This window comes from Hyperoodon ampullatus (assembly GCF_949752795.1).
Source record: "Hyperoodon ampullatus genome assembly, chromosome: 18".
NCBI lineage: Eukaryota > Metazoa > Chordata > Mammalia > Artiodactyla > Ziphiidae > Hyperoodon > Hyperoodon ampullatus.
The window spans coordinates 36,247,517-36,391,695 of NC_136931.1; the positions used below are offsets into that span (position 1 = coordinate 36,247,517).

A 144,179-nucleotide genomic window follows, 5' to 3' on the forward strand; every position below is an offset into this window, starting at 1 on the left:
ATTTATAATCAATATTCTACTTTTTCCTATTGATGCCCCCACCCCTTCTGGTGTCTTGGTGTTTTCTTTCAGGGGATTATATAGGGTAGGGGTAGGTGATATTCTTTGTACTTTTACATTCTTAAACTTGAATTCATCCTGTTGAACTGAATCATGAATCAGTTTAATATGCTAACGATTGTTGGGGAATTTTTTCTTTTGCTTTGAGTGATTTTTATTATAATATGTATAACTTTCTATTTTAAAAGGCCCACAATTTTACAGACTTTAAACTTAAGCGAAGCAAATGGCTATAGATGTTTTAGGCTCACCAAAAAATCTTAGTCATGTTCCTTGCCCGCCCGCGCCCCCCCCCCGCCAAGCTCAAGAGCTCTATATCCAGGAACATCTGCAATGATTCTACTAATGGAATTTTATTCACTCAGGTTCCTGAGTGGAAAAATTGGTAAGTAACCCAAACTGAAAAACAAAACACTGGATCAAACTTAAAACATACCTGGGGGCCAGGCCAGTCTGTGACTGGTGCATTAGAACACATAGGGTGAATTGAGTGTATGACCTACCAACTAGTACTGTAGTCATTTATGTAAGTTAAACAAGAAAGGTACAGATAGAACGTTTTGAAAGTCTATAGATTGAATGCACTGCTAGAACCTTAGTCATTCCCTTCCCCACCTACCTATTGTGCATGTTCCAAACATAAAGGATTATTTGGTGGCTTACTGCTTATGATCTTCAGCTAGTTGAGTCATTTACCAAAAGAAACGCACATTTTCCGAAAAACAGCAGCATCCCCCAAATTCAAGCATCTCCTAAAATGTAAAGTGTGGGCTGTAGGTTCTAACTGCCTGGGTTTGAATTCTGACCCTTTACCTACTAACTTTGACTTAACTTTGCTCTAACTTCCTTCTCTGTAAAGGGATGTAGTTGTGTCTACCTCATAAGGGAAGGAGGATGGTTAAGTGTCCTGTAAAGTGCTTATCCTTATGCCTGGCACTATAGCCTCATTGCCTGCTGAACCGTTTTCCTTAACTTTATACAGCCTTAAGAATTTTCTTTGAAAATAATTTATTTTTCTTAGGCCTTTCTAAATTCTGAAAAGTAGAAACAATGGTTTGAAGGAATACTTGGTTTTATAATAAAGTCACACTTTGACAAGCTTGCACTGTCATGTCAAGATTAGGATTTAGCCTAAAGGGTTTTAGTTCCTATTGCCTAGAAATGTACTGACAATATGTTAGAGCTGAACTTACTTAAAAAAATTTTAATACGAAAGATTTTTTATGAGGTCCAAGAATGTTAAATACATTCTTTAGCTCATTGATAGTACCTACCATACCTAATATGTTCCAAATAAGTGAATTTTCATAGCAAATAAAGCTTTTCCTACATTAAAAAAGAAACTTTTGATACAGCTGTTTAAAAACATTTCAATAGCCATTCAGTGCATTTGCCTATTGTTTCCCTTCAGATCCTTTTAATATTTCCTTCCTGTTCTGGTGCTTTAAAATTTTTTTTAGTAACTAATTTTCATTGCAGTATCCACTAAATGTTACTAAAACAAAAAAGGAGCATAGCATTGGATCATAAATCATCAAATTGGATAATGACTGTACTTTTGTAGTCTTGACTTTTTAACCTGCTGGATAAAATTTTCATGGAGATGTGCACTCAAATACAACGCATTTTGGCCAAAATAATGTGAGCTTGAACATGTTACACTTCATTAAAAAAACAAAAGTTGTTGATGTTTACATCTAATAAATAGTCCCAGACAAAATAAATAAACTTTGGATTTGGAAGAATTGGCAAAATTAACATTCTTTGTGGCTTAGTGTCAAGTCCCCTTAATTATAGGAAGGTTTTTCTCATTTCAGTGGTCAATAAAAGGAAAATGCAAAGTCAGCCCACTCTACCCTCAGCAGTTGGTTACCTCACAACATGGCAGACTTTGGTCAGGTTTAAATGTGGACCGGTCACCGAGTGCCGGGAGCTCCTCTTGGTAGACATGACTAGTCACTGTGTTCAGATGATGGGAATCAGAAACCTCTGCATTTCAAGCAGCCTCTGCAACTCAGATGGCACTGGAAATGGAAATGAATTTGCAACCCCAGTCTTATGAAGAGGATCTGTGCTATGACCAGAATGCAAATCTTGACTGATGTCCCGGGAAGAAAAGGAGAGAAGGAAATCTTGTGTGTCTCACTCAGCACATAACTTTTACCTCCCCTTATTTAGAAAAATTCAGGTATGTTTAGTACACTTTAAATCCACTCATTTAGTCAGGAGACCTTAACTATGGTCCAAGATTTGTAGGCTGATGTTAAATAGGATCACTCAACTCCGATGGCATCTTCCACTGTATACAGGTGATTAACAGCAGTAAATCTCTGACATGGTTTACAGTAAAGGTCAAACAAGGGGCAGAGCCAAGTGAAAACCACTGAAGGGGCGGAGCTAAGTAAACGTGTGCCTCAAGCAGTGTGACATTTCTTGATTACCACGGCACTTAAAGCTTTACATAGTTCTAATACTTGAAGAGGTTTAAAAGCCCACATAAAAAGTGTGGAGAGGGCCTCCCTGGTGGCGCAGTGGTTGAGAGTCCGCCTGCCGATGCAGGGGACACGGGTTCGTGCCCCGGTCCGGGAGGATCCCATATGCCGCGGAGCGGCTGGGCCCGTGAGCCATGGCCGCTGAGCCTGCGCATCCGGAGCCTGTGCTCTGCAACGGGAGAGGCCACAACAGTGAGAGGCCCGCGTACCGCAAAAAAAAAAAAAAAAAAAGTGTGGAGAGCACTGGTTAAATACACAGATTCGCAAGCCCTCACCTCTAGGCCTGCTGAATTGGAATTTAAGTTAGTTAGCAGTTCTCGAAAAACCTAGCTGACCGATAGATGAGGGGTCTTTGGGAAACATTTTTTACAAACAGTGCTAGAAAAAGATACTCAACCGTTAGTCATCAGGGAAATGCAAATCAAAGCCATGAGATGCTTCTTTAATGGCCTTTTCAGGATAGCCATTATCAATAATGAAAATAAGTGCTGGCAAGAATGTGGAGAATTTGGAACCTTTGTGTATTGCTGGTGGGAATGTCAAATGGTGTAGCTGTGGTGGGAAACATGGGTGGTTCCTCAAGTATATTTCCAAAAGAATGAAAAACAGACTCAAAGAGATAGTTGTATGCTCATGTGCACAGCACAATAGCCTAGAGGTAGAAACAACAGATAAATGAATAAAATGTGGCATGTGCAGCAGTGGACTATTACTCAGTGTTAAAGAAATGAAATTCTGATACATGCTGCAACATGGATAATCGATGACATGCTAAGTGAAATATGCCAGACACAAAAGGGCAGATATTCCACTTACATAAGGTACTTAGAATAAGGCAAATTCATAGAGACAAAGTAAAATAGTGGCTACCAGGGTCTGGGGGATGGAGGAATGGGGAGTTACTTTTTATTGGATACAGAGTTTCAGTTTAAGATGATGAAAAGGTTTTGGACATAGCTAGTGGTGATGGTTGTACATTAGCGTAATTAACAACCCTGAATTACACACTTCTAAGTTAAAATGGTAAATTATTTTGCCACAATTAAAAAAAAAGGTGAATAAAAGAGCTCAGACTTAAAAAATCAAAAACAATGCTAGAGAAATGAAGGTCATACTGCTAATTTCTTACATGTATGGGTTTTCTCAGTCAGCTCCTTTAGTAAGGAAAGGCATGCTCAAAGCCAGAGGGCACAGAAGATGCCCTACTGCTGTTCACAGACCAGTACAAAACTGCATACTCAGGACTCTTGAGGAAGAATACAGATAACTCCCACTCTTTAAACGTGTGCTATGTTGCCACTGCTGGGTGGGACACAGCAGAGCAAGGTGGGTATGGATTAACTCCCTCTGGTTGCTGAAAACAAATTAACATCATAGTTTCTTCTACCTTGTAAGACGATTGTGCAGAAACAATAAAATCAGAGTAGTGATAAGATAGTCAATGAAATGTCTTCCAAGTTCCCGGTGCTTGCTCTCTCCCACTGGCCACGGCCCTCGGTCTGCACTTGTCCTCCCAGAACACATTCAGATTTTTACCGCCAGGTCTGAGCACAGCATTTGAGTAATCTGTATATCCCATTCTTATCCAAGAAATTCCAAAGTATCTTTACATATCTGTTGTTATATTTTGTAATATAAGATTCTGAAGTCCATTACTGGCTGGAATAATGATTAGAAATTGTTCCGTGTTATTATGTTGCATTCTAACTGTATCTTTACAATAACACTGATGAGTACAATTATTTGCATTTTAGAGGTAAGGAAAACTAAGATACACAAAGTTCAAATGCTTGTTAAGTAGAAGAGCCTAACTTCACAGTTAGCCATATCCTGGACTGAGTCACAGGAGAAGAGAGGCATGGAGAAAGGCTACCAGAACTGGGGATTGGCACAGGCAAACAAGCAACACGGAGGTGGCAAGAATCAGGATACCAAGTGTAGGGACCATCCCAGGATGGATGGCTGCCTCCCTCTGGGGACTGGACTTTTTTCTAAGATGACAGGCATTCAGGGCCAGTATGTTTCTGTCATGTAGGCCAACACACGCCACTCTGCTGCTTCCCTCAGCAAAGGAAGGGTAGCATGTGTGGACCTCATCACAGAGTTTGCTTCACTTGAATATTTTCCAAAAAGACTAATAGTTGGCTATTATTTTCACCTTTGCCCAGTTCCCCTTCTGATTGCTTTCAGGGGCCAATAAAGTCTACAGGTGAATCTGCTAAGGTAATGGTCTATACCAATGGTTCTTGACCTTGACTACACATCAGAATCATCTGGGTGGCTTAGTAAAGCAGACTGGGTCCCACCCCCAGAGTCTGATTCAAAAGGCCTGCTGGTGGGTTTTGAGAATTTACATTTCTAATAAGTTCTCAGGTAATACAGATGCTTCTGTTTGGAACCACAAGAGAACCACTGTTCCATAACTTTCCAGGGACAGTAATGAGCCCATTCAAGACAAGAATTCAATTCCAATTTAATCTATTTATTAAATTAACGTTTCTGTAATAAACACTAGCCACCACTTGAGTCAGGTTTGTTACTGCTGTGATTAGGTTCGCAAATTAGGGACATTCTGCTTACCCCTGCTGGTGTGAATAAAATCATCCTGTCAGTACCTTTCGGCACTTTATAACTTAAAATTCTAAGAAGTTGAGATCTGGGCTTACAATTTGCTATTTAAGAGGCCAGGTCTGGTGCTGACAGTAAAGCCACCATCAAAAGCTGCGTTAAGAACTTCATCCAGGCAGGTTGCTGTGACAAAACTTAAATCCTGCCGGATATTGCCTGGGATTTCTTCAAGGTCTTTCTCATTCCTCTGAGGAATAATGACACGCTTCAATCCCGCTCTGTGTGCTGCCAGCACTTTGTCTTTAATTCCACCTACCTGTAAGGAGAGAAGAACGTTATTAAGGTTTATGATCATCCTCAGGCTGTGAAAGAAACCCTGACCCACCTTTCTTTCACTGCTATTTTAAAACATCCAAATCATCTTCCATTTTGCTACAGCATGAGCTAGCAAAGCCACTAAAAAGGTTAATAGTAAATTCTTTATATTTCAATTAGTATTATATTAAATCCTTTTAATGGAAAATTCTAAATTTTTGACAGGTATGAGCACCTCTTCTGTCCGTGATTCTCTTTTATATTGTCAAGGTTAACATTTATATTCCTTTCTGTACTCACAACAATCTTGTTTATAGGTTGATTCTGAAAAAGCATTACATTATTTTAACCATAAATACCATTCCTACAGAGCTTAGTTGCATGCCAGGATTATTTTCTTGTGTACAGGTTTAAAGCAATGACCTCTGTGCCGTGTGATGAAGAAAACATCTAGGCTCTTGTGGTGGTTTAAAAATATGTCTAAAGTGGTCCCTTAAGAAGGTGAAGTCTAATTCCCCTCCCCTGAATGTGTGCCAGGCTTAGTGATTATAAGAGTGTGGTGGAAGTGATGCTGTGTGACTTTCAAGGTTAAGTCACAAAAAATAAGAGCTTCTGCCTGGATCTCTCTTGGATCTCTTGCCCTGCAGGTAGCTCAGGTAGCCCAGGTGTCTGAGGTCACCCCAGCAGTCCGGGCAACCAGGACCAATCTGCAGTCACGTGAGTGAACCACAACAGAAGCTGATGCCCCGCCGCAGTCAGCCTTCAGTTGACTGCATCCGGGCTGGTATATGACTACATGATGAGAGACCCTGGGCCAGAAGAGCCCAGCTAAGCCTCTCTTAAGTTCCTGCCCCACAGAAACTAAGAATAACAACTGCTGTTTTGGGGTGGTGTGTATGAGTAATAGATAACAGACACAAGTCTCAGTCACACCACCCGGAACACGCGAGCCCTGGAGACAGCCCTCAGAAGCCTGCTCCCACCTGTGGCACCAGACTGGCTGGGCTCTAGGCCTTTCTGCACAGCGGCCATCCTACCACACTTGTCACTCTCTGGCCAGGCTTTTCCTTTATGCTGCTGAACTTTCAATGTAACTTCTTCAGAAAGAGTGTGAGATAAACGGATTCCCTGCACATATGGAAATGTCTATCTTGCATTCACATTTGGTTGACAGTAAGGCTGTGTAAACAAGAATTGATTTAAACCCATTTTCCCTCAGAGTCTTGAAGGTGCTGTGTATCCAGGGTCACGGATGAGAAAGCTTTTTCCTCGGTGATCTGAAAAGTCATGAGGATGCAATCCTTCTTCCTAGTTGGTACAGGCCCTTTCAATCTGAACATAGCCTTAAATTTTAGGAAATGCTCCATTATTTCCTTGACAATTTGTTCTCTTCCATTTTCTCTGTTTAGTTAGATGTTGGATTTGTCAGATTGTTTTTTCTATTATTTTTTTCTGAATAGTTCATCAACCAATTCCTAAAACCATTCTTTTAAATTCAAGAGCTTTGTCTTATCCTCTGTTCTTGAATTACGTTTTCTCCAGACTTAGCAGGTCTTTCTCTTAAATGATGCTGCTTTTCTCCATGTCTCCCATAATAGTTTAAAACTGAAGGCTTACTCAGAGCTGCTGTGGCTTCTCCTCTGCTGGGGGTGGGGAAGCCTTTACCTGTGTGCAATTTGCACTGAGTGCAGGGGACCTAGTGGAAGAACCATTTGTTCTATGGCGATTTCAACGAATCCCCTGGTTTTCATTTCCCACCCCCTTCCTTTTCTCCTGGTATGAACCTTCTAGCAGATTCCTCCTGGGAAGACTGTCTCTACCTCCAATTCTGTTACATCAGCTGGGGACACTTCTATCTTCTAGAAGTTGGCTGAACTATCAGCTGATGGCACCCCACTCATTTTTTTTAACATCTTTATTGGAGTATAATTGCTTTACAATGGTGTGTCCCCCCTCATTTTTGTTTTTTAAATATTTTTCATTAATTTATTTTTGGCTGCATTGGGTCTTCGTTGCTGTGTGTGGGCTTTCTCTAGTTGCAGCGAGCGGGGGCTGCTCTTCGTTGCGGTGCGCGGGCTTCTCATTGCAGTGGCTTCTCTTGTTGCGGAGTACAGGCTCTAGGTGCGTGGGCTTCAGTAGTTGTGGCACGCAGGCTCAGTAGTTGTGGCTCACGGGCTCTAGAGCGCAGGCTCAGTAGTTGTGGCTCACGGGTTTAGTTGCTCCGCGGCATGTGGGATCTTCCCAGACCAGGACTCAAACCCGTGTCCCCTGCGTTGGCAGGCGGATTCTTAACCACTGCGCCACGGGGGAAGTCCTCCCCCCTCATTTTTGACTGTTATAATTTATTCCCTTTGTTCCTTGCTTAGCTTACCATTTTGAACTAGGAAACTGAAGAGTTTATGATAGTCAGTAAAGCACTTGCTTATTTCCTTTCAGTAGTACAGCTAGTATCAACCACTACTGTCACTAGAAATGCAGTAGTTCTGGGGTAAGGTAAAGAAAAGAGATCGACATTCCTACTGAGTATAGATATCCAGTTATATCATAGTAAATAAGGTTTAGAATATGACTTTCTGGTTGAATTAAATTTAAAAAATCAGGGAACTGAAAGCATTTTTTGTGATCCTAATTGGTGATTCTATGACCTACTTTCACCATAACCTCATAAAATAAAGGCGTTCTCATAATAAAGAACATTCCTTTTATTCTCATTTTGCTACTGAACCCACCAAAACTTTATTGTATTCTGGTACTGCTAACTAATGACTTAAACTTCTAAATGATCTCTCAAGTTCTATGCATTTTTCAGTGTTCTTATAAGTAGTTATGATATAGGCTGGAGCCCTAAAGCCTCATTATGTACAGAACTTTTTCAAAATTTAGCAATTAGGCATGGTTAGTCTTTACTACAATTTCCATTTTATACTACTTCTTTTCTATATATTTTTTAATCAATCTATCAATTACAGTAATCTAAATTATCTATAGGCGGATAGGAGGTCTCACAGGAATTCCAAAAGGTGAGAATTGGGCTTAAAGTTTAAAAATAGCTACCATCCTATTTTATACACATGCCATATATTTAACAATTTGTTAACTAGAACAAAGCCTCAGATCTTCACCTGAACAGCTGATATTTCTGGTGACCAGACTGATATTTTTTTCTGTAAGCAAGTCTTCTTTTTTAGTAGAAGGGAAAACATGGGGGAAATTGTCAGTTTTTCCTTTATTTGATCAAAATTTAAAAATCTGAATTACAGATATAAAAATTTAATATGTGTTTAAAACTAAGCTATTCATAGGAAGAAGGCAAACCACTATTAATTTAGATTTTAAAATACTATTAATAAAAATTTTAAATTAAAAAATTTAAAAACATATAAATAGGTTTCTTCATACATACTGGAAGAACAAGACCTCGCAGTGTGATTTCACCAGTCATGGCTACATCTGAACACACCAGCCGCCCACTAAAAAGTGAGGCGAGACAGGTTGCTATAGTAACTCCAGCAGATGGTCCATCTTTTGTGACAGCTCCAGCTGGGAAGTGCAGATGGATGTCTGTGTTCTCAAGAAGATCAAAACTTCCAGAAGCTTTAAAAAAGGAAAAAAGGATTTTGATGTAGAAAAATTAAACCTGTTTTCTTTTTCTCCGAAAAAAGAAAATCAAAGAGATGAAAATGAATGTTTTGGGTAGATAAATCCTTCAAACTATTAATGGGCAGTATAAGTAAAGTGGGGGTCTGGAAGAACAGATTCATTCTATTCCAAGTAGCAGGAAAAACAAAACAAACCCTTGGAGTCAGTTTCCAGCTCAGGTTCCAGTCAGTCAAACAGTCCTCAACTGGGAACTAGAATTTCCACGGGAATTCAAAAGCAAAGGTCTGTGCTTTAAGGGGTAACTGGATCTGTCTCTGAACTGTGGGATGCCTCCTGGGTCAGGATCCCAAGGCTCTCCTTTGCCTGCAGCTGCACCCCCCGCCCCCACTCCCTGGGGTGGGTCGCTCACCATTGGTCAGATGGTATTTCTTGGCGTTGCTGCGGAGCCAGCTGATAGCCAGGTGGGCAGACTCCTTCATGACGTCTCCCAGCTGGCCGGTCAGAGTTAACTGGCCTTCGCCATCCATCCGACTCGCCTCCACGAACATGATTTCCCCACCTAAGGGAGTCCAAGCCAAACCGATCGCCACTCCTGGTTGACTCAGACGCTCAGACACCTTGAGAGAAAGAAGGAAAATGATCAGTAAGGCCAACAAGAGCTGAATTCTTTTCAGGCTGACCTAATCACAAGCGTTGGCTCTTCCTCAGAGGGCTTAAGCTTAAGCTGCACCTCAAAGTATTTATTACTGCACATGACTTGGAGTCACATAGGGCTTTTTTGCCAAGAGAGACTTTGGCATTTATCAGAAACAATTTTACCTTAAAGTATGTGTGAATGACTTTGATACTTAAGCACCACATCTAGTTACACATGCCCTAATTTTCAAGGAACAAACGCAATCGTTTTATCTATCTCAATGCTTTTATTAGCCTGCATATTTGAAAACACTACAGCACCGAACTTCATTTTAGGCAATCATGAATTTGCTTCTGGAAGTAGAAACGCTCTTTTCAACATACTTTTGAGAAGTGTTAGCTCCAGAGGCCAAGGTATATATTAAAACCCCTGGATCTTACTTCCCCAACACTCATCTTTACTTTATTGCTGCAGAGACACTACAAAATGCTACTTCACTATGTCCTGGATCCTTTCTGTGTGCTCGGAGGCCCACTGTGCTGCCTCACTTCCATATTAAACTGATTGTGTCACTCACTGGTGATTACAAGCCAAATAGGTTAACACATCCAAGTTATGAAAACATATCAAAAGTAACAGTTGAAAAACAGTCATGTTAACTTTTATCGCACACTCTGAGCCTCCAAATTTCTTATCCTATAGAAGTTATCCATGTTAGAGGAACTGGGCACAATATGTCAACCCAGCACTAATGCAATCATGAGATTTTTCCACCGAGAGGTAACTTTCTCACTTAGGAGCAGCCTGAGTTTCTGGTTAAAGGGCTGGGTGGCTGATGCTTACTTCTTTTCCAAGGGGCTTAGATGCTGAAAATCCTGATTTTAAATGGATGTGTGACATCCATTGAAGCTATTGGGCACTTATTTTTAGTAGTAAACATAAAAGCCTATTTTTAAAGTTGGTTTTATATTTAAAATTTTAATTTTATATTTAATGACATGTTAGAGACTGGGAAGGCCAGTTTGCATCGCTGGCTGAGCTGACACTGTGCACCATGGATTTCACCTTCCCTCAGCTTTGCATTTGCCCTGTTTTGTATCTATCTGAGGAGAAAGACGCAAAAGATCAATATGCAAAAGATCAGTACTATTTAAGGAAAACATAGAAACAACTATTTATAAAAGTGTTCATGAGGCTTCTTCTTGCTAATATAAAATCAATTCTCTATACCTGAACAACATCTACTTTGGGTGGGAACGTGTCAGGGGTTCCTGTTTTTACTGCACGGCTCTTTTCTAGGACTGACTGAACCAGTCCTAAAGAATTATCCTCAATATACTCAATCCTGTGCTGATTTAACAGAAAAAGCCATATAGCACAACTTCATTAGCTATAATGAGAACAATCCCTTTTTTTTTAACAGCTAAATCCTCAAAACTCATTTTGTCAGAATAATACCAAACATGTCCCCAAAGAATCAGAAGTAGGATTCATGTTGATTACCACATTGCTTCAAGAAACCAAGCCAGTTTCCAACACTCTCCATCTGCTGGAGAGTCGTGATGCTCTGGGTAAAAGTAACCGGTCCGTTGTTCATTGAAAGGACAGGGGGTAGATAAGTACACGTGACCAAACCAAAACCATCCAGGCTCGTAATCACTTTATTCTAACTTGACGGTAAGTGCTGAAATATTAACCTGAAGATGGGACCAGTGACAAATCTGTGTAACTCAACAACAACATACACGGGTGGGAGAACTGAGGGCAGGAGTTACTATCAAACCTAGAGTCTCGTGATCAGGCTAATAGCAGTTATCTAAGAAGTAACGAATCTGTAATTCTTAGACTTGGAGTCATATTCTTCAAAGCCATGTGTTCTGAAATTGTAACAATTCTCTTAACAACCAAGCATCCAGTTTCTATGTATTTTTCCCTCAGAAATAATGAGTGCAAGTAAATATGAATTTAAAAGATAAGATATATGCTCTTCCTTGCTCCTGCATGCAGTTTCCCAGCCATCTTAAACCCTTTATACAGAACAATTTATATTTTACAGACTTCCCTAACAAGTGATTCAACACAATAATTTCAAAACTATGTTTATCTACTGGCACTTTTCTACCAGTTTCTAATTCCATTACTGGTTTGTGGAATCATCAATTATATTAGCCAAGACAGGCCTAGGCTTGATGCTTAGAACGTTTTTCCCTCTAAATGTCAAAGTGGAACAGGAGTATCTCAAGTTCACTTCTGTCATTCAATTTCCCTTGAAACTGGTGCTTCAAGTTTCCTTTATCTGTTAACTAAATCTTGTTCAAAGAAATGGTCATTTTCTTCTGTAATAATTCTATCAATCATGTAAATATGCAGACTGAGGAAGTGTTTAAAATATTTAATGAAAAACCTAATTAATAATAGGATATGTCTTATAAAGTATGACTGCATTCTGAACACTTCAATGATAGCAGTGTTTAAGGAGCATTTGAGCATCTAATCATTGCCAATTTCTCACTGTTCTTTCCTCTCGATTAACTTAAAATAGTGATATTTAGTGATACTTGACTGAAATAGTAAATACGTACAACTCTTTGTGACCCTTCCAAACCTAGACCAACACTTATAGTTTCAATACCTTGTTATTTACTGCTGCAGCCATCAGAGGGACTAAGAGTTTTACCTTCATCCAATGGTGCTTTACTGGCAACGGGAGCCTGGCTCCATCATGGATCATAGGGATATCAAGTGAAAACCTCAGAGCGGTGACAGACTACCTACCTAACCACATCAGATAAGGGGCCGCTTACCCCCCAGCACAGGGAGTGCAACAAGACCATCTAGCCAGTGCCTGTATCTACAGAGAGCCCTGCAGAGGCAAGGGTCCATGTCTGCGGAGTTGGGACAGCTGTCACAGGAGAGACTGAGCGGTCTTAAAGTCTGCTGGGCGGAAAAGGGCCAGGAAGCCTTTTCACAGCAGAGAGGCCAGCAGGTGCCAAGGACTCAAGACAGGAATAATACTGTGGGCCTTCTCGCCAGGGACAGGCACAGTGCCTCGCAAAACCTGAGCTGTCAGATGGCTGCGGTATGTGTGCAGGTTCCTGCCTCAGTAACGCTTACACCACACGCTGGTTTGTTTTCTATAGCTCGCACAGCATTTTTTATGCTCCCGCCAGGGTTGTCACCACAGCGGCTCTCCATCTGCCAACTTCTTTAAAGTCTGTGTAGGAATATTTGATTTTTCCAGTTGTGAACTTGTTTGCTTTGGAGGGGTGCCGGGGTCAGTCACCGTCACCTCTGGAAGCTGCGCGACACAGCCCCGGTCTGGCGCAGCACCGGCGCTGCTGAGAGCAAGCTGCTTGCAGGCCCTTCCAGTAAGGCCTTTCCTTGGTACAACCGGCTGGTAGTGGGCCAGGCTGAGTGCAGCATCGGTGCTGTCCTAACAGGGGCGTGGGGCACAGCAGGTCTGAATGGAGAGGGAGGAAGAAGGAATTTACTACCATGACTCTTTGGGCATTTCGTTAGTGTTTATACACCTTGCTCATTTCTAGCACCTGCTTTTGTCTGTCTGAAAGGCAAGCACACTGATGGAATCTCCTGGAATTCACCTGTGGATGCATTCTATCCAGGACGTTTTTTAAAATCTGCATGTCTAGTCTCTTCTTCCCTTTATTACTATTTTTTCTAAGGGCAGTGACCTTTGCATAAGGACTTTTTGTCCACCACTGAGGCTTTCATACAAACTATGAATGGAGTCAGGAATACTCAGATGACACATTCTCAGGATTAGCAGACTGGACAAAACATAGACGCTCGTGGCTTGGATGACTGGTTTTCTGAGGCTGAAAATCAAATTTATCCTGGAAAGACTAGAGTTTATGTGTTCTTCTGATTGTGTCACCACACCTGCAGTCTATGAGATTGATGGTTACCCCCAGAGATACAGAGGAACTCTATATGTTGGGTTTTTTTTTGGGGGGGTGGGGGTGTCAACTGCAGGATTGTATTATATTTATATAATGTATCTAATTATGTATATATATCTAATATGCAGATAATATACATGTGTGTGTGTATATATGTATCTCATAATGTGGAGGCTTCTCCTGGCTTCACTAGGATGAAAATGAAAATTATAAGATTCTCATCTCCCCCCAAAGAGGTTCATGTAATCAGTAAAAGTAACTGCAACCCAGTTTACCATTATTAATGGCAATCTCCTAACTGACCAGATCAAATGAGACTCAATAGCTGCGTCCCTCCTAAACCCTCCATGCCGGGACCCGGGCCTGCCTCTGAGGAGGTGTTCTGAGAAGCAGTCAGGGAGAATGACGTCTCGGCTGCCCCAGACACGGGCACCCACCCCACCCTCCCCCACTCTCTCTCTCTCATAATGCAGGGAGATCTGGTATTTTGTAAAAGTGGGTGTTTAACTGATCTTGCTTCTTTAGGAAACTTTATTGTATCTGAAAAGGTGACTTATGAGACTGTTCCTAAATATGAAATCTAGACAAAGTTTCAGGAACTCATTTTTCAGCCTGTTGAGAGAATTCTAAACGGATATAACACCGGTAAAAGTGTGCCTTCTTATCTTTCTTCCTTACTGTTAGTTTGCTAGGTCAGTAACATTTTTGGTACTAATGTATGTTTGCAGACTCATCTTCAATGAAAATAAAGCACAGTAAGGGGTGGTATAGGTTATTAAAGCAAATATAAAATTAGGGTTATAATAAAAATAGTAGGGACTTCTACTTTTGTGACTGGGCATAGGTCTGTTTGTTCTTAGGGTGTATGGTGGTTGCAGGAACCAGTGTTTGTTTGTTTTTTTAGCATGTACCGGGCACTATGGTGGGTGCCTTATATACATTAACTCACCAAATTCTAAAAACTATCTAACACCTATATATAATCTGCCCCCCACCCCATGCATCGGATGAGGCCAGCACGGCCGAGGAGGCGGGGCTCATCACGCTGAGTGTTCATCACGCTAACCCTGCTTATGGCAGCCGGCTCCCCATCTTCATTCTCTGCTCACTGCCTTCTACAGTCAAACCCACTCTCTCCTTCCTGACCACCCTGAGTCCCGCCATCACCCTGGGTTTCTTCAGGGAGTACCTGAGACCCGAGCAAGCTGGCTTCTCTGTCTCTAAGCACGCCCTTAACCCCAAAACCACGCTTCTCACCCTCACCCAGCCCCCTTTTCCCAGTCCTTATTGCCAACAGAAGCCATACGACCTCTGAAACCTGAATTTAACCACCCCCTTCCCTGACCGCCACTTTTTCATCCTTCTAGCTCACTTGTACTCAAGACCATCAACTCCACCTCCTTCACGTTATACACCAGCTCTGTCCCGGCTCTACTGCTCTCCTTGTGCACGAAGACGCCTCTGTTCCAGCGTCATCATCTTTTCCGTGTAATTACTCAACACTCTCAGCCCCCTTTCTCCATCATACCCGCCACAGGGGACCCTCTTCCTCCACACCGGGGACCCCACCGCGCCGCATTACCCCGAAGACTCTGCCCCTGTGGTACCACCTCTCTCTCCAGCAACCTCAGTCTGACTCTCTCTACTGGACTATTCTGACCAGCAAACAGGCTGCCATTTGTGACCACTCTCCCTTTGACCTCCATCCTCCCTTCTAGCCACCTCACTTCCCTGCAGTCGTTCACAGCCAAGCTTCTGAAAGAGCTGCCTGCCAACCACTTCTACTTCCCCACCTTCCATTCCCTCTTCAACACACTCCCACCACTCCCTGTGAGCCCACTGTGTCAAGGTCACCTACAACCTCCAGGCTGTCGAATCCAGTACACAGACAGCAAACACGCCTGCATGTTCCCCCTTCTTGAGACAGTCTCCGCCTTTGTTTTCATGGCGGCACAACATCCTTGTTTTGCTCTTACCTGACTGCCTGTTCCTTCTTAGTTTCTCTCTGTCTGTTCCGAGGGCTCCTCTTCCCCTACGTGACCCTCAGGGTTCAGGGCGTGCTCCTAGGCTCCCTGCTCTTTACTCCGTACCCTTTTCCTTTGGTGATCTCAACATTCCCAGGACTTTAAAAATCCTCTGTTTTCTAACAACTCTATAATTTATATCTCCCATTCCGAAACAGAGTACTATAGTTGGTAAGAATAGAAATGAAAATCTGAGGTAGAGCAGGTATGCCTTTTTGTTAAACTGCTGTACTTCAAGCAATTCTCTTTTAGCAGGAAAGGGCAGGAATTAGCTTGGCTGCAGGGTATTATAGGAGAGTGGAAAGAATACTGGACTTGAGTTGGCTGATCTGAGTTTAAAGACTGGCCTCACTAATTGCACCTTAGGTGAATTTGCATGATTCATTTAATTTCCTTAAGCTCTTTCCCTGTGTGTAAAATGGACGACCCCTAGCACAGTGATGGACCTTGTGGACAATAAAGAAATGTTCCATAAAATCTTAATTTCACGGATGCAAAAGCTGAGGCAGAGAGTGGTGATATAATTTGGGGCTGATGGTCATTAGACCACTAAAGGTAGAGAAAGAAACCCCTGGCACCAGGGTAAATTCTCTCAACTGTGGAAAATATGAACAAAATGTTCCAAACTCCCAGATACCAGACCTTCTATTCTAAGATGCTATTTATAGAAGGGAAAATGGCTACCGGATTCATACTGGTCAAAGTGTTCATATGTAATAGCTCAGATGCTACAAAGAAAATAAAATAGTTTTTGCAGTGATATCAAACAGAGCTATTAAGCAGTGTTTATAAAATTTCTCTTTTCTGTCCTTTGGCTCTTTCTCTGCCAAAGCTCCAAGAATGTCAGCAATGCTTCCAAACCTAACAGGAGCAGTCACGGCTGGGAGAGAAGGGTCTGTGCAACAGAAACACGCATCCATCTTTTGTTTTTATCAACTGCTCTGGTGTAAATTCCCAAAGAATGGCTGGCATGTACTGCTCTGGAAAGCCAAGAGAAAAAAGCCCGCCGGACATGCAGGAGCAGAACCTGTTTCCACTGTCACTCACAGAATCACTGGGTTCACTCGGAACAGGAAAGCAGCTTTGGCCCGCGTTCTCAACCAAAACAAGTTTTGCTCCACTTCTTTCAACACTTGAAAATTTAAATCCATCCACAGTATCTTAAGAATTCAAATAACCAAAATAATGTTTCTGATTCTATCGTTCAGGACCAGGTTTACTGCCAACAGTAAACGCGTTCTATTCTTGTAGCTGAGAGCTTTGCAGCACTAAATGACTAGCTCAGAGTTTAAGAAAATAAACAAGATGGGTTTGGGGACTACTTCTCCTCTTCTCAGTTTTAAGACTTCAGGAAAATCATGTTTACTGGCAGTGATTTCAAATGCTGGATGGAGAGATTATCTTCTGCATAATTCACCAGATATATCTTCTGAAAACCTTTTTTCCTTTACACAGACAAGGTGATGGTAAAGCTTCTGAAGAAAGATGTTAATAAGTTCAGTAGTAAGATACATACTCTTTCTAGTAAATGCCCCAGGAAAGCTCATATAAGCATCCTATAAAATATATCACAATACCTCAGCAGTCACAGCTTCCTTTGGTGATCTCAACATTCCCAGGACTTTAAAAATCCTCTATTTTCTAACAACTCTATAATTTATATCTCCCATTCCAAAACAGAGTACTATAGTTGGTAAGAATAGACCGACACCTATTTCTATCCAGCTCCCTCGACTCAGTCCTGCTCCCAAGGCCTTTATGGCTCTGCGTTCCGCTATGAGGGAGAGTTAGGGGAGAGAGATGGAAATAGGGCTGGACTTGCATGTCGGTTTAACTCGAAAGGAACTAGTAATAACAATGAAAGAACAGATCCTGAAAGATGTCATCTGGTCTGCACTAGAGCAGCCTGAAGCTAAAGCCAGGCTCATGTCTTCAGGTATTCTGTACTGGGTTGTTTCCTTCCCTCATCCCTCCAAGTCTTTGATAGCACAAAGAAATACTTAATTAAAGCACATACAATAGGAATATAGAATTTCTAAGGAGGAAAGTCAGAGAAAGTCAGAGACACTGTTCTTAAAATGGAACTGGATGCAAAGAATAAGATCAGACTGGGTTTCCAAAAGAGGATCTGGCCAGGGTCTCTGGCGCTCTGCAAAAGCCATATCATCACATTAAGCACCAAAACTTAATACCATAGAGAACACAAGTTTCCAATCTTAAGATAAAATTCAGCCTCCCCAAACACCCAAATCTACTTCTCCCCCAATCTATTAGGCAACCAACAGAGTAAACTGGTGGGTATCAACAAAGGAACGAGAATGATCACCTCCATTTCATACATCGGGGGCCCGAGGATGTCTTTCAGAGCGTGGAAGTCAATCAAAATTGGCATTTCAGGTGGTAGGGCCAAGTCGGTAGTGTCACTGATAGATTCGGGTTTTGTATCTTCTACGATGTGTTCTCTGTAACCTGAGAGAAAATTTTATTTAAGAATTCTCAGAGATTTGCAGGTATGAAAATTCATTAGCAGTAAATATCAAACAGAAGCTCAGTGGACTTCTAACCATTCAGTCACCTTTATACCTTTATTAAGGCACAAAAATTCACCTTGTGTACCTGTGGTACACAACAGAAGAATCAGTCTTTCAAGAGCCCCCGAGGGGTGACACAATGCATTGCCCTGTTCATTTACTTTCACTTGTTTGTCCTCCATCTTCCCCCTTTAAAGTGTAAGCCCCAGGAGGGCAGCACCTTGCCTGTCTTCTTTTCAACCACTATATTAAGCCAAGAGCAATGCCTGGCACTGTTCAACTGATGGCCTTTAGAGGCCAGATACTCAAGTGTCAGATGCAGCAGATTACCTTGTACAATTCTCTGTGAAATCAACACAACTCAAACTGTTCAATTCCCTCCTCAGACAAGTTGCATCAGGTGTCCCATTTCCTGACAGCCAACGTGAACTTGGAACTGATAGAACCCCTAGAAGCAATGCCTCTTGTGTAAACACACAGCTCAACTCCAAGGTTATTATTTTCCAATAAAAACAAATATAATTGTCATCGCCAGGGTAAGATAATATGAAGCCTGGCTTGAAATCCCTATAATGATGGACTATTTCCTTTACCTGCCTAAGAGCCCTGGCTGCTGACATCTTGTCGAAGGACTGACTCATTCTGGTTGAGATCAGACAACCAGGGAGCAGGAACCAGCTGCCCTAGGACCACCGTTTCTACTGGTCTTTGTAATTCCAATCTGAGTAAAGAAAAATGTTACTTCAGTCTATAGCCAGAAACCTAAAATGAGTAGAGGTTTAAAAATGTAGGAAAGGGCTTCCCTGGTGGCGCAGTGGTTGAGAGTCCGCCTGCCGATGCAGGGGACACGGGTTCGTGCCCCGGTCCGGAAAGATCCCACGTGCCGCGGAGCGGCTAGGCCCGTGAGCCATGGCCGCTGAGCCTGCGCGTCCGGAGCCTGTGCTCCACAACGGGAGAGGCCACAACAGTGAGAGGTCCGCGTACCGCAAAAAAAAAAAAAAAAAAAAAATGTAGGAAATACCTGGCTCTATTCATCTTCATTCCCTGCTTTTCTTTTTGTTTTACCATAATTCTTCTAGTTCTTGTACTAACTCACAAAGTGCTTTAAAATATTTTTCTTTTATTGCTTTCTTTACAAACACCCTTCCTTCTGGAAATGATTACTGTATATATTAATATACAACACATAATAATTATAAAGTCACCTAAACATTGTATATCCATCTATATTTATTCTAGCTTTGCTATGATTCTTCTATTCCGATATCATGAAGTTAAAGGAATTGCTTTTCACTAACTCCTTTCTTTTCCAAAGTGATTACTGAATATGTTAAATCATATTAGACCTTAATTTTAGATTCCAATGATAACTGGACACATCCTGGGGTGTCCCCAAATGATCCCCGTGTCTCATGGCCTTGCTGTGACCTTCAGGGAAAGGGCTCTCTTGGCCTGCTCTCTTGCCGGGCCTTACAGGGCTCCTCTTTAAGACTGAATCACAAGTGAAAACAGACAACAGTTCAGACTTTTTGCCACTTGCTGGCTATTTGACTTTATGCAAAACATTAAACCTCCCACTACCTATCTCTGCAGGATTCTTGTGAGAATTAAAGAAAAAACCCTTTGCAGACTGCAAAGTGTAATACACACACTGTATCCTAAGTGTGGGTCTTGAGTTATACATAATCTCATAGTCATACCTCTGTAATGTCACTTGATCTTTCAAAGTTTGGCTCAACCAGATTCTAGGAAGTCTTCCCTGATCTTTGCAACTTCTTACAGCACTTACTTATCTGTTTCACTAAACTGAGCAATTCCTGGGTTACTCAGTCGCGTGTAGGAGATCTTCTGTCTGCTGCTCTGTTTGCAGCAACGTCAGTGACCAAGGGTCGGGAGGCACTTAAACCATCAGTTTAGCTACACGTAGATCTCAGAGCGGAACAGAAAGTAGGTGTCATTGCTTAATTAAAATTAATGCACAGAAAAAAAAAAAGCACTACTGGCTAAGGTTACCGTACACTAAAAATGAAGGGCTCTGAAACTCTAGCCGATGCATAGAAGAGGCTGTGACTTTCTTTAGCCTGTTGTGTTTTGTGAAGGGCTTTTCTGAGATCTAATTACTGTTGCCAGCCTGGAATTCACTATCACAGGAGGAAGTAAAGCTGGATGGGTGAAAGCCAATCCACAATTATGTAACCACTGCTTTGGGATATCCCATCCCTTTCCAAGTGGAGGAGTGAATTCAGTGCTTTGAGTACTGAGGGGCTGCGGGTGTGGAGAGCTACTTCTAATGTATTTAGACCTTACAATGCAAAAGATGGCCATTCACTCCAGGCTCTAGGCACAGCAGCTGGGTGATGAAAAATGCAATAAACTTAGAACTAATCTGTGCTTCAAAATGTTCCATCATGGAGCACAAGCCTAGAGAACTAAAGCTCATGTCAAGAAAATGGTGCCAGCTAATCAGGAAAGACAGGCTGGCACTGGGTTTTAAGAACCATCCACTGCACCTTGGGTAACGCAAAGCGAGAGCAAGAGAATGCTGGATTTTCAGAGAATACACGCTCTGATTCCTCACTAAACATCATCTTGCCAACATGCCATTCAAGGAATGAGGCCCAGGTTAGAGCTGAACCCTGAGTCCTCGCACAAGCTTTCAGTACTCAGCTCAGTACTCAGCTCTAGTGCTACGTTCTCCCTAGTCAGAAGGGATCGGCACCAAGAGAAGATAGTGGCAGAATCCCTGGGCCTCATTATGGGCCTTGCCCCAGATCGTAACATTCACACCAGGTGGACTTTTTAAGGCAAGGCAAACAACAACAATAAAAAAAAGTTCAACCTCCCTATAGGACATGGACCCTGTCCCACAAATCCTTCCTGTTGGAACTGCACAGTTAACATTCTTCTTCTGTGCCCTTATCTTTGGGCTAAAACAGTGATTCTTAACAAATGGGTAATAGTCACATGAAAAAATGATTATTTCACCAAGAAGCAAAGAAGTTTAAATGATAAAAACAAGATACATTTTCTGGTTACAAAATTAAAGTAACCAGTAAAGAAGTTTTAAGAAATGGCAAAGTTCAATGGAAAAGACAGTGGAGAGATCTTCTCAAATACTATTGCTTATGAAAATATAAATTGATTCAATCTTTCTGGAAAAGCCATTTGTCAATATACTGAAAGCCTCCTAAATATTCATAATCTCACACCCCGTGATTCTATTGGGTTGGCCAAAAAGTTCCTTCGGCTTTTAAGTAAAAATAAAAGACACGTTTTTCATTTTCACCAAGTATTTTATTAAACGATGTACTCACCGTTTTGTTCCACTACCTTCTGCCATTTTTCAGGCAACATCATAATTCCATCTTCCCAAAACATTTTATCTTTTTGAGCAAAGAACTGTTCCAGGTGCCCTTTACAATCTTCCAGGGAATTGAAATTTTTTCCATTAAGAGGATTTTGTACAGACTGAAATAAATGGAAATCCGAAGGTGTTATGTCTGGTGAATATGGTGGATGAATCAGAACTTCTCAGCCAAGCTGTAACAGTTTTTGCCTGGTCATGAAAGAAATATGTGGTCTTGCGTTACCCTGATGGAAGATTATGCATTTTCTGTTGACTAATTCCAGATACTTTTCTTCAAGTGCTGCTTTCAGTTGGTCTAACTGGGAGCAGTACTTGTTGGAATTAATCGTTTGGTTTTCTGGAAGGAGCTCATAATAGAGGATTCCCTTCCAATCCCACCATATACACAGCATCACCTTCTTTGAAGACTGGTCTTGGTGTGGTTGGTGGTGGCTCATTTCATTTGCCCCACGATCTCTTCCGTTCCACATTATTGTACAGTATCCACTTTTCATCACCCATCATAATCTGTTTTAAAAATGGAACTTTTCGGGCTTCCCTGGTGGCGCAGTGGTTGAGAGTCCGCCTGCCGATGCAGGGGACACGGGTTCGTGCCCCGGTCTGGGAAGATCCCACATGCCGCGGAGCGGCTGGGCCCGTGAGCCATGGCCGCTGAGCCTGCGCGTCCGGAGACTGTGCTCCGCAAGGGGAGAGGCCACAACAGTGAGAGGCCCGCGTACCGCAAAAAAAAAAAAAAGGAACTTTTCATTACGTTTAAGTAGAGAATCGCATGAGGAAATATGGTCGAGAAGGTTTTTTTCGCTTAACTTACATGGAACTCAAACATCAAAGCAATTAACATAACCAAGCTTGTGCAAATGATTTTCAATGCTTGATTTGGATATTTTGAGTATATTGGCTACCTCCCGCGTGGTATAACATTGACTGCTCTCAATTAATGTCTTGATTTCATCGCTATCAACTTCAATTGGTCTACCCAACCATGGAGCTTTGTCCAGTGAGAAATCTCCAGCATGAAAATTCACAAACCACTTTTGACACGTTTGATCAGTCACAGCACCTTCTCCATATACTGCACAAATCTTTTTTTGCATTTCAGTTGCGTTTTTAACTTTCTTGAAATAATAAAGCATAATGTGCCCAAAATGTTGCTTTTCTTCTTCCATTTTCAATATTAAAACGACTACACAAAAATTCCCCAGTTTTGATAAGCTTTTTTTAAAAAATGCACGCTGATATGACAGTTGTCACAATACAGTCTAACAAAATTGCTTTGAATAAAGTTAAAGACAACTCAGCGCTACTAGAAGCATCTTACAGAAAACACCAAATGAACTTTTTGGCCAATCCAATATTTTGAAGGAACCTATCCTTAAGGGCATAACCAAAAGTTTAGACAAATGTTTAGACCACAAATATACTCACGGCAGCACTATCTGTAACAGCAAAAATTAGATCCATTATAAATACGCAACATTAGGAACATGGTTATGTAAACTGTGGTACAGCCACACATCTGATAAAATACTACACAGTCACTAAAACTGTTTCCTAAGTGTTTTTTAAGTGATGCGAGAAAATCCTTTTGAAACAACATCAAATGGAGGAAAGGGGGCGAGTATAAAATTTCATGTGCCATGATTTTTACTAATATAACATGATATAAATGTATACGAGAATGAATGAAATAACATAGTCTAAAATTTTAACACAAGCTATTCCCTGAGTTTATGAGGTTAAGATTACATGATGAGATAGTCAATAAATAAAAGTCTCCAATCCTGGCGCTGGCTTCCTGATTGGCCTTGACAAAAGTTACTTTACCTCTTTGTATCTGGTTTTCCAATCAGTAAAATCATAATAATTATAGTAACCCTCAGAGTTGCTGGGAGAATTTGATAATGCTGAAAGCCTTACTATGCATAAATGATGAAATGAATTATATAGTTAGAGTAGTATTTAATACAGACTTCTAAGACTCACATGTCTTACTCCATAGCCCCTTTCACTAGAAGAAAACAAAATGCTCTCTGCACCCCAATCCCACCCAGGGCTCCACAGACAGGGCTTTGACCACAAACACACAACTGCTGGGAATCACATAAATTAAATACATTTAAGAAAAAGAAAAAGATACCAAGACTCAAGACTCTGCCCCATGTTTCTCAACGGTATTATCAGCCTGTTCTGAGTCTAATTCAGGACACAGCCAGGGTGGTCAGGGCATAGCCAAGGAGCTTACCGGCATGAAGGTAGCAGATAAGCAAACAGCACCAGAGGCAGAACCTGCAAGGCACTCGCTCTGCCAGCATGACAAATATGGACCTTGGCAAAGCAGGGGTGAAACTCGGGGGTACTCCCCAAGGGCCAAACCGGGCTCTATAGCTGATGTCACCACAGCTATGACAAAAGGATATTCTATAGCTACAAACTCCTCAGGGGAAGGGTCTGGCTTTCCCAAAGCAGCTGTCACGAGGACATGATCACGTGATCTTTTCCAGCCACTTTTCCTCTGTCAGAGGAACATGATTTACATGAAAGCAGGCCCAAGAGCCAAAGAATCACTGTGGGAAGCCGGGAGAAAGGAAGATCCTAAGAAGGGAGGACAGGAGGAAGAACAGAGGGGTGTAATACCTCAGGAAACTCCAGTAGCTTTCTTGTTGAAAAAAAAACATTTCTTACCTTTTGAACAAATCTTGCAGCAAATGGTGTCTTTGGGCAGGTGATCCAACCAAGGGAAAGTAGCAGAGGCCAGGAACAGGGTACTGACACCAAACAACTATTCTGCAGAATGTGGCAGAAACAAAAATCTCCCCAACCACAAACAGCCCCAAGTTATCTATAATCATCTTCACTCAGGACAGAACTGTTTAGGTATCACTTACTATTCTCTATATTCTACTTGACTTGAAGCATATGCTACACTCTCTAGACCACTCTCATGAGTTCAAAAGCTACACTCCGTGGTACTGCCATAAAAGGAACCCCTTCTTCTAGATTATTAAAGACGTGTACATCTTCACGAACAACAGTTTCTTTTTTTAACTCCTTCAGGGTAGGTTTGGAGGAGAGGATAGGGTGTACAATACTGTTAACTGCATCCAGCAATCGAATAACAGGGCCCAGAAACAAGGGGTTAATTCTCCAAAGGAACAAATATCAATACTACCTGTTCCTGACATACTAATACAATGTCCCTGAGAACGTCTCAGATCTCATTCTGAGGCTTTAGCAGAATTCAGGTAGCATCAGAAATTCAAGAATAGGATGGAACCATGATATATAAAAATATAAGAGCTAGGCAAAAAGTAAGAAACCTGGTCCAATCTTTCATTTTATACTCAAGGAAACTTGAGACCCAGGAAGGTGAAGCAAATCGCCTGATGTCCACAGCAAATCACAGACAGTCTCAGGGTTCTGGACACCCGGCTAAGGGGACATTTTGTCCCACCTAAAGTCCAGTCTAGAAAAGCTGCCTGTAGCTCAGGAGTTCCTTGACAAGGCAGCCGGGTGGTAAATTTAGAGATTAGATTATTTTTTTCCTGACTGAAAATAATCAACATATCTGGCATTACATACACGGATTCCCTTCTATGACTGTTGTCAGAAAAAACTGTGCAAGATGTGGAAATGAGCAAAACATAGATTACTGGGTATGCTGTCCAGTGTGCCCTTCCAGGCTGTCTGTGTATCAGTGCCTTTCAGCTATTTTCCTGTAAGTTGTAGGAAACTAATAGTAATACAAGTGATTCTTGTCTATAGAAATGAAAATGAATGTTGTCCTCTCCCTTTCCCAAGGAGCTGGTTTTGCAAATTAATTTCAGCATTCCTGATTGCCAATATAGATGTCTGCTTTCTGAATTCTCCATGGAACCACGGTTCTCTCATTAATTAATGAATTCATTAAAATCTTTAACACATGTTCATTTTATACCTGTATAGTAGTGATGATTTTGCCATTAAAAATTATTATCCTTTAATACTGAACAAGGGCTTCCCTGGTGGCGCAGTGGTTGAGAGTCCGCCTGCCGATGCAGGGGACACGGGTTCGTGCCCCGGTCTGGGAGGATCCCACATGCCGCGGAGCGGCTGGGCCCGTGAGCCATGGCCGTTGAGCCTGCGCGTCCGGAGCCTGTGCTCCGCAACGGGAGAGGCCACAACAGTGAGAGGCCCACATACAGCAAAAAAAACCAAAACCAAAAACAAAAACAAACAAACAAACAAAAATACTGAACAAAAACACTGTTTCTAAAAAGTGACAAATTCTCCCAGTAGCCAACTCTTAACCACTAAGAGTAGCTGAAATGTTGAGATTAAAAAGCTTTAGGGCCTCAGACAGATATACCAAATTGCTTTAGATACAAAAGCATGAAACTTCCCATTTTCAGTATTCCTGATTTTGGGTAGATCCTCAGAAATATCCAGGTGAGGTACAATTGATGCTCCTTATTTCCAAGAGGCCTTGGAGTCAGATAGCCTGGGTTTGTGGTCCATTTCTTACAAGCTTGTATGATTTGGGGAAATTTCCTTAACCTCTTTTTTTTTTTTTTGGTAACTCTTTTTATTATGGTAAAATACATATAATATTGATCATTTTAGCCATTTGAATTGTACAATTCGGTGGCATTAAATACATTCACAATGTTGTTGTAATCTTCACCGCTATCTATACCCGAAACTTTTTTTTTTTTTTTTTTGCAGTACGCGGGCCTCTGACTGCTGTGGCCTCACCCGTTGCGGAGCACAGGCTCCGGACACGCAGGCTCAGCGGCCATGGCTCACGGGCCCAGCCACTCCGCAGCACATGGGATCTTCCCGGATCGGGGCACGAACCCATGTCCCCTGCATCGGCAGGCGGACTCTCAACCACTGCGCCACCAGGGAAGCCCCCGAAACTTTTTTTAATCATCTCAGTATAAACTCTGAACCCATTAAATAGTAACCTCCCATTCTCTCACCCCCACAGCCCCTGGTAACCTCTATTTTACTTTTATGTCTCAATGAATTTGCCTATTCTAGCTACCTCATATTAAGTGGAATTATATAATATTTGTCCTTCAGTGTCTGGCTTATTTCACTTAAGCATAATGTTTTCTAAGTCCAGCCGTGTTGTGGTATATATATCAAAATTTTATTCCTTTTTATGGCTGAATAATATTCCACTGTATGCAGACACCACAGTTTGTTTATCCATTCATCTTCTGATGTACACTTTGGTTGTTTCCATCTTTTGGCTACTGTGACTAATGCTGCCATGAACACTGCTATTGTTTGAGTTCCTGCTTTGAACTCTTTTGGATACATACCTAGAAGGAGAATTGCTTGGTTACACGGTAGTTCTACATTTAAGTTTTTGAAGAATTGATGGACTATTTTCCACAGCAGCTGCACCATTTTACACACCCACCAGCAATGCACCAGGGTTTCAATTTCTCCACATCTTCACCAATGCGAGGCTTTTTATTTTCCACTTTATTTTATTACAGCCATCATACTAGGTGTGAAGTAATATCTCATTGCAGTTTTCATTTGCATTTATCTAATGACTAACAATGGTAAGCATCCTTCCATCTGTTTATGGGCCATTTGTCCAATCTTCTTTGGAACAAGTGTCCATTCAAGTCCTTTATTTTTGAACTGGGGTGTTTTTTGTTCGTTGAGTTATAGGAGTTCTTTATAGATTCTGGATATCAATCTCTTATCAGACATTTGATTTGCAAATATTTCCTCCTATTCTATAGGTTGTTTTTTCTTACTTTCTTGACTGTGTCTTTTGATACACTAAAGTTTTTAATTTTGATGAAGTCCAATTTATCTGTTTTTTCTTTTGTTACCTGTGCTTTTGGTGTCATATTCATGAAGCCATTGCCAAATGTAATGTCATGAAGATTTTCCCCAAATCTTTTATGCCAGGAGTTTTATAATTTTAGCTCTTATGCTTAGGTCATTGATCAATTTTTAGTTAACTTTGGTATATATAATAAGGTAAAGGTCCAAATTCATCCTTTTGCATGTGAATATCCAGTTTTCCCAGCAATCATTTGTTGAAAAGACTTTCCTTTCCCCACTGGTCTAGGCATCCTTATTAAAAATCAACTGACCATGTATGTGACGCTTTATTTCTGTGCCCTCTATTCTATCCCATTGGTCTATATGTCTGTCCTCATGCCAGTATCATACCAGCTAATTACTGTAGCTTTGTAGAAAGTTCAAACTCGGGACATGTGAGCCCTCCATTTTGTTCTTTTTTAAGATTGTTTTGGCTATTTGGAGCCCACTGCAATTCCACATGAGCTTGAGGATCGGCTTTTCCATTTCTCTGAAAAAGGATATTGAAGTTTTGGAAGAGACTGCATTGAATCTGTAGATCTTAACAATGTTAAGTCTTCCTATCCATGAACACAGGATATCCTTCCATTTACTTAGATCTTTAAAAATTTGTTTCCAGCAGTGTTTTGTAGTTTTCAGCACACAAGTCTTTCACCTCCTTGGTGAGATTTATTCCTAAGTATTTAAGTCTTTCAGATGTTCATTGTAAATGGAACTGCCTTCTTAATTTCATTTTCGGACTGTTCATTTCCCTAATCTCTTTAAGCTCCATTTCCTCATCTGAAAAGAGAGAAATGGTACCTACACTTCAAACAGTTGTTATAGGGATAATGGATATAGGAGACATAGGAATAATGAAAGCATAGTATAGCTACTGAAGTTAGACTTGGAGCTGTTCAGCCTAGATTAAAATCTTGACTGACATTTACAACCTGTGAACCTTGGGGAAGTTATTGAATCTTCTGTGCCTTAATTTTCTCATCTGTAAAATGGGCCTAAAAACAATACCTATCTTACAGGGTCATTAAAGGAATAAATGAGTAAATACATGTAAAATGCTTAGGACAGAGTCTAGCAAATAGCAGGAACTTTATAATGACAATTAGCCTTCCTGCCTGGATTACCACGTAGCCTTCTAATTTGGTTTCTCTATCTAGTTTCCTACTATCCCTTTTATTCACTACTTGTAAATGAATCTTTCTAAATCACTACTCTAATTACATCATTTCCAGACTTAAAATCCTTACTAGTTTCTCATTACAAATTAAGCAAATTCTTAACTTCTAAGAGGTGCATCCAAGATCTACCAACATATAGTGTCAAATTACCTTTCTAATCATAGTTCCCACTGGAATCCCTTTTAAACTGAAGGAGTAACCACCACCCAGGAAACGACTAACATTTATGGAGCAAAATCTTGGGTAAGAAACTGCGCCCTAGATTCCCTATTTGTAAAATGTCAGACTAGATGAACTCTAATCCTACCATACCAATTCATCACAGTGCCTTATACAATATAGGTATTGAATTATGGTCTGGTGAATTAAGTTGAATTTGGCTACTGCGGTTTTTTTTCCATTTTATTGGAGTACAGTTGATTTACAATGTTGTGTTAGTTTTAGGTGTACAGCATAGTGACTGGCTATTGCATTCTTAAATCTTTTTTTTTTTTTTGCGGTACGCGGGCCTCTCACTGTTGTGGCCTCTCCCGTGGCAGAGCACAGGCTCCGGATGCGCAGGCTCAGCGGCCATGGCTCACGGACCCAGCCGCTCCGCAGCATGTGGGATCTTCCCAGACCGGGGCATGAACCCGTGTACCCTGCATCGGCAGGCAGACTCTCAACCACTGCGCCACCAGGGAAGCCCTTGCATTCTTTTTTTTTTTTTTTTTTTTTTTTAGTTTCTGCTTTATAACGTAATGAATCAGTTATACATATACATGTTTCCATATCCCCTGCCCTTGCATTCTTAAATCTTAATAACATCTATGGACAAATGACAAATCACCAAAACACTTAATCATTACTTTGATTTGCCAAGAAACTATCAGGTCTTTAATACTGGCTTTGTCAAGTAAATATAAAGATTTTTAATAAATGAAAATTAAGTATGTGACAAAATTATTACCGAATGATTAAAATTTTTTCTTGAAAGTTGAATCCAATCACACTGGGCTCCTGCATCCTGAAGAAGCATCAAAATGAAACTTACAGATTGGCTGCACTATATTTGTGTGCTGGGCGTAGGAGGTGTATTACTAGGTATATTAACAGGTAGTTGGCAGAGAGGTCGTGTATGAACGAATGAATGGGAATACTGTTTACATCTCAATTCCTCAGCATACATGGGTATGTAAACATGGATCCAGACCCCATTTAGGCATGAAGCGAGATTTGTATGGCTGCAGTTATAAAACTACTTTTTTTAAAAAAAAAAACAAGTCTACTTCACAAATTTAGATGAGATGCTGAGATTATAAGTGGCTTTGTTATTTCTTACAAGATAATAGAAATATGTGCCTCAAAGCTAAATTGACCATAGATAAAAAGCATTTGAGAGCCTTCTCTTAGGAAGGCAGAAAGGGGAAAACAAAATATCTAAAAACAAATCAGAGAAACCTGAATATTTTCAACTATATAATTTGTCTGTCAGTTTCAGGTTAATCTTTTCCAAAAAACCATCTTCCCAGCCAGAGGAAGTGTGCTACACGCAACTGAGATTCAAGTTACTGACCCTGGCTGCCAAAGCATTTGTGCCCGCATATTTTCAATCTGTTTTTCTTTCTTTCTTTTTTATTTTAAAGGAACTAGTTGTAATGGGGAAATCTGTGGATCAAATGCCCAGAAAAACCTTCATGCTAGCAATAAAATATTTTAAGTCCTTTCTGCCAATATTTTCTTTATTATTTTGGGGATGATAATACAACCTTAACATTACCAAATACATTTTCTTTCAAGTTTACCTACTAAACATTTCTATATAGTAACTGTTGAGATACAGATGGACATTAGGATTGTGAACCATTTCTCAATTTTAGTAATAGTTATCTATTCATAAAAATAAAGAACATCAAAAAAGGTATCTGGAAAACATTTTTTTCCATCTATTTACCTATTCAAATCAATTCTGAGATGTAAATAAATGACCATTTTATCTAGATTTACTAAAAGTAATTTTTAGAAGCTACAATATTTATAATAAATAAAATGAAGCTTTCAATGATCAAGTCAATGCCTCTACAGCACTTTAAAAACCAGCATTTATCCTACATCTAAAAATTATTTGTTTATATATCTATCTCCCCCAGTGGACTACATACTTGTTAGAAGTTCTCTTTCATCTCCTTCCCAGAATCCAATCTAGAACCCAGCATACCAATAAGTATTCAGTGACTGTTAGCTGACTCACTTACTGAATAAATCAGTATTATACAAAGGTCCAAGACATAAGACCCTAACTTTATACCAGACAAGAGAGCGTGTACCGTCTCCCAGGGTTTTTTTTTTTGCATTAATAAATCTCATTTCCTGTGTTAGAGATTCAGAAAATAGTCTTGGAGAATTACTTGGATTAGCAGTTAAGATGCAGACACCCTCTGTAGTATTTTTTTTGTAGTATTTTTTAAAAGTATTGTTTTACTATCTTGTAACTTAAGGCTGGTTTTGATAATATATGTCAGTGACACCCAAAGGCCACTGTATCTTCCTATATGATTCATTAACTGGAACAATGACTTTTAAATTTTTAGACAATATTTGATTTTCCTGTTTCCAAATAGAGTTTAAATAACAAACGTTTGTCTCCTATCATACGTAAGTAGGATTTTTCCTTTATTACAGCTTCCTTCCAGTCTACATAGGCAAACAAATCTCTTAAACCAGGCCAGTATTGAAGAGGGAACAATCAGTAAATCAGCATAAATGTCAGAACAGAATATCTTCATGACACTGGCAGTATATACCAATCTAACACTTTCATCTCAAATTTGACCACTTGATTTTAGACGTTTGGACACAACATGCTGCCTAATATCCCTACAAATGCAAAGGATTTAGCATAGAAAGTCTTAAGCTAAATTTAATTAGATCTTGGTTTGCAAAATCCAATTAGCTGTAACAGAACCCTACAAACCCCCAAAGCTTTAGAATCAGCAAGCCAGGTAGGTGCCCTGGTACTAAAACTCTCTCTGAAGTCCATATTCCTTAACAGTTAACCTTAGTTGTTCCTTTGACTATTAGAAAATCTTATTTGTCCCGAGTCACTAATACAATCAAAGGAAAGATAAGCATGAACAGATGAAGCAAGACTTTAAATACTAAAAATGCAAAATGAATCAACACTTCTTAGCCCTATCTGTGCAACCTGGGTCTTTAATAAGAAATCAGCTTAAGTTTGATGGATGGATACTCAATAGCACACACTTAAATGCTGGCTTAGAAAAATCCTTCTGATAATAAAGCATCTTAGATTGTGATGACTATTGAACTGCTACAGCCTTTTAAATCAGTAAATTCTGTAAGGATGTGCAGAAATTCTCAAAGTCACTGCTTAAAGATTAGGAAAATGTAGGCCAATTTAAATTCGGCCCCCATAACAACACTAAAACTGTGGCTCATCACACTGTATTCAAAGACCTCTTAACATCAGACGTAGGCGTTTCTTCAGAAACTAAAAATCTGACTTCTGAGTATTATTATAACAATCTAAAATAAACAGCCCAAGCATCTGGTCTGTGGTTTTTGGGTTCAGAGGCAAACACACAAATTACTCTCTCTTTTTTGTTCTAACTCTAGCCAGAAAGGAAGATATGGAATTTAGGTTAAAATGTTTGAGGATTTTTATATGTAACTGGAACCAAGTAATAAGAAATGACTCAATTATCCTCACTTTATTAAAAACAGCTAACAAAGTTTTTATGTCCCCAAACAAAACAAAACAAACAAGAATGTCAACAAAATCCACATTAAAAGCTGACAAGTAAAGGTTGCTTCCGTTGTTACTAAAGAATCATTCATTTGCTTGTGGGTCTTATTAAGCTTTTCTCCCCTGGAGGCCCACCCAACAGTTACACAGCTATTCTAAACTGTTCCGGCAGCACAGAAATTTCCACTCTCTATTAACAACCCAAACCACAGGTCTTCTTTAAAACTCTAAACAAACGATTTCAATCTTCAGGAATGGGGGTTGTATTAATAGAAATGAAATGTATAATAACCTTCTTTAAAATAAGTAAAAAAAAAAAAAAAATCTGTGAGAGCCAGCCTTCAAGATGGTCCCCAATGATCCCTACTCCCATGGAATGCCATCTCTCACAGGGTTGGTCTGTATGATGAACGGAATGTGGCAGAATTGAGGATTATAAAAGCCTGCAGCTTCTGTCTTGGGCTCTCTGTTTCTCCCTTTTGCACAGCACACTCTCTGGGGAAGCCAACAGCCGTGTCCTGAGCCTAGGAAGAGGCCTAAGTGGCGAGAACCTCAACATCTGGCCAACAGTCAGCAAGGAACCCAGGTTGCTATGAGATATTGTGACTTTAAGAAGTGTTTCTCATCTGTATCTGCCCATCACCCAGGCTCACGGTTCCCAAAGCCTTTAGAATATCCTAAGTGTCGACAGTGATAAAGCTGTCTTTTGTTATGTGAATGAGGTGACTTTTAGGGGCACCTAGGATGGGTGCTGGTTGCCAGGAGATTAGAGGGTTGAAACTTTCTGTCCCACCCACTGGTATCGAGGGAGGGGGGAAGGGTCTGAGGTTGAATCAGTCGCCACTGGCCAATAATCTAGTCAATCATGACTAAGTAACAAAGCCTCCATAAACCCCCCAAAGGACAGCTTTTTGGTCCATTTTTGGAGAGCTTCCCTGTGCCAGGGTGCCAGGCCCCAGGCTCCACGAGGACGTGGTCTCCTTTGTTCCAGATCTCACCCTATGTAGATGATTCGTATCCTTTAATATCTTTTTATAATAAATTGGTAATCTAGTGGGTAAAGGGGGGAATCTCCTGAGTTTGGTGACACGTTCTAGCAAATTAAGCCCGAGGAGGGGGTCGTGGGAAACTCCAATTTGAGCCAGTCAGTCCAAAGTACAGGGAATGACCCTGGTGTATGACCTGCCTCTAGTGGAGGGCAGTCTTGTGAGACTGAGCCCTTTGCCTGTGGAATCGGATGCTGTCTCTAGTTAGGTAAGTGTCAGAATTGAGTTGAATTCTTAGACACCCAGCTGGCATCCCAGAATTGCTTGTTGGTGTGGGGAAGCCTCCACATACATGGTGGAATTGGGTGGGTCTCGGAACCCTTTTCAGCTAACAGCCATATCAGTGAGCCTGGAGGCAGATCTGCCCTGAGCTGAACCTCCAGTTGGCTGACAGCTTGACCAGAACCTCACAACTACCCAGCTAAACTGCTCCTGGATCCCTGACCCACAGACACAGTGAGATGATAATCGCTTGCTAACTGATTTACTAAGTTTTGGGGTAATTTGTTACATAGCATTGAATAATGTAAAATCCAAAAGATAAAGGGACAGATCCTGCAACAGTTAGAAGACTGCTCCAAGAAGTCAAAGACAAAAGAATTTAGCAAAAAGTTACACAAAGCTCAGAGGTTACTTCCTGAAAACATTATATATAGTATTTTCCATTAATATAAGAAATTCATGACATTAGACAAGAGAATGGATATGCTTCAGATTTGGCGATGACTAGTAGGAAAAAAAAAAAAAAAAAGAGCTGAAAGGATCAAAAACACTTGTTTCTCCTGCAGGAACAGCTTCCTGTTTTGGTTACAAAGAAGTCATGCTTAAAATAACCATGGTAAAGCATGCTGAGGGTCTGAGAAGTCAATGGCAGGAAGCCACAACAAAGAGACCTGAATGCAGCCCGACAGAATATGATTCCTCCGGAGAAAAGGACCCAAGAAAGGCGAAGGAAAAAGCTACCCTAGCAAATGAGTGGGAGGTAAAGTGAGGAAGGCCCATCAGAATGCGGCTCTCCTCTCAGCATCTGCCCCCCACCCCCGCCCCGCTCCAGCAACGAGCAGACTTGCTGAAGTGGCAGGCAGGATACCTCTCCTCCAGCTGGCATGCTCTTGCTGACAGCCAAGAGTGTGGTGACCCAGGAAAATTAAGCTAATGAAGGAGGAGAATCGTGCTGTAAACTTTGAATATTTTATTTTGATGCATTTTAAACTGTGAAGTCTGGAAAGGATACACCAAAAATTAAGGATATTATATCTGCCTGTTTCCACTATATTAGGATGATTTCACTGTCCTACATAAGGCAAACATATCAGAGAAACAATACATGTCGAAATGCAACTCACTCAAACTGGGATCCAGACTGAACTAGAGAAACTCCTAGAGTTAGATCTGTGGTCTAGCCAGCCCAATGTTTTGTGGCCAGTGGGGGCCCACGGCATCTATCATGAGAGGATAGGCATGTTTTCACTGACATCAAATCCTAATGCTTGTGACTCATACCACCCAACCACTTAGCCCTTTTTCCAATCTACAGCTTCTGTTTTCTTATGGACTGGGAAGTAGACAGCTAAGTTTATAAAGATGTGTTTGTTAACAGAGTCAAATAGGCAAGGCTTAGTGTTTATTGGGGAATTCTGTGAAAGGACTTATGAATCAAATCAGAGTCAAACCAGACAGCTGCTGAGAATCCTACTCAACTAAGATTTTATAATAGTCAATCAAGTCACCCAAAGGTATGAAACAAAGGCTATAGAGACTGGTAATTCTTCATAGGCATTTTTTCTACCTCCTTTGTCTATCGTCACTATTTCTATTCAACATCTTCCTGGAGGTCCCTGCTAGTTCATTAGGAAAGAACCGAAATAAAAGGTATAATGATCAGAAAGGAAAAAGTAAAAACTGACATTATTTGCATTTGTGATAACTGATGTTATATGTAGAAAATCCAAGAGTCTACAGTAAGAATTAATAAGTCAATTTGGCAAGTTTGCTGGATACAAGTCAATGTAGTATTCCCATATACTAGCAACCAAAAAAACTAGAAAACTAAAAATTAAAAATACTATTTATAATGATACACACACATAACACACACATACAAGGATCAATTAACTAGGAATATATTCAATATCTAAAGAAAAATATGCAAAAGCTCACCACTGAAAACTATTAAAACACTTAAAAACATTTATTAAGACAAATAAATGAAGCTAGCCATGAACTTAAAGACTTGATAATATCAAATTGTCAATTCTCCCCAAACTAATTTACAGATTCAATGCAATCACAATCAAAATATCAGAAGGTGTTATTTATTTATTTACTTATTTATTGGTAGAGATTGACAAGCTGATTCTAAAATTAACACAGATATTTGATGGACCTACAATAGCCAAGGCAATCCTGAAGAAAAACAAACCTGGAGGATTTACACTACCAGGTATCAAGACCAAATGAGATACAGTCATTCTTGAAACTGTTTGATGCTGCCACTGTAAATTTCATCCAAAGTACCCACCACCCACTTACCATAAGTCAGCTAGTTTAATTCATTTTTCCTTTAAGTGTTTATCTAAGATCTCCATAAGATAACCACATACATATTGCTTCAAGTGACATTTAAAAAGCTTATTCATAATAACATCTAACACACTTCATTAATAACTGTTAAACCTGTTAATTTTGTCTCTTTTTTTCCTAAGCAATTTTTCAGGTGACTTCGATGAGAACAGTTAAGAAACTAACATCTTGAGGTATATTAAGTTTAATGTAGCTTCTCCAATGAATACCATATTTTTCAAAAATAATTGAGAGCGCTCCATATTCTGAGAAACTTTATAAAGATTGGTTATAAAGTGAATCTTTCTTTGCTGAGGATAATTTTTGAGGAAAAAAATCTCACTAGATATTAACTGGACATAGATGGTACATGAGTGACTGAACAAATGGACATACACCTAACTCTTTAGAGAGAAACAACCAAATCTGCAAAACTGAATACATGGAACATGTGTGTCCTTGGCTAAAGGCAGGCAAAAGCAGAATAAAACTTTAGCCGCAAACTTTTATCTTTCAACCCAACTAATATCCCAGAAAGGAAAAGGGCAATTCAGAACACACTAATAACATACAGAAAAACATAGGCAGTGCTGCTTTTATGAAGTAATTCCCATACTTTATAGGGAAGTGACCGAAACCATAAATATTCCTCCTCTAACACAAATCAATTGGAAATCTCACCCGCCTTTTAAACTCTGTTATTTGTTCTGACAGTTAAGACCCCACAAACACAAAGACAACTGTTCACAGACCAGTATTTCTGGGCCTACTCCAGAAAGTTAGTTCGATATGCTGAGGTTTCTGCCTGTCTTGTGGCCTGAAATTACTTTTCTTCCTGGCAGCAACTCTAGGTCCAGCAATACTTTTAACATTAAAAATAGCTCCCTCACTGCATTACTTGAAATTTCTAAAACAACTTCTATTTTAGACTCTAATTTTACGTAATTCATTTCTTAATGAGAAACTTTCAGTTACTAAGCTAGCTGCATTTGAACTTTGTGGCATGAGAACCCAATAGAGACTTTTTTTTTGTAGAAATTTTTCTTTTGGTTTGGTTGAGGTCATAAACATCAATTCAGAATACCTTATAATTATTTTACTAAAATCTGGAGGAGAGTCACCTACAGTAACTCCAGGGTGTCTTACAATGTAAGACCCAGCTTGGAGTCCATGTATCTCTAATAAAGAACTACAATCAAAATCATCCTCTCAAGAGACAAGTACTTGTCCTAATTATTTATTCATATGGGTGTCCTAGGTAATATCTTAACCACCTAAGTCTGCTTAACTATGTTATCTTTTACGATTTGTTCTGTGAATCATGGATTAAAAAATAAATAAATAAATGTTACCATGAAACACTGGATGTTCTCACACGGTTCACAAGCTGAACAAGTTCTTGCGTATTTCTGGGTTACCTTTAAATAGCTAATGTAGTCACAGATGTTATTAGAAATATGCTAATGGATGTGTAAGCACTGTATAACTATGGAACGCTTCTCTTAACATCAAATCCCTCTGACTGTGTTATTATAAATTCCAAAATAAACTGTCTAAATCCTAAACACAATTTTCAAAATGTGTTAACCAGATAAACTCATTTCACTCTCTGCCTTTCTATTACATCACAGACAAGAACAAAAGGACACAGGCTCGGGTGCCAGAGGCCACAGCACGAAGGGAATGTTCTAAGAATAAAAAGGGGAAACTCATGAGGATCTAGCCCTTATATTTAGAAAGGGAAAAAAGAGAAAAATACATTAGTTCTACACCGTCACTGTCAGCTACACTGAGTGACACAATTCTTAATAGGCTATCACTCACCTAGGGTACTTTTAAAAATTCAGATTTCTGAAAATGGTGGTCTGAACATGTGTTTATCTTTAAACTTCCTCTCCAAATCCTATTAAAATGACAAGAAACAAACAAACAAAAAGGATAAACCCACAAGAACAAAAAGAGTACGAAAGAAGAGAAGAGATGCTGACAACATTTTGGATAAGCGTAAGTAGATGGGCAAGAAGTAATAAACACTTAGCAGGCTAGAAAATGTGGAAACTTGAATGTCTGTGAGGGCGGGGGTGCGGTGGTTATCCACAAAGGCTCAGGAATTTGAGGTACTCCTGAAAAGATGGGTGAGAAGTGGGACTAAAGACAACAAGTTTTTTAAGTCTGTGTAAGAAATAATTATGGGTTTAAGATCCCTCTCCTATTCCACATAACAAGGGCCCTCCCCCTCCCCAATTCAACAGAAGGTGGGAGGATCACTCTCTGGAGAGATGAACCAGTGAGGCTCTAGGCACAGTGCGAGCAGGGGTGAAGCACATGTGAGGAAGAGGAGGACTGCGGAAAGTCTACTCTTTGGATAATACTGCGGTTGAATGTACTGCGCTTAGCAATAGAAGGAGAAGCAGGGAAGATGTTTAACTGCATCTGCTCTACTGAGCTTACCACAAATTATATGGTTTGTGATACGGTTCTTCAGCCATATTCGTCAATGTCCTTTCTAGAAAGAGCTATAGAAATGGTAGAACATCTAATAAGTCTCTTTACTATGAAAGAGTAAAGAGATTCTCTACTACTCAAGTCATGTGTGTGAAAGCAAATTTTGGCAACTATGCAGCAGCAATGGACTAGGGCAAGAAGTTAAGACATTTTAACTGGGCACCGAAGAAAATGTCCACATGTCATTAACTTGAGGAATAGACTCCTTCCCTTTTTTTCCTTGTCACCACCTCCACAATTATTTTTCAAAGAAAAAATAGTCTAAATTACATCTTAAATGTGTACCTATCAAAGAAAATGTGTGAGAAAAACAAATATTACACATGAAGCTATTCCACAGAACCAAGATCTGCCCTTGCAGTACTTGGACAGCTTGGATTTTTTTTTTCTCTTTTTTTTTCTTTTTACTGTTGTAGCAACTTTCTATGTTATAAATATTGAATGACTTAACAATCTGGATCAGAAGGAAAAATGAGAACGCCAGAACCCAAACATAAAGTGTACCATCATTACAAAGCTGGAGAAATAATATCCCTAAAACATTAATACTAAGTATTATTCCTGCTAAAACTCTGTGTTATTTGTAGAAAAGAATCCTCTTGATAAAATACATCAACCATTAAGTTTTACTTACCCACTGGATGCATTTACCAGTGGAGAAATATGTGCCATTGCTCCAAGGACCACCCCACACTATCCCTCCACATCCAACTTTTTTCGCCATTTACCCCTAGCCACCAAGCCTGTGGGCACCAGATCAAAGTCACAGACCTTCTCCCTCAGCCACATCGGGACGGTCCAACCTGGCCTCTCTGTGCTGTCCCTCTGCCACCTTCACAGCAACAGCTCGGCAAATGGCCCCCAGCTTCCTGTCCAGAGAGCGAACCCCTGCCTCTCTGGTGTACCTGTCATCAAAGAAAAATATTTTATTTTTGGCTAAACGCCACCTGTAAAAATAGAAGTCATGTAATTAACAACTATCCTAAAGGAAGTGTACATTTAAAAGTTTATTACAGTTTCTTGTTTATTTTTATTTTTTTTTTTGCGGTATGCGGGCCTCTCACTGTTGTGGCCTCTCCCGTTGTGGAGCACAGGCTCCGGACACGCAGGCTCAGCGGCCATGGCTCACAGGCCCAGCCGCTCCACGGCATGTGGGATCTTCCCAGACCGGGTCCCGAACCCGTGTCCCCTGCATCGGCAGGCGGATTCTCAACCACTGCGCCACCAGGGAAGCCCCTATTACAGTTTCTTGAGTACTAACTGCCTCATCTTTAAAAATTCCTTCGTAAAGTATTCTTATTTCTTAAATATTCAGAGTATTTCTGGCTACAACTTTTCCTTTTATATAGAATATCTTGGACCATTACGCTATACTTAAAAATGAATTATTGGTTCTTCAATTTATAGCGCCAAAGTAAATTTAGCAGCACATAAAACATGATTTACTCCTTGATGATATGTGTAAGTGCTTTCTTAAAATCTGTCGATTTAAGAAAATTCTGATAAATTTATTATACATGAAACATTGCTGAAAGAATCAGAAAAATAATTTTTTTCCAAGCTAAAGCAAAAATAATTTGAGACAGAAATCTAGTCTTTACCTGGAACTGTGCTAATTACCTCTATTTAGTGTCTTTTCAGTGTAGAGACTTCTAAAGAAAGAAATATGCTAATGACGCAAGCATTGTGGTATAGTGCAAAAGGTTCTAAATGTGGTTAAGCAGAGCTGTCTTAAAAAACATATATGTTAGACTCAAATTCCATAAGCCACTCATAATCCTTTATACAGTATAATCATTTTTGGCCACCCAGCTCTGGATGAGTTTGAATGGACAGCATCAGCTAGAGAATGCAGTTTTATCTGAAAAACTGGATTTGATTAGGCAGTCAGACATATATTCAAGACTCTGGGGAAGCAGATTTTTTAAGTTCTGAGAAAAGACAAATAAAATTCTTGGCTAAACACTCTAAAGTAAAAAACTAATTTCAATCAAAGGAATAGGAAGATAAAGGAATAAAGTCCATATTATACAAATGCATGTAATTTCAGTGTGAAAGAAAATAGGGAAGCACTTTAAAAATAAACAAACCAACATGTAAAAACAAAAACAAAAACCCAATGTAGCTTCCTAGACAACTATTTGATGAGCTCAGATGAAAGGGTCTGGACAAAAGATGAAAGAGAAGGGCCTGAAGATGCTTACAGAGGGATTGTCTGAACATGCACAAATGGTACCAGGAAGTTCAGAATGAACTGGAGCTTGCCAAAAATAATAAGGACATCAACAACAAAAAAATACTTTTTTAGGTGTTTTAGAACAATTATGGGCTAGGAACTAATGCAGACAGTATAATATTAACAGCGACTGGAGGAACGTAGACACAACTGCTGGTTTGGTTTAGTAATTTTAAACCAAAAAAGGAAGAATCACCAGTGTCAAATAAGAATTGGTTAATGTTTCCTAACCATAACTAGATGATCATGAAGATGCTAATTTTCAGAGGACATAAAACTAACGTACTGGATGATAATCAAGATGAAAAAAAAATCAATTTGCTGCAATGGTAGCTGAAACTAACATGTATATTAAAATATACATAATTGTAAATGTCTACATCTGGGCTTTAAAAAATTCAACCCTATAAAGATGGAATGAGATAGACCAAGTGCAGCAGAAATTCAAAGAACTAAAGGTGTTGGGTAACTGTGCAATAGGCAAGAGGATAACCTGAAAAATCTAAGAATCTTGAGACACAGTCATAAAATAATACAGTCAGAATAAGAAAATCAGTGGTCTTCTTACACCGTGAACTGTTTAGGCTGTCTGAAACACTGAGTTCTGCTCTGGGTGTTTATTTTAAAAGAGACATTGACATCACAGGAATCATTCAGAAGAAGACTAATCAGGAAGGTGAAAAGTCTTGAAAGTGGGTCAAGAGGAATGGTAAAGAGAAGAGGAATATTTAGTCTGAAGAAGAGAACATTTATGGGATGTGGACTTGACAGCATTTTTTTTTTAATACCAGAAAGGCTGTACAAGGGAGGAATTAGATTCTAGGTGTACATACAGGGCAGAATGAGAAAACTATAGGGAGGTGAATATAAACACTCTTTTATAACAATTACATTTACTCACCAAGGAGTGGTTGGCAGTAAGCACTGCAATTCAAGCAGTCTAGTTACCCTGGGAGGTAAGGGGGACTAGATGACTTCTAAGACTTCCTTCCCTCCTCCCGAACATTATGGGTCTATGACTACAACACAGGAAAAGATGAAAAACACATGAAAGATGAAAATCTACGTCCTAAGTTGGGTAACTCACTAAATACCCCAAACTTGCCTGGAGTAGCAAATACCTGTGCTGTTTTCATAAAAATTAAAACTGCTCAGAGAAATTTCCTAATGTTCACAGCTTTTAATAGCTGATGTTTTGAGCTAACAAGTATATAAAAAAGAAATAATTCTCCAGGCAACAACTGGGAAATACAAATAGTGATTATTCTTCAAGTCATTAGTATTTAGTTCCAGATAAGCTATGAGTGGATATTTTTCTCTATCACTCATATTTTACAGATGGAGAAGCTATCAAAAAGGTTAAGTGACTTGTTGAAAGTTACCCAAAGACATGAGAGGTATTATCTGGAATAATGATATTTTTGGAAGACTCTGGCGCAGAAATCACCTACTTTATTTCCCCTGGCATTATCCACACAATAAATCACAAGTTAAGAAAAGGAACTCCTAGGTCAGATTGAGTCTTACTTGTTTCATAAGTAAATTTTTAAATGACTTCCAAATAGACTTCCTTAAGAAGGCTGGCTTAGATCAAAAAGCAGCCTGACTGGCCAAACTCTAAGTCAAAGTTCAAAACAGAGGGAGACTTCACTTCTTTTGAAAAAACAGTGGTTACTGGGAACGGGCTGCAGGAGGAGTCCTGGCAGCCTGACACAATTTGCCAGATGATGCAACAGACCTGCAATACTGAGCCAGGAAAACTGTGAGAGGCTATTGTAGATAGAAATTCTCAACAGGATATATTTTCCATTCAAACATGCAATCTATAAATCAGACTCAGCAATACTTGACTCATAATTTATGTGCTGCTTGCCATGGGCTTAACCACTTGGTAGCTAACTCGGGAAAATACCTTCTCTGTTGTTCTGGTGTTAATTCTGAAGATGAAAACACTAAGGATTTTTTTAAATCTCTCAAAGAGAAGAAAAGAAAATCTGAATAACTTAAAACTGATGTCTGAAAGTACCATCTCACTTCTCAGGAGAATTCAACTTTCAAGATTCTGGGACATAGGGCTTCCCTGGTGGCGCAGTGGTTGAGAGTCCGCCTGCCGATGCAGGGGACATGGGTTCGTGCCCCGGTCCGGGAAAATCCCACATGCCGCGGAGAGGCTAGGCCCGTGAGCCATGGCCACTGAGCCTGCGCGTCTGGAGCCTGTGCTCCGCAACGGGAGAGGCCACAACAGTGAGAGGCCCGCATACCGCAAAAAAAAAAAAAAAAAAAAAAAAAAAAAAAAAAAAAAAAAAAAAGATTCTGGGACATAAAAGGTGTCTCAATATTTTCCATGTTTTTGGTTGTTAAATTCATCGAATTAATCCCTTATATTGCAACAGTGGAAAAGTTGAAATTCTGGCTCAACTGAAGTCCTTAGTTAGCTATGAAGATACTCTAAATGCTTTCCCTGTGAACTTCTGCCTAATACAGAGCCCTGTGTAAATCAATAGTTATGGAAATGCTTGCTGGGAATATGTTGGAGAGAGAGAAATGGATGCTATGAGTTGCCAGTAAAATAGGAATCTCCTTTTTAGATTTGAACATTATTGAAGCCTCAGGATGGCTGACTAACCTGGTGATGATGTCGAGAGTAGTAACCTGAGGTATCTGAATCTGCTGAGGAGTCAGCCCATGCTGTTCCAGTTGCTTCGGGATCAAGTGCCTGTGGGCAATCTCTATCTTTTCCTCTTGTGTATACCCTGGAAAAGAAGAGATTTTGCTTTGTGATTATTCACATTGCTTCCACAGTGCCATGCTTCATTAATAAATCCAGCACAGATGCAATGGATCTTGGATTTAGAATGAATTTAAGTATGACTTCAACTAAGATTATAATCAGAATAAAGAAATTTAATCTCCAATCAATAATTGTTAAAATTTCCAACTTTTTCACAAACAAAACAAGTACTTACTAAATAAGCACAGTGTTCGAAAGTCTTCTGATTAAATGATATATCTCTCAAAGAAGAGAAAAAAAATCTCAGTTTCATTAACTAAGAGATAATTACCTCCTTAACTCAAATGTGAGTTTTTATTATTTAATAGGAAAATAATACATCCCTTTTCTTTAGCATAATTTGACACATAATTGAAAAAACTGACAGCAGCAACAACAGAGACCTCAATTAAGACTTCAAGGGAAGAGCTGCAAAGGAGCTATTTCCAGAACTCCGACTATAAACTTTAGCAACAAACAAAACAGAAACTAAGACTTCCCTATAAAAGTTTTATTCCTTACATGTTGGAATTATACATATAATTTATATATTTAAAAGACTTCATGGTCTTATCTACTTAAAAGCCTCAACGAGTATAAATTTACTTTGTCTTTAAAACAAATGTCCCCCACAATAATTGCCTCTTTCCATTTAACAAGCAAAAATTAAAAAGATGAATTGACAAGGCATCTTTTGAGTAGAAAAAGGAAATTAAAAACACCAGGAAAGCTAGAAGATAGGATAACCAAAACTGCAGAAGAAGGTGGCATCATATGTCCACCTCTGCAGCAGCTGCCCTGATTATTTCACTTCACGTTAGTATATCTTATGGATTTTGATTTGGAGTTTCCAGGCAATTGGATCTCATTATTTATTTATTTTAGTGTTATAAATAGGCACAAAGCAACTTTAAAATTCTCCACCATATTTTAAAATTAAATATAGGGACCTGCTGGGTTCGCAGATAACTAAGAAATCCAATTATCATTTACTGGAGGGTGAAAATATATTTCAGTTTAATATGAAATATATTTTTAGATTATACTCTATTTTTATTTTAAAAGATACCCACTGACATTTGATCTCTTCTAGGGAAAAATAATTCTGAGCAATTTAAATAAGGTGAAAACACTGGGATTTATTTAGTGTTAGTAACTAAAGGACTTTTTTTTACACACTCCAGTGAAGGGGAAGACATGGTAAAAAAAAAAAAAATTGTATATAACTACTTGACAGATTCAAGTAAAAATAAGAAGAATTTAAAAGCACCCTGTACTTTTATATAAAAATGAGGCCAGCTGTAATAAAGAGAAAGATTTAGGACGTATTTCTTAACAAGAATAAATGATTACACTTTCCAAGAGATGGTAAAAACTTCAAAATCTGATAGACAGGAAGCTACACTGGGTATGTAAAGACCTATTTTTGTGTTTTAGACACTTACTTTTAAAAAAAGAATTATTTTTATCTATAATTTTAGAAATTGCTTCAAAGAAGAATATCTTGTTTTCCATAAAAATGATCATTCTTGTATGCTAAATTAAAACTGAAAGTGTTATGTTGTATACAACGTACATACACTCTTGTCTGTCACGGTTAAAACAAACAAAATTTTGCAAAATTTTGCGGACTTTGAATCTACAATATATAAAAGCTGGTTTATATGCCAGATTCAGAACTTCTGAAGATCATACACTGGCAAATCAACTTTGTACTCAAAACTCCACAGCTTGACCAGTTTTAAAGAGTTATGCTCAGAAAAGCAAGAAATAGCTTTTTATTGATCAAAATCATTATTTAACAATCATTATTTAACAAAATAATGATTTTGTTTTCAAATCAAGTACCTGGCACCTGAATGATCTCCATTCTGTCCAACAAAGCAGGTGGAATAGTAGCAGTGGTGTTGGCAGTAGCTATAAAAAGAACTTGGGAAAGGTCAAAGGCCACATTTAGATAATGATCTGTGAAGTTATGGTTTTGTTCAGGATCCAACACCTGTGGGAGAACAATAAACATTTAAACAGATTCAGTAGTTCCAAAAGAAAGCTGTATAAATTAAAACATGATATTTCTGCTCAATACAGTTAGTTTGGGAAATACGGGGATAACACTAAAAACTAAATACTAAAACTAAAATTTTTTGAACATATGTAAGCACAAAGAAGGAAAAATTAGCCATTCAAGCTGTTCTCAAATCTACTAATGACTCACTGTGTGGCCATAAATAAGTTATCAATCCTGCAGAACAAGTTTTCCTCTTGGTAACACACCCTCTCTTACCTGCTATGGGAATATTAAGTAAACGTGTACAGCATTTTGAAATTCTTAGGTAACAGGTAAAATAATAATTAGTATATTCCTCCTCAAACATTATCAGAAAGTCTTTAACAGGTTTTTTTTTTTTCCTTTTGGTTGCATCACGGCATGTGGGATCTTAGTTCCCTGACCAGGGATCGAACCCATGCTCCCTGAAGTGAAAGCGTGGAGTCCTAACCACTGGACCGCCAGGAAATTCCCCTAACAGTTTTTAAAAAAGTAAAATCTTTCTGTTTATAATGAGCAAAATATTACTATCTCTTAAAATATGTTAGTTGGATAAATGAGATAATTTACCAATTAGGTTCTTAAAACGTTGAACAATTGTATGTTAAGGAGAATATATCTTCTTAGATTACTGCTCAAATGCTCCAAGTCGTAGGCACTCGCAGTGAAGAGGCCTACACTGGACTTAAAAGAAGGCAATGAGGGCTTCCACATGTTCTAACCTTCAACATGTTACCACTTTCACTTAGACTAGGTTAGTATAGATATAAATAGGCATGCATGCACAGGCAAAAAGGAAGCAAAATGACTAAAATACTTACCACTCACAATTTTACTATATAACTATCTTTTCCTTGCTTCTGATTCCCTTTCTAAAGTTTTACTTGTTTTTAAATATATCCACAGGTTAATTCGAAGCCCTTTACTCTTGAAAACTCTTGAATGTTTTTGTTAAACATTCATTGTTATTGGCAACTCAGTGTGTATCTAGAATACAATTCCTAGAAAGTTCTACTATTCATATTTTCACAAGACTTAATAATGTTTAATGTTATAAAAATGTTACTTTCAAGTCATCAAAGACAATTCTAATTATGCTCAGCATAAATTGGTTAAGTGTAATATTCCTGTCTACCAACTACCTGAAAACTGTTCACCTATGTATGGCAATCTTAGTTAAACCCACTGTCTAGTTAAATAAAAATCTATCATTTAATGGCTATAATTAAATTTAATACATACATGTTGGATATGTTACTGTTCAAGTGAAGTAATTTTTGTTTTCCCTTAAAATTTTAAGACACTGAGGTTTTGGTACATCCCTGGTGGTACAGTGCTTAAGAATCCGCCTGCCAATGCAGGGGACACAGGTTCAAGCCCTGGTCCGGGAAGATCCCACAAGCCACGGAGCAACTAAGCCCGAGGGCCACAACTACTGAGCCTGCGCTCTAGAGCCCGTGAGCCACAACTACTGAGCCCGCATGCCACAACTACTGAAGCCCGTGCGCCTAGAGACTGTGCCCCGCAACAAAAGAAGCCACCTCAATAAGAAGTCCACGCACCGCAACGAAGAGTAGCCCCTGCTTGCCACAGCTAGAGAAAGCTTGTGCACAGCAACGAAGACCCAACGCAGCCAAAAGTAAATAAATAAATAAATAAATAAATTCATTAAAAAAAAGACACTGAGGTTTTAAAAAGTAGAAAAATTAATAAAGCAAGGTTCCTGAGTTATGACTGAGGTCTTTTAAAGTATACTACAGGATACCTAGGTTATGAGGACAGAAAATCAGTGATGCCCAATTTGCCTACCTCTGTCTTTTGTTTAGGAAAATACAAAAAGATATGTAGAGTTTAAACAACATCAGAAATACTAATCGTTAGTCTGCCAGATAAAACGCAGATAAAAAGGAATCACTACTCAGATGAAACCTTACGGTAAACTGGTGAGTTCATGGAGGGACAAGAATTACAGTCAGAACTTTCTAGCCATCAAAGCTCCACTTTTCCCCCAAACTTCAGAGTCAGGGCTTCCATGGCCCAACTCACCCACATAAAAGAGCAGATTCCAAGAATGACCAGAGCTGTTTTTTCTCTTCTCCTGATTAAAAGGTATTTCTACATAAACCCGAAACTATAATTCCTACCTACGGAGTATGACTAGAAATGGTAACAGCTGTGATATGACATTTTATTCTTAGGGACGTGAAGTCAGAGGTGGGATAAACTCTGGGAAGAGGTGTACACTGAGAATTTTTCTTCAGTAAGTTTCTGGCAAGAGAAGAACTATAGATGTTTGTAGGCAATCCAGGAATATACTCCACTTATTACACATGATGTGGCAACTGTCATCTTTAAGTATGATAGTATGGTGATAATTTTTAAAAGTCTATATCTTTTAGGGATAGATGCTAAAATATTTATGAAAAGATATGATGTCTGGAATTTGATTCAAAATAAATAGGAGTGGGATGAGGGAGAATGGGTAGGAATAGATGAAATAAGATTGGTCATGAGATGGTAATTGTTAAAGGTGGGTTATAAGTTTTATGGTTCATTATCCTATTTTCTCAACTTTTGTTATGGTTGATATTTACCACAACAAAAAGTAAAAATAAATAAATAAAGTAAAATAAAGTAACTAAAATCAACTCTGGAAGCCACATACAAATACTATAGAAATTAAATCAGTGATGATGACAAAGTTGAGAAAAATGTCCAGAGCATAGAAGAAAAAGGCAGTAAAGCTATGTAGGGAAAATATATGGAAAAAATAAAGATATCTAATTCATAGATAATTGATATAACTAAAGAAGAGGTCTCAGCAAATGTAAAATCGGATATAATTAAAGAAATAACCAAGAAAATATTCTAGAAGACTCAACACTACAAGTTGAAAAGCCTTAGACTCCTCTTGTGCAATAATAAATGACAGAATGTTAGGATAACAACTACAGAATTTTCAAGCAAACTTATGACTACTTTAAAATGCTTTAAAAATATTTTATTACACAGAATACATGCCACAACACATAAGATACAAAGGATAACAAAGTGAACACCTGTGAACCGACTACCCAATTGTGACTACATCTGTATTTTGTGTTTAGATCAGTGGTCACCAAAATGGAATGTTTAGAATAACCCACCAAAGTGCAAGTAGAAAATATGAGTACATATATTCATCTTTATGTATCTATAAATACTAGAAAGAAATTGGTTTTTAAAATATTTAATATACAAAATGAAGTAATGCCCTTACTTGGAATACACGTTACACACATGAGATATTCTAAGAGAAGAGTAGAAATCCCATAACATACCAGGCTGATGTGAGGCCCTCACTCATCTGCTTTAACTGTAATTACAGCACAACTGCAGTCCATGTGTGCCTGATTAACTGTTTTTACAGAATATAAATGGATGAATGGAGTGTTTAAGAAAATTCCTGCAAAATATCATTAAAGATAATAGAGGCAAAGATGTGAACAACAAGAAAATGATAAGAGTTGAGACTTTTACTTCTGGCATAAGCTTTGATAGCCACATTATAAAATAAAAACAATTATCTAATTAGAATACATTGTTTTCACTAAAAATAATTACTTTAAAAAATTTATTCTGTGTGTGTTGCACATATAAATATCTAACATTAGTACAATGGTACATTTATGTTATATTTATATTACATATTTATCCTTTGTTATGGATTGAACTGTGTCCGCTCAATGTGACTATATTTGGAAATAGGGCCTTTAAGGAGGTAATCAAGGTTAAAAGAGGCCATAAAGGTGGGGCCCTTATCCAATATGACTGCTGTCCTTATAAGAAGAAAGAGAGAGACCAGGGATGCATAAGCACAGAGAAAAGGTCATGGGAGGACACATTGAGAAGGCAGCCATCTGCAAGCCAAGGAGGAGACCTCAGGAGAAATCAAACCTGCCAACAACTCGATCTTGGACTTCTAGCTTTCAGAACTGTGAGAAAATACATTTGTTTGCTTTTTTTAAGCCACCCAGTCTGTGGTATTTTTGTTATGGCAGCCTTAGCATTCTAATACACCCTTATTACATATGTATTTATATTATAGAGAGATATACTTTCAAAAATTTTAACTGATGGAATATGTGAACAAAACATATGGGGATTACTGGTGGAGACAACAAAGAGACATTAGCAAATATAAAGTGCCTCAAAACATAACCTATAAACAAATCCTTAAAAAAAAGTAACCTGAAGATATATTCCATCTGAACAACAAATATATCAAAATAAAAGGATCAGAAGCAATGAAATCACTTAAGCCCAGAATTCAAACTAAATGTATGAGTACGCACTTTTAGAACGAGGGACTAAGGAAGTCTGAAAATCTGCTCCTCCATAAAAGCAATGAGAACTGGCAAATGTTGTCAAAATCAACTTTTTCAGTATTCTAGAAATTAACTTGCAACAACCTGTTTATTCAAGAAAAACAACTGAATCTCAGTAAATATAACAAGTTTTATGGTCTATTAACTTGCTTTACTCCCTCCTCTTCTCCCAAGTTCATGGTAGCCTTGAAAACTAATAGGCTCACAACCACAAGAGCTGTGAAAACCAGTAGCCTAGCAACCCCTATAAGGGGCAGAATAAGATTAGAGCTCCCCAGAAGCCACATCCCCAGAGAATGTCACCCACCTGTCTGAAAGTTCCTTGGAAAGGCTCAATTCTCAGGATTTATCTTTATTTGACCTGACTCAGAGAACACTCTGTGTGAACAGCCCTATACTCAGGGCATTTGTCAAAAACAACCAACAGCAATTGTTTAACACTGCAGCTGCCTGAGGCAGCGATACCAGTTGGGACTAACAAGAGGCTGATCAAAGAACTTAAAGAAAAAAATCTGGGTGATGAGATATTCATAGAGGCTTTTGAAAAGCTCTGAAATATTCCTAGGAATCTAGAAGGTCATATATATGTATAGGACTCTAAGTATGATCAGGAAAGATCTGAGAAAGGCTTCAAAGCTCACCTCTGGCAGACACTGAAGCTGTATAAAAGCAGGAAGCAAAGGCTAAGGTAGAGTTATAAACTCTTCCCAAAAGTTAAGCACAGAGCCCCTTGGAAAAGAGTGGGAGACCTATTGATTCAGGCACTTAAGGAAATCTCTGTCCTACCATTAGCTGACCACTAAACAAGCAGCAACTTCAGTGGCCACCCATGACAAAGAATGCAGACTTTACAGAAAGAGACCAGGAAAAACACTAAAACCAATAACAACAACAACAAACCAACAAATCCTTGAGGGAGGGGGAAATCTAATTATATTATATAAAAATTATAACATTATATATGTTTGGTTTCAACAAAGAAATTATGAGACACATGAAGAAATACAAAAGTATGGCCTAAAATCAGTAAAAGAAAAAAAAAATAGTGAACAGAAATTGTCCCTGAGGAAGCCCAGATGTCAAACTTCTTAGACAAAGATTTAAAATCAGCTATTATACATATGTTCAAAAAAACTAATGCCACAACAAGGATGAACCTTGAAGATATTATGAGAAGTGAAATAAACCAGTTACAAAAAGACAAGTACTGTATGATTCCACTTATATAAGATGAATAGATTAGTCAAACTTATAAAAACAGAAAGGAAAATGATAGTTGCCAGGCACTGAGGAAGGAAGAAATGGAGAGTTGCTGTTTCTTGAGTATAGAGTTTTGAAAGACAGAAAAGTTCTAGAGATTGGTTACATAAAAATGTGAATATACCTAACACTACTGAACTGTACACTTAAAAATGGTTAAGAGGACAAATTTTATGTTAAGTGTATTTTACTACAATTAAAAAACAAAACTAAAGGAAACCACATCTGAAGAACTACAGGTAACTATGAAAACGATGTTCTAACAGATAGAAAATATCAATAAAGAGACAGGAATCATAAAAAAAGAAGCAAATAGAAATTTTAGGATTGAAAAATATAGTAACTTAAATGAAAAATTCACTAGATGGGCTAACTAGCAATTTTAGCTGGCAGAAGAAAGAATCAATGAACTTGAAGATAAGTCAATTGAGATTAACCAATCTGAGGAACAGAAAGAAAAAAGCAAAGAAATGAACAGTGCCATAGGGACCTACTGGACATGAGAAATATTACCAACATACTCATATTGGAAGTCCAAGAAGAGGATGAAGAGAAAGGAGCATAAAGAATATCCAAAAAACATTAATTGACACATCTAATAAGCTCAACAAACCCTAAGTAAACTCAGAGATTCATACCTACACTCATCATAGTCAAACTGTCAAAAGCTAAAGACAAAGAATCTTAAAAGCAACAAGAGAAAATACTGTTTTCATTAAGTGCAAGGGACCCTCCATAATATTAACAACTGACTTTGCATTAGAAACCATGAGGATGGAAAGCAGTAAGAGGACATATTGAAAGAAAAAAAGACTCAAGAACTGTATATCCAACAAAGCTATCTTTCAAAGATGAAGGAGAAATTAAGACATTCCCAGATTTTAAAAAAGAAAAAACACTGAAAGAATTTGTAGCTAGCAGACCACACTATAAGAAATATTAAAAGCTGAAGTGAAAGGTTGCTAAACTGTATCCAAACACACAAAAAAAGAACACCAATAAAAGTAATTACATCAGTAAATATAAAAAACAGTATATGGGAAGGGGGAAGGGATAAATTAGGAGCTTGGGATTAAGATACATACACTACTATATATAAAATAGATAACCAACAAGGACCTACTGTACAGCACAGGGAACTATATTCAATATTCTGCAATAACCTATATGGGAAAAGAATCTGAAAAAGAATGAATACATGTACATGTATAACTGAATCACTATGCTGCATACCTGAAACACAACATTGTAAATCAACTATACCCCAATAAAATTTTTTTTAAAAGATAATAAAATGCATTTTTGTGACTTTTATGTTCTCTTATCTGATTCAAAAGGCTTCATTAAACGATAATTACAGCTGACCCTCATTATTCATGGATTTTATATTTGCAAATTCACCTACTTGCTAGAATTTATTTGTAACTCCAAAATTAATACTTGTAGTGCTTCTGCAGTCGTTTGCAGACATGGTATAGCACATCACCCAAGGTGCATATTCCCCGCTGAGGTCAAACAAGATGATGCTCTGCCTTCTTATTTTAATTCTCATATTCTAAGCAAGGATCCTCCTTGCAGTCTATTTAGTGCCAGGTTTTTTGCATTTTTGTGTTTTTTGTTAGTGATTCTGCTCTTTAAAAAGCCCCAAAGGCAGTGCTGAAGTGCTGTCTAGTGTTCCTGTGAGCAAGAAGGCCATGATGTGCCTTACGGAGAAAATACGTGTGTTAGATAGCTTCATTCAGGCATGAGTTATAGGGTTATGGTCATGAGTTTAAAGTTAATGAATCAATAATATATATTAAATATATAAATAAGGCAACTTTAAACAGAAACACAAATAAAACAAGGTTATGTACTGATTGATGATAAACTGGCTTGCAGGAAGCTAACCCTGTATTTCTTCAAGAAGCAATAATTCAGTATTTGCTACTTCAGTGTTTGCTGCAACTTTATAGAACATAACTACTGCAAATAATGAGAATCAACTATATATTACTGTGTTGATAAGCTTACAGTGTATAGAGATGTATTTTCTATGAGAAAAATGGTACAAAAGAGGGCTGAGGGAAGGAGGGCTTGTTGAAACTAAGTTTTTACATACTATTTGCAATGGTTAATTTCATGTGTCAACTTGGAGAGTGTTTTGGATGAAATTAATATTTACATCAGTGAACCTTGGGTAAGTTTGCCTCCATAATGTGGGTGGGCTTCATCCAAACAGCTGAAGGTCTGAAAAGAACAAAAAGACTGGCCTCCTTGAGCAAGAGGAAATTCTCCAGCAAACTGCCTTCAAACTTCATCTACACCATCAGCTCTCCTTGGGTCTCAAGCCTGCTGGCCCACATTATAGATTCTGGACTTCCCAGTCTCCATAACTACATGAGTTAACTCCTTACAATAAATCTCTTTATATGAGTATATCTAGATATCTATCATATCTATAGATATACATGGATAGAGATAATCTATATATTATAAATAAATATATCTATATATTCAATAGCAAGTAAAACTGGGAAAAGATCAGCAAGAACATAAAAGACCTGAATAGTACTATCAACCAATTAGACATAACAAACACCTAGAGATCAATCCATCCAACAACAGCAGCAGTATACATATTCTTCACAAGTGCACATGCAAACATTCTCCAGGGTAGACCATAAGCAAGCCATTAAACAAATATCTATATTTCAAAAGCCTGAAATCATGCAAAGTATAATCTGTGACCACCATGCAATAAAATTAGAAATGAATAATTTTTAAAAATTTGGAAATTCACAAAAATATGAAATTAACCCCTAAATTACAAGGGAAATCAAAAAGAAATCACAAGGGAAATTGGAAAACATTTCGAGATGAATAAAAACAAAAATATAAGTTACTAAAACTTATGAGATGCAGCTAAAGTAGTGCACATAAAGATATTGATAGCTGTAAATGCATATACTAAAGAAAATTCCAAATCAATAAACTAACCTTCCACCTTTAGAAAGCAGAAAAAGAACAAACTGAATACAAAGCAAGCAGAAGGAAGGATTAGAGAATAATCCTTAAATAAATGAAACTGTGACAAGAAAAACAACTGAGAAAAATCAACAAACCAAAAGTTGGTTCTTTGAAAAGTTCAATAAAATTGACAAACATTTAGCCATACTGAGTAAGGAAAACAAGAACACTCAACTTACTAAATCAGGAATGACACAGGCCACATTACTATCAACCTTACAGAAATAAAAAAGAAATAAGAGTATACTATAAACAAACTTGTATGCCAACAAATTTGATAATCTAAATGAAATGGGAAAATTTCTAGAAAGATATAAACTATTGAAAGTAATCTGTCAAAAAGTAATAGAAAATCTGAATAGATCTTGCCATTCCTATCAATCATTGTACTGGAGGTTCTAGCCAGGGCAATTGGGGGTGGGGGGGAAGGCATCCAGACTGGAAAAAAGTAAAAGTATCTCTATTTGCATATGACATGATCTTGTACATGGGAAAACTCTAAGGAATCCACTAAAAAAAACATTAGAACTAATAAACAAGTTCTGAAAGGTTGCAGAATACAAGACTGATATACAAAAACTCAATTTGTATTTCTTTACATAAGCAATAAACAATGTGAAAAAGAATTGAAGAAAATAATTCAATTTATTTTCTTCAATAGTATCAAAAAGAATAAAACACTTACATTTAACAAAAGAGTTGCAAGACATATACTCATAAACCAAGTTGAAAGAAATTAAAGAAGACCTAAATAACAGAAGGACCCTCCCGTTCATGGATTCAAAGAATTAATATTATTAATATGGCAATACTCCCCAAAGTGATCTACAGATTCAACAGAATCCCTATCAAAATTCTATTTAGCTTTTTTGTAGAAAGTGACAAGCTGATCTTAAAACTTGTATGGAAGTAAAAAGGACCCAGAAGGGCTAGGCAATCTTGCAAAAGAAGAACAAATCAGGAGGATTCACACTTCCCAATTTCAATAATTTTTACAAAATTACAGTAATCAAGATTGTGTGGTACTGGCATAAGGATAGAAATATGGATCAATGGTACAGGTGGAAGTCCAGAAATAAACCCTTACACTTATAGTCAACTGATTTTCCACAAGGGCAACAATACATGGAAAAAGAAGTCAACAAATGGTGCTTGTGACAACTGGACATCCACAAGCGAAAGAATGAGGCGGATCCTGACATCTCACACCACATACAGACATTAATTCAAAATGGATTATAGAACTAAATATAAGAACTAAAACTGGGCCTCCCTGGTGGCGCAGTGGTTGAGAGTCCGCCTGCCGATGCAGGGGATACGGGTTCGTGCCCCGGTCTGGGAGGATCCCATATGCCACGGAGCGGCTGGGCCCGTGAGCCATGGCCGCTGAGCCTGCGCATCCGGAGCCTGTGCTCCGCAACGGGAGAGACCACAACAGTGAGAGGCCCGCGTACCGCAAAAAAAAAAAAAAAAACAAAAAAACAAAAAAAAAAAAAAAAAAAGAACTAAAACTGTAAAACTCTTAGAAGAAAATGTAGGAGTAAATCCTCATGACCTTGGATTAGGCAATGGCTTCTTTGATATGACATTAAAACCAAAATAACAAAAGAAAAATACATAAAAATTAGACTTTATCAAAATTAAAACCATTTTGTGCCTCAAAGAACACCATCAAAAAAGTGAAAAGAAAGCCCACAAAACTGGTGAAAATATTTGCAAATCATGTATCTCACAAGGGATTTATATCCAGAATATACAAGGAACTCAACAAGAAAAAGACAAATACCCAATTAAAAATGTGCAAATCATTTAAATAGGTATTTCTACAAAGAAGATATACAAATAGCCAATAAACGCATGAAACGATGCTCAATATTATTAGCAATTAGGGAAATGAAAATCAAACCACAATGAGCTATCACGTCACACATACTAAATCAAATGGATGGCTAAACTAAAAAAGACAGACAATAACAAGTGTTGATGAGGATGCAGAGAAACTGGAACCCTCATACACTGCTAGTGAGATAGTAAAACAGTGTAGGCACTTTGGAAAATAGTTTGGAAGTTTCTCAAAATATTAAATACAGAATTTTCATATGATCCAGCAACTCTACTCCTAGTCATACACTGAGAACTGAAAACCTATGTTTACACAGAAACCTGTATATGAATGATCACAGCAACATTATTCAGAGTAACCAAAAGGTAGGAACCATCCAAACACCCATCAACCACTCAATGATAAACAAAATATGGTATATATTCATATAAGAGAATACTATTTAGCCATGAAAAGGAATGAAGTTCTGATGCACACAACATGGAGGAATCCTGAAAACATTATGATAAGTGAAACAAGCTAGTCTCAAGAGGCCACATATTGTATGATTCTATTTATATGAAATATCCAAAACAGGCAAATCCACTGAGACAGAAAGATGAGTGGTTTCCAGGGGCTTCTGGTGGTGGGGGGGTATAGAGAGTGGCTGCTAATGGTACATGGGCAAAGACCATGTTCCAAAGTTAGATAATGTTCATGGCTGTACAACCTGTCAATATACTGAAAACCAGAGAATTGCGCATTTAAAGGGGGTGAATCTTATGGTTTGTGAATTATATGTCAATAAATTTGTTATTTAAAAAATAAAGGTGGGAAATATGTTTACAAAAAAGAATACAAAAACAAGACACTCTACACACTTATTAAAATGGCCAAAATCCAAAACACTGACAACACCAAATGGTGGTGAGGATGTGGAGCAACAAGAACTCTCATTCATTGCTGGTGGGAATGCAAAATGGTACAGACAACTTGGAAGACAGTTTGACAGTTTCTTACAAAACTAAACATGCTTTTACCTTATGACTCCAGCAATTACACTCCCTGGTATTTACTCAAGTGAGCTGAAAACTTACGTCCACACTAAAACCTGCACACAAATGTTCACAGTAGCTTTATTCATAATTGTCAAAACCTAGAAATAACTAAGATGTCCTTCAATAAAAGGATAAACAAACTGTTGCACATCCATACAGTAGAATGTTATTCAGTGATAAAAAGAAATGAACTATCAAGCCAGAAAAAGACATGGAAGAATCTTAAATGCATACTACTAAGTGAAAGAAGCCAACCTAAAAAGGCTATATACTGTGTAATTCCAACTATATGACATTCCTGGAACAGAAAAGAATATGGAGACAGATCAGTGATTGCCAGGGACTTGGAGAGAGGGAGGGAGGAATGAGTAGGTGGGGCATGTGGGATTTTTAGGGCTATGAAACCATATTCTTTGATACTGTAATGGTGGATACATATCATTGACACAGTCATCAAAACCCATACAATGTACAACACAAAGTGAACCCTGATGAAAAGTATGGACTTAAGTTAAAATAATGTATTAATACCAACTCATCAATTTTAAGGGGAAACTGGGGGAGGGAGGGTGAGAGGTTATATGGGACTCTTTGTACTTTCCACTCAAATTGCACTGTAAACCGAAAACTGCCTTTTTTAAAAAAGCTATTAATTAAAAAAAAAGAAAGAATATAAAAGTTAAAAGTAGTTTCTGATAAAGATTCATAATGTAAAAAAATTAAATCCCCTAAAGTAACTAGGTAGTGAGATGAGGAAGGGCCAGATCACTGTGTATTAATTATTTCATTTTATACAAGGGAGGGACAATATATTTCATTTATGATGTTGATACTTCGAGCAACAGAGATGTGTGATTTTTTTTTTTTTTTTTTTTTGTGGTACGCGGGCCTCTCACTGCTGTGGCCTCTCCCGCTGCGGAGCACAGGCTTCAGACACGCAGGCTCAGCGGCCATGGCTCACGGGCCCAGCCGCTCCGCGGCATGTGGGATCTTCCCGGACCGGGGCACGAACCCACGTCCCCTGCATCGGCAGGCGGACTCTCAACCACTGCGCCACCAGGGAAGCCCGAGGTGTGTGATTTTTAACTGAAAGGTATCACAAGTAGTACTAAAAAAACAGAATACATGCCTTCTGATCTAACAAACTGTCCATACAGTTAATGACATAATTCAAAGGAAAAATACTACGACCCTTTTTTAAAAAGCGGACAGAAAACAACCAAACCACAGATGTCAAAAGTCCTAACATACCAGTTAGTACACTATTTGAAAAGCCTATAGAACTTCCAGACTTCCAGGTAGAGTCAAAAGTAATCTAAAATTGATTATATGAAATACTAATAAAACATAATGAAACAAGAAGGTTAAAAGTTCAAAAAAAGCTGTACCTGGTATACACTAACAAAAAGGAAGGATGAACTGCAAAAGTATTACCAGCCTAAGGAGAAACCAAGGTAAGAATGAAACAAAGAAAATGGCTGTACTAGATAGCAGGAAATGGACACAATAATGACATAACAAATAAATACTATTAAAATGTATATTAAAAAGTTACAAATTATAAAGTGAAACTGACAGAAAAAAAACTGTCATGGCAAGTTTAGTGCACTTCTGTATATCACAACATGCAGAAAAATAAAGCTATAAACCTAGAGAATAGCAATCTCATAACACACATATTTCTTGTTAAAATATTGCTGTATTCAGATATATATGTATACACAGACACACACACACAGAAACTATCTTTCCTAGAATCTATGAAATATGTATAAAAATGGTTCCTCACTAAATTCCAAAATTAAGAAATTATTTAAATTACATACTTACACAATACATAAGTGGTAGACAGTACATTAGAAATTATTTAAGTTATATACTTAAATACATAATAAACATCAAAATTATAACATAATTATTATAATACAAAAACAGTGAAAGTGTCAAAATTTTAACTACTGGCAGCTTAGAATAGTAGGTTTGCAATACAGACAGCCCGACACCCTCTATCAGATGATACCACAGGACCCTTCTTTGAAAATACCAACTGATCTAAGAGATAAGATTTACAGATCCTGAAGTTTGGGGAACCCCACCCCCAATTTATCAATATCTGATGAAGCCTACCAGGTATCAAGCCTCACATGTGCACACAAAATGTTCAATAATCTTAAAGTCACACCTTATATATATATAAAGAGACATCAAAGAATCACCAAAGATTGGAGGAAAGCCCTAACATAAAACACAGAGGCCAAACAAACAAAAAAGGTAGAGAGACAAGGTGGTTAAAATTAATGAGTTTACTAGCGAAGTTGTAGGATACAAGGTTAATATACAAAATACAAATTGTACTTTCTTTATATTAGCAATTATCAAAAACTGAAATAAAAAATAGCATCAAGAAATAGGAAATAATTTGGGATAAATTTGACAAAGTGCAAGATCAGTAAGCTGAAAGTGAAAAAACACTGCTGAGTAAGTTAGGAAGACCTAAAAAAACCCAGAGATATACCTGTTCACGGATGAGAAGAAACAATATTTTTGAGAAGAAACAATATTTTTAAGATGACAATTCTCCCCAAATGATCTACAGGTTCAAATGAAATGCCAATTAAAATCCCAGCAGAGGGCTTCTCTGGTGGTGCAGTGGTTGAGAGTCCACCTGCTGATGCAGGGGACACGGGTTCGTGCCCCGGTCTGGGAGGATCCCATGTGCCTCAGAGCGGCTGGGCCCATGAGCCATGGCTGCTGGGCCTGCGCGTCCGGAGCCTGTGCTCCGCAACGGGAGAGGCCACAACAGAGAGGCCCGCGTACCACAAAAAAAAAAAAAAAATCCCAGCAGAATTCCAGCAGACTGTTCTGCAGCAATTGACAGATTCTAAAATTTATACGGAAATGCGAAGAACCTAGAATAGCCGAAAAATTTTTAGACAAGAAAAGCAAAGCTGGACAACTAATACTAAATGATTTCAAGACCTATTATAAAGCAATGTGATCAACTCAGTGTGGTATTGGCATAAACATAAATTAATCGAACAGTATAGGGAACTCAGAAATATAAAACACACATTTGACAAAGATGTCTAAGGCAATTCAATGGAGAAAAGATACTTTTTTTGACAAATAGTATTGGAACAATTAAATATCTATATGCAAAAAGAAAAGGAACCTTGACCCATACTATGCATCATATACAAAAATTCACTCAGCATGAATCATAGACTCAAATTTAGAGCTAAAAATATGAAACTTCTAGAAGAAAACATAGGAGGAAATCTGTGTGACCTTGGTTTAGTAAAGATTTCTTAATTACAACTCAAAAGAACTGTCTTCAAATAAAAACAAGCAAAACCAAACCAAATCAAACTCTTATCTCCAAGCCCTGGGGCTTTTAAAGTAGGGTAACTGTACTTTTTATTGTCTGAAGAGGACCCACTTCTAAGACTAAAAGAGAGTGCAATTAATAATTAGGCATAAACTGGGAATGTCCCATGCAAAACAAAATGTATGGTCTCCCTGCTCATAAGACACATGTCCCAGTCCATCCTGTTCTAAGAAGATTACAAAACCAGAAAAACAAGAAGCCAGAGGGAACTCAAAGCAAGGAAATAAACAAGAAAAAAACCTTTTACAAAGCAAGTTTTCCCTCGGTTTTACAAATCAATTTGAATATTAATAATATTTTACTTAAACCAGGGTAAAGAGTGGGGGCAGAGGTGGCAAAATAAGGAGGACTGGTTAAAGTAAATTTATGAAGCAGTCAGGCACACCAGATCCCTTCCCCTATCCCAGCAAAGTCCTGGGATTTTCTTAAGAACATAAAGCAGTGGTTCCCTGTGCAGGTGACACTGGGCACAGCTGAGTAGAGTACATACTATACTGAAAACAACAGTTCAGGTGAATGCATACATCCAGGATGCTGAATGCTTGGTTCCTAGAATGTTGGCAGCCAGGCCTTCATTCTCAAGCCAAGAGACTTGAAGAGTCTTCTCTGAGAAATCTGACCAGCCTCAACAGAAAGACCTAAAGTTACTGACACAGAAGGTTCCTCAATGAAATATATTAGTCAGATGACCCAACTGTGAAACTTGTAATCAATAAGCCCCCTCTCATATGTTCATAGCTTCCAATCAGCTTTTTCATGCCTCACTATTAAATATGAACACACAAAAACTGCCAGACATCTAATGAAAGACTCTAATATAAAAGACAGAGACCAGAAAAAATATATAACGAACAGACAAATGCAGCTTTGGAGCAAAGAAAGGAAAAATAATTTTTTTTAATCTATTGGTATTTTTCTCACAGAGACAAAAGGACATTTTACAACTATGTAACAAGAGCAAGGTAGTATAAAAAGAACATGCAGAGAAGTTAAAAAAAGGGGTTCGTTGAAATGACAAACTCATAGAAGGATTAAAAGATAAAGCTGAGGAACTCTTCACAGAAAGTAGATCAAAAAATAAAAAAGATGAGTAATAGGAGAGATAAGAAAATTAAAGATCTAACATCAAATTAATAGGAGTTCCCCAAAAAAGGTGAAGAAATCATCAACAAAAGGATTCAAGAAAATTTTACAGAAATAAAAGGAGAGGATTTTCCAATACAAAGAACCTTCAAAGCATCAGCAAAAATGGAAAGAGACCCATGCCATGGCAGATTATTGTAAATTTTCAGAACACTGGGATAAACAGGAGATCTGAAAAGTTTTCAGAGAGTAAAACAAGTCACAAAAGACAGGACCACAACAGCTTAGTCTCATCAATAGCAACACTGAAAACTGGAAAACAATGGAGAAATGTCTTTAAAATTTTGCAGGAAAATCATTTCCACCTGGAATTCTATACCCAGTCAAACTACCAATCAAGTATGAGAAACATAAAGACATTTTCAGATATGCAAAGTTGAAGAATGTTTACATGCAAGCTTTCTCAGGAAGCTACTGGGAGACTAATACCAGGACAATGAGAGAATAAACCAAGAAAGAGGAAGACATGGAATACGGAAAACAGGAAACCCAGTGTGGGGGAGGTAAAGGGAGATCCTCAAACCACAGCTCTGTGCCTAGTGTGGGAACAACCAGTTCAGATTAGAGGCTTAGAGAAGACAAAACCAATAAAACACAAAGTGTCTGGAGGTCTGCCAGTGAAAATTAGACAGCTGGTGAAAGTGAACAAAAGAAACAAGATGATTATTAACTCTAAAAACATTTTTAAAAACACAGAAAAACAAAAAGGACAGAAAAAGAAAAGTGATCATAGTTCACCACATGGCTCAGCTGTGAAAAGCACTTATATAACTATAATAGTGTAAATACTCAACAATGACTTAACAAAATCAGGATAAAATTTATACTGGGAGATTGGGGATAAAAAAATGATATAGTAGGGGCAAAAGGAAGCAAGCAAGCAAGATCATCTCCTATAGATAGGAATCTATAATGCCCAAAACTCGAATAAAATCAAGAAAGCAATAGAGCCATGATCTCTAGAAAATGGACTAATCAACGAAAAGTCAGAGGATCAAAGTGCAGAAGAGGAAATAAGGAACCCCAGGGAGGAGATGTGCTTGCTGTTTTTTGTAACAATCTCATAGAACAACTGGTCTCTAAACAATAAGTATGCATAAAATTTTTATTAAACTATTTGATAAAAACAAAGAAAGAAATGAGGGGAATTATTAGAAAAAGAAAAAAGAAAATCTCTATGACATTTTAATTTAAATATCAAATGGCTTCAGGTTTTAGTTTGTATCAAAGTGTTTTTCCCATGGTTAAACCCAATCAATGTATATGTTCCCTAAACATGACTATCTACTCTCACCCACCCATACTCTTCCAATGTGATTACAGACAGGGAATTTTCTAAATCTTACCTCAAGCAGAGCTGCTGCAGGATCACCCTGTAGACTTTTTCCTAGTTTGTCCACCTCATCTAACAGGAACACTGGATTGTTCACCCCGACAGTCTTCAAGCCATTGATTATCCGGCCAGGCATGCTGCCAACATAGGTGCGTCTGCAGAAGGTGAGAAGTAGATTAGCAACAGGGAGATGGCAGAGCAGTATCACTTAGAAACCAAAACTCTGGATTGGGAAACAGTCATTTAGTTATCACAGGAATATAGCAAAGAGGTACTGTAAATTTTAAAAGCCCTGTGATACATCAAAGAGTTACTAGATTCAATTCTTACCTTATTTTCTATTGAATTCTGGCTGTAAATTACCCATGATATTAGAAGCACTGTATCTAATTTTTGCCACTTAGTGAAACTGAAAAAAATGACACTTAAATCACATAGTTATGATTCTTACTCTTTGAGATTCTAAAACATCCAAAGAGCCCTATGAATTTAATTCCCACATTTTTCATAGTTTTTCTGGGCACCTCCCTGGCACTTACCAAACCGCAACATAACTACCTTCTTACAGACTGAAATGGCTGACCCAAAGCTGGCTAAAACATCATCACCATCTTCATAAAGGAAATCAGAATTGGTTCAAAGGACCATTCAAAATGTAAGCCTCTCCCCCCAAAAAGAAAGAAAAATTCCAACTTTTTTATTTTCAGAGGGAATAATTTGTTATTCACTGTAGTAAGAGGATCTGGGGCCAACAGTATTTATATCAAAATTCCATTAATTCTGGCCTTTTGAATAAAACTGTGTTCACCCTATATACACTGATTGGTATAACCAAGCTCAGCCAGACATTAGGTCATGCATTCAAATGTTAGAGGCTGCTTTAACATATCTCAACAAGAATCATCTACAGAATTGACAAATGTACGTGACATGAAATAAAAATATGCTTGTCAAACGAAAAAAGTGGCTTTTTTACAAAGCCAGCAAAACTTTATTTTAAGCAGCAGTTTAATAATTTTAGTTACAACCTTGCTGCCTAAGCCATGAGCAAATCAAATGCTGTTTGTGAAGAGGCATAAAAGGGTGAATGCCTGCAAGAAACAAACCAAGGGCAAGTGGAACAGCGGCCGTATCTCATGATCTGCACAAAGCCAGCTCACGGAGTAGTTCTGCCACATGACTGGTATAAAGTAGGACAGAGTAAATAGTGACCTTTGAAAAGACAAGAAAGCCTTAAAAATATCGTGGGAATGCCTTTCATCTTGGGGAGTGATCAAGGCCCTGGAACCAGATACAGTAAACACTGTCAAGCTATAATAAGGAGTTAGCACATTTCAAGATTTCAGAACAGGATATAGGAACGACAAGACTCACGATTAATAAATTCTCTGAAAGTCTCTCTCTAGAGAACTTACAGATTTGTCAGCCTTCTGTGAATAAGTAGGGAAGGGAAATTAAAAACAAAACAAAAAAACCTCAAAGCCTCTAAGGGTCATTCCTTGCGCATTAATTTCTTTTTCCTTACTGCTTTTGATAGGCAGATTTCAAAAACAGGTACTTGCAATTCTAGACCTAGAGTCATGGAGAGAAAATAATATTCTAGGCAGCTGCCCTTTCTAAAGAAGAAGCGGAAATCTAGGTACTAGTCACAGTATACAAACAACTCCTAAACTTTCTACTGCTTCCCAGAACCTAGAGAATAAGGCCCAAATTCCTTTGTCTGGAATTCAAGGCTCTTCACAATTCAGTCCCCACCAGCTTTCCTAACTTGCTGCCCTTATGCTCTTGCTTCATCCACAATAAAGGTCCTATTAATAGCCTTTAAGCTTTTTTACCTTTGTTAATATGGTGCCTTCCTGCCCTTAATACTCTCCCCACCTAGGTAAATCCCAGAAATTGTACCAAACTTTTCCTGACCACCCCTCACAAAGTGATCTTTCCAATAATGTAATGTCTACAATTTGCCTGATTCATACTTACAACCTAGGTTTTATCCATGGGTACCAAGCATATCGCCTCCTCTAAAGAGCCAGTGAGCATTCTGATGACAGAAAGTGGGTCTAAATACAGATTAGACGCTGCATACAGAGTTGTAAGATTGTTCCCCAAACAAAAGTTTGTTTCTCCTATTTGTTAAGGACAACAGATCAACAATGATAGCACCCAAAGTATCTTTCTATCACCATTATTAAGGCCATATAGTCTCTGAGTACTGCTTTGCATAAATAACATGACCCAAGCCTCAGTTTCCTCATCTGCTAAAATGGGGATAATAACAGTGCCAACCTGATGGATTATATGAGATCACAAGAGAACATAATAGGTAAAGCACAAAGCACAGTACGTGGCACATGGTAAGCTTTCAAAAGATGTTAACTGTAATTGTTATTAGTAATAGCTACTTAAAGTCAACTTCTAATTTCCTAGAAAAAATACAAAAGCAGAAATCAGTACACCCAAATTTGGGGTCCATTTCAATCTCTGTCTCATGGAAGCAACTCTTCTTTTTTAAATTAATTTTTTTTTTTTTTTTTGGCTGTGTTGGATCTTTGTTGCTGCGCGCACGGCGTTGCGGTGCGTGGGCTTCTCATTTTGCAGAGCATGGGCTCTAGGCACGCGGGCTTCAGTAGCTCAGTAGTTGTGGCGTGGCGCAGGCTTAGTTGCTCCGCGGCATGTGGTATCTTCCCAGACCAGGGCTCGAACCCGTGTCCCCTGCATTGGTAGACAGATTCTTAACTACTGTGCCACCAGGTAAGTTCCAGAAGCAACTCTTATAAATGTCTTTTCATAGTGAAACCAAGCCCCCCAAACCAAGCTCTCTTACCGAGTTTATGATTAACCTCTCTATCCAAAACTTACTCCTTGTCTTACCCCCTCTGACCTCAATCCTGCCAACAATGGTCAACCAGAGTCAGATGACTGAAATTGCTGTTGCCAATAACATTGTTAATGTACTAAAATCACTGTTATAGATCTTATCATTAACAAACAAACTCAGGTTATTTCTCCAGGGCAAGATGAGCCACGGACTACCTGGCCAGAGAACTGTAAACCAGAGACATCCTGACTCCTGAAACTATGATTAGGAAATGTCACAAGATGATAATTAACCCCAGCCTTTTTGTTCTTTGCCTTTTAAAAAACCCCTCATTCAAAGATCAACTGGAATTGGATCTGGGGTTTGTCTCCCACGCGCTTGGCGCCCTGCAATAAACCCTTCCTTTGCCACAAACCCACTGTCAGAGTTTGGCTTTCTGTGCTGTGAGCACAGGAGCCCTTTGTTCAGTTACAACAGCACCAAGCGTGCTCAATGCCCCTAGAGTTCCTTAATCACAGGTGACATCCTCAAATGTGTACCACTAGTCTAGATGTCAAACCAAGACAACTATTATCAGAGCCTGTAAGCTACTGAAAATATCTATAATGTGCTTGTCTTTTGCCACAAAGTATGCGTAAGAATAAACTTTGAATAAACCTTTGGAATATGAATCAGACGGTGAAAAATGTAGCAACACACAAATGAAAATGTTCTCTTTCAACATCACTAAACAAACATTTAAAAAAACAAATTAGCATACCAAAATATCCTACTGAGAAACTACATTAAGTAGGAAATAAATGAAACTAGTATTCTTTTACAAACTATAACTCTTTTGAGGGCAAAATACTGTCTTTTCTATGTTCTTCCTTGTGATACAACATCTAGAAAGCAATGTAGCACAATATAGGAAAGTTTGCAAAGAATGTATCATTTTAATTACTTATTATTCAGCCTGAATACATAATTACCTAAGGAGTTTTTCTTAAAGTACACAAGTGAACTAAAAAACATATGGATTCATAGGTATAATTATTACAGGCAGTTCACAAGTTTATCAGGACAATTCAACTAGTGTATAAGATACACAAAAACAAAAGTGTCTACACAGTTCAAAATTTTAATTTACAAGATCAGCGTTTTTAATTTTCCAAAAAGTAGTCTGTGTTATACTTCAAAAAACAACTACACAAAATTACAATATCATCTATTTACAGCTCCATGGTAACCAGCTGTTTTACTACTCTGCATCATCCCTAGATATATTCAAATCTAATGTAATCCAAGAAGCTGGTCATTCTGTCACCGCCAAGGATATCATGATAAATGTCAGGAATAAGGGGTGTTTTACTCACCTCTTTTCCAGTATGTAGAGAGGGAGAAAAGCAGGCATTTACCATCAATTTTTTCATGCCTATCCAATTAAGGAACTCTTATGGGCTATAACACAAATTATTAAAGTGATATTTACAAACAATTTGTAATATAAAAAGTTTATGTTATAATGTTAAGTGGAAAGGGTAGGATAGTTCTGTTGCTTTAAAAAAAATGGCAAAAGCTGCCCAATGAAAGTTGGGCAGGAAATAAAATGTTAAAGGTGATTTACCTTTGTATGGTAGAAAAACATGAGGATTTTTTTCCTTTTATTTTTCTAATTTTCTACCAACGGTGTATATATATATATATCTCAAGTTGGCAAATAATAAACCTAAAAGAGATCCTAATGATTTCTTTTTAAAAAAGAAAAACAGTCTTTAAGGAACTAAAAATAGTCTTTAACATAGCATGTCTAAACAAATCAAATTGTTCTTACAGCAGTCATTCCTAAATCATTTGCATGGATGTGCTCATCTAAAGGACTGCATGACTTCCAACATGTTTTAATCCTACTTGAACTCAGGCAGCACTTAGAGAGCACTTACCACGTTTGGCACTGTGCTTGGCAGCACAGACTGATACAGAGGAGTATAAGATATGTGAAAACGCCTACCCTACATAGCTCCTACTTTTCATATATCTTTGATTCACTTCTATAGGAATATATTAGAAATGCCAGAGGCCTGTATTATTTGATCACTGAAGAGCACAATAGACAGTAAGTAGTCAGTTCAGAGGAGAATAGGATCATCACTGACTGCACTTATCTTAATAGAGGAAGCCTTGGGCTGGGGCCTCAAGATAACCTTAAAGTTTTTCGGAGGCAAAGAAGAGCTGCAGGGCTTCCGTGGTGGCACAGTGGTTGAGAGTCCGCCTGCCGATGCAGGGGACGCAGGTTCGTGCCCCGGTCCGGGAAGATCCCACACACCGCGGAGCGGCTGAGCCTGTGAGCCATGGCCGCTGAGGCTGCGCGTTCGGAGCCTGTGCTCTGCGACGGGAGAGGCCACAACAGTGAGAGGCCCGCGTACCGCAAAAAAAAAAAAAAAAAAAAAAGAAGAGCTGCATACAAATATAGGTTATAAAGGAGGCTAGTGAGCAAACCGTAACACGTCTGGCATACCATGCTAAAAATATTTTAAAGGCTTGGTGCTTCAGGTATTTTTCCCTTGTAGAGACTAATAACGAAACAGCAAATTTATTTAAAACATCATTATTTCAGGTTACATATGAAAATGTATCAACGTGGAAAGAAAAGTTCATTTTTCTTCTCATCTTGTTTAAGAATTGAGCCAAGGATTCCTTACAACGATAGAACTTTATCATCTGAACAAACAGCTGGTCAGTGACTTCCAGTTACTCACAACAATAACTTGAGAAATATCGCAACAGTAGTATATTTCACTGAGGAACAGCTAATGAAAAAAGATCGTTATAGAAACATGATTTCATAAAACTTCATCCTAAAAGAAGTCACTTTATACTTAATGTCTACGAACTGATTTAAATTATTTAAATACAATATTTAAATATAAAAATGTAAGTCGTAAAAACTGATAGATGGGAACAGAGATTCTATGGCTTATAAAAGTAGACAAAAAATCCCAATGGAGATAATGAGAAACGTTAAACTGAAAAAAATGCATTACTTAATATGGAGCATAAACATGACTATTCTTCCTCTAATCCACTCAAAATAATATGAACCAAAACAATGGGCCAATATTTAGTCAGATCACTATATTTTCCCAGTTTAAGGTCTAAATGTAAACCAAGTCTTTTTTTTTCTTCCCCATCTTTCACCTCATTATCGTTTTAACTCTAAAAGACATATCTTAGGTTGTTTTTAAAATAAATTCCTAACTTATTAGCACCTTCCTCCACATAAACAGGTACTTCTACCAAAAGGCTGGAGCTCCATGCGTGGGAAAATGGGGAAAGTGAGTGACAGAATCAAGAGAATAAGCAAGGAAGATAACAGAAGGCAGCTCTGTTTTTCCTTGGCTATTTTAAGGCTGCAGAACAGTGGTGCCTACTCACAGGCTGCGGAAAAACAAAACTCTGCATGAACTCTACTTGTGAGCATGTGACCGGTACTTAAATGCCAAGACCTGGGTGTTCCCAAATGCCCACACACTCCACCCTGTGGCTGTGCTATAATCCTCTCCATTCTCTCCCCTCCTATCACCTCCTCCAACCCGCAACTATGACACAAGCGCATACGCTGCTCTCAACCCCCTCCCCTTAACCACCACACCCCACGCTCCACATGCTTCCAAACAGGTTTTCAAACAGAAATTTTCACCAGGTTTTGATAATTTAGTGGGTAGCTGGGTAATAAGTCCCCAATAGCACAAGGGCAGATGGCTATAGTGTTTAGTGAAACATTTGGTACAGGGATGGCTAGTGAGTACATGCTTACCAGCAAGGTGTATCAAAAATCAGGCTTAGTAGAATGAGTCATAGACAAACCTACAAACCTTTTATTTGGCAACAATCATAACCTCAATTCGCACCACACATTTCTAAAAAGCTTATATTTACACATATTTTAGGCAAATACACAAGCTCCTTTCACAAAAGACTCATAAAGAAAATAAATTCTCATTTTCTTTAGGTTCAATCCTCTTAACAATAGTCACACACAGGAAAGGATACTCCCTTGAAAAAAGAGAACAAATTTTAGGTCTATCAGTTTCAGTAAAGGTTGAAAACAGAGATCTGTTTAAACCCAACAATGCTCATAACAAGTGGTGGGGATTATGACATTACATACTGCCTACCAGCAGGCATCATAAAAATACATTTTCCACAATTCTGCCACATAAATTAAATAATAATGCCCCAAACAGGATATTTTAGGTACAATTTAAGAATCAGATTGAATTTTATAAAAAGTCATATTGAAGCTTATAAATCTAAACTTGTCCTCCTGAGAACTGAGAATTAAAATAATAATGAAAGTTAATTTTTATTGAATGCTCAGTGTGTGCTGGGCACTAAGCACTCTCCAAGCCTTACTGAAAAATCAATACCAATGTAGGAAGAAATAAGGACAAATACCTACATGTCATGTGCCCATGACATTAATTTCACATGACAGTAACTCCACAAACTCACTCTCTAAATTCTATCAAATATCACACAATACTGTGCCACAGATAATAAAAGGAAGAAATAAACTGAGACAACTCTGAGTGCAGGAATCAAGTCTCTTGCATGGAGAACACCTCCCTAAAGCTCTGTAGCATAAATCAGAAGATTTAGGCCCTAGATCTAGCTTCTCCAGGATTGGTCCACGGTACCAATTTCTTTACAAAAGCAAACTACAGCCTCTAGTGGCACATGTGAGAATAAGAAAGTCTAGGCAACAAAAACATGATTTGAAATTGCCAGAAAGACGGACCCAAATCAATTCCCTGACCTAATTTGCAGTCCTCATTGCTTATTTACTAAAATCTTGGAATACTTTTTCTTCAATGCGTAAGAAGTGTAAATAAGCAAATAAAAGAGAATAAAAAGAACCATTTTTCATGAAAAAGTTTCTGAAATAGTTTCCCATCCCTGCCTAAGGATCCCATAAAGCAAATGGAAAATAAGATGTTTTAAAAGCATTGTATTCTTTTCTTTTCCCCACAATCCAAGTTTAATCCATATTCACCAAACTGTAAATATGCATTTAAATTACCCTTGGCCACTGGCAGTTGTTCACTGCTTGCACTGGCATGCCTGCCAAAGCCCCCACTTATAACCTGCAATGCTTTTACAACTTTAAGATCGAGTTTATGATCTTGAGGTTAGAAGTTTTATCTTCAGTTTAATTACTTCTACTCAAAGTTACATGCCTTCTTTTAAAAAAATTGTCTTAACTGAGATATAATTGACATATTACATTATATTAGTCTGAGGTATACAACATCATATTCTTTTAAGCAGTTCATAATTTCTACATTTCTAAATGTTCTACATTTTTAAATGTTCCTTAACACATAAGCTATAGGTATGTTTTCTCACAACTTGCAACTATGAAACAGAAGTTCATGCTTTCCCAAAGCATCTTCCGATATGAGCCACCAAGAATAAAACAATGAACATAACATGCAAATCTCATTCTAATAATGTCAGATTAATCAGAGACACAGTTCTTACAGTTTAGTGTATTTTTATAGAAAGGGTGTCAAAAATGCAAAGCCTTAATTATCTTTTCTCCTTATTATTCATACTCACACTGCAAACCAGCCTCCTTGAAAGTTTAAAATGCAAACATAATAAATTTGTTATCAAAGATTTCTTCCCTCCTCCTACTTGCCTGCTATTGCACTTATTCCTTAAACTCTAAAAGTTATGGGACATTATTTATGAAATGCTATTGGGCCAAAATGAATATTAAAAATATAATATTTAATTATAACTAATTTATAATTGCATTCAAATGAGATTCCAGGAAAGCTGAGGCACAGACACCACCCCCACCCCATCCACCGTCACACAGACATCAAGGTTAGTTTGGGTATACCCTGACGGTAGAGGCTTTAGGCTAGCAGGTAAGTACCATAAATGTCCTTTCCATTCAAGGTAACACAAAGAGCCCTTTAAGAAAAAGATATACATTATGCCTTGGCTTTTGGTTGGGGGGGGGGGGCTCTAGACAAATGAAAAGGAAGGAAATCAGAGATTAAACCGAGAAGTATTCTACCTATGTCCTCGAATGTCAGACTGATCACACACGCCTCCAAGTGCGATCCTGTGGAACTCTCGGCCCAGAGTCTTGGCCACTGATCTTCCCACGCTTGTTTTACCAACGCCAGGAGGGCCGACAAAGCACAGAATGGGGCCCTTCAGGTTGTTTTTCAGCTGTCTGACAGCCAAATATTCCAGCACTCTTTTCTTCAATTTTTCCATGGCATAATGGTCATTATCCAGAAGAATCCGAGCTGCTCGAATGTCCAGACGGTCTGTCAAGCAACCCAACAGAAACAATCTGAGCATGTGGAATTTTTCAGTGGGAGAACTCCTTTCCAGGCTGGTAAGAGTCAAAATAGTTTTTTGAAAAAAGATGTGACAAGAACAGGCTTGGTTTGTTCTAAATGAGTCTTCAGGGAGACCCGGACTTGGTTTTCTTGCTTAAAAAGATTTAGTACTTTCAGAAATAGTAGACACTACATAATTAAAAACTCAAGGAGTTAATACTCATTTCATTTGGAATGATTTTCTAGATACACATTATTTCTATGGAGACAAAATTTCTACATATGTGCTGGCATGTGTTCTTTTTTTTTTAAGTGTTTTTTTCTTATTACAATTAGTTATATATGCTCATTCCAGAAAACCCTATGACACTAATAAAAAAAGAAGGAAATAGTCACCCATAATTTCATTTCTCCCCTAGAGAACATCACTACCTTCACTTCAGTATGTATTATTCCAGATTCTGTGTGTGAGGGGGTGTGAGTGTGTGTGTGTGTGTGTGTTTGCGTGCACACATGCTTACATACCTATTTTTCAAACTAAGATTATATGGGTTTTCAAGTTTTGTAAAATGTTTTTTCACTTAATATGTTACAGACATCTTTCAGTGTCAAATGTATTGTTCAGTAACAGTTTAGTGGGTACATATTATTCCATTATTTAATTATCCACACTCATTTAACTAATTCCCTATTGCTGAGCATTTAGGTTATCCACAAATCTTTATAGTTATAAAGCATGCTTCACTGTGCATCCTTGTAACTAAATCTCTACATGTATCTGTAATTATTTCCTTCAGCTAATCTTCTAAAACAGAAGGGCTGGGTCCAAAAAAAAATTAAGTCAAAAAAAAAATTAAGACATAAAGAACTGCCTAAGTTCTATCCATTAAAGTCTCACCAGAAATGTATGAATTAGGCCCTGTTTCTAGAGCCAAGCTTTCATTAGGTTTACTCATGTGCTTCAGGCTCTGAAATAATCACAGATTAAACACTAGGTCATGGAAGCCAAAAGGAATTCATCAGCTGGGTGGCAGCTAGAGGATAATCCACAGCCACAATACTGACAGTGAAGGAAGAAAACGGAAGAGAGAAAAACACACACAAGTCAACTCTTTCAATCAGTTATTTGGAACCTGTTATACATTTTTCCTACAAGAAAAAAAAAATGCCTTAAATGGTAGTTTGGTTCCCAAGCTAGTCTACAAAAACCCAGGTAAGCAGTAATGTATGTAATTTAATTATAGTACTATTCATTTTAGTCAGAGTCCTGGCTGAGTGATTTGGAAAGGGAAGAATAAAATTTCTTTCCCTTTCCTGGCTTCAGAAGCCAACCAATGAATATATGAATAAATGAAATATAGAAAGTTTCCTGTTTCATGATGCTAACCCTGACACTAAAACCTACCATAGTAAACAAACAAAAAAAACCCACTTCAGACCAATTCCATTTTGCATAGCTCTAAATATTAACATGCTTGTAAATCAAATCTATTCAAAGAGTAATCTACTAAGTCCCAGTGGGATTTATTTTAGTTATGCAAAGATGGTTCAATATACAGTTATCAACATATTTATTATATCATCATGTCCAAGGAGAAACACTTTCCATCAAACTGTCATTTTGTACCTAAAAAGGCACTTGTTATATGCAACATCCATTCCTAATTAACATTTAGTAAACTAAGAATAGAATTCTATGTACTTTAGAAAAAAATGAAAACAGTGAAAGAATTTCTTCTAATATGCCACATAAAGACAATTTTAAAAGTTCTTTCAAACTTTTAAGGAAAGATAATTTCCATGTTACGTATTGTTGTATATCTTTTCTATACAGGATGTATCTTTTCTGAATATTCTTTTTAATGATTCAGAATGTATGTTTCCTATTACGAATAATACTTGTAATTAAACATAAAAAATTTAAAACTTACATGAACATATATTTCTCTATTTACAATTAGAAGATTGAAATGGCATCTACTGGCTCCCTCCATTCAAGATGGAAAATCAACAAACTTATTTCCTCCAACTCGTTCCTCTCTGCTTTCCTTTCTGCTTCTGATAATCTCTACTTAGGTAAGCTTCCCTTTTCAAGAATTATGAAAGACATTTTCACAGTTTGATGATCTTACTCATAACTATTTAGACCTAAGTCTATACAGTACTGGTTTAGAAGCTCAACATGACTACTTTTATACCACAATTTACCCATCTTCAGTTCTCCACTGAAATGATGAACAATGAGAAGTGTTTTTGTGATGGGTACTTGAGTGTTATGAATCTCTAATGCTGACCACAACCAGCAGAAACTCTCTGAGTTGTAAAGAAAAAACAAAAAAAGCTTTGCCTTGTTTTCATTTTTCTTGGTTATTTCAGTGAAGAATAGGAGCTAGCACTCTGCATTCAAATAAACATTTTGCCCTCAACTCTCCACAATTACATTGTATGAACCTGACGAAAATTCCTAGTTACTAATTAATTTCACTTTACAAATAGGACAAGTGGGGAGGGCAGGAAGCCAAGAGCGATTTACTAGGCTACTAATAGCAAATAATAAAACCTGCAATTTTAATATTCTCAGGCCATTATACTAAATACACCCTGCATTTCTCTTAAGTCATTAGTTAAAATAAATCCTGAAGCACAGAAAAGTATTACCAAAAGAACACCAAAATTTCAAAACAAGACCCTTGGTGTTACCAAGTTACCTAGATGTGCTGCTTCACATTGTGCACTAGCCCTACTGTCAAAAGAGAAAACAACAGGGTCTGGAAATTACCACCACTCCATCAATGACACAAATAAATACCTATCAAACACACACCAAAATGGAAGATGTTTCATTTCACGCAGATGAAATGAAATCAGAGCAGTTAAACATGTAAAGTTTAAATGTAACTTTCTTTCCCAGGTCTAAACTAACAGGGAGCAAGACCCTCTCCAAATCTCACAGAATAGGACCACTTCACTTAAAAGTAGGCACTGGAGAGTAAGGAGTTAACCGAAGACTATCTGAACCAAAATGTATTTCCTAACAGCCCAGCTAGATCCAGACAGACATCAGAACTCAAACTGACCAAGTGACAACTAGGGGCTAATTCAATGGGAATGCATGCTCCCCTGCGTTCATCTTACTACAGCATTTCTAGAAAATTTTGAATTAAGAATGAAACCAAGAAATTCAGCTTCAGTTTGTCTGGTAAAACACCGTCAACTAGAAGGCAATATTGTCATGAAGGTAAACATGAAATAAATTAAGAAATAAACTTACCAACATAGTCCATAGCAGCTTTATATACAGTTGCCAAAAACCTAGAAACAACCCACATGTCCAAAAACAGGTAAATGGATAAACCAATTACTGATAATATGCAGTAACATGGATGAGCTTTAAAATAATTATGCTGAGTGAAGGAACCAAACAAAGGGGGGGGCACATACTATATCATTCCATTTATATAAAATTTTAGCCACACACATTAATGTGTTAAGTGAGCCTATCAAAAATAACTAATTAAAATAGGGTTGTTTTAACCTTAACACTGCCCCAGCATAACACAAATATGCTTCATTCTGGACCCTCTTTGAGACAAAAATAATTTTTTTGAATGCTCAGTACCAGAGAGCATGGTCCTCTGTAGATTAACCGAAAAGTTTTTTTTTTTGGAAAGTATTTTTTAATATTAAAAATTCAACATCCTGAAATCTAGTATGTATATCATACCTCATGTGGGGCATAAACGTACTTTTTAGGGCTAATGCTTCAAATTTTTCTAGCATTGTTTTAAATGTAAGAGTTTTATTAGCCTGGATAATATATCTGTTCAATTTTCAAAAGTCAACCATACAGCTATTCTTATGCCAAAAGTAGTTCAGGCAATCAACCCCCCTGCTGAACTCAACAAACTTTGTATGTGAACTTGACAAAAGAGTGTCCAATAACAGACATGAATGCAAATAAAATGATTCTGAAGATTCTGAAAGACGATTGAGTATATTTCTTACCCCAAGAAAAAATACATAACAAATACATAAGAAAACTGGTATAAAAATGCTCCTGATAGGTAGAAAAATTCTACTGAAGGATAGAGAGATAAAAAGAATTTAAACTCTTTAAATAAGTTCTAGTGGGAGAAAAACGAACTTCCAAATGGTAAAACTGTTCCACTGTTATCCTGTCTTTATATGTAATTATTTCCTTTAGAAAACATAAAAGACTTACTGTCTCTAGTACTGAGTTGTCACTTATTGCCGACTACCTCAAAACTGTTTTGTTTTCCTATGTTCCTGACAAAGAGCACATAAATATAAGTTTATTGTCTATCGGTATTGAGAAACACATATTTCACCAATTACAGAAAATCTTACTTTCTCCAAAATTAGGCGAAAGGTACTTTCCATGAAGCACCTTCTTCTCCTTTTCATCCTAAAACCTAAATGACACAAGTTTAGTCTCTAAATAGTTTACATCATGAACTACTGTAACAGGAAGATTATCAATGGGGAGTATTTCAACAGAATTTGCTTGAGCTTCCTGAGTGACAATCAGACTGCAAAAAAAGGTGTTATTTTGTTTGCTCACCAGTTGTACTTTTGTTCCAGGGAAGTTCCACCATAAGTTCTAAATAATTTCTAGTCAGAGCATATTCTGGCATCGACTGAGGCATTTTTTTGAGCCTGTGTGGAAAGAATACATAGCAAACCTGTTCAAGAACATAGAAAAATTCTGTAAAACAGAAAAACCAAGTATATCTCCCTTTCACGGTCAGATATATCATGCATTTTTGGCTAAACAAATCTGAAAAAGGTTTTAAAAATCTAGTTAATAAAATGATTATTTTGTTTTAGACAGATACCTGCAAACTGGTGGGGAACACTATATGTGATTCTATCCTTGAAGTATGGCCTTATCAGTATCAGTATCTCACAGGGAGGGTCTAAGTCACACTTACCCATTGATTTACTTAAGTGCCTAATCATGCATAATACAATAATTACATATTGCTTTGTATCAGAGATGAAGTCAGCTCACCAGATATTTAATTTAAAAAATGCAACTTCCATAATATATGCAGTGCGTAATAAGGTGTTCTGCACACAATGCAGATGTTCTGCATTATTAACTAATATCAGAGTGAATATAAAATATGCCTCAACAACATTTATACTCGTAACTGTGAATCTCAGAAGTCAAACCTTCAGTTACTGAGCATTCAGTTAGGTTGATTACAATTCACTCATAAAAGAAAATGCAATATAGTTACAACGTTACAAGTATGGAATGGAAAAATTGGTTTTCTATTTAACCCTGAGATTATCCAGAAAATGGAATCAATCCATATACCCTATCCTGTCATCAAGGTTCCCCTGTACATTATCTTGTACAAAGAGAAAGTGACAGTCCCTACCCTCTAGAGTTTATAATCTAAGGAAGAAAACAATAACTGAATAAACATTATTTCTAAGCAAAATATGGTCTTTTATTTTGGCTGCATTGGGCCTTCATTGCTGCACGTGGGCTTTCTGTAGTTGTGGCGAGCCGGGGCTACTCTTTGTTGTGGTGCGGTGTGTGGTCTTCTCACTGTGGTGGCTTCTCTTGTTGAGGAGCACAGGCTCTAGGCGCACGGGCTTCAGTAGTTGTGGCTCGCAGGCTCTAGAGCACAGGCTCAGTAGTTGTGGCGCACGGGCTTAGTTGCCCATGCATGTGGGATCTTCCCAGACCAGGGCTTGAACCTGTGTCCCCTGAAATGGCAGGTGGATTCTTAACCACTGCGCCACCAGGGAAGCCCAAAATATGGTCTTAAGACTGTGAAAAGGAACACTACCTAACACCATACACAAAAATATACTTCAAATGGATTAAAGACTTAAATGTAAGACCATACACTATAAAACTCTTAAGAGGAAAACGTAGGAAAAACACTCTTTGACATAAACCACAGCAAGATCTTTTTTGACCCACCCCCTACAGTAACAGAAATAAAAACAGAAATAAACAAATGGGACATAAACTTAAAAAGCTTTTGCAAGCAAAGGAAACCATAAACAAGACAAAAAGACAACCCTCAGAATGGGAGAAAATATTTCCAAATGAAACAAAGGATTAATCTCCAAAATCTACAAACAGCTCATGGAGCTCAATATCAAAAAAACAAACAACCCAGTTAAAAAATGGGCAGAAGACCTAAATAGACATTTTACCAAAGAAGACACAGATGGCCAAGAGGCACATGAAAAGATGCTCAACATCACTAATTATTAGAGAAATGCAAATCAAAACTACAATGAGGTGTCACCTCACACCAGCCAGAATAGCCATCATCAAAAAATCCAGAAACAATAAATGCTGGAAAGGGTGTGGTGAAAAGGGACCCCTCTGCACTGTTAGTGGGAGTGTAAATTGATACAACCACTATGGAAAACAGTATGGAGGCTCCTTAAAAAAACTAAAAATAGAACTACCATAAGACCCAGCAATCCCACTACTGGCATATACCCTGAGAAAACAATAACTCAAAAAGACACATGTACCACAGTGTTCACTGCAGCACTATTTACAATAGCTAGGACATGGAACCAACCTAAATGTCCATCGACAGATGAATGGATAAAGAAGATGTGGCACATATATACAATGGAATATTACTCAGCCATAAAAAGAAACAATAAAATTGAGTTATTTGTAGTGAGGTGGATGGACCTAGCGTCTATCATACAGAGTGAAGTAAGTCAGAAAGAGAAAAAACAAATATCTTATGCTAACGCATATATATGAAATCTAAAAAAAAAAAAAAAAATGGTACTGATGAACCTAGTTGCAGGGCAGGAATAAAGAGGTAGACATAGAGAATGGACTTGAGGACACAGGGTGGGAGAGGAAACCTGGGGTGAAGTGAGAGTAGCATCGACATATATACACTACCAAACGTAAAATAGTTAGCTAGTGGGAAGCAGCAGCATAGCACGGGGAGATCAGCTCAGTGCTTTGCGATGACCTAGAGGGGTGGGATAGGGAGGGTGGGAGGGAGGCTCAAGAGGGAAGGAATATGGGGATATATGTATGCATATGGCTGATTCACTTTGTTGTACAACAGAAACTAACACAGTATTGTGAAGCAATAATACTCCAGTAAAGATCTATTAAAAAAAATAAAGACTATGAAAAGGCAGTTGCAATAGTGATCATGCTTGATAGCATACAGTAGGTGGAAGAGTTGTATCATTTATACTCAGCATTTGAAGAAAAGACTAGTGAAAGTGGTATTGATTCAGGAGTATTAAAAACATTTTGAGAATCAGATTCTGGTGGAGGAATGAAGAGGAAAAAGCACTCCACAGATCACAGCTATAACCTGAGAATTAGGAAAGCCATAAAGATAAGAAATATAAGAGATAAGAGTTGACAATGGAAAGGTAAGATGAATAGAGTGGTCCATGACTATACTAAATATAAGAAAAGGAGAAAGATCAAAGAATATGAAACAAATGACTCAGCTTTGTAACGCAAAGTAGCAGATTCATTTCCATGAGCAACAATTTTTAACGTTAATAAGCAAAGTGAAAATACTAGTGAATGGATAGCTTCTACAATTTACCTTTTTATCTCTTTGACACAGACTTTGTGGGCCTGGTCTGGCATACTGGATGTCCGTATTTTTTTCTCTAGCATGACAATGTCATCATTGTCTTCATCCTCATCCTCATCTTCTAAAGTACCTGGGATGTGTGTAATCCTCCTAATAGGGCGTATTGCTATAACCTAAAGCATAAAGTAGAGAAGTAAAACCACATGTCAAAATAAATTGGAAACGAAGTATCGAGCTAGACATATACATTTTTATGGCTAGAGTCTAAATCTTTAGGAACTAAAGTTCAGAATAAGTAGGACGCACATGCACATATGGAGGGAGCAGGATTTAAAAATCAGACCAAGATAAGGTGGACATGATTCTTCCATATATGCTAACACTACCAGCATGAGACAAAAAAAAAAAAAATGCAAGGAACTGGCTACTAGAAATAATTAAAACATCTAAGAATTGTCTTTTCTTGAGCTACTACTACAGCCACTATTTCCTTGATAAACTTATGACCACTTACCATTTGACAACTGAATAAATTCCATTTTGCCCCCTACACTACAAAGTTTCTCTCTAACATCTTTACTCTTTCCACCATTGCTTCTATTCTGTTTGTCGTCAACACACAGAAAAGTCTTCCTCCTTTCAAAATATTTTATCTTACCTATGGTCCCTTCCAGTTATACTTTACTTTCCTTGTGATGTTCTGCTTTTCCAACAAGAGGCTTTAACCACCACTTCCCCTTCCCTACCAATTACTTAGTAATTTGTACTTTGTACTTTGGCTTTTGTCTCCATTGTGCTGAAATTGTTCTTTGAAATCCAACAACATTCTCCTTTGCCAAGTCAAATGGTCTTATTTAAGTTCTCTTTCTCCATGACTCTCTATCATATTTTAAAACTACCTGCTCTTTTGAAATTCTCAACTCATTAATATCATGAATCAACTCTAGCCATTAATGGAGCAAAATGGTATACTGGTATTTAATTTAAATGCCTCAGAATTTATTTTTTAATCTATGAAATTACCTATTTAATATATTCAAATATATAAAGTTAAAAACATAAAACAGTAAAAAAAAAGTAATTTTATAAAAACAGAAATATTAAATACATACTTTTATTCTCACATAAGTCATTAGCAGACAAAATTAATAAAATATATTAAAGTATGAAAAACTAAAAATAAAATATTTAAGTGAGATTTTTTAAAAGCACATCAATTATTTCATTGCTGAGACAAAAGTACTTTTTTATGCAATTTTTCCCCAGCTGCTAAAAGAGAACTTTGAACTCTTCGGGGAATAGGCAAGGAGACAGTTTTAGGCAAACTCTAAAAACTGTCCTCTGATTCCTACATTTTCAAGTAACAGTTGCTTGCTTGATAATTTTCTGGAGCAACTTTCTTTTTAAGCAATGGTAATATTAGTTGCTAGCAAGCTGTAAGTTTTCTGTCTCCCAATGCAGAGTATGCACTGGCTTGTCCTTTTGCACAAAATAAATAACTGAGTTGATCTGATCTCAAGACAGAAATAATTCAGATTTCTGGCATTTGCTTTCAATGGCATGGTGTTCTAGAACACCAACCACCAGATAAGCTGCTCCCATCTCTCTCATTCTCAGCCTACTTTCCTGCTCCTTCTTTAGTCCCACCAGGGAGGAATCCTTCACGTCTGCTCTTCTGTCTCCATAATGTCTTCTCTTCAATGGAGGAACGCTTCTGTGCTGATGACCATCAAATCTGTAACATTATTCTTAACCTTCCACTTAATCTCCAACAGCCTTCTGGTTCTCCAATAGCTTTCTGAGAACCATCATTTTCACTCTTGTCCACATCAAATATATTTTCCTGATCCTAACTCTGCCCACACATAACAACAGTAAAACCAACAGCTCAAAGTAGTCTTCAGACAGATCGCATCATCCATACAAATGCACAAATCAATAGAGAAGTGAAGGATTATTTGATAATGGTGTTAAGTCAAATAAAAAGGGAAAAAATAGAACTGCTATCTTTACCTTATTAACAGGGCAAAATAAAATACATATAGGTTAAAAAGTTAAATACTTTTTAAAAATCAACAAAAGGAAAACTAAAAGTAAAGTGGATATTATCAAATCCCGGGAGGATACAGGACTCTAAGCTTAGAAGAAAGGAAATGACTAACAGTTTGTATATTAAAATTGAAACGTTTACAAGTTAAAACAAAAAAGTCAGCCAAAAAATTTTAAAAAGTAAAAACAATTAAATTTTTAAGAAAGCCAAATTATGGCACAACATACTGACACAGTCCTTTTAGGAAATAATTTTGTGGTATGTTCTTAATAAATACTGTGTACAGTGAAAAAAAGTCATACTCAAAGACACTCATCATGGTTATTTGCCAATTTTTAAAATACTGAAAACATCACACAATGTATGGCAGAAAGAAAAATGGCTTAGGAAACTATCCCTTTCCATGATTACCAAAAGAAAAACAAAAAATGAGAAAATGTCTACATGCTTAAAAGGAAAAAAAAAAAAAAAAAGATCCAGACATCGAGAAGTAGCAGAGGGAAACAAACTAAAATTCAATTGTATCAGTAAGTTGAGTGTAAGAGAGAATGAACTTGTTTTCTTCTTGTTCCTTTCTTTATTTATTCCCCCATTTTTTTTCTTCCAAAAAAAAAAAAAAAAAAAAAAAACCCTGAATCTCACATCACACAAAAACAACTAGGAACCTGAAGAAATGGATTAAAAGAAGCATTTACCCGCTTATCATCATCTTGCTTGTGTTTTCTGGTTTTCTGAAGCAATTTCAGGCCTTCGATTTGTCTGACAAGCAGTGGTATGGTCATCTTGAACCGTTCCTCCAGACTCACAGCATCTAAAATCTGAGGAAATGTACAGCGTCTCTCTCTCAGAAACACATGCTCCAAAAACAAGGCAGTCAAGACTCATGACTTAAATTGAGTAGAAAAGACAATTCTGTCAATATTCACAGCTACACTATGGCTAACACAACCAAATTATCAGCAAGGTAATCTGACACAAATATCAGAATCCTAAAAAAGACAAGAATAAAAATACCTTGAGTTTCCATTTAAAGATGAAGCCTTATGTATTGTTCCAAGAGCAAGAACAAAACACATTTTATGTCAACTCTTTCTGGGAATTATTCTCTTAAAGCCCAGTCTACATATTAGGTCTATACAAACTTTAGGTTCAAAATGTTAAATTTTTACATACACAAGAGACTAGGAGCACTTTTAACGAACCTCCACTAACGATTTGTCTGAGTGACTAATGCTCTCTGGTCCTTCAGTAAAACACCCTTGCTAAGCCTACAGCCAGGTCACTCTCTAGAGCTCCTGCCTTCTCTGCTCCTACCAGCTGAACCGAATTCTTGTGTTGAAACCCAGCCTGTCTGCATTAGTTGCACTTGCTAGTGTAATTGTTAGACTGAAGTATTAAATAAACTGGGGATTTATTTAATAAATAAGGAGGGTTGTTTCAATGAAAACTAACTTTAATGTTCTAGGAAGATTCAATAAAGCAGACTGCTTAAAAATACTACAAAAATAAGCGTGCAAGAAAACTTTATAGTTTGCAGGAAAGACATTCAAATCTAAGAGTCCGCGCTTGGATTATTTTTCAAGTATCTTTGAAACTCATTTCACTTTAAATAAACAGAAACTGAAAATCATAAAAAAATCATAAATATCGCATCATAGGCGTGGTTAACGTAAGAAACCTGAAGAATTCTAACAGAGCAGGCCTATACACAAGGGAAAGTTCATGGCTCCACACTTTTAAAAAGTAGTGAGAGCATATTTATATTTTTAAGTTAAATTAAATATTTACCTTTTTTTTTATTATTCTAGCTTTAACTTCTTCCACAAATTGACAGACTACCAGTACTGATAATGCAAATAAAAGAACTGCCTAAGTAAACAAAAATGTAAAGCAATCACTTTAAAAGTCAACTTAAGCCTCGTAAAAGCATCTTAACTACTTCTGAGTCTCCAGTATCTTACCTGAAAGTCAAAACTTACTCACTATCTAGATCTCAATAGGAAGTGACAAAGCAACGGGGCATTCCAGAGTGGAACACTGTTACCTGGAGCTTCTCTTTGTTGCTTGTTCGGATAATTGATGTCAGAATGTCTGGTAAAGCTTCCCTCGGAAGACTGTCTAAAAGACGTCTCAATTTAGCAACTGCGGGGACAGACATATCCAACATTTCAACCAACTACAAGGGAAAAAAAAGTATTTTTAATGAAATATGGCATTATTTGTGAATTTAAAAAATCAAATTGTCATAGAGGTTTAATGTTTTGGCCTCAGAGAAAGTCTTTGTTTCTGAAAAATCACTGATTATTAGAGTCCCGGCATTTTTACAGGACTCAGAGGAAAAGAGAAGTACTTTTAAAATGTCAATCAGAATGAAAAGCAAAAATGGCTCAAAAAGTAGATAATACTAATGTTTATAAAAGGCTTTGTAAATTTGTGATTTGATTTTATTTTGGAAAAAAATTAAAATTTATAGAAAAATTGCAATAGTACAAGAAACTCCTTCCCCTAAATTCACCAATTGTTAACATTTTGCTACATCTGCTTTCTCTTTCCCCAACTCTACACACACACACACACACACATACACACACACACTATTACTGCTGAATGTTTTACAATAAATCACAGACATCATGACCCTTGTTCTTAAGAACCAAGGCATTCTCTTACACAATCAGTGTAATTTTCAAATTCTGGAAATTTAACATGGTTGATGCCATTATATTAACCAATCGGTAGCTGAAATACTGTTTTTTAGTAGAACACTGGATTAACTAGAATCTGAGCACTGATTGCATGATTTTTTTAAAAACAACTTCCAGGGTATAGCCTGGAGTTAAGACAGATTAAGCTCAAGGCAACCTTTCAGTAACTGTGATAGTCACTGGGGCTATTGACAAAGTTTCCCTTTCCTTTTCAACTCATGGTAGGGCTGCTCTTTCTCACCTTTGAATACAGATGTATATGGCTATGGGTCCTGCCTTGAACCATGAAACATGAGGGGAAGTGACAGTTCCTTCTGGGCAGAAGCATCAAAAGCCATTGAGAGCTCTGCCACATTTCCTTTTCCTTCCTCAGCAATAACGGAAGCACCTTTAGAAATGAATCTCCAACCTACCGGGGTCCCGAGGTGACTCTAACTGCTAGATCACCACACTCGCTGGTTTGGGGCATGAAGTGTGAGTGAGAAATACACCTTTGTCATGCTATGTGACTGAGATTTTGGAGTACTTAACACAGCAAAACTAACTTAACACCATACTGACTAACACAGATGATGTACCAAATCCTCATAGAGTCACTCTAATGAGATTTCATATGCCAGAAATAATCAAACCTCTCTAAAAGCACTGTAACTTTGGAATCTATCTGTTACCTGCCTAGAGTCAAAAGAATTAAAGCATAATTATGATGACACTGTCCAGGTGGGAGAAGTAGATAATAAAATTTGAAAACTCTTTCTCCTAGGAAGTCATTCTAAGAAAATAAAACAGTCAAAACTCATTCTCCAAGTACTTATTGAGTACAAACTATCTGTCAGACACAATAAAGTGCTCAGTATAACATGGTTAAAGCAGGGATGAATTCAAGTTTGGTAGGGAAAAGAGACCTACAAGACAAATTTCAATACAACGTGACAAGCATTATATTAAAAGGGATGTTTGAGCGATTGTGGATACGCATGCAAAGGAGCACTAACAGCCTACAGGAGTTGGGAAAGCATAAGTCAAATCTGAAAATTCAGAGAAGGAGAAGCACTCCTAGCAGAGAGAACAGAAGGTAAAATCACAAGAGACATGAAATAACAAGATGTGAAGCTCTTTGACATACAGCGTGGCTAGTACTCTGGGTATAAATGGAAGTAACTAGAGTTGCGAAAGGCCTTAACGTTATACCAAGAAATGTGGACTTCATCCTAGAGCCGTTAAAGTCTTCTACTCAGGGGAGAGGCACACCCAAAGCTTATTTAGAAAGGATTAGTGAACAGGTGGGTGAGAAAGAGAAGCAGCTAGAAGGAATCAGAAAACTCCTGAAGAAGTCTACTGCTGAGGGCTGTAGAAAAAGATGTCGAGGGGATGGAAGAAAAGCATTAGCTGGAAACAATCCTAATGTCTAAGAGAAATGATAAAATTATGATATCCCAACTCAATGGAATTCATAAAAGTACTTAATACAAAAGTTAGATATGGATAAGAAAACAAAACAAAAACTGAATAGGAACCAAGACCAGAAGACAAGCAAAAATAAAATTGGATGCATGATGGCAGTAAATAATGGTGATGTTTCTCTCTAAAAATCCCTTTAATGTCATTACAGAATCTTTACATATTTAAATGTTTTTTGTTGATTGATAGTGGAGAGAAGTAAAGAACAAGAGAAAGAAGCTATAAAGCTATGTCCAACAGAAGAACGGAGACTCAGGGAGGATTACTCAGGAAAAGGAGGAGAAATTCTATTTTCCCCTCTATTTTCTTCACTCCTAAATAGCACATTCACTTACTCTGGTTCTCAAACTGAAGTCTCTTTCAGCCCCCACAGCAGCTGTAGTGCCAAATTTTCTATTCTTCTATTGTTGTTCACCACACTAGCAATGTGTAGCTTCAAATGCCACATCAGGTACAAATACCATAGGCTATGAACACCTGCCTATGCATGCCTAATGTGTGCTTCCCTCCCAGAATTCTAGAGGATCAAGGTGGTTTCAGCCATACTTGAAACCATGGGCTTAATCTTCCATACCACTCACAGTGTGATCCTGACTTCTGAACCAACATAACGTATAATTTGATGCCTAGATAGTCTAGTGACAAATAGCTTCTGTACAGTATTCTAATTTTTAAGATTATTTAGGTTTAATAACTACCTGGCTTGGAGACACTGGAAATTATAAGGAAAACTCTAGAAATACTCTTTGGAAAAAGTTTAGGAAGGGTTGGCTAGTATGTCCTAGAAAGATTTAGGTACAATCCCAGACAAAAGCAGTTTGAAATCAATGTACTATAATATATTGCGAAATCATTTAAACATATACTGCCCGAAACTTCACCACTCAACAAATTCATCACATCTTAGGGCAACGAAGAAACCGAAGAGGGTTTTAAGGAAAAACTAAAAGCAACTCACTTGTACTGCGTATTTGTAAAACTGTTCCGATAGTTCTCCTAGCTCTTCCCTAGTCTTACTGGTGTTGGGAAACTCCTCCAGCCAGTCCAACTGTTCCACTTTGGCAACAGGATATGGCTTCTCTTTTATGACCTGTACGATCTGGAAACGGCACAGGCCCGTAATCAGCAAAGTATAGTGGGGCTTGGGCCAGTTACTGCCCACAACCTGGACCGCCAGTGCAGCTGTCCCAATCCTGAAAAACACACAGAACATCAGTATTACAAATGCTCAATATGGTAGAAGAGAAACTCACCTCAAGAATAAAGACTCAGACGTAGAGAATGGACTTGAGGACACAGGGAGGGGGAAGGGTAAGCTGGGATGAAGTGAGAGAGTGAAACCGACATATATACAGGACCAAATATAAAACTGATAGCTAGCGGGAAGCAGCGGCATGGCGCAGGGAGATCAGCTGGGTGCTTTGTGTCCACCTAGAGGGGTGGGATAGGGAGGGTGGGGGGGAGACACAAGAGGGAGGGGATATGGGGATATGTGTATACATATAGCTGATTCACTTGGTTGTACAGCAGAAACTAACACAACATTGTAAAGCAATTATACTTCAATAAAGATGTTAAAAAAAGGAAACCTCAAAAGGGTTGCCTTTTCTGAGAAGTTCATTAAAAACCAAAGAACGTCTAAAGTGCAAATGAATTATTTCTCTATTTAATTTAGCATCCAGTACACGGTCTTTTAAGTCCCTACCATCTGATATGGGGCCATCTCATTCTAATTAGCCATTCAAAAATTAGGTAGAGATTCCTAAACATTTGGATTATTTAAGCATAAAAACATGAGTAAAAGCAGTTGAGATTTATATAGCTTAAATTAATTTTGCCAGCTAGGAATAAGGCAATCTTACACCAGAATATATATGAGCATTTTAAACAGATTTAAACAGCGTGATGTAAACCAATCTAAGAAATCCCCTTCTGATACCAGTTTTGCTACTAACACCAAGCCAGGTTTTTTACATAATCAATCTATAAAACTGCCATCAAATCTGAGAATTAACATGTATGTCCTTGAATTTTGAATTTCTAAATCTGGGGCTAAGTATCAGAGGCCACACTTTCATGGACTGAGGAGAGTTAGTCACAGACCTACATCTCAGGAAGACGTAAACCTAGTTCTGTTTAAGTGGTAATCACCTCACCTAACACTAACTGAAAAAGTTATACTTTAAGTCTTAGCTCCATATCATGCAATTCTGACCAAGTCACATATAAACTAATTCACAGAAAGAAAGTTTCATCCAGACTAAGCTGAAGTGATACAAAATAGAAAGATCAGTGTTCAGAGGACACTTCCAGATCCCAAACTACCATTATATTTTCTCCCCTCAGGCATAGGAAAGGTTGTAATTTCAGAAAAGAAACTAAAATCAAAGTGACCAGAGCTCTCAACACCCTGGGACAATGGTGACATTGGAATACGACACTTACCCGTCTCAAACTTACTGATAGCACAGACAGTACGTGCATATTTTAGTGAGCTTGCTCACTTCTATATGCAGTTAATTCTTGATTAGTTCCTTGTAAATGATTCATTCTGTAGATTATCTGTACCTTTAGCTTCCCACCACCACTCAGTTTATTCTGAGCTATGTATATAATTTCCTTAACACCCTTCCAGGCATATCACGTGGATAGGGGATAAAACTTGATTTAAACAATAACTTAAATGAAAAAATTAGGAAGATAATTTGGTGGAGAGAAAAAACATCATGTACTTTAAAAACCTGAAATGATCTAGCAATCATCTGTTGAGTTATTTGTGTTGTGGCTGTTTTTCTTCAGTCACTAATCAAACAGTAGGTTCTATCTCCCATTCCCTTAAAACTAACTCCGACTGCCTAAAAGAGTTAGCCATACCTAAACTGATTAGAGACCAACGAAGACTATATATAATTCACTGCAGATGGCAACCACCAATGCTTACACAATGCAGAAAGGGTTTACAGTTCTATATACAAGAAACATTAACAGACAAGAAACCGGATTCCTGGCCTAAGGGGTTTACATACTAGAAGCCAAGGAGAAACCAGAGAGAGATGAGACAAATCCAAACTTCCAGATTAGGCAACAAATTTAATTATTTGAGGTATGTCATTGATTAAAGGTAAAACTAAAAGTGAGTTTTCTAACAAAGCAAATAAAATAGTTTTCCTAACTGTGAAAGGAAGATGTTCCAAACTGAAAAGAGATTAAGTTGGATTTATACTATGCTTTTCCTCCTAATAAAATATATATATATATATATATATATAAAGGTCTTAAATATGTTAATTATTTCTTGCTTTAAATCACTTATAGTTGACAACATACCTAAAAAAATAAAAGGGTACATAAAAAGAATGTACCCTTTTTAAAGAAAAAAACATGATGTGTGAAATAATTAGATGGCTAGAAACAAACTACCTAGTGAAAGACATTTGGGGTAAAAGCTCTGGAAAGAAAGATGACGTTTAATGTTATTTTAGACAAGTTGCATTGCATGTTGGGCTCTAGGTTTTACATATAAAAATAGGTAAACAAAATATTCAATTAATCTAATACTTTCCTTCTAACTATGATCCATATGATACATAGGCTTTGTATCAACTTAGTCATCTTTCAAAATATTCTAGTTCTTCTATTACTATGCACTTTATTAGGCACGACCAAAAGCAACAATTTGATTTTGCAACAGATCCGCATTTAATAGTACCCAAATGTGTAGTGCTTTTTCCATTTAGGTAGTAGCTCTGTAAATCTACACCTTAATTACTGTGGTATTTTACAGTTCAAAGAATTTCTGAAATTTCTGAGAACTACTCTCAGGGTTGTTAAAATATTATTTTAACCCGAAGTCTGACAACAATGGGTAAGATCTGTATAATTTGGAAACTGACTTAGATAATATAAGTTTTTGAGAACCATCAAAATACAGTGGTGGGAAAATCTAAAAGCGGCACTACTGCAAAAAGCAGTTTTCCAAGATGAGGATAGCTGTGGTCTATTTGCCAACCACTTGCTTTTTTCTTTTCTTTCGTTTTTTCTTTAGTTTAAAGCCCTCCATTTTTCTTGGAATCCTTAATCTTCCAAATCTTTTTTCCAAATAATGCTACTTCAGTTCTGCCCATATTAAAAGAGAGAATATGGGGTCTTCCCACTCCTTCCCCCAACCTCCATTTGTGAAATCTACACTTAAAACTACCCATGTGGGCAATGGTTAATACCATTAACATACAGGGTTATTGCTTTGCAGTTTACAAAAGGCTTTCATAGGTATTATTTCATTACACACCACCTTTCACCTCTGTGAGGAAGGTAGCACTTTATTAAAAATGAGTAATTCAGATTCAAAAAGGGTAAACAGGTTAGTTATCCATGATTACAAGGATATTAAATAGCAATAGGGGAGTTGAATTAGGTTTTATGACAAATTTTACTCTTTTCCCACCACAATGGACAATATGAATTTGTACTTATAAGAAGTATAAAAATAAACACTTAACATAGCTTCTAAATAGCTGAGATACTGCAAAGCACAGCTATTATTTAATATCTAATGTTCACATCTTAACAACACTTAAGGAAGAGAAGTATTTCCACCAAAGCTCTGGAAGCAAAAGTTACACACTTCTGGGAAAGGACCACTGAAACATCTTTTTGGTTTTGACTTGGTGTCACCCAACTTATCTTCCTGAATATCTGATGATTTGGAGCAAAATTTATCATCATTGTTAATAAAGATTTAGAAACAAGTTAAGAGTCTATTAGGATAGTCCCAAATTCTACCACAGATGAGGCTTCTGTGGCTACAGGATTTTTGATTTTCACTCCTTTCTTGAAAGTTCATTTCTCAATTTAAGAAACGCAACTTGCAGACAGACCTTCCTTAAAAAGAGTAAATGCAGGGCTTCCCTGGTGGCGCAGTGGTTGAGAGTCCGCCTGCCGATGCAGGGGACGCGGGTTCGTGCCCCGGTCCGGGAAGATCCCACATGCCGCGGAGCGGCTGGGCCCGTGAGCCATGGCCGCTGAGCCTGCGCGTCTGGAGCCTGTGCTCCACAACGGGAGAGGCTACAACAGTGAGAGGCCCGCGTACCGCAAAAAAAAAAAAAAAGAGTAAATGCAGACTTAGGAACATCTAAGTAGCGCTATTCATTACATACTTGCTAATATAAAAGATTAAATTTTAAAATCTTAGTGTTATCAGGTTTCTTGAATGCTGAAAAGTGCTAATAGATACAAATAACAGTAACACATGGATAGAGACTTGGCAAATTAAGAAACTGTGTATCTGCTCTATATAAAGCATTCATTTTTTTGTCAGACAAATGCCAGTGAAACTAATTTGGAGTCCTAGAGATGAAGTACACAGAAAATGAGGAGGGACTGAGCACTCAGCACTATGGGGAAATGAAGGCAGGTGCCCTGAAGAATGGAAGGCTGGGAGAAGACTGCAGGGCAATCTTGAAATGCATGAAAGGACAGTGCACAAGGAATGCTAATTATCCATTTGCACTAAGAACACAATGGGTCACTGAGGAGCCACTAAAAAGACAGTCCAGTGAAGCAGGGTGGCCTGAGGTGGCATGGGAACCAAATTCTAGACTGTGGGAATATTATCCAGAGCTCTTCCTGTGTTAGGCGACATGCCTGCACACTGACGTGCAGATAGGGACTGTGCTGTTCAAAACGGTAAAGGAAGTGGTTCAGGTAAGTCAACAACTGGCCCTGCCAGTTTGTATGACAAGGAACCCAGGGGAACAAATTACTTCTGCTGCTCCCTGAAGACTGAGGCATTGTCACCTGGATGGTCTAAAGGAAACAAGGGACAGGAAGAGAGCCCTCACCGTCCCTCTGAGGTCCTACTACCACCTGGAAAAGCAGGTAACTGGGGAAGGACAGATTTGTGTACCGAAACAGAATAACATTATAGACAATGTCGTACTTGTACTATTAAAGCTCTTTTAGGGACTTCCCTGGTGGTCCAGTGGTTAAGTCTCTGCGCTTCCACTGCAAGGGGGTGCGGGCCAAAATAAAATAAAATGGTTACTTTAAAAAAAAAAAAAGCTCTTTTAACTTTTTAAAGTAAGAGCATTTAAAGGTGATATTAGAGAAAAAAGACATTGGAACCTAATACTAAGGAATGCAATGCAAACTTTCTACAGACTTTTCAAGTAGCAAATAATATTTCTAGGATAACGAGATGGTCTGGTGGGGCCTTATAATGCTGAAATTCTATGAAGAATTTTCTATGTATGTTTTCTAACTTAAATGATTAAATTTTAACACTGCTATTCATTTAAAACAAAGGCAGCAATATGAACAGCAAGGACCAGATTACCCATCATCTGATATTAGTGATTACTTCCAAGCAGAAGAATTTAGTTGTTTTGGAGGAATTTACATAAAAGAAATTAAAAACCCTCCAAAATCTTGCCAGAATCATATCAACAAATAGTCACTCAAGCCTGAAACATGACTAATCTACTTTCGAAATTCACAGTGTACCCCTGGGTAATCATCAGAACTAAAACAAAACACCTTATCAAGAGCACTCTTGCCTCAACAGGCAACTAAGTGCCTGGGCACAGAAAGCAAAAAAATTAGGGGAGAAATAAACAAAGGCTAAAGGAGTGGGGTCATACGTAGGGAAACCAAAATCCAACACAACTTATCACAGTTTACTGAAACTTGAAAAGTATCCAATTTCACTCAAGCAAGAAGCAAAGTACATCAAATGGGAACCAAAATGTTTTCCATGCTTGAGAAAAGCAAGGCTTTTGCAATGTGGACCAACAATGGACTGCTATGGTTTTTTTTGGTTTTGTTTTGTTCTATAAGGGGAGGGGAGGAGAACCAAATCTCCTTTGAGAATGTTAACAAAGCTATGGACTCTCCTTTAAAAGGAGAGTATATGATCACAAGATTTTGGACCAAAATAAGACATTCCTAACTCCCCCAAAACCATTCAGAGTCAGGCTACACCTAATTTTAAAAAAGGATAACTGTAGGTGAATGAGGGAGAGGCTCTAAGTTGAAAATACAAGAAGAGTTAAGGAAAGGAGGCAGGGGCTTGGGAGGCTTGAAGATAATGGCATTTGTTGAGAGCATACTACATACCAGCGCTGTCTGGTAGAAATATAACGTGAACCACATATGTAATTTTAGTAGCCACATTAGAAAATAAGACAAGTGAAATGCTAATATTTTACTTAATTCCAACATTTAATCTATATAAAATTTATTAATCAACAACACATTTTTCATACTAAATTTTCAAAATCTAGTGTGTAGTGTACACTTACAGCACATTTAGGGTGACCAACCACCCTGGTTTGTCTGGAACTAAGGGTTTTCCTGGGATATAGGACTTTCAGGGCGCAAACCAGGACAGTCCCTGGCAAACCGGGACAACTGGTCACTCTAATATACTATCTCAATTTGGACAAGCCACATTTCAAGGGCTCTGTAGCTAGTGGCTACAGTACTGGACAGTGCAACCATTTATCTAGCCTGGCGCAAAACAGACCACACACATGTGATTTCACTTCTTCATAACACACGTAAAAGACGGATGCCGCTAGTTTCCAAATTACTGGTGAAGAAATAAGCACAGGTTCAATCTGTCACCCAAAGTCACACAACTAGGGCCATGGTGTAGGGGAATCCAGTGGTAAGCTTGGGGCCTAAGAAACGTTACGATATGAGAAGAGATGAGAAGATAGGAAAGTTCTAGAACGGGAGACAAGGGACAATGTGAACAGGGAAGGCCCTTTAGGAAGGAAAACAGAAGCAATGAGGGGAAGAGAGAAGGCAGGGGGCGGGGGAGGCAGGGAGTGTGTTAGGCACCCCCAAATTAATAAGGAAATGGTGCAATTTAGGATGGGACGGGAAAAGAGAAAACGTGAAGCAGCCAAGTATCTCCGTTAAGAGGACAAAAGAGGTGGGAAGGAAGTTAAAGAAGGAAGAAGGGGTGGGGGAAGGGAAGAGAGGAAGGAAAAGAAAGAGTGGGGCCTGGAAGGTTAAGAGCACCGGCCGGCCTAGGAGTCTGAAGACCCGGGGGCCGGGAAAGGAAATTCACATCAGATGGTGAGCAGCTAATCGTGCAGCTTTCACGACTCCGTGAGTCATCTCATTTAACGGCCACAAGGCATTCCTCTGTCACCCCAGTCTGGCGCGTGAGTCGTCTGAAGAGGCGGAACACCGCCGCGGGGCTCCCCGAGCCCCACGCCCCCCCGAGCCCCACGCCCCCCCGAGCCCCACGCCCCCCCGAGCCCCACGCCCCCCCGAGCCCCACGCCCCCCCGAGCCCCACGCCCCGAGGCCGGGCCGGGTCTCGGGAGGAGGCCGCGCCGCCGCCGCTGCCGCTGAGCCGCCCGGCCTACCTGTGCAGCGGCGGCAGGTCCTGCGCGTCGCTGGCCGGGTCGGGAGTGTTGGGGATGACGCCCAGGATGGTGCTCTGCAGCGACGTGCCCTTGAGCAGGCGGCTCCGCACCAGCTGCAGGTTGCGGGCCGAGTCCACACTGGTGCGCATGGTGGAGCCCGGCAGCAGCACGCCCTCGTGCGTGAGCAGCAGCGGGAGGCGGCTGGGGATCTGGATGGGGCTCAGGGACGACATGGCGACGGCCCTCCGCGCCGGGAGAGTCCCCAGGAGCCCGACGGCCGGCTCAGCGCGGCCTACGAGGCAAGACCAACCCTCACAACCCTCCGCGCCGCCGCTTCCGGCCCGCGCTCCCGCCGGCCCCCGGGCTCTGCCGCCGCCCCACGCCGTACACACGCGAAGAGATGCGCACTCCGCCCGCCGGAGCGACCCCTGCCTCCCGGCCCCGCTACTCCGCTTTCTCCAGAGGCTCCCACAGAGCGTATGCCCAAGGATGATCCCATGTAAATTGTGTCCACTTGAAATGTTTGTACCTTTCTATTCGAATTGATTTTAGATGTACAAAAATATAGTAGGGAGTTTCCATGTACCTGTCACCCAGCCTCCCCTGTAATCATCTTACACAATCATCCTTCAACTATTAAAAACCAGAAAACTAACACTTCTGTTATCTAATGTATAGACTTCCACAAGTTTTGCCAGTTTTCTCACAAATGTCCTTTTTTCTGGTCCACGATCCCACTTTTCATTTAGTTGTGCTGTCTCCTCAATCTTTCTTTTCTTTTTTTCTTCAAAGCTTTGCAACTTTTAAAACGTATTGATCCCTTAGTTTGTAGAATGTCCCTCAATTTGGGTTTATCTGATGTTCTCTCAAGATCAACATTATACATTTTTGTCAGGAAGACCACAGAAGTGATGTGCCTTAGTGATACATGATGGTGAAATGTCTTACCAATGATGATTTTGACAGTGATTACTTGGTGAAGGTATAATAGTATCTGCTAGGTTTCTCCACTTTAAGGTACTATTTTTCTCATTATAAGTAGTAAGTATGTGTAGGGAGTTAAGTCTACATTTATTAATTGAAATCTGTAAGAAAAAGCTGTCCCATCTCCCTCCCCAATAACTGAATAATTTACTTATTCAATTACTTTTTATGTTAGTATGGACTCGTGGGTATTCAGTTTTTTATGGGCTATCATGCAATAATATCATGTATATCATTGCTTGAATTTTTTCAGATTTGGCCCTTGGGAGCTCCTTCACATTGGAATTTGAGTTGGGTTTGGCTGTAGTTTGCAGACGGAAATCTTTCCCCCAATATGAAGTCCAGCAATGCTGTCAGAATCCAGGAGGGAATTGAAAGTCTAGTCACGACAACATGCATTTGTTGAGGGCCTGCTGAGTGCAAGGCCCTGGTCTGATTGTGGAGGGTAGAGAGCGGAACAGAAGGCAAGGTCCTACCCTCAAGCACCTCTTGGCCAGAGGGACAGACCCATAGACAGCTGAGTCTGATACAGTGCAGCAGGTAAGGGAAAGGAGAAGGCAGGTGTCGTAGCTGCTGTGCTGGAGACAGAAATTCAGGAACTCGGAGTCTCTGGCCTAAAGCTCTTTCTCTGACATGATCCCACCTTTTATTCATTCTCTAAACAACCATTTTTTGAATGCCTACTATGTACTGGATATTACTTTAGGTGCTGGGGATACATCAGTGAACACAACAGACAAGGTTCCTGCTTTCATGGAGCTAACATTCTAGGGGGAGAAACAGAAAATAAGCAAGAAAAATCCTGTTGGATGGCGATACGCCCTTTACATGGTCAGAGCAGGCCTCACTGAAGAGCTGAGCCCTGTACTGCAGCCATGCAGAGGCTGTGGGGTGGGTGCCGAGGGGGGTGCTATTTCGGGCAGAAGCAGCAATGACTGCAAAGACTTTGTGACTGGAATGAATTTAGGATGTTTGAGGAGACCGCTCCTGGAATTTGCTGAGGTGGGGCCTGCTGAGGGAAGCAGGAGAAAAGTGGGAGGGGAGGCTATAGAGGGCCCTATAAGGAGTGAAGAGTTGGGGTAAGGAGTCTGCTAAGGAGTTTGGGTCTTACTCTAAACCCAATGCAAGCCATAGGCAGTTTCAGGTTGTGGAATAATTTTTCAGGCTTATGTTTTCAAAAGGTCATATTGGCTGCTGTGTGGAGAATGGAATGCAAGGTTTTAAGGTCAAACATGGGGAGGCCAGTTAGGAGGTGACTGAGATTGTCCAGGCAAGAGGTGATGAGGCTCAGACTAGAAGCAGTGGATTCAAGCCATGTTTGAACGTAGCTTCAACAGAGCACACTGATGGATTGGACATGACAAATGAAGGAGAAACAGTCATCAGGGATGTTCCCTAGACCAGGGCCCTAGCCGCTAGGGCCTAGAGAGCAGTTGGGCTGGTAGCAGGAGATCCTAGATCCAATCAGCAAGCTCTGGATCACCTCTCTGGATGGGGCTGAGTACCTCACCCCCTGATAGACTCTAGGGGTAAAAAAAAAAATAAGATTAAAAAATGCATGGCCCAGCTCCCCAAGAGCTTACCTTTTCACCAAGACCTCTCCAAGGACGAGGGGGAAAGGCCCCATTTTTTGAAGAACTTCAAAAACCACCTTATAAACCTTGTGGTATATTTTTTGATCATGTTTAATGCTTTTAACATACACTCTCCCCAACAACAACAAGCAATATGAGTGTCTAGTCACATAATAATAGCTGGATTTATTTTTAAATACAAATTCCTTCTGCACCGTAGAAGGTGTGGTATGGGACCAGGTCCACGTTTAAGTTGCTTGCTTGATGAACACCTTCTTTCTATCCCATCAGTCTATCTCTGTGATGGGGTGCCAGCCCACTTGGGAAAGCATCAAGACTCTAAGTGTGAGTTCTTAAGCAACCGTGTGGCTCTTCTGGTTCCTACTTTAACCAGCTCTACATCTACTTCCTTCATTGATCCACCAAATACTTATTCTGCATCTGCTATGTGCTAGGCAGTAATCTAGATTCACGGATGCATCAGCGAAAATGACAGACAAGGCCCCTGGTGTCAAAGGGCTTACATTCTAGTGAGGTAGGCAGAAAATAAGTAAGCCCCCAAAGAAATGACAATTTCAGAAAGTGATAAGTAAAGGAAATCTAATAGGAAAATCTGTAGAAGGTGCTAGAGACAAGAGGACAAGATGAGAGAGGGAGGTCTGGGAAGGTGACCCTGCAGAAGTGGTGTTTTTGAGCTGAAACCTACATGACGAGAAAGGCCAGACTCTGCAGGGAGCTCAGAGGAGAGTGTTCTCAGCAGAGGTTAGGACTCAGACAAAGACCAAGATGGGAAGGAGCTTCCCAGTTTCTGGAACAGAGAAGACCAGGCTCTGGGCTGTAGGGATTCAGCAGTCAACAAGACGGCCACGGCCAGCGAGGGGCTCCAGGAGCTCTGAGAACCAGCCCCTGGAAAGCTACCTAGCTACCCAGGGAAGGCAAGGGATCGGTCTAATCATCTCAGCTTCTTCAGGCCTGGCTCTCCGCCCCTCTGCCCCTCGCCATGGGCACCTCCCCTACCCTCTGGTGCCCCTTCTGGCCTTGGACACTAGACCCTGCTGGGAAAGTGGTAAGAACAATGAGGAAATAAATCAGCTCCTCCAAAAAAGTTACCTCCCTCCAAGGGCCCCCCTCCTGTACACAGGCTGTTTCCCCATATGCAAATGACCCGTGTCTAAACTAATCATGACTTTGGCCCCCTGGGGATCAGGGAGCACAGGGCTGGAAGCATCTGTTTCCTCTCTGGTTTACTCCCAGTCCTGTCCTGGCCCCCTGCCTGACCACAGTGATGAGCTTGCCCCTAATTAGAATGAATAAACGTCAGCTCTATCTTCTTGAGAGGAAGGTGGAAGGCCAGGGAACTTTTCTAGGATGCCAAAGAAAACTCTGGAGGGAATTCCCCTGGCCATTCAAGGAAGCTGGGAAGTGGGCCTCATAGACATGGAAGGCAGCTCAAGCCAATATGTGGCTGAGTTCCAGTTATGTTGAGATGAGCAATTTGTGTTCTGCAAGCATATCCTTTACACACATTTGCATTCCCTTCATTTTCATTTGCTTTACTTTTCCCTGTTGCTAGTTTCCTGGGTGACTTCTGTATTTCTATAAGGAGTCACATCTTTAAAACCCTCATTGTATCTCTTTGCAGGTGTGTATAAATAAACCAGTTGGCAAATCATACTATAACTGAAAGGTGAGAAAAAATCTAATTTCTGTATTTGTTCTCTAAGAATCTGGTCTTCCTCATGAGCCCCTACTTGCTGGTTAATTAGGAGAACATAAATGTTTAGGCTTACCATTTTAAGATGCTGGTTCACAAGAACAAACTGTCAAATTTTCAGGAATTTTGAGAACCCAGTTGTTAAACACAAACATTAAAATTAAATTATATAGACTTACAATTAATAATATCAAAGACAAAGGTAATACTCAAAAATCTATTGTTTCCTAATTATTTCACTATTTATCCTTTTTTTTTTTTTTTTTTTTTTTTTGCAGTACGCGGGCCTCTCACTGTTGTGGTGCACAAGCTCTGGACGCGTCGGCCCAGGGGCCAGGCCATGGCTCACGGGCCCAGCCACTCCGTGGCATGTGGGATTTTCCCGGACTGGGGCACGAACCCGTGTCCCCTGCATTGGCAGGCAGACGCTCAACCACTGCGCCACCAGGGAAGCCCTACTATTTATATTTTTGAGGTTATTTACATCTACTGTACTTGTATCCTGGAGAAAACCGTACAGTGATTTCTTGATGCGCCTCTCTTCCCAACATGTTGGTAGCTTGAAATCATCCAAAATGGGAATATTTACACCACAAAAATTAGCAAAGGCTACAAATCTGGGCTTGTTTTATTATTTTATTGATTGTCTAGGCTTAAGAAATAAATTCAGGAAGTGTTAATAATGCAGATTAACAAGTGTGTGGTGCTTGTAGCCATTACATTGTGAAGAGCACAAAAAATGAGAAAATATTCTTTCAGTATTTGAAAACTCTTCAGCAAAGAGACTCATTAACATAAACCAAAATGTCAAGTAACAATTATGTTGGAACTACACCAATTGGAACCACAGGTTAGTTACAGATACACACGTTTACCAGCACACTACTGAGACCGAGGACACAGCCCCTTGCCAGGGTGCATGACTAGCAATCTAGAATTTGCTGCCTCCCTCTCCCCCTCCCCATTCCTTCCCCTGAGAACCTTTGTGTAGTGAATAAACTGCACACCAGTACACCATGGTCCTACCCCCAGGGCCTCCTTCCATTGATTCATGCCAATTTCACTTTAATGTGTCTGTGTCCTAGGCTGGTTCATAGCAGCCAGAAACTGGACTCTTCCCACAGTCTTAAACAAGAAATATGGGACAGCCTCTCTTACTTGACATCCCTCCTTTTCTTTTTAATTTTCCATCACCCCTGAAAGGTCCACTGCTACCATCACAGTTGTACAGTTGCCCCTCAGTTCAGAGGGGGAATTGGTTCCAGGCCTGCTGTGTATATGAAGATCTAAGGATGCTCAAGTCCCTTATATAAAATGGTGTAGTATTTGCATAAAATCTAAGAACATCCTCCCATATACTTTGTCATCTCTAGATTACTTATAATATCTAATAAAATGTAAATACTATGTAAATAGCTGTAAATGTAATGCTATGTAAATAGTTTCATGTGCCAGTTGAAATCTACCTTTTTGGAACATTCTGGTTTTTTGGGGGGTTGTTTTCCAAATGTTATCTATCATCAATTGGTTGAATCCTGATAGTGGAACATGTGGATACAGAGGGCCAACTGTATACCTTATGGCCTGGTGCCATGGCTGCGGAGTCTATCTTGTAGGCTCTATAGGAGAATTCCAGAAACTGAGTTCACCAGATTGGGGTGTGATTTGCTAAAAGGAAGTGAGATGGGAAGGAATGGAATAAAGGAATTTAGAGAATCTTCTCCCAAGAGAATAGGCTAGTCTTCAGGTCTGTTTACTTGAAGCACAATCCAATACTTGAATGTCAAAAGCTGTATCTGAACACCAGGACTGACCACATAATTTGCAAGACCCAGTACAAAATGAAAATGTGGGACTCCTTGTTCAAATTATGAAGAATTTCATGATGGTGACGGGCAGAGCATTAAACCAAGCCTGGTGCCCTTCTGAGTACAGGGCTCTGTGAGACACCCATCATACCGCACGAAGCCAGCCCTGTTGTACATTTTCTTTCTCTTTCTATTCCTTCAGAAATATTACTAATTACCATCCCCCCTCCGGCCCCAGGCACATGGATGTTCTGGGAGTGAATCAGATATTCACAAAGGCAAAATGAAAATCAAATTAATATATTTTTTAGTTATTTAAAATTCCTAAATTGTGCCCAGATCCACTCCCTTGAGTCTGTGAAAACCAAGTCAGAGAATGGCAAAATCACATTTCTTTCATTTGTTTATTCATCCATTCACCATTTATTTATTGAGCACATGCTCTCCTCCTAGGAGATCCCTAGGCCCCAGAGATTTAATAGTGAGCAAAGTAGACATGTCTCTGCCCTCGTGAGGATCTCTGTTTAGTGCAGGAAATGAACTCTAAAAAATCAGTGATTCACCTAAATGGACAATTACAAGCTGGGATAAAAGAAGAAGCATGGTTTTAGGAGCAGGCCTTGAATATATTAAAGAAGATTGACCTGGCCCAAGGATGTGGGTTGGGAATGGGTGGTTTGAGGTTTCCCTAGGTGATCTTGGGCTGAGACCCAAGTAGATGTTTAAAGAGAGGGACCCAAGCCCATTCCGAGCAGAGGGAAGAGCAGCTGCTGTGACAACGGCCCCCAGTACACTCACTGCTGGGTGATATCCCCCCTCTCCTGGCTGCTTAGGGCTCTATCTAATCTGCTCCTACCTGTTGCCTTTTCAGATTCTCTGATTCTGGGAAACAAAGAATTGGCAGGACACCTGAAAATGACCAGAAGGAAGATATACTGGGTCCCCAGGTCTTCTGGTGACCTTGTGAATCTCCGCTTGGATGTAGATGATGACATGGTTTCACGACTTAGCTATGTAAGTAGATCTACTTTGCATCAAAACACCAGGAAACTGAGTTGACAGGATATTCTCTATGGTCATAAACTAGGTCAAAGAATTTTTTCCCATATTTATTCAACTTTGATTTTTTTTTTAATGGAACTCAGGCTTCCACAATTAGATGAATCATAATCCTTGGTCATGATACACATTCATGGCTCATACATCTCTCTGCCACTATCCCTCTCTATCTCTCTGTCTGTCTCTCTATCACACACCTATTTATCTACGTATTTACCTATAATAATATAATAAGCACCAATAAACCCATCACCAACTCACCAGCTCCTACCCTAACAATCACATCCAGCTACTGGTCTTCCACGCATCCCATTTCCCAACTCTCCCTGCCTGAAGTAACCACTATTCTGAATCTCTTCCCACAGATCCCTTGCTGTGCTTTCAAGAGAGTGTTATTTATTCTATATGAAGTCCTAGAAATGATATATCTTTTTCATTTTAGTTGCTTCCCTCTTTATCAAAAGGGTAACATGTAATGTCTTCAGATTTACTTTTTTACTTCTTGATTTCTTTTTAGTAGTTTACCCTCAGAGGGTGACTTGGTCTTGCATTCTGTGGATGACTAAAAATAGCGCCCTTTCTTCTTGTCTACAGTGTTTATCTACAGATAAAAGCCCAGGGAGGTGGAGTGACCCCCCCACCCAGAGTCACCCAGCCGATGTGGAGCAGAACGAGAGCTGGGACCTGGTTGTTCTGACTCTCAGCCCAGTGCTCATTCCCTGCCTGGCAACCTTTCTTTTATTTATTTATTTTTATTGAGATATAATTGGCATAAAACATCATATTAGTTTCAGAGGTACAACGTAATGATTTGCTGTTTGTATATATATATATATATATATATATATATATATATTTTTTTTAAGCGGGGCTGTCACTGTTGTGGCCTCTCCCGTTGCGGAGTACGGCTCAGCGGCCATGGCTCACGGGCCCAGCTGCTCCATGGCATGTGGGATCTTCCCGGACCGGGGCACGAACCCGCGTCCCCTGCATTGGCAGGCGGACTCTCAACCACTGCGCCACCAGGGAAGCCCTGTTTGTATATATTATGAAAGGATCGTCACAATATCCATCACCACACATAGTTCAAATATTTTTTTTCTTGTGAGGAATTTTAAGATCTACTCTCTTAGCAGCTTTCAAATGTGCCATGCAGTGTTATTAACTATAGTCACCACGCTGGGCATCACATCCCCATGACTTATAACTGGATGTTTGTACTTTTGACCACCTTCACCCATTTTGCCTATGCTCCCCGCCCCACCCCCCAGCTCTGGCACCCAGCAATCAGGCTTTTTGTTTCGTTGTTGGTTGGGTAGGTGTTTTTTTATTCTACATATAAGTGAGATCATACAGTATTTGTCTTTCTCTGTCTGACTCTGGTAGCCGTTCTCTAGAAGGCTGGATGTGGAAAGATCCACCCTCCTCGGGTGGCTGGTCCCTCACTCCCTCAGGACAGTATTTGTGAAGTCTGAAACTGATGTGCTTTTGTTTTATCTTTCCCAAGAAAACTTTCACTCTTGAAGACAGCCCCTGGAGCCAGCAGGTGAGGGATCCTGAGGCACCAGAGATGGGGAAGTACGATGCTGCCTGGAGAGCCATGATTCCCTTCCGTCCGAAGCCAAAGTGAGTCCTAAAGGGGAGCTGAGGGTTGGTACCCTCCAGGGCAGTGATCCTCAGACCCTCACACCTGGACCCCTCCCAAAGGCTACCTAATCATGTCCCAACACCGTCCTGTCACCCACCACAGCCAAACACCTCCTGAGAAGCCTGAGGCACATCAGGGAAGCACAGCCAGCACCTTCCTTCCTTCCTTCCTTCTTTCATTCAGTCAACAAGGATTCATTGAGCACCTACACATGCCAGGCACTGTGCCAGACGGTGGGGGGATAACAGTGAGTGAGACAGACAGGATCCTTGCCCGTCACCAACCTCATGTTGGGAAGAAGTAAGCTCGTAGGCTCGAAGATAAACATGGGATTACAGCTGTTGGAGGAAGGTGCTGTGAAGAAATATGGGGCGTGAGGGACAAGGGAACAGCGACAATGTGATGGGTTCCGAGTGATACTGAAGCTGAGACCTGGAGGATGGACAAGAATTTACTAGGTAAGAGTGAGGAAAGGATGACCTGGGCAGAGGGAACAGCACGTGCAAAGGCCCAGCCTTGCGGTGGAAGGAACACAGTGATGTATGTGTCCAGGAGCGGAGAAGGAGGCCAGTGTCTCTGGAGAGTCCTGTGTGGTAGTCAGTGTGGCACGAGATGAAGCTGCAGGCAGAGGGCAGACGCTGGGGGACCATGTGTGCCCCACAGGCCACATTAAGTACGTTCGTCTTCATTCTGAGAGAAATGGGCAGCCATTGAAAGGACCATTTAAGGGTAACATGCCCTATGATGTTACCCTTAAACTTGAGTTTAAGAAATTCATGGAGCTTTCTCTAACAAACCATAGTTTAAAGTAACCATCACCAAATGACTTTCTGATTTATACACCCATGGTTTCATGTTGTGCCATGAAAGTGTGCGTGAATCTGTGCCCCCCACAGATTCATGCACACTTTCATTTATGCATCATATATTGACAGGACCATGACACTTCTAGTCTGATTCCTCAGCGTTTCATCACCAGGAGCCTGTTTCATATTTAAAGATCCCTCTTCCCTCCCACATTTTAGCTGTCAAACAAACTGCATTGGTATTCCTATTTTTTTAATCTGAGCTTCTATCAATACTACCTAGGTTGTTACCCACCTAATGCATCTTATGTCCACCAGCACGAAGAACCTTGGTGCTTGAGTTTACCTGGGCAGCCTTATCTTAGAGTGACAGTGTTTCTGCTGGGCCTTTGGAATATCAGCACCAGCTCATCAGTTCTGGCCCTATTCTTGTGATCACAGATGGTCCCATACATCTGCTGCAATGTCTCATCTTCCCATCAGTCCTTCTCTCTCCAACATCTCTGGCAAAGGCTTGGCCAGCATTGCTCAGAATGTACAACCATGGTTGCTGACAGGCTGGGAGGATGTAAAATGCCAGAACATGGAGAAAAGAGGCCATAGCCAAAAACAAAGAACATCCCACGAGTTTCACATTTTTGCCTTCATGTCTTTCTCCCCAAATGTTTTTTAAAAATTGAATTTTCTTCATATTGAATTATTTAGCATTAAAGGCAATTTTGAAAAAAGAAGTAGAAATTGGGACTTCGCTGGTGGTCCAGCGGTTGACTCCGCACTTCCAATGCAGGGGATTTGGGTTGGATCCCTGGTCAGGGAACTAGATCCTACATGCCATGAGGTGCAGCCAAGAAAAGAAAAAACAAGTAGAAATTGCGCACGATCTCAACACCCTAATCCAATCATTATTTCTTTATTTGTGAATTATTCCCAGAGATTATGACCTTATCATTCTTATTTACTTTTCTTCATTTTTATTGTTTTTGTGGAAGTTATATAAGTAAAACAGAAAAATTAAAACAATGAGAATCTCTTTTCCTGTTTCTTTGCCAATTCTAATCCCTACTTCAAACACTATTAATGATTTGATATAAATTGTCATATAATTTGACATATATTGTATGTCAAATAGATATATATATTGTTTTTTCTGCCTTCCCTTATTTCTTCCTTTTTTATATAAGTAAAAATATACTAAATAAATTTCTTCATCTGCAAGTGGCTTTTTTTTCTTGCTTAATATTCTTAGAGCTCTTTCCATGTTCTACATGTAGATCATCTTTATTTTTAGGCCCTTCTGCATTGTTTTCTATGATACGGTACAAGATGTACCATACTGGTTTTCTTTCTTTTTAAATCATTCCCTTATCAATGGGTGTTTTGTTGTTTCTAGTTTTTAACTATCACAAATAATAGTCATGAAAAAAAATACTTTTTTGCATATCCAGATGACCACACTGTGGTCATCACTCATCCCTTCCAAATCTTGCCCTTGACTTAATTGTCTACCTCTGGTGCCTACATCCTAGTGTGACCACATTGCCTGTGACTTCTCTGCTAGGTTTCCTGTGCCCCAAGCCCCTGGATGATGCTGGCCTGTTCTCTTACCTAACGCTGTCATGGTTCAGCCCAGTCATGATCCAAGGTTTACGGAAATGCTTAGATGAGAACACCATCCCCCAGCTGTCAGTACATGATGCCTCAGCCCAAAATGCTAAAAGGTAAGTCATGTTGGGCAAGCCAGTGGGGTTGGTTAAAGACCACGTCTTGGTGGATGGTGACCAGAGTCGCTTAAATGTGTGTGTTTAGGGGTGGTCCATCCTCAGACAGCCAAAATATATCAGTTCTTCCTTTTTTTTTTTTTTTTTGCGGTACGCGGGCCTCTCACTGCTGTGGCCTCTCCCGTTGCGGAGCACAGGCTCCGGACGCGCAGGCTCAGCGGCCATGGCTCACGGGCCCAGCCGCTCCGCGGCATGTGGGATCTTCCCAGACCGGAGCACGAACCCATGTCCCCTGCATCGGCAGGCGGACTCTCAACCACTGCGCCACCAGGGAAGCCCTCGGTTCTTCCTTTGTAGCAGGAGGCCGCACTCTAGTCTGGAGGTTCTTAATCTGGAGTTAAGAAATAATTTACATATTTTATATGTATGGGCTAGAGCTCTCTTTTTGGACCAAGAATTCACATCTTTTATCAGGTTTGCCTGGGGGCCCAGGATACTGAGAAGTTAGAAATTACTGCTTCTTGTCCCTTTTGCCTTTTTATTTATTTATTTATTTATTTATTTATTTATTTTGCGGTATGCGGGCCTCTCACTGTTGTGGCCTCTCCCGTTGCGGAGCACAGGCTCCGGATGCACAGGCTCAGCGGCCATAGCTCACGGGCCCAGCCGCTCCGCGGCATGTGGGATCCTCCTGGACCGGGGCACGAACCCGTGTCCCCTGCATCGGCAGGCGGACTCTCAACCACTGTGCCACCAGGGAAGCCCCCTTTTGCCTTTTTTTTTTTGTGGATCAAGCATTTATCTGTGTCACTGATGATTAAATTTTGGTGAGTGGCCCAGGTTCTTAATCCTTGAGCCACCACTAACTAATTGTGGGGTTAAATTTCGTTACCACCCACCTTACAAGGTAATAGGAAGATCATATGGGGGGAAAATGAGTGATTTGAAACGTCCTCTACTCATGTTACTACCTCTAGCTACTTATGAGATACCCCAGGTGTAGATGGCATTTTCCAAATGTGTTCCTGGAAATGGTGGTCCCCTCAGAGCCTCCCTGAAAAGAGCATCCAGTGGTCAGGGAGCTTGTGAACTGTTGCATGCTGTCTCCAGGTCTCAGAGATTTATAAAGAAAATCAGTGTAGTGAAGACACTGAGAATACAGAAACTGGTTAAACTTTGACCCATTGCTTCTCAGACTTACTCAGGAAAAAAAAAAAGGAAAGTTTCCAGGGAGCACCTTTTGGATAATGTCAGATACTGGTCGGAATCTCACCTTTTACCAGCTATGATGTCAGATGAGTTACTTACCCTCTCAGGGTCCTGTGTTTTTATATATAAAATAGTAAATTATAAAAAATTAATCTCACGATCCTTCATAGGATTGTTGTAAGAATCAAGAGGTAATAGATTCAGTGTAAAGCACGTAGGAAAATGCCAGATGCATAATAGGCAATCAGTTAAATGTTAGCTTGCTTCTTCTTCCCTAACCATTGTGAGGACAAGATCTCCTGATTTTTTATTTTTATTTTTTTTGCCCTACGCGGGCCTCTCACTGTTGTGGCCTCTCCCATTGCGGAGCACAGGCTCCGGACGCGCAGGCTCAGCGGCCATGGCTCACGGGCCCAGCCGCTCCACGGGATGTGGGATCTTCCCAGACCGGGGCACGAACCCGTGTCCCCTGCATCGGCAGGCAGACTCTCAACCACTGCGCCACCAGGGAAGTCCAAGATCTCCTGATTTACTTCCCTTCACTTCCTGTTCACTGATGCTGCCTTTTGAATTCTATAACTCACGAGGTCTGACTGCCAACACTTTTGCAATCACTCCATTTTTTGGATGTTTCTTTGGAAAGGTAATTATCCATGCATTCACACCTTTACAGGGGTTTCTTTCTATATGTTCTCCATTTAACAGGCAGCATTCTGGGGTGTGTCTTCCCTAATCTTTCAAAAGGGCTTTGGATTCTATAAGGATGTGCTGACAAACTGTCACCATCATCACTGCCACCACTCTCGGCAGCATCACCATTATCACCACCATCACCTTCATCCTTAGGACCCTCATAATTCTTCACATTTTTATTGTTCTACAATTACAGAGCATTTCCCCCCATCCATTGTCTTCTTTGACCATCACAACAGGGTTATGAAATAAACAGGGCAGATATTATTTTCCCCAACTTACAAGTGAAGAACCAGGATGAAGAGAAATGAAATGATGTTCCCTGAATCATATAGCTAATGAGTGGAGGAGGTGAAGTTTGCAACCAAGTCTCTTGAATCTAAGTCTAATAATCATGGCCAGAAATTGATAGAGTTGCTAGGAGAGCTGTGGGCAGGCTACGGAACACTTGGATTTGTCTAGTCAAAGTATCCACAGAAACAACTCTAGAGCTTGTTGTCTCTGTGGATTGTGTTATGTGTAGGGTTAGGGCTGGAATGAGGAGATGTGGCTCCATGGTCTGTCCTGAGTAATACCATCCACAAGCAATAGAAGCCTCCAACACAGACAGGTGTCCGGGGGGACATTTTTGCTTTGTTGAGCTAGGGCCCAGGCTGTTCAAGTTATCTGGTCCACGTAGGTGGACATGGGATGGTGTAGTTTTCATTACTCAGGAAGGAAGAAGAGGCCTGGAGTTTTGATTGAAGGAAAGTAGGACAGAAAGATTCTCATGGTATTGGTTCCCTTCCGGTTTTAGGCTAGGCATGAGTATCCATGGCTGGAGGGTGAAGAGTAGAAAGGGCTAGAACTGCTTGCCATGGGAGACTTGGTGAGATTCTGGGCAGAGAATGAGACCCAGATGCTGACAGAGCTGTTTGAGAACATGCAAAAACAGTGCCGCTGTCGGGCCCTGGTGGCAAAGGGTGGCCAAACAAGGCAGGCTGTTCTGTCCACCGTGCTCTCACAGTCTAAGGAGTAGCACCTTCCGGGAGCATCTGGAGTCCCTTGGCATAGTCCTTGATGTTCTCATCATGGGCAGTGGTGACTGCTTTCCAGACAGTGGAACCGGACATAGGGGCGCAGGAGCCAGGAAGTCCAACGGCCGATGCCAGCACGGTGCCTGCAGCTGACAGATTGCATTGCAGATGCATGGGAGGCATCCAAGGGCCAGATTAAGACGCTGGAAGCCTTGACTATTACAATGATTATTGTCCAGTCCCCTGTTCCTGCCTCAAATATAATTCAAAATAAAAAAGAAGTGTAAGAAAGTCAACATAATTTTAATTTTTTTCACGATAAGTTCTTTAATGCTTTTCTGAAAAAAAATGAAATGTTTTGAAACCCAAACGAAATGTTTTTGGTGTTTCTGTTTTGCTGGTGTAGCACAAACCTCCCAGGCATCATTAGCTTGGAATGTCAAAATAAGGATACACTTTTGGTTGGATGATCCAACACTGGGGCACCCTTTTGGGGACTTTGAAATAAATGAGGGCACTTTTTGGAGGTCAGAGTTCTGGGTTTTATTAATCTTAATTTGCGTATAAAAAGGAAGAGTGACATTATTCAAAGCCTTAGGCTGTTTCCTCAACCTACTGTATTTCAGGGTAACAAAATAGTTGATGAGGGAAAGTTATTTTTTACAGAAAAAATTCGAGCTACTAAATAGAAAAGGAATGACAGAATTAGACAAATCACCATTTTGCCAGTCCTGTTGGAAGTGGATGTAGGCAACGATCATCAGTGATGGGGAACTTGGCAATGAATGAATCAGGCTGACACACCTTAACTCACTGATCCAGCTTAACATAACTAAAAGTGGGACAGCAGACATTGTACGTCTTCTGATGTGATGCAAAAGGACCTACACTACATCACCTATTAAGTATTTTTGCCAGCTGACTTGAATTCTGAATTTTATTAAGCCTCTAGATCTAAACTAGCAGTTTAATAGGAAATACAGGGAATAGAAATTTGGAAAAGAAATTTATGTTAGACAGACCCACAGGGATGCAATCAGTCAAATCCAGAATGTGGAAAACTCTACAGGATAAATAACTCAGTTTCTTTGACAAGTAAATGGCAGAAAATGCAGAGGAAGGGAAACTGTTACAGATTAAAATGAGATGCAAGAGGCCTATCAGATTTGTCTTTTAACTGCAATGAGTGAACCCTATTTGGATCTTGATTTAGGCAAACTAACTGTAAGAGCATATTTTTGAAATGATTAGAGAAAGTTGGATTAAATGCCATTAAGGAATTATTCTTACTATGTTATTAATATATAACTATTAATTAATAGTTACTAATAATGAATAGTTATTAATTCATAACTATTGTTATTATGGTTACTACGGGTTTTTTTAAGGCTTTATCTGGAAGAGATACACACTGAAGCATTTATAGATGAAATGATATCTCTGGGATTTGCTTGAAATATTCTAGCAAAAAAAGAAAAAAGTGGAAGGGAGGAGAGATGAAATAAAAATGTCAAATGTTGATCACTCTTAAAGCTGGGGAATGCATATCTGGGGAGAAGCCCTATATTGTTCTCTCTATTTGTGTTATGTTTGACGATTTCTGTGACCAAGATCCTAGACTAGCAAGAACTAGGACAATTGGGTGACACATACAAAGAGATTTCATTTGCCTCAATTTTCCTCTTTTCAAGGCTTCGTCTCCTTTGGGAAGAAGAAGTCTCAAGGCATGGAATTGACAAAGCTTCACTGCTTCGAGTGATGCTGAGATTCCCAAGAACAAGGGTTATTTTCAATACGATTTTGGGCTGCTGCTTCTCTGCCACGAGTGTTCTGGGGCCAGTAAGTGGCAGGCTTGGGGAGGTTTTGGGACTCCAGGCCTTGGAGGTTAGCATGTTGAAATCCATGCCAAGAACTGGGAATGTCTTTGTCTCTCAGCTGCTGCTCAGAAAATGTAGACTTTCTGGGGACAGTGGAGCTAGTAGTAGTTAGACGTGTGAATTCTGCAGCCACTGCTTGGGTTCTAACCTTAGTTCTGCCACTTAATTTCTGGGTGACTTTGGGCAATTTGTTTACCTCCTCTGTGCCTTGGTTTCCTCGTGAACCCCATGACACTCTCAGCCGTAGTCCTCATAGAAACCCTCACATGTGAAATGGAGAGCCCGAAATTACCTGCCTCATAGGGCGACATTAAATGAGTTAAGCATATAAAACACTTAGAACTCGGCCCAGCTCAGTACACACGAGCTGCTTTGAGAAATGGCTGAGCAGCTCTGGGCATGTAGGTCTCCTCCATGTACCATGGTTGGGATGAATGGGCTCACTATTTCCTATCAGTTCCTCAGCCCAAGATTCTCACTGCAGACAGTGAGTCTGGGTGTCCCAGCTGGGGTCACGTGCTCACCTGTTGGCCAGCAGTGGAGCATTTTGATTGACAATCCAGCCTAGACGGCGTGCATTGGGGCAGGCGAGAGTCTCCCCAGAAGAAAACTGAGGCGCTGTTACCAGGTCAGGGAAGGATGGAGGTAAGTTAGGAGGAAGCAACAGCTGATGATACCACAGAGATAAGTGACTTGGGTGACAGTTAGTGTGCTGCATATTCTGCATTTGTCCCTCCAGATCCACTCTCCACCTTTCTCTGCACCGCCCTGTGCCCCTAATGTGTGACCTTTATGAATCACATCAATGGGGTCCCCCTGCTTCTGGCTTCTGGTTGGATTGGACCAGTGGGAGATTCCAACAGAGAGCTGGAGGGAAGGAGAAAGTGAGAGCAAGATATTTATTGCTCTGACTGCCTCCCTTCCTGTCACTGGAGGTTGGTGACCAGATCCGAAAATGAGGGGGCCTTTCTGGATGACTTTCTCCTTCTGGGTTTCAGGAAGCGCACCCTGTCTCCTCCCCTTAGTTCCCTGCTGTTGCTGGCTCAGGGTGCTTCTCCATCCCCGTTGAATTTCCTCAGTTCCGCCCACACCTTTGTAAATAGTCTTGTTATTAATACCTGAATTACCCTGTTTGTTTGTGTCCTCTGTTTCCTGTCGGGACTGATGCTGGAACTGCCTCCGTGTACCAGTGCCGAATTGAACCTCGGAGACAGAATTTTGAGAGAAGTAGAAAAGAAGAGCTTTATTGCTTTGCCAGGCAAAGGCGGACACAGTGGGCTAATGCCCTCAAAACTGTGTGTCCCTTTTCGGGGGGATTTGGTGAGGAGTTTTATAGCAATGGTTCAAGGGCGAGGTTGCTGACAAAGATCAGGGTATGTGCAGGGCCTGCATTCCTTTAATCTGGCCTCAGGTGGTCTCCTGATGAGCTCCTGTGGTTCTCAAGGTTGTCAAACTGTGACCTTCTCTCTGGAATGAAGAATGCTTCATCAAGTAGTTAATATCTTCCATTTGTTGTGGGTTTTAGTTCTGCAGAAGAGCTCAGAGATATTGTTATGTGTATCCCTTGAGGCAGAACCAGGACCCTGCCCCAAGGCTGCACTATTGTTTCTTGGCTGCTCCTCCCTTGTCTCCACATCCCTTCCCTTCCCTGATTAGCAACTGTTTGAACCTGCCCCTTGCAACTCAGGGAAGGTCATGGAGGCTGAAGCCTATTTCCTACAAACAAGAAACAGGGGACACAGAAAGGCTTCTGTGTCCAGGAGTCCCACAGGATCCTGCTTGGTTTTAGGACCAGCTATGAGGTGGTGGAGCTGGGATTCTGACCTGGGTCAGTTGAACTCCTAAGTCTCCTCCAACTGGACTGCAACCTTCTGGAGTGCAGGATTATGATTGAGTCAGTTGTGATCGTTCAATAAGCCCCCTCCCTTGACTTGAGGACCTCACACATGGTGCATATTGGGTTCGTGTTGCCTGAAAGCAGGCCTAGGAAGTCTGAATGATCCAAACTCCTGTTTCCTTTTAGATGCTGGTTATACCAAAGATCCTGGAATATACTGAAGAACAGTTGGGGAACATTGCCTATGGAGTAGGGCTTTGCTTTGCCCTTTTTCTCACCGAGTGTCTGAAGTCTCTGAGCATGTGCTCATGCTGGGTCATCAACCAGCACACTGGCATCAGGTTTCGTACAGCTGTCTTCTCCTGTGCCTTTGAGAAGCTGATACAATTGAAGTCTTTAACACACATCGCCATGGGAGAGGTAAGTGATGAGGCTGCACGTGGAGGCGAGTTGGTAGTTTCCTCCTTCTCCTGGAGACATCACTTTCCTGGAGGCCAAGGGAGGGACAAGAGGGAGTTAGGAGAGAAGGAAGAAAGAGAAAGGAAATCATTCCCAGGGTGAATGTTGATAACCATCAACAATTGCCTCTGGGGTCATAAGAGCAGTTCGACAACAACCCAGGGGGATGCCAGTTGTATTTTAGAGAGGATTTATCCATCCATTCAACAAATAGTTCCTGAGGCCTACTCTGGGCCAGGCCCTGTTCTAGGCCCTGGGGGTACAGCAGTGAACCAAAAGGCACAAATCCTGAGTAGAGGCACAACAGAAAGCATATTCCCTCAACCAACCTGGGGAAGAAGGTATGGGAGGACTTGGTAGCTCAGAGAAATCTAGGGAAAAGCGAGCAGAGACAAACCCTCTCAGTATTAATTTTCTTATCTGCAGAGGAGGAATACTTACAGGCCTGGTTATTGTTATTGTCTGGGGCTCCCTACAGCATAACACAGACAAACAATGGCAGAGACTGAAGAAAGATATGACCAACTATGGCCCAGACTCATGGGGGGGATATTGGAATTTTCTATATTTAATTTTTCTTTCCCTATTTTTCTGCTGCTTACCAATTTCCTTGAGGAGCATAGATTAGTTTTATATTGAAACACACATTTTAATTTTTGGAAAACTCAGTACTGCTTTGGCTCTTAACCCTCAAGCCAAACTCCTTTGTGATCTGGCATCCGCAACTTTCCAGCCTCATCTCCTCCTGTGTCCCCTCCTCTAGTCCTGGGTTGGCTTCCACCCTCCCAGCCTAGTGGGACTATACCTGCAGTCCCCAGATAGACCAGACATGTCCACCCCTGGGCAGCTTTGCTCACATCACTGCCCCTGCCCTTTTAAAATCCTGTTCATCCTTCAAGGCCCAGCTGAGACGTCCTCTCCTTCATGATAGTGTCTCTAGATCCCACCCTCTGCCCCCACTCCCCACCAAGCACAAATCTGGCTGTTCCACTCAAATGAGCCCCCTTCAAAGACACGAACCATTTCAGATTCACTACTCCATCCCTGGAAAAGCCCAGAATCCAAATTACACAGGACAACGTACAAAATAATGTCTGCTGTATTAACCAATGCCACCAAGTAGATGCTTTTTCTAATTCAAATGCTAACAAATGTAAGATATTTATTGTTATCATCATTATTGTTATTCTTCACCATTTTATTAGTTCTGTGACCTTAGGCAACTTGTTCAGCCTCTCTGGAGCTGTGGGATAATAATAGGGCCAGCCTTATAGAATTGTTGTCTCATAGGATAAAATGAGTTAGTATTTACATGTAAAGTATGTGGAAGGGGGCCGGTGATTCACGTGTTAAATTGTATCATTAATTTCTGTTAGGGCTTAAGCAGGAGGCTGCCCTGTCTTCCCACACTTGACTGGAGTTAAAGGACTCACAGCAGCCCTTCTCCCTGTTCATCTCAGCAGAGTCATCACAGTAACTGCTAACTTCCTCTGAGCCATTGTCCCAGGGGCTTTACTTAGCTCAGTTTGTCCTCTGATGACCCTCTTATGCAGTAGTTTCTATTATTGTTCCCATTGTCATAGAGGTGGAAACTGAGGCCAGGAAAGGGTATGAAACTTGTACAAGTCACGTGATTGGTAAGCAGCAGAGCCTGGTTGCAAAGTCCAGGCTCTGAACCAGTGCCCTCACTTGCCTTGCTGAGGAGACTTTCTGCACCGAGGCCAACCCTGGCTCCTTTTCTGTTTGCCTCTGTTCTAAGTCCCTACTGTATGTGAGGCCCAATTTCCCCAAACATCTTCACAGAAGCAGAAAACAACATGACCCATTTGGAACTGGAGATGGAAGTAGTTGCTCATATGAGGATTTCTAGAGAGTTGCTCCCTTAAATTTTATATTAAAATTAATTTTGAAAACACCTGAATACATTCTCCTTGGAAAAAAAATAAAATAGTATAGATGACCCCCTACACCTCATCACCCTCCTTTTGCCTGGAGGTGACTACCATCACCTTCCAAACTTTTAAAAGTACATTTAGGTACACATGCAAGTTACCCATAGAAAACATATTGTATTTGTGTGCGTGTTTTTCCGTAAATGATACTGCATTTTACATAGTGTTCTGCAACGTGGTTTTACCAATAGAAAACGTAGAATATAGATTTTGGGGTGAGATTTTTACATCAATATTATCCAATACTTCTTGGGTGGACGCTTTAACCTTTCCCCAACAATGGACATTTAGGGTGTTTCTGGGTTTGCTGCAATAAGCAGTGCTGCAATGAACATCCTTGTATATGTGCTTCCTCCAGCACAGGAGAATGTTTCTCAACAGAGAAATGAAACTGGCAGGTCATGGGGTTTGTGCAATCATTAATTTTAAGCGATACTGCTAAATTGCCCTCCAGAGTGTCTGTACCATGTCCCTCAACATTAACAGTTTTTTTTTTTTTGCCGTACGCGGGCCTCTCACTGTTGTGGCCTCTCCCGTTGCAAAGCACAGGCTCCGGACGTGCAGGCTCAGCAGCCATGGCTCATGGGCCCAGCCGCTCCGCGGGATGTGGGATCTTCCCAGACCGGGGCACGAACCCGTGTCCCCTGCATCGGCAGGCGGACTCTCAACCACTGCGCCACCAGTGAAGCCCCAACACTAACAGTTTTTAAAGGCTCAGCCTGGGGTACATCCTGGGAACTGGGAGGACATCAGGTTAAGGTTAAAAGGACATCACTTCTTAGGGATTCAGGTTGGTAATTCCAAAAGACATTAATGAATCGATTCCTCAAAACTTTTGTGACTTGGAATGTCAGCTTTTATACACCGAACTAGGCAGTATATGTTGGGGAGGTAGGGAGTGGGCCGAAGAGTCTATTGCAAAAAAGAGAAAGGAGGAGGAGAAAAAGCCTCAGCTCCTGCCAAAAGCAGTTAGTAGTAGTAGTAGTAGTAGTAGTAGTAGAATGAATGGAATAGACTAGACTAGAATAGACTAGAAGACTATAAGCTGCTCTCTGGAATGTGGCTGTTAGTAGTAGTAGCAATAGTATAGAAAAATATAACTTTTATTGGGCACAGTCTATGTGTGCAGATATTTATTGACATTGTCACACCAACCATATAAAGTAGGTATAATCATTCCAGCTTTACAGGTGGAGAAGCTGAGGCTCAGAGTGGCAAAGTAACTTGTCCAGGGTCACACAGCTAGGAACAGGAGAGCTGTGAACCTGGTGTGTCTGTCTCCACTCTACCACCCTTGCCTCAAGCCTTCCTGCCTGAAGAAGGCATGGCGAGCCCACCTGCTACATGCACATGTAGCCTCTTCTGGGTGCCTGGAGAGGTGACACCTGTGTCCATGGGCTTATTGTCTTATAGGCCATCAGCTTCTTCACCAGCGACATAAACTGCCTGTTTGAAGGGGTGTACTATGGGCCCCTGGCCTTGCTCACCTGCTTACTGCTGATAGCCTGCAGCATTACCTCCTGCCTCACTCTTGGACCCACAGTGCTCATTGCCGTGCTTTGCTATCTCCTGATTTTACCACTGGAGGTAATGTCTTCCTTTGCCACCCATTTGATGTTGGACATTCCCTAGAACTCCTAGGGCTCTGGAATCCAGGGTACTTCTCAGTGGGAATGTTGACTCTTGTTGACTGCTCATTCCACTGCGGGTGAGATTCAGCTTCAATTCCTACCTCAAATGGTTCTCTGGCCACAATGCTGGCCTCATAGATAGGAGGTGAATCTTATGGGTGAGGTCCACCTCTTAGGTTTCTGTCATGGATTATCTGCTTCACAGACTTTCCTCAGTAGCCATCCTCTGTGCAAGATTTTGGTTCCTTCTTTTCTACCCAGAATGTGCTGATATAATAAAGCAGATAGCATTTAACATTGGCACAGTATAATGGGGGAAAGGAAGGAAATTTGCTGCCCAAGTTTCAGCTGAAATAAAATTGGGCAAAACAGGAAGTGACTCTTGGATTTGTGTGCTCTGAATTATTGAAATGGACTGTTTTCCTCCCTCGCTCAGGTATTCTGATCAAAAGGTGATTGTAGTCCTCCTGTACAGCACAGAGAACTATATATTCAGTATCCTATGACAAACCATAATGGAAAAGAATATGAAAAAGAATATACATATATATCCATAACTGAGTCACTTTGCTGTGCAGAGAAATTAACACAGCATTGTAAGTCAACTGTACTTCAATGAAATTTTTTTTTTTAAAGGTGATTGTAATTGGTAGAGACTTTAGGGCTCCCAGAGACAGAGGAGTTGTATTTCTGTTTAGTTAGTCATGGCCTAGCTTGGGACCCAGAAGAGAACGCCTCCCACCCCCCCACCCCAGGATGTGTGAGGCAGGTGCCCAAGGCATGATGGCGTGGAGAGGCTTCCATTGGAACCCTTCAGTAGAGACCCGGAACTGAGAGTCACAGTGGCTTCAAACAGTGCAGGATTAGACCCAGGTATTCAGTCCACAACTGGAGTTTACCTTTGGAAATACTCTTAGTTGCCACACTAATGCCAGGCCACACTTTCCTGCCCTTATAAAAGATGCTCTTGCTGCATCCCGACTGCAGATATTCCTGGCCAGAAAGGTTGTGAAGATACAGAATCATGCATCTGAGGTCAGTGACCAGCACATCCATGTGACCAGTGAAGATCTCACATGCATTAAGTTGATTAAAATGTACACCTGGGGCTTCCCTGGTGGCGCAGTGGTTGAGAGTCTGCCTGCCGATGCAGGGGACACGGGTTCGTGCCCCGGTCCGGGAAGATCCCACATACCGCGGAGCGGCTGGGCCCGTGAGCCATGGCCTCTGAGCCTGCGCGTCCAGAGCTCCGCAACAGGAGAGGCCACAACAGTGAGAGGCCCGTGTACAGCAAAAAAAAAAAAAAAAAAAGTATGGGGTGACTTCAGTGCAAACCTTGGATTCAGTCATAGCAGGAATAGGTCTGGCTTCACTCCAAATATTGCCCCACGTCCTCAGGCCTTCCCTCAGCCTCACCAGTGGGCCTGGCAGGACCGTGTTAAGATCCCATTTACATGGGAGAGCCCCCAGGCTCCCGGAGCACAGTGGGGCCCTGGGCACTGTGGCTGCTGAGCCAGGTGGGGTCTGTGCCCTGGTTGCCCCGGTCCTGAGGCTAGACTCACTCCGCCGCAGACGCACTTGCTGGAGGGCTCGGTGAGGGTTCACGGAAGCCTGGCCTATGTCCCCCCGCAGGCCTGGATCATTGGGGGAGCATTCGGGAAAACATTCTCATGGGAAGCCAGTACCACAAGGCCCGGTGAGCTTCTGGGAGGGGTAGGGCGGGACATCGGGGTGTGTGGCTGGTTTGGAGAGGGACCCCTCGCTGCTAAGAGTGACTTGGCAACTGCTAACTCTTGCTGTGTGCTCACTTATATGCATGCCTGTGTTTCCTTCTCGTCGGGAAAGAAATATTCTTACCATATCCATTTTCTAGGCAAGTCAGGTGAGGCCCCAAAAGATAATTTGTCCAAATTATCTTTGGACAAATATTTGGACAAATAATTTGTCCAAAATCATTCAGCTGCTAGGATATGACAGAGCCAGAATTTGAACCCGGTTGCTTTCAGAAACTTCAGGCTTAACTATTATGCTAGTTTGGCTCAAAATAACCCTCCCCTTCCAAAAATGTTACTTTAAAACTGCGTTAATTAATTCCTAACCTCTAGGTCAAAAGGTAAAACACATGGGGGGGATGAGGTTGTGCAACATAGAGGGAAGGAGTTTGCATTCACAGCCCAGTGGGCCGCCGGCCCCCCACCCACACCCCTCCTTCCCCTTTGCGGCTTCTCCCTCCCAGGGTCCCGGGGTGGACCTGCTTGAGACATGCACTTGGCAATCGTGAGTGAAGTCTAGTCAGTGGAGGATCCAGGAAAAGTGCCCTGATTGCTGCAGCTATGCTTCCAACTCTGCTGGACTCTGGCCTCCTTCGACTGTCTGCTTGATTTTGCAATCTGCCCCTTGTAACAGTGCTGAGGGGCATAGATATGTGGGTGTATAAATCGGTCATCTCCAGCCAGTGGTTCTGTGGGCGCCTCGACATCAGGTCCAATGCCGACTTGGGAGCACCCTGCTAACCCAGCCCCCACCCCGCCTGCTTCTCTTCTCAAATTCCCAGTTAGGCTTAACGGCATCACTGACCTGTGCATCCCAAGGAGCCTGACGCCTCCACCTCTGACACCTTCCACATCTAAGTGGTCAGCAACCCTGGATGACTCAACCTCCTAAAAAGCTCCTGTATTTCCCTTCTCTTCTCCATCTCCACTGCCAGTTCTGGGCTGTGACCTCCTGCTTAAACTGTGCCCACTGCCCCTGCCCTTGGGTCCCTGTCTCTAGCTTTCGCCCTCTCTGTTCCTCTCTGTGCACCGCCGCCAGGTCAGCGGCGGTGCACAGAGACAGCTCTCATCTTGTCGCTGCTCGGCTTTTAGACTGAGATGACTCATAGAGCAATTTTGAAATACCTGTCAAAAATAAAAATGCACCAACTTTTGACTCAGAAAATCCACAGCTAGATATTTAATGCATAGATTATGTCCCCCATGAATACCAAGACCCATGTACAAGAATGTTGACATCGAATTATTCAGGGTAACAAAAGATTAGAAACAACACAAATGTCCAGCATTAGGGCACTGGTTAAACAATTTATGGCACATCCATATAATGGAATACTGTAGTGTCATTAAAACAGTATAAACGTATATCTGCTGCACGTACACATACATCAGTAGATTATTTCTGAATATGTGCATAGGAAACTCTATTAGTGACTGATTCCGAGGAAAGCAACTAAGGGTCAAAGATGCGAGGGAGACTCGCTTTTCACCTTTTCTTCCTTTTGTTCTGTTCAAATATTTACCAAGCGCATGTGCTGGATTAAAAGAAATGAAGGTTCTCAAGATTGCTTTGGCCTTAAAAAACTACAAATAGAGCTACCATATGACCCAGCAATCCCACTACTGGGCCTATACCCTGAGAAAACCATAATTCAAAAAGAGTCATGTACCAAAATGTTCACTGCAGCTCTATTTACAATAGCCAGGAGATGGAAGCAACCTAAGTGTCCATCATCGGATGAATGGATAAAGAAGATGTGGCACATATATACAATGGAATATTACTCAGCCATAAAAAGAAACAAAAATGAATTATTTGTAGTGAGGTGGATGGACCTAGAGTCTGTCATACAGAGTGAAGTAAGTCAGAAAGAGAAAGACAAATACCGTATGCTAACACATATATATGGAATCTAAGAAAAAAAAAAAAAAGCTCATGAAGAACCTAGGGGCAAGACGGGAATAAAGACACAGACCTACTAGAGAATGGACTTGAGGATATGGGGAGGGGGAAGGGCAAGCTGTGACAAAGTGAGAGAGTGGCATGGACAGGTATACACTACCAAACGTAAAATAGATAGCTAGTGGGAAACGGCCACATAGCACAAGGAGATCAGCTCGGTGCTTTGTGACCACCTGGAGGGGTGGGATAGGGAGGGTGGGAGGGAGGGAGATGCAAGAGGGAAGGGATATGGGAACAGATGTATATGTATAGCTGATTCACTTTGTTATAAAGCAGAAACTAACACACCATTGTAAAGCAGTTATACTCCAATAAAGATGTTAAAAAAAAATAAAAGAAATGAAGGGAGGAAGGAAATGAAAAAAGCCTCCTGTGGTTTACCATTAAATGGAGGATCAAGGCCACATTTCTCAGCATGGAATGCAAGCCTTTCCCTTCCAAACTTGGGAAGGCTGGAGGGTGTGCGGCCCGGCCACTTGTCTCTTTAACTCCCTGTCCTTCACAGGTACCTCCAGGTGCTCCACTGCTGCTCCCTGAACCACGACCTGGAAATTCTGCCCTTCGGAGACATGACGGAGGTGAGCGGGAGGCGAGCGTCCCCCAGCCCTGTTGTGACAGAGCTCCTGTCATGGTGTTCTGGGGTCCCCAGCCTGCCTCCCTGGGTAGGTAGAGGAGGGACCCCGGCTCTTCCTTCCCAAAGCACCCAGAGCTGGCGCTGCAGCCTCAGAGCCTCCCACACTGGGGGAGGGAAGTTGGGGCTCATCTGACCTTGTGAGCTGACAAAGAGGCTATCTTGCCCCACAAGAGTGGGAGCTGACCTCCGACTTCTCCTTTTGAAGCAAGAGTGGAGACCCTGTGAAGATAAGAAGCTTCCCGTCGTCCACCTTTGCCCCACCCACTGGCCTGCTCCTCTCTGGCAGCACTTCCTTTGACAGTGGGAATGACAACCATGGCCCCACCACGGCAGTGTCAGTTCTGACTGCTGCATTGTCCTGATAACTCTCCATCTTGCACATCTGTAGCCACCTTTATTCCACATAAGACCTCCATTGTTGTCTTGATTTTGTTATCTAATAATAGTTAGATTATCTTACTGCATTCAAGGTACTATTCTAGCAACTCTAATGTATTGTCTTAGTTAAGCCTCAGATAACCCTAGGAGGTCAGTTCTTTTATTATCCTTCCTTTAAGGATGGGCGTGCTCACCCTGGAGGGCAGAGAGCTCAGCTGTCTTGTTCAGGGCCGTCTTTTCAGTGGGAAGAACCAGGTCTGGTCTGTAAAATGCATCAATAATAGTACTGAGCTCATCAGGATGATGTGAGGTTTAAGTGAGTTGATACCTACATGCTTTGAATTGTGCCTGGCATAGTGTACGTGTTACGCTCTCATTAGAGGAACACAGTAGGCATTTCTTCAGTCTTTGCTGAGTGAGTAGGGAAACTGAGCCTTGCCCAGGTCAAGCAGCTTATCTATGGTCACATGGTGAACTGGAGGCGGAGCAGTGACAACAGGTCACCCTGCTGTTCTTTTTTTTTTTGCGGTATGCGGGCCTCTCACTGTTGTGGCCTCTCCCGTTGTGGAGCACAGGCTCTGGACGCGCAGGCTCAGCGGCCATGGCTCACGGGCCTAGCCGCTCCACGGCATGTGGGATCTTCCCGGACCGGGGCACGAACCCGTGTCCCCTGCATCAGCAGGTGGACTCTCAACCACTGCGCCACCAGGGAAGCCCACCCTGCTGTTCTTTAAACTCTGCTTCTTCTCTACAGAGTCTCCAGAGTTCACAGTAGAGCAGGCATAGGACTTAGACCTTGGCTGCCTCATCCTCAGAGCCTGGCTGAGGGATGCGCCGGCTGGTAGCTGCCTGGGGTGCCAGTCTGCTAGGGGACCCCAGGCATTCTGCCCAGTGATTCTGGTTTGCACCCTCGACTCCTGACATGATGGGTGTCATGGAAGGTGGCCCTTCCCAGGGCAGCCACAGCAGAGCCTGCCCACCACCGCAGCTATGGTACAAACAGTCTTGGGCAATACCTCAAACCCAGGCCAGTGATCCTCCCAGTTGCTGGTTGCAGTCAACGGAGATTTAAAACATGGATAAGATGTAAGAAGGTGCTGTTTCTTGGGAATAAATGATTTACTTTACAAGCTAAATGGTTAAAAGTTTAATACTCCTTCTGAGAAGCTGACTGATTTAGAAAAATTGTATCTAATTATGAATTACGAATTTTAGTTAACTGAAAATCAGTTTTTTCATCCCTTACTAAGCAGATTTTGAAAAATATTTTTTAAATGCCAGGGGTGCCAAATCATTAGGTGTCCAGGAGTGTGCATCGAGGGAGTTCAGTCTGTCCACCTGCCCACCTGGCTGGTGGCAGCACACCTGGCTGGGTCACACTCTAGACACAGTGCCTTTGGCTGCCTGTCCGCAGATCGGGGAGCGGGGCCTCAACCTCTCGGGGGGCAGAAGCAGAGAGTCAGCCTGGCCCGAGCCGTCCACAATGACCGCGAGCTTTACCTGCTGGACGACCCCCTGTCGGCCGTGGGCACCCACGTGGGGAAGCACATCTTTGAGGAGTGCATTAACAAGGCGCTCAGGGGGAAGACCGTCATCCTGGGGACCCACCAGCTGCAGGTGACCACCCTCCCAGGGCTCTGGCCGTGATTGGCAGATAATGTAGCTCCTCAAGCCCCTGCCGTCTCAGCGTGATCAATAACAGCCTCCCAGAAGCTACCGCCTCATCTCAGACCCCGAAGTCAGGGAGAACTTGATTTCCTCTGCTTTCCACGTGGAGAAGACAGGCTGGTAGAAATTGAAACCAAATTTTAAGGTCTCCTTCATTTTCAAAATTGTATGGGTGGCCACTGCTTTTGAAGTTACAGAAAAGAAGAAAAAACTCCCTGAGAGAAGAATTCCCCAAGTCTCACATTCTTCCATCAAGCGCAGTGGCTGTGCTGGGTGCTGCCTCTCACGGGTCCTTTTCCCTAGATATGTTCATACCTGATTTTGGCCTTAAGACCCTATTATTATTTCTCCCTCATCTTCTATTTTGGTTTTACTATTTTTTTTAATTAATTTATTTATTTATTTATTTTTGCTGTGTTGGGTCTTCGTTTCTGCGCGAGGGCTTTCTCCAGTTGCGGCGAGCGGGGGCCACTCTTCATCGCGGTGCAAGGGCCTCTCACTATCGTGGCCTCTCTTGTTGCGGAGCACAGGCTCCAGACACGCAGGCTCAGTAGTTGTGGCTCACAGGCCCAGTTGCTCCACGGCATGTGGGATCCTCCCAGACCAGGGCTCGAAGCCATGTCCCCTGCATCGGCAGGCAGACTCTCAACCACTGTGCCACCAGGGAAGCCCTGGCTTTACTATTTTTTGGTATAAAATATTTAAGACATAAAAACAGGTTAGAAAATAATCTAATGAAAGCCCATGTATCTACCACCCAGATGACACAGTCCAACATTGACGGCCCTCAATTACACTCTCTTCCCTTCTTCCTGCACCACTCACTCGGCTGTTCATTGTTCCCATGTATGTCTTCACACTTTTACAACATACATATGAATCTCCAGATGTGAGCAAGTGTCCTTTTGCATATTTAAAAACTTTATATAATTGACATTTTCCTTTCTGTGTCCTTTGGTAATTTGCTTTTCTACTCAACTTTATATTTTTAAGAACTTCCATGTGAATACATGGAATTTTATTTCATTCTCACTTGCATTGTATTCCAATATCTGAATATTCCAGAATTTATTTCTCCAGGATGGACATTTAGGTTGTTTTCCATTTTTCGGGTTTACAAGAAATGCTTCAACGTACATGCTTCTACATGTGTTTTTACGCACGTGTTTGAGAGGGCTTTTTGTAGGGTAGTGTTTTAGGAGTAGAATTATTGGTTCATAATTCTTCAAAAATCTTTAACTTTACTAGATATTGTCAAATTGTTTTTCAAAGTAGATGTACCAGTCTACAGCCCCTCCCTCACTCCGAACTTTATAAGAGTTCCACTTACCCCAGCCATTGCCAACACCCGGGGTTGTCCAGTGTTTAAGTTTTTGCCAAACTGGTGGCATAAAATATCTTGTCATGATTTAAATTTACATTTTCCTTTTGAATAGTGAAGTTGAATAGCTTTTTGTTTGCTTACTGAAGACCTTATTTCTTCTGACTCTTCAGTATTTAGAGTTTTGCGACCAGATCATTTTGTTAGAAGATGGGAAAATCTGTGAAAAAGGAATTCACAGTGAGTTAATACGGAAGAAGGGACGATATGCCCAGCTCATCCAGAAAATTCCTGGGGAAGCCATACAGGTGATTTCCATCCCACCCCGCTCTCACTCCTGACCCAACGGGGAGGACCACCCCCTGCATCCACAGCTTGTGTTTTCTCCCCAGGGCGTATTGCAGGGCATAGCAAAGGCAGCAGAAGAGCTACAGGTGGAAGGTCAGGCCCAGACCACTTGTCCAGAAGAGCTTCTCAATGAAAATGCTGGTAAAAGTGCTGGGGAACAGAGTGAGAACCTCTGCCTGCCTGCATCTTCCAGAGGCCCTGGCATTTCCTCCTGGATGAGAGACCAGGCCATGTCACTCATTGAATGGGGTCCCAGACATCGCACATACAGGCTACAGATCCAAGTATTTGAGGGCTGTGGGGCGTGAACTGTGCTGGTCAGGAGGCCTGAAGCATCCAGGAAGTGAGTGTTGGTGGGGAAACAGCTGAGCGTGTGCAGAGGCAGAGGCAGGATGGGGGTAGCTTTGACCTCGAGTGGCTCAAATTTAAAACTTTGCAAGGCATCCGGGCCATTAATTCATTACACATTTTTTTTGAGAGCAGAAGTATTGAAAGTTAGAAATGATCTGGGCCCAGTCCTAGGCATCCAGAAGCTCATGGCCTTGCTCTTTTCTGAGACAAGGTAGCAGAAGGGAAAGTCTTTCATTTTTAAAATAAGACAAGTTCTGGATTTGAATTCCAGCTCTGCTGCTCACAAAGCTGTGTGACCTTGGCCAAGCAAGTTAAACTCTCTGAACCCTCACTGGCAAAAGTAGAGGTAATAGTGCTTACATTACAGGGTCGTAGTGGAGGTTAGAAGAGATCAGGTATAGGGAAGGTCTCAGGACAGTGCCTGGCACGTTGTAGGTTTCTGTCACCAATAGAGTCTTCAGCTGCAAAGATCAGAAACCAATTTGGGCAGAAAAATAATTTATTGGCAGAAAAGGATATAGATCATGGAATGAAAGGAAATGTTGAAGAACCAGGCCTCAGCAACTTTGGGGTTTAAAGTAGCAGGAACACGTACAGAATCCTTTTGAAGAAAACCTACTCCAAACGTTTTCCATCTAGTATAATTTCCCTCAAAATTAAAATTCCACAAGAGAGCCCTCTTGTCCAGGGAGAACTGTGGTGTTGCTATTAGAAGAAGGGAGAGCGTCAGGCAGAAACAACAGATGTCCCCCCAACAGGGCTGTCTTCTGTTATTGTTGTAGTTGTCATTGGCAACATCTACTGATATCTCCAGGCACCTGGTCTCTCTGCCCTGCTGTAGGCCAAGAGTCTGCTTGGGCTGGTGTCACAACTGTTTTTTGAGGAGTCGTCTCAGAAGTGTTTTGCTACAAAACATGTTAGCAATCATCTATAAGCCCGCCAGTTGTCAGATGAGAAAACAGAGAGGTTAAGTGATTTGCCTGAAGTTGTACAGTATCATGATGATAATTCTGGAACCCAGGTTTTCTAGTCCTAGGTCACTGCTTTCTTCATTCTCTCCTGCTGTCTCTCTCAAGCCACCAAGTCCTTGGGAACCGCAGGCCCTCCAGGGTTTATTGAATGGCTGGCAATGGACCCCCTTTTCAGACTTTGGAACTGGGGCAAACCTGGAAACCCTGCTAGTTAGAGTCAGCCTTGGGTGTGGCACTGGGTGGCAGCCAGAACAGAAGGCTTTGCAAGGACTCCTCTTGACCCGGGAAGGAGATACAGGAGATGGGGAGGCATACTGTTTCCTTCTTCTTTTCCCTGATCCAGTGCTAGGAAATCAGCTCGCACAGAAGGAGAAGATGGAAAAAGAGTCCCTGAAGTGGAGCATCTACCACCACTACATCCAGGCAGCCGGAGGTACGGGCTGTCAGATGCTCCAGGCCAGGTCTATCCCTGAAGCTGGGTCAGACTGGAATGTGCAAGGTCACGTGAGGTAGAGGGACCCAAAGGGTCATGCTATTCATGAGTTTAACTTACATCATCCCAACCATACTCAACTATAGTAACTCTACCACCATATTCAATGCCGGAAGTTATGTTTTCATGTGTACTTGGCATTTCAAAATCAAATATGGTAAGACATAGGCATGTAAATTATTGTCGCAGAGGGAAAAGTATTACTATGGATCCCTAGAAATAGGCATGGTATGCCATGAATGGGAAGCATCAGGGTTGGTCAGGAGGCAGAGAGGTGGTAAGAGAAAGCATGGCCCAGAGCCTTTATTAGGTTTTTTGTGGGAAGGAGAGGGTGAGGCAGGGTAGGTACACTGAGTAAGCTTAGGATTGGATGGTTCAAACAATTCTGGCAGGCTCTGGGCTATAGCGTTGGTCCTAGTTGTCTGGTACCTGGTCAGGGGGTGATTTAGGGCAGGGGGAATATTGGTTTGGTGTGTGAGAGTCTGCTAAAAGAGGTGATTGGGAGAGTGGTCTGTGGATTGGTTGGTTTGTATATCAAAGATGTGCTCACAAGGAGTCATTTGCTCTCTCTAGGAATTAGCTAACCTTGGGAGGAGCAGTCTTCAGGATTAAGACCCCAAATAACACAGCATTAAGAATACGGAAAATAAGAAAGTATTGTTAATATATTTCCTTGAAATAAAGAGTGCTAACCATACTCTTTATTTCAGTGTTTTACAAACTGCAGGTCTTGGCCCACTAGTGGGTTGTGAAATCAATTGAGTGGATTGTAAGGAGCAATGAGAATAGAAATGAGAATAGAGTAGAAAATATCTGCATGCATCACAAAAGTAACATCGGTGAAGCTTTCATTTTGGTATGTGTTAAAATGTTTCTGGGCTTCCCTGGTGGCGCAGTGGTTGATAATCTGCCTACCAATGCAGGGGACACGGGTTCGAGCCCTGGTCTGGGAAGATCCCACATGCCACGGAGCAACTAGGCCCGTGAGCCATGGCCGCTGAGCCTGCGCGTCTGGAGCCTGTGCTCCGCAACAAGAGAGGCCGCGACAGTGAGAGGCCCGCGCACCACGATGAAAAGTGGCCCCCTCTTGCCACAACTAGAGAAAGCCCTCGCACAGAAATGAAGACTCAACATAGCCATAAATAAATAAAATTTAAAAATAAATAAATAAATAAATAAAAAAAATGCATTTCTGAAGGTGGATGGCAATTAAAGGTTTCAAAGCTACTGCTTTATTAAATGGTGTATGTTACCAAATTCACACACATAACTAAACAAATTCATGCCGTTCATGGGTTTAACTTACATCATCCCAACCATACTCAACTATAGTAACTCTACCACCATAGTCAATGCCGGAAGTTATGTTTTCATGTGTACTTGGCATTTCAAAATCAAATATGGTAAGACACATAGACATGTAAATTATTGTCACGAAGGGAAAAGTATTACTATGGATCCCTAACTAAACTATACAATGTTGTAAGCACAAAACCAAGTCTATGATACTGTGCTTTTTGAGTAATTTAATTTTTGAGAGTATTTTGACTCCATGCCAACTTTTTATTCTTCATTGACTTTGGAACCTAACCCTGGGTAAGGTGTGTCTTCTCTCTACCTGTCTAGGGGAGGAAGAGGTAGGCTGCACATGGGAGATCACCATCCTCACCCCTTCCACCGTGGGCGTCCCTGCAGGACGTAACACAGAGGCTGACCAAAGCAGGGGAGCAGCAAATACTTGTGAAATGCATGAATGAATCAAGAAACCAGTTGATCTGTATTCAGGAAGTACCTAGTATGGACTAGGCTCTGTGCTGAGCTCTGGAGGCAAGGGAGTATAAAGTCACCTAAGAAACTACCCTGTAATCTAGTTGGAGAATTAGGACGCTGCATCCACCAGTAGCAAGAGAGATCTCTGGGACCAGGAATAATCTCAGATGTCATCAAAGAGAGGTGGCCCTTGAGTGGAGCTTAAGGAAGGCTAGAATTCAGGAAAAAGAATATGGGGACACAAACTGGAGAGGTGGATAGAGTGCCAGGGCAAGAGGCAGATGGTAAGGATGGCGTGTACCCTTTGTTTTCTCATCCTTGGCTTCAGCACTCACCAGCTCTGTGACTTTGGGCAAGTTCCTTCCTCTCTTGGAGACTCAGTAAATGGGGATAGGAATTCCCAACTCAAAAATAATGCATATATTTAGTACTCTGCCTGGTGCATGGTACATAATAGTACCTATCAAGTGAAAGGAAGCTGTTGTTTTTATTTTGAACGTTGAACCCTCAGGACCTGCATAAGGGGAACTAACTTCTCTAGAACACTGCTTATGTACCAGGCACTGGGCTGGGTGCTTGACACATGTTACCTCATACCATCTTCAGAGCAACCCCTCACATGAGGCTGGCAGGACTACCATCACCATCTTATATGTAGGGGAGTGGAATGTCACTGACATTTGGTCCCTCACCCAGGCTCTCATAGCTTGTAAGTAGTAGAGCCAGGATTTGAACCCAGGGCTTTCTAACCTTGGAACCCAGCTCTTTCCAGTCCTCTAAGGTGTCTGAGGGAGATCCAAGTGCCTGGGATGGCTGTGCACCTTCTTTTGGCACCTGTGTGTCACCTTTGTCTCCCTCCCCAGGTTACCTGGTCTCTGCCGTGGTTTTCCTGGCGATGACGGTCTTCTTCACAATGTACAACTTGTGGTGGCTGAGCTATTGGCTGGAGCAGGGCTCAGGGGTGAGTGCCATGGTGGGGGTGGGGTGCACTTCTGTGGGCTTGGGTGGAGTGGGGGACTTCTTATTCCTTGGGGCCCTGTGGGCACGGGTTAGGGAAGCCCATGGCAAGCCCAGTGCCTGCCCTTGTGGTGTTGATGAAAGGAGCTCTAGAGGGAACCTCTGGGAGCCAGAACTCTGGGGCTCCCTCCCGGTCTGGGCTCCTGTGTTCACAGAGCGAGTGGTCACCTATGCAGTGTCATAGGGACAAAACCAAGAGGTTTCTGTCCCCAAACAGCTCCCCAAGATTGCTTCACAGTCTGCCTGAGTGACTTTCCTTTGGCAGCTGTTTTGCCTTCTTGCTCTGCGTTATTTAAAATAAGCTTCTGTACTCCCCGTGTGGGGCTGGGAGGCCACGCCCAAGATGGACATGGCCAGACATTAGTTAGAGAAGGGAAAATAGGTTTTATGCGTCACTCCTGACCTCGGGGAAAGAGCTGAGCTCCAGTCTGGTTTGCACAGAGGTGATTTGGGCTTCTTAAAGGGAGAATGAGGGAGGAGGGAAAGCAGGGGCTCAGTTGGGTCAGAGAAGCGAAAAAGTACAAAAGGCTGGTGAGTGTCAGTGTGATTAGGCCAGCTGTGTCTGTAGCCAGCAAGCTGTCTATCCTCCCACGGAGACTGGGAGACAGAGGCTCTGTCCTTTCTGATGATTGCATTTCAAAGGAATGGTTCTCAGGTCCTTAAGAGAGATGTTTCTGAGTTGCAGGAGATACATAGTCACAACTGTGAGCCCTTCTTAGTAAGTGCTCTGAGGAAGGGAGATCAGGGACCTGTCCTCAGGTCCAGGCTGGAAGAAACAGTAAATTTTCCTGGCAGAGGCATTTTAATGAAGGTGGGTGGAGCTGGGATCCTCTAAGCGACATGCCTTAGCCTCTAGAAGCCATGCTAGAATTTGGTCAAGTCTTTTAGCGCAGGAGTTTGCACAGAGTTGTTCCATGTTGAGGGTTCTGCGGCTCTCAGCCATTATGTGCCACGTTAATTCATTAACCTTCCCAGCTCATTCCGAGGTAGGTATCACTGTCCGCATTTTATATTTGCAGAAACAGTGCTTAGAGAGGATAAAGAGGCTTCCCTGAGACGTGAAGGTGCCTTGAACTCTGTGTTTTGAATCCAGGCCATGTTTTTCAAATGCTCTATTTGGTTAACTTTTGAGTCATGTGTCAGACACCGTTTGGTCAGGAAAGCAGGAGCCACTTGAAATATTTAGAGCTTCCAAAGAGTTAATACACAAATTAGAGGCTACACAGCCATTGGAAGGGCTGGAGGGGAGAGGGGAAGCAGGCTCCAGTGGTCTCAGAAGCAGGCAGCACCGAGGGGGCTGATCCTTGGAAGGATGCCTGCAAACCACTGGCCGAACTCCATGGCCCATGCACCTGTCCACAGTTGCCACCAGCGTGTGATGGCTTCTTCTCTTTGAACCTTTAGATTTCCTGTGAGTGCCTCTCCTTGGCAGAATCTAACCTCAGACCATGCTGGCAAGGAGTGTGGCAAACCGAGTTCCCAAGCTCTCCCCTGAATTGCAGTGGGGAGTGTGGAAGGGGGCAGAGGTGATGCTGGATGATCATCTAGCACAGATTTCTAACACCACAGAGTGAAGTAATTTATCAAGCCATTTTCTACCCTGACAGAAGAAAAGAGGCCACATTAGACAGCAGGCTGCCTTGGGACAAAGATGCATTGAGAGAGGGAAGAGTAGAAGTCCTTAAAGTTGTGGGGTTGAGTTTAGAGCAGTCAGGGTGGAGTGGGAGATGGAGTGGAGGCAAGAGCTAGAGTCAGGGAGACTTCTGTGGTAGTGGTCCAGGGGATAGACAATGAGGGCTTAGTCCAGGGCAGGGCAGTGGGGAAGGAGAAGGGAAAAGCAACAGCACTGAGCAGGGAGGTTGTAATGTATAGTTTCACCTTCTACCAGCTACTGAGTCTTATGTAGCCCCAGGAAGAAGGATTTTTCTCCCTGCTGAATTTCACCCTGGACTCACATGGTCTGACCCCCCTAAAAAAGAAAACTCACAGTTTTCCTCTATCCACACACAATGTTTCTGATACCCACTGTGCAGGTTTTTCCCAACATCAACCAGTTCTCCAACTCTCTGGACACTAGCTGGGTGTACTACAATTCAATTCAATTCTGACACTACTTACCTGGAGTTAGCACAGACCCCACAGGTTAAGGGCTCAGTTCCACAAGACTGCTCCCATTTCAGGGGCCAATCACAAGTCTGACTTTCTGTACTTCTGATGAATCAGCTATAAATTGGGGATTCCCATGACTGCCTCTTTGGGTTTGATAATTTGCTAGAAGGGCTCACAGAATTTAGGGAACTATTTTAACCAGATTTTTAAATAAGGGCTATAATAAAGGATACAGGTGCACAGCCAGATGAAAATGTACATAGGGTGGGGTCCAGAAGGGTCCAAAGTGCAGGAGCTTCTGGCACATGGATGTGTTCACCAACCTGGAAGCTCTCCGAGCCCTGTGCTTTAGGGATTTTTATGGTGGCTTCAACATGTAGGCATGATCGATTATTAACTCAATTTCCAGGCTCTCCCCACTTCCCAGAGGATGGGGATGGAGCTGAAAGTTCCAAGCTTGGACTCATGGCTTGGTCTTTCTGGTGACCAGCCCCAATCCTGAAACTATTTAGGGGCCCCCAGCCACTAGTCATCTTATTAGCTACAAAAGACTCTCTTATTGCTCCAGAGACCCCAAAGGTCTTAGAAGCGCTTGTGTCAGGAACCAGAGTCAAAGGCCAAATATTACCACAAATGATGCTCTTAGCATCCCCATCACTTAGGAAATTGCAAGTGTTTTAGGAGCTCTGTGCCAGGAATTGGGGACAAAGACTAAGCATATTTCCTGTCATACCACACCCCCTGTCCTTTCTTGAAGACCAATAGCAGTCAAGAGAGCAATAGGACCACTGCAGACCCAGGTGACATATTGGACAATCCTCAACTGCCCTTTTACCAACTGGCGTATGGCCTCAGCGCCCTGTTCGCAGTCTGCATGGGCATCTGCACCTCGGCGGCTTTCACCAAGGTCATGAGGAAGGCACCCACAGCATTGCACAACAAGCTCTTCAACAAGGTATGGGCCTGAGCACTGGGCGTGGCCAAAGGCTGAGCCCCGACCTTGCTCAACTTTTTTTTTTTTTAAAATACTAGACTTTATTTTTTTTGAGCAGTTTTTGGTCGACAGAAAAGTTGAGCAGAAAATACAGAGTTCTCTTTTATCCCTCACCACATCCTCAGTTTCTCCTATTATTAATATCTTGCTTTAATGGGAGACATCTGTTACAATTGATGAGTCAATATTGATACATTATTATTATCAACTAAAGTCCATAGTTTACATTAAGATTCACTCTTTGTGTTGTACATTCTATGGGTTTTGACAAAAGTATACTGGCATGTGTCTACCATTAAGTATCATACAGAATAGTTTCACTGCCCTAAAAATGCCCTTTGCTCCACCTATTCATCCCTCCCCCTCCCTTCCCCCGACACCTGACAACCACTGATCTTTTTTGCTGTCTCCATGGTTTGGAGAACGTAATGTCATATAGTTGTAAGTGTACATTGGGTCACTAGCTGGGCGGGAGCAGGCCAGGGAATGAGATAGGTGCATTGAAACTCTCCTATCAGTGGAGGCATGATTGTAAAAGTTTAGTGTCCCTTGCTGGAGGGTCAACCCTCAGCTACCAATGCTGGCCTCCGTTGTCTGAGCACTGTCACATAAAGGGTTGTTTATAATTTCCTTAAGTTCCCTTTGAAGTGGGTATTTTAGCCTCATCTTACATATGAGAAAACTGAAACCCCACAAGGGTTATGGTTAGAATGTGTGTTATGGTTAAAATACCAAATTGTCTATGGTATTTCACTACCTCTTGGAAATATCCTTTCTCTCTCTCACTTATCAAATATTACTATGAGCCAGGCTCTGGGGTGGGCATTAGGTTTACAATGGTAAATGAACAATGCAAGTATGGTTTGGGTCATCACGGCCTTATAGTCTCAGGAGGGAGAGGGACAAGAAAATAGGCTGTTGTAATATGGTGTGCAGTTACCCATGGGGTGGGGCACACAGGGCCATAGGAACATGATGCACCTAACCCCAGCTTGGCGGTGGTGGAAGGAAGGTAGGAGTCCAAGAAGGCTTCCTGGAGGAAGTGACCTCTATGCTAAGACCTGAGGATGAATGGGATTTCACCAGTTCAAGATGAAGAGGCGAGCAGAAGCAGAGCATTTCCAGGGAGCTGCATGGAGTTCAGGAAGGCTGGAGCTCAGAGCTGTAGAGAGGGGGCTTCTCAGAGGGATCTCGGGAGGCAAGGAGGCGACCCATCATTCCTTGTAGATTGAATGCAAATTGTGTTTTAATTTTAGGAGGGTGAGGCCAGGGCATTTCCCCACATCTCAGATAAAGCAACTGGCTTGGTGGAGCCAGAAGGCAGGAGAGGGGAAATTTTACCCAAGGCCTGGCACTCTTCACCACCTGGCCTGTGGTGGTGACACCGGCTAGCTGGTCTCTAAGTTTCTGACTCCGCATTCCCAGATTCTAGAAATATCTAGTGCCCAGACCTCAAAGAGATACTCTGTATTTTAATTTTAAGAAATGTTCAAGTTTTTTTCATTAGAAAATACATTTCATATTTAAAACATTTTCCTTTTTCTCATCCTTTCATGGCTTTATTGATTTTAAATTTGCCTTTGTAGTTTTAAATAATCACAGTAAAGGACAAATCTCTGAAAAAATTGGCTCAACTGCGAACTCAACAAACTGTAAAAACAAAAACAGAACCAGATTATTTTGATACTTAAGGAGGCAACCAGAGCCCCTGTCCCTGTGTCCCCACCATTTTCTTCTAATCCCTCGTGAGAATGGGCTCTCACAGACTCCTTTCATGCCACAGCTGAGCTGAGTCCCCCTCCCAAGCCCTTCTCCCTGCACCCCGCTCCCCATGAGTGCTCAGCGTCCTAGAGAGGGTGATTGTTTTAGTTTTTGATTTGTCACAGTGATTGTGACAATTCTTTTTGCTTTAGTTAGCTCATGTATTTAGCAAAAGATTCTGGAGATAAAATTAAAGACAATTTAGAGGCAGGAAAAGAAAACAAGGAAGCTCGCCATCGGCCCCTCTGAAGTTTGCTGCTCCCCACCTTAGACGGCAAATGAACTATACTTGGTCAGCAGGATCCAGGTGTTTGCCATGAGGGCTGCTGTAAGTAAGGGACACTTCGTGACTCAAATAATTATAATTTATTAATAGTCAAAAGGTATTTTCTTCCTTTCTCCCTTCTCCTTTCATTGCTTCCTTTAGGTTTGGCTTTATTAGATACTATTAACTTCTATTCATTTCTTTGTTTTGTGTTATGGCTTGAGAAATACATGGGGAAATAAAAGTGGTCAGTGGTCAGCAGGTCCGTGCCTTGACCCTTTAAGAAATGCCTCCAGTGAAGAGCATGGCTGTGCTGGGGGTGAGGGAAGCCTTGGGAGGCCTGGTCCTGTCATGGTTTTGTCGTTAACTACTTGGGTGACCTTGAGCAAGTCACTAAGCTGCTCCCCCTTCTCTGGGCTTCAGTTTCCTCATCTGTAAAATGAGGAGGATGAACTAGATGGTTTTGTTAGAACTTTTCTAATATGAAATGCTCTTTGATCTCCAAAGGACCTCACATCCACTGCTTTTAGAGGTCAAGTTGGGCTGCCACCTTCAAGAAGGGGCAGTCATGGTTAAAATCTACCCAAGAGTCCATCTTATGCAATTGCAGTGGAATGGCTGCTACTAATTTTTGGTGATACTGAGTGAAATGGTCCCGTCTTTTTTACTGTGAAAAAAGTAAGAGTAAGAGTTGAAAAGAAATGTAAGAGTTAGTATTAATAGCAATACCAGGAGGCAGGTATTGTTCTGAGGACTTTTAATGTATTATCGTTTCCTTCCTTTTTATTTATTTTTTTGTTTTTATTTATTTATTTTTTTAAACTTCTTTATTGGAGTCTGATTGTTTTACAGTGGTGTGTTAGTTTCTGCTTTATAACAAAGTGAATCAGCTATACATATACATATATCCCCATATCTCCTCCCTCTTGCGTCTCCCTCCCTCCCACCCTTTCCTTTCTTTTTAAAATAATAGTTTTATCAGGATATAATTCACATACCATGAAATTTACCCTTTTAACTTATATATTTTAAATATACAATAATATAATATATAATATACAATAATATACCCTTTTATTATTTTTAAAAATTTGTTTTATTTATTTTATTTTTGGCTGAGTTGGGTCTTCATTGCTGTGCATGGGCTTTCTCTGGTCATAGCGAGTGGGGGCCACTCTTTGTTGCGGTGTGTGGGCTTCTCGTTGCAGTGTCTTCTCTTGTTGCAGAGCACAGGCTCTAGGCACGTGGGCTTCAGTAGTTGTGGCACGCAGGCTCAGTAGTTGTGGCTCACAGGCTTTAGAGCACAGGCTCAGTAGTTGTGGTGCACGGGCTTAGTTGCCCCGCAGCATGTGAGATCTTCCCGGACCAGGGCTCGAACCCTAGTCCCCTGCATTGGCGGGCAGATTATTAACAACTGTACCACCAGGGAAGCCCGATAATATACCCTTTTAAATTGTATATTTTAGTATATTTGCAGAGTTGTGCAATCGTCATCACAACTCTGAAGCATTGTTATCATCCCCATTTTACAAATGAGGACACTAAGACTCAGAGGGGTTAAGTAACTTGCCCACAGTCCCATAGTAGTAGGTGGAAGAGTGGGGCAGCCCTGCAGTCCAGGCAAATTGACTCTGTAGCCCCTGCTTTTAACCACTGCTCTATGTTGCCTTCCCTGAATACCCTTTAGGCTGCATCCTGTACCTCTTCAGAGCCTGAGGGTACCTGACGTCTTCATCAAGCAAGGCCTGCAGCCAGCCTCATGACCTAGGTTGCTTTTGTCCTTGCAGGTGCCCCATGTGTTTCTTTGACACCACCCCAACAGGCCGACTCCTGAACTGCTTTGCAGGGGACTTGCATGAGCTGGACCAATTCTTGCCCACTGTGGCTGAACAGTCCCTGCTCCTGATTTTGGTGGTGACCACCATCCTGATGATTGTCAGTGTGGTGTCTCCCTCTGTCCGGCTGATGGGAGTCGTGACACTCATTGTTTGCCTCGTTTATTTTAGGTGAGTAGGTTCTTTTCACTTGTGAATGAGGTTTGTGACTTGGGGTATGAGTCTGGGACCAACCTAGAATTCGAGGGTCCCAGAGGCAGATGGCCCAGGTCACTCACTCCCATTCTTGATGCAGAATGTTCAAGAGGGCCATCAGTGCGTTCAAGAGCCTGGAGAACTACAGTTCCCCTTTATTTTCCCACATCCTCACCACTCTGCACAGCCTGAGCTCCATCCATGTCTGTGGAGAAACTGAAGATTCCATCAGCAAGTGAGTCCCTCTGCGGGGCACAGGAAGCCAGGAAACAGAGCATCTGGAAATAGGATCATCTTCAGAAGAATCAGAGAGAACTCTGTTTTATCCCATTTGTTTCTCCGAGCCTCCAGAACCTCATCTGGAAGATGGTGCTTATAAGAATAAAAAATATAAGTGATATGAAAAATGCTTGTCAACCTTAAAGATCTGTGGCTATTATATACATATATCAATATAATTAATGGTAAGATGTGTTACTGTGTTAACACTTACTGCATTGGTTTTCTTTCTTCTTTCGCTTCCAAACAAGTATCTAAATATAATAAAATAGTAAAGAACAAGGGCTCTTTAAATAACACAATTTTCTTCACTATTCACACCCACAGATTTGCCTTCTAATGTCTGTTGCAACAAACAAACAAATCCTACCATTGTTGCTGGAGTTTAATTGTGTAACATAAACTTATCTACTTGTAAAGATCAGTCAAACATGGTCTGCGCTGAACTACAAGAAGCTTACTGTCTAATGGGAGACAGGAGACACAGATGTATGTTTTTGTAATAATACAGTGTTGAATATGATAAGACAGCATAGGAGAGGAGCAGGTAAAATGCCCTGGGGGTTCAGAGGAGAAAACGACGACCCACATCTGGGGATCAGGGAAAACTTTGGGGAGGAGGCAGCATCTGAGGTAGCCTTGAAGCCCGGGAAAATTGGGGCACGTGAGGTGGTGTGTGCTCTGTTGGCTGAAATACTGGATGAGCCATGGTGCCAGCTCTCCCAGTGGCACTGGAGAGACCCAAGGACTGCGCAGACACTAGGACTAAGGGGATCCTGGAGTGGCACATTCATTCAGTCAACACTGAGAGCCTACCAGGATACAGCAGTAAACAAGGTGGATACGTACAAGGAAGGGATCACTCGCCTTCACTCACTCACAAATCTGGGCATGTATTCACTCTCATTGGCCCAGTTACGGTAACTTGCCCACCCTGGACCAATCATCAAGGCCAGGAGAAGAGAACTGCTGATAGGCCTTAATCGGTCAGAGACCACTCCTAAATCTGGGGTCAGGTGAACTCCATGGCTGAGAAAGGGGTAGGAAGGAATCCCCCCAGTTTTCTTTGTCGGCTCTTTGATGAGAGTGGGGAGCTGGATGCTGGAGGATGCACCCAGTGTCCACCTTGGGAAACCCTGGGTTAGACAAACACATGTGGCTTTCAGGTTGTCCTTTCCTTCTCAGGTTTAAAAGGCTGACGGATGCACAGAATAACTTACCTGCTGATGTTTCTGTCTTCCACGCGATGGGTGGCACTGAAGCTGGAGCTCATGACCAACATGGTGACCTTGATGGTGGCCTTGTTCACGTTTTTTGGAGTCTCCTCTGCCCCCTATTCTACAAAGCCATGGCTATCAGCCTTGTCCTGCAGGTGAGGGAGGGACTCTCAGATGGCAGGTGGTGGCCTGTGGTCTGTGGGCAGACTCAGGGGTCCATGGGACTTTGATCACAGCTTGGGTTTTGGCCGCTTGTGATCTTACGAACGATGTGCTTGGCTTTCTGAATCCGCAGCTTTGTTCTGGTTCCTTGTCACCTTTGAACTGAGACGTCTGTATTTAAAGTGTTTAACAGAATCACAGAATATTGGGATTGAAGGGGAACCCACAGACAACAGAGTCCAGCCCTCCTATTGTGTAGATGGGGAAATTGAGGCTCAGAGAGGGGAAGGAGTTGTCTGAACGCACAGAGTGTTAGAAGCAGAGCCAGGGCAAGACCTCTGACTCCTTGCTTTCCTGTCTGGTGTGTTTTCACTTTACTATTAATACCCTGATTCAGTTGTCAAACTTTTCTGAGGTATCTGGGCGAGGGAGCTGTGGAAAATGTAGGTTTCCCAGTCCTCCCCTGGAGCAGGCCTCTCAGACTTCAAAGTGTATAGGCTTGAAACCGAGCGCTCGGCCCAGCCTGCCAGGCTGATTCAGCCAGGCCTGTGGGGCTGACCGGAGGGCCACACTCCAGAGCATAGCTGCAGGGATTCGGAGTCAAGTCCTTGTCGGGCGGGGTCTTAGAATCTAATTTTAAAAATGGGTTCTTCGTGCCCGGTCCGGGAAGATCTTACATGCCACGGAGCGGCTAGGCCCATGAGCCATGGCCGCTGAGCCTGTGCATCCAGAGCCTGTGCTCCGCAACGGGAGAGGCCGCAAAAGTGAGAGGCTCGTGTACGGCAAAAAAAAAAAAAAAAAAAAAAAAAAAGGGTTCTCAGGGGGACCCTGGTGTAGCAGTTGGCAGGCCTCATGGTCTGAGTTCCTCCATGCCAGGCAGTGGGGCCAAGGTTCATGTCCACAGAGTCCTGGGGAAGGGCTCTCCACGAAGGCATCCTTGAGGCCAGATGCTGACTCAGGGAACGCTGGCCGTCCCCTCCCCCAGGGGTACTCATTAACTATCCTCTCTGGATGCTTTCTTTCTAACTGGGCTTAGGTCTCTTGTGCCCCACACTGAGGCTTCCTTTTGGGTGCAGAGGGGCTCCCTTGTGCTCCTTGTTGAGCCCTGTGGCAGACACATGTTTGCACACACATACGGTGCTGTGCCCACATGCCCATGCCTGTGTGCAGACCCTTCTGAGGGCGCATGGGCCACACAGGAGGCTGTGCAGTGTTCATGCCCACAGACAGCTGCCCTGTGACATAACCAGGGTATCGGGGAGCTCGCACTGAGCCTGTGCCCTGCTGGGTACTTGCTGTGCTTTCTTCCATTGAACTCACACCACCTTCCATGAGATGCGGCCAAGTGGTTAAGAATGTGTGGTTTGGAACATGCAGGTTCACACCAGGCTCTGTCCATCATCAGCTGTGTGACTTTGGGGAAATCTGTTACCCTCCCTATGCCTGGGATTCCTCTTCTATAAAAGGGAGATAATAAAAGTTCTGAAATCATGGACTTGTGAAGAATGTATGTAAACTTGAGGGTTCATGCATGTTAAAAACCTTGGCCCAGAATAAATGCTGGATAAAGGTTTGCTGTTATTGCTCCCAGCTTACAGATAGGAAACTAGAGTTTCTGGAGTTAATTCACCCGTATTCCCACAGCTGCTGAGAGACAGATTTGTCCATGGTAGGGCACACTCTTCTCTCTCTCTTTCTCCCTCTCTCTGACACACACATACATAAGCACACACTCGGCCATGCACAAATACATGCACACGTGCCCCAGTGCAGAGTTGGCCCTGAGCCTTCCAGAACTCTGGGGAGAGGCCCTACACTGGAGTCCTGTAGGATGTGGAGTCACTAAGGCCAGAGATGAGCCTGCCTGCTGCACCCTGTGCCCAGGTTGTCCAGTGCTGGTGCAGGAAGCGGGTGGAGGCTTAGCTCTCCCAGGAGCACCATGCATACGGGTGTCCACTCAAGGTCGACCAGTTGTCCCACCACAGGCCACCAAGGAGGAGCTCTGCCTGGGGGTGTGATGATGTCAGAATGACCCTGGATTCATCCTTTCTTCTCAACATCTGCTGCCCTATTTGAGTGTCTCATCTCTAACCTGGGTAACAACCTCCTAGCCTCCCTGCCTCGCCCACCCCCGAGCCCCTTCCCATCCACCTTCTATACTCTCTCCAGAGTGATCTTTAATTCTAGGTTTCCCTCATGTTACTGCCTTGGTTAGAACCTCTAGAGACTCCCTGTCTCCTTATGCACCAAACCTAAGCCATGGACCTATGTTCCAGGCCCTCAAATCTGGCCTCAGACCCCACATGCACTCTCTCCTCTTGTCAAACTGGTACTTTGACTTCTGCATGCACTCTTGAGAAAATTCAGGCTTTGGGAGGCAGGTAACACACACCATGTTGCTTTGTAGCCCTAAGAGTTTTCTTAGTAAATATTAGAGATGTTTCTGGTTGCAAGCCAAAGTAAGCCAAAGAACCAGTTCAAAATGGCCTTGACAATCTGGCAACTTATTATCCTATGTGACCGGAAGGCTGGGGTAAGGCTGTTCTCTGTTGACTAATTTACTGGCCTAGCATGAACCCATGATCATTTGATCTTTCTGCTCTGGCATCCACGCCTGATTTTTGTCCTCAGGATTGTCTGCTCAAGTTCACAAAATGGTTGCTGAAGCCCCAAGCAGCACATCCTCACCCAGAAACTGCCGAAGGCTGGAGAGTAGATAACTTTTTCCATGTGTCCCCTTGTAAGAGCAAGGAGTAGCTTCCTGGAATGCTCACATCTGAGTCTTCCTTGTGCTTTGCTGGCCAGAGCTGTGTCATGGCTCACTCCTAAACCAGTCATTGGCAAGAGGAGAGGATTAACATAAGTGGTTTGGAGTAACCAAGCCTTCCTGGAATTCCAAGCTGTAGAAACCTGAACATAACAGAGGGTGTGTTAGCAAGGAAGGAAGAGGCGACCAGCTGTGGATAGGCAATCAACTGTGTCTGATATCCCTTCCCAGCTCAGTGTCATTTCAGGATAGTGACTCCTTCTCTGACTTATATAGGCTTTCCCTCCCTGGCCTCCCTGGTCCGTACGTACCCTTTGCTTTAGCTGCAGTCAAATGGCCTGCAGGGTCCTGAATGTATGCTGCCACTTTACTACTGTCAAGACTTTGTCCCTCTATTAGGAACGCCTCTCTCCACCTGTGTTTAGCTGGCTAAATCCCACCTCTCCTTAAAAAGGTAGCTCCAGTGCCAACTCCTCCAGGAAGCCTTCCCTGTGGCCCTTGTCTGCTGACTGTCTGCTGGCCACGACGGTGCTGTGGGCTGACTCTGTCATGCTGCCTTCTCTGCTGACCTATCTCCCCATCTGACTGGGCACTCCTCGAGGGCAGGAACTGTGTCTGTTGCACTTTAAGCATGGAGCCTGGCCCAGCACCTCCATGAGAGTTTGTTGACTGACTGTATAATGGAGTTGTTGCCCAGCACCTTCTGCATGGCCTGGGGGGTACAGAGCATAAAGACTGGGTCCCCATCCCAGCTCTGCCTTCGGCTTCCAGGTGATTCTCTGTTTACCATTTCTTCTATTTGGACCTCCATTTCCTCATCTATAGTGCCTCCAATTCCCAAGAATCCCTGAGACACCTCTTAACCTGGGTTTCCCTGAAGGCAGAGCCTGAGACAAGGACTCAGATTCAGGTAGATTTTTTGTGAGATGCTCCCTGGAAAGAGGACCAAGGGAACAGGAGCACGAGACAGGGAAGTTGGAACTGTACCATGAGATTGTGTCATTGAGGTCACTGCTCTAGGTCATCAGCACTCAACTCCCAGGATTGTCCCCCGAAGGCTGAGAGACAGGAGCCTTCATCTGCTGGCTCTTTTCCCCTTTAGTTGAGGGCTGCTCCCAAGGGCCGTAACACCCGTGTTTCTGGGCTGCGCATGGGCTGAGTGGGCTCCTGTGGTGTGGATGAAGGTTTTGAATGGAAAGCAGAGGGTTCCTGAGGTGGAACGGGGTTGGTAGGGTTGCTCGCCTACAACTGCCCACCACAGCTTCAGTGAAACTTAGGAGTAGCCTCAGGGGGGCGCCAGAGGTACCTGCTCCATCCCTATAAGGGAAGTTGTCTTGGTTTGAAGAGTTGCTCGGGAGGAATGGCAACTCCCAGTCTTCAGGAGTGGAGAGAGCCTGAGCTCACCCCCACAGCCTGCTAGCCTGATGCTTCTCCTTCGTTCCAGCTGGCGTCCAACTTCCAGGCCTGTGTCCGGATTAGTTCTGAGACAGAGGCGTACTTTACAGCTGTGGAGAGGATGCTGCAGTACATGAAGGTGGGACACAGGTCTGGGCTTTGTGCAGGGAGATCTGGAAGGCTCACACCCAGCCTGGGGCTCAGCTTCTGTGGCCTCTGCAAGCCGCAACACCTCAGGGGCCCTGAGATTTTCCCAGGAGGCAGCTGGGCTCCTGGTCCTTCCTCCCCATCTCCCCTGGAACTGTGCATATCATCTCGCAGAAGCTCTTCCACACCCATTGGCTCATTTTGACCACATCCCTCATGGCATTCTTGGATGTAGAGGGAATGATCTGCCCTTTTCAGAAGTGAGGGGTTTGCACAAATATAATAATACTAATGATGACAATAATAATTGTTATTAATATTGCTTCTATTTATGTCCTAGCATTTAAGAGCCCAGATTTTGGAGCCAGATCACCTGGGTTCAGGTCTAAGCTTTGCCACGTGAGTCAGCTGTGTACCCTTGTGAATTACTCAGCCTTTCTGCTCCCCATCTCTGAAATGGGACAAATCACAGTATCTACTTCATTGGGTTATTACAAAGATTAAATAACATCACATGCAAATCACTTAGCATAGTGCCTGGCCCATAGTAAAGGTTCACTATAATGATATGTAGATTATTTCATGGAATCACAAAACAACTTAATGAGGTTGACTGAATTATTACCCCCAACATCCAGAGGAGGAGACTTTCCTCCCAATACACCCACCATGCTCGATGCAGAGCTGTGGGCTTGGTGTCAGGCAGCCCTGGGTTTAAGTCCCCGGTCGTCCACTCACCAGCTGTGTGGTGTTAGCATGTCATGTGACCTGTTTGAGCCTCTGTTTCCTCACCTGTGAAATCATCCAAAATTGCCTACCCCCTAGGATAGTGATCGAGAGAGATTAAGTCTGCATGAGGGCTCTGAGCTATAAAACATGCCCCACAGGGGTGAGTTAGCTCTGCTGTCCTTATTATCATTTTTCTGGATTCTGTTTCTTTAGAGCCTCATACAATAAATTAGAGAGAGTTTTCTATGTTAATAACAAGGGGACTAACTCTATGGTTTCTCACTCTTTAGGGATAAAATCATGTGCATTTCAGGTGATTGGGGGTGGGATGTCCTCTTGGGGTGTCCTCTGATCACATGGTGGTGGCTTGACCCTGGTTCAGGGCAGGCTGGGGTGCGTCACACACCCAACAGCTAGAGACCAGTGGGTCAGCAGGGGATGGGCAGAGATGGAGGATAACTACTGATTTCTTTTTCTTTCTTTAAAAATGAGATGTGTGTCTCTGAAGCTCCTTTACCATAGAGGGCACAAACTGTCTCCACGGGTGGCCGCAGCATGGGGAAATCACATTCCGGGATTATCAGATGAAATACAGAGACAACACGCCTACTGTCCTCTACAGCCTCAACCTGACGATTCATGGCCAGGAAGTGGTGGGCATCATGGGAACGATGGGCTCTGTTGAGCTGAGTGCCCGGGGTACCCCCGTTTTCATTGTTGGCCTTTGGGTGTCAGACCTGTTTTCAGATGTGTGCTTACTCAGTGACCCCAAAGATATTTATTGGGCCCTCACTTTGTGCTGGGAGAACAAAACCCAAACTCTCTGCTGTCATGGGATTCCAGTGGAGGGGACAGACGTTAACGGTCATGAAATAAGGAAATGAGGGAGGTGACTGACTTGGTGGTGAAGGCCGTGGGGATGGAGAGGGGTGTGTTACAACGTAACGGGGTTGGTGGGCCCTTGAACTACAGTGGTCTGGGCTCTGAGGCCAACGTCTGCGGGGAGACAGGAAGGGTGAACAGGGTGCAGGAACGAGCGCTTCCAGCAGGGGGCGTGCAGGGCTCCGGCTCCTCCTTTCCTCCTCCCCTCCCGCTCTAGACCTCTCTAGTCAGCCTCCTCCTTCGCCACCTGTCTCTCCCCACTTCCCTTCTCCTGGTTGACTTCTTTCCTCTCTTCCTCTCCTATCACTTTTGGGAGATCTGACCCTAGGGTCATCCCCTCCCACTTTTTTCATTGTTCAAAAACAGCGCTTAGACCCCAGCCTTGTGCTCCCGGGGCTGCCTCTCCAGGTAGCCCCCCAGGATGACTGGAGCCTTGTGGGTCTCTGCCTCCTCAGGCCCCTGCAGGCCTTGCACTACTGCAAGGTGAAGAGTTCCCAGCTATATTCTTTCGTGTGTTCTTCCCTTTATACTTCTTGCCCACAGTTGGGCTGAGAGGACTGGGTCTCACATAGAGAAGCTCTCAGTAGAGATGGTCCAATTGACTGTATTCATCCAGTA

At 41.0% G+C, this 144,179-nt stretch overlaps 2 protein-coding genes across 4 annotated transcripts in view; one reads left to right on the top strand and one right to left on the bottom strand.

The window, feature by feature from the left end:
- Positions 1-5,041: 5,041 nt before the first annotated feature.
- LONP2 (lon peptidase 2, peroxisomal) lies at positions 5,042-94,386 on the bottom strand (the record flags this gene model as incomplete). Of its 3 annotated transcripts, none has more annotated exons than XM_079723896.1 (15): positions 5,042-5,436; positions 8,839-9,029; positions 9,445-9,652; positions 17,943-18,085; positions 39,151-39,284; positions 43,242-43,368; positions 45,234-45,384; positions 62,826-62,967; positions 71,701-71,959; positions 76,557-76,651; positions 79,570-79,733; positions 82,306-82,428; positions 83,655-83,786; positions 86,735-86,969; positions 94,154-94,386. In XM_079723896.1, the coding sequence occupies 15 exons, from the start codon at positions 94,384-94,386 to the stop codon at positions 5,215-5,217; spliced, it is 2,559 nt and encodes an 852-aa protein (XP_079580022.1). In that variant the 3' UTR covers positions 5,042-5,214. The 3 variants fall into 3 exon arrangements, with proteins under 3 accessions (XP_079580022.1, XP_079580023.1, XP_079580024.1); XM_079723897.1 differs by having other exon boundaries at positions 17,943-18,078; positions 39,147-39,284; XM_079723898.1 differs by lacking the exon at positions 83,655-83,786.
- Positions 94,387-101,148: 6,762 nt separating this feature from the next.
- Positions 101,149-144,179, top strand: part of ABCC11 (ATP binding cassette subfamily C member 11) — a gene marked incomplete at both ends in the record, with an annotated part of 50,198 nt that continues 7,167 nt past the window's right edge. The window contains 26 exon segments of the mRNA XM_079724060.1: positions 101,149-101,247; positions 102,800-102,918; positions 105,305-105,320; positions 105,322-105,464; positions 110,074-110,221; positions 112,283-112,516; positions 115,921-116,094; positions 117,126-117,260; positions 117,711-117,780; positions 117,783-117,834; positions 120,379-120,451; positions 122,300-122,321; positions 122,324-122,502; positions 124,048-124,182; positions 124,267-124,363; positions 125,888-125,977; positions 128,671-128,768; positions 131,691-131,888; positions 135,733-135,959; positions 136,084-136,218; positions 137,448-137,478; positions 137,480-137,597; positions 137,600-137,634; positions 141,853-141,942; positions 143,172-143,193; positions 143,196-143,369. Of these exon segments, the coding sequence (XP_079580186.1) occupies positions 101,149-101,247; positions 102,800-102,918; positions 105,305-105,320; positions 105,322-105,464; positions 110,074-110,221; positions 112,283-112,516; positions 115,921-116,094; positions 117,126-117,260; positions 117,711-117,780; positions 117,783-117,834; positions 120,379-120,451; positions 122,300-122,321; positions 122,324-122,502; positions 124,048-124,182; positions 124,267-124,363; positions 125,888-125,977; positions 128,671-128,768; positions 131,691-131,888; positions 135,733-135,959; positions 136,084-136,218; positions 137,448-137,478; positions 137,480-137,597; positions 137,600-137,634; positions 141,853-141,942; positions 143,172-143,193; positions 143,196-143,369 (2,914 nt within the window).